The 144179-nt window shown below is 41.0% G+C and overlaps 2 protein-coding genes and 1 long non-coding RNA gene across 3 annotated transcripts in view; all 3 read right to left on the bottom strand.

Annotated features, from left to right (window-relative positions):
• LOC308107877 (high affinity cationic amino acid transporter 1-like) overlaps nucleotides 1-4689 on the bottom strand; it is a 7896-nt gene extending 3207 nt beyond the window's left edge. The window contains exons 1-7 of the mRNA XM_080460448.1: nucleotides 4286-4689; nucleotides 3878-4036; nucleotides 3583-3796; nucleotides 3355-3488; nucleotides 3051-3273; nucleotides 2311-2450; nucleotides 1078-1180 (exon numbers count right to left, since the gene is read on the bottom strand). Coding sequence (XP_080316574.1) covers nucleotides 1078-1180; nucleotides 2311-2450; nucleotides 3051-3273; nucleotides 3355-3488; nucleotides 3583-3796; nucleotides 3878-4036; nucleotides 4286-4667 — 1355 coding nt within the window. The 5' untranslated portion in view covers nucleotides 4668-4689. The remainder of the gene's footprint in view (nucleotides 1-1077; nucleotides 1181-2310; nucleotides 2451-3050; nucleotides 3274-3354; nucleotides 3489-3582; nucleotides 3797-3877; nucleotides 4037-4285) is intronic.
• A 7759-nt stretch (nucleotides 4690-12448) lies between these two features.
• Nucleotides 12449-15109, bottom strand: LOC308107876. The gene is made up of 3 exons (XR_013935255.1): nucleotides 15009-15109; nucleotides 14755-14869; nucleotides 12449-13754 (listed from the first exon to the last, which is right to left on the bottom strand). It is a non-coding gene; the product is annotated as an uncharacterized lncRNA (long non-coding RNA).
• A 10124-nt stretch (nucleotides 15110-25233) lies between these two features.
• On the bottom strand, nucleotides 25234-141127 carry gbe1b (glucan (1,4-alpha-), branching enzyme 1b). The gene is made up of 16 exons (XM_080459333.1): nucleotides 140907-141127; nucleotides 126897-127066; nucleotides 121870-121985; nucleotides 119461-119586; nucleotides 117672-117807; nucleotides 112245-112335; nucleotides 108925-109134; nucleotides 95840-95955; nucleotides 94454-94581; nucleotides 94039-94137; nucleotides 84016-84126; nucleotides 83759-83930; nucleotides 63231-63415; nucleotides 54204-54334; nucleotides 43736-43853; nucleotides 25234-27509 (listed from the first exon to the last, which is right to left on the bottom strand). The coding sequence occupies exons 1-16, from the start codon at nucleotides 141119-141121 to the stop codon at nucleotides 27447-27449; spliced, it is 2187 nt and encodes a 728-aa protein (XP_080315459.1). The 5' UTR covers nucleotides 141122-141127; the 3' UTR covers nucleotides 25234-27446.
• Between the last annotated feature and the right edge of the window lie 3052 nt (nucleotides 141128-144179).

Raw genomic sequence — 144179 nt, 5'->3', positions numbered from 1 at the left:
TTATGCTGAAATCTAGTGATACAATATTTTCATATACATGATCGATTATACAATTGTGTTTTTGTAGATTTCATGTTTAGTACAAAATTTAGTTTCAGTTAGTTTATTTCTGTTGCTTTTCTACAAAGCCGCATACAAGAACATTATTACAAAAAAAAATGAACCGTATGTTTTTAAATATATAATATCCAGATTTGTGGAGTCCCGGTATCCAGCTCTATTTATTATTCATTTAAGTCTCTAGTTTTGTAAAGAACAGAAATATATTTGGACAATTTTCGTTATACATGTTCTATGTGAGGCTTCTATTATTACTCCTAAAAATATAGTTTCAATTTCAACATTATTTAAATATAATTTTACTTCAGCATCTGCACTTTTTCCACCAAACAAAATTAAAAAATGTTTTACTTGCTTTTAATACCAACTTATTTAAAGTAAACCATGTATTTAACCGATTGAACTATTGAATTCTTTAAGGTTTCCTCCAAAACAAAATATATTTGTGTCGTCAGCAAACGTTGTAAATTTTATTGCATCACTTCCTGTGCAAATATCATTAATATAAAGTAAAAACAATGCAGGTCCCAGTATTGAACCTTGTGGAACTCCACAGGTTACTCTTTTAGGATAAGATTTAATATGAATAGTGGCCACGTACTGAAACCTTTTATTCAAATAACTTCTTAACCAAAGCTGAGCTCCACCTCTTATACCAGAACTTCATACATCTTGTTATCTAGAGTTGTTGCAATGTTTTCTACAAATTCCATCACTGCTAATAATGTTGAGCGATTCTTCCTGAACCCAAACTGATGGTCCTTCAATAAGTCTTATTTCTCTTTAAAAGCATCCAGTTTATTTACAAATATTTTAGATCAGTTCACTGGCTTTGTTGACACACTTACACACCAGAGAAGTGTGTGTGTGTGTGTGTGTGTGTGTGTGTGTGTGTTTGTGTGTGTCGACTCGCCAGCGAGATGACATAAAGGTATAATACAGTTGAGCCATCTGATCCTCTGGAGTCCTGTCAATCCTGTCAAGTGTTGAGGTTAAAAAGAGAAAGGAGGAGAGTACCTGAGGACCAACACACACGCAGCCACCAGAGAATAAGCCAGCAGCGTGCCGATGGACATGAGGTCAACCAGGTCCTTCAAATCAAACAGGAAGGCCATCACAGCTGCCGGAGAGACACACACAGGAGGCACAACTGTGAGAAACATCCTTCCTTCACGGTGAAATGCTGAGTTGTTGTTGTTTTTTCTTTTCAGTCATCCTCCATCCACAAGAGGACGCTGTCAGCTTTGCCCTCCCCTCAGCGACCTACCAGACATAAACCCTGCCACCAAGGTGGCGACGATGGGCATCTTCCTCTTGCTGACATGAGCCAGACCGGAGAAGAGCAGACCATCGCAAGCCATAGCAAAGATAATGCGAGGGAGTGGAAACATGGAGCCAAGGAGACTAAGCCAGAGGAGGAAGAGGAGGAGGAATAGAAAATGATTTATTAATCACTTGGGAAAGAGGCAAGAGATTTACAACTTGAGGAAACAGCTCTGCTTTTACACAAGTCTTCAACCGCGACCACCTGAACAGCTGAGCAGACGCCTCGGATCAGTTCAAGGCCCCATTTACACCAACGTTTCCAAGTGAAACACGTTTTAGTGGTTCCGTTTACACGACAACGGTGGCTTACGAGTTACTGAAAACCCATTTTAGAAAGTCTTGGGCTCCGTTTCCATCTAGATGGCGGAAGTGTGGCTACTTTGCGTGTGCACCACGGCCGTGGTAAATAGCTCTTCTGCACATGCGCGAGTAGATGGACCCTAAAGGCCCCTGCAGACTCCCAGAAGAACCCAGAAGAACCCAGAAGAACCCAGAAGAACAAGAAGAAAAGTCCGGCTGTGACGTCAGCCAGCTGCTATTTTCGGCAGGAGAGTTCATACTCCATGAAGAAGCTGTCGAGTGTGTAGGCCACGCCCCCCTCACGTCATCGCGTTTGGTTCCCCTGTGCGCAGGTGTTTGTGGTTTCGTTACATAAACAAACACCAGCACCCACTAGTGGCCTGGCATGTTAACTGCATCGTTTTCAGCAGCGTTTTTGCCGTGTCCATAGAAATGTACATCATTTCCAAAACGTTGCAATTTAAATGCAAAACATTTGTGAAAATAAAATGCAAAAACTACTCATTTTCACTAGAAACCTTGTCATGTAAACGGGGCTTAAGTTACAGGAACTAAACAGAGTGAAGCAGCAGTCGTGCATCTCACACAGGAAAAGTCAGGCAGTTAGTGAGCTCAGGTCCTCACCTGACAACACACCGGATATTACCGTGGCTATTAGAGGTTTTTTTTTAGTCGGGGTGAGTTGAGCCAAACACTTAAAGAGCAGGCCATCGGCTGCCATGGCCCGGATCACTCTGGGCATTGGGATCATGGAGCCCGGTAAACTAGAGAAAGTGAGAAGCATGCCGTGTACTTCAATGCACACACTTCAAATGCAATTAATACTTTTAATGATTGAAAAGAATGGGGGTTAAGTGTTTTATATTTAGCAGAATATGCTTTGTTATTACAGGTATTCCTATGAATATCATAAATACTATTTCAATGTGCATGTACCCTGATCATTAAATGTGTTCATTGCGACTGTAAACAGTTTTGAAGGTGTGGAACAATAAAACACAGTTGTCAGTATTTTATCCTTTTTCCAGTCATTTCAAGTTCAAAAACTAGTGATTCAAGCATGTTTTATGACTAAGATACTTTGAAAATATCTGTAAAGGTATTATTTTTGTCATTATTGTTGCATTTTAGTGAATAAACCCCTCTCATTTGAGCAAATAATACAATCTTTAAAAGGATAAAAATGTGCTGCCTTCTTACAAAAGTGGCCTTCTGGTATATTAAAACCCTTTCATGACATTAAATCCGCAGCGAGAACAAAATAGAGAGCATATTAAAATACACTACCGGACCCGAGTTATTCATCTTAAAGCATGCTCAACAATTACAAGTTCTCATGCCGAGAGGCAGGTGGAGACTCTTACCTGGTCGACAATGCACATATTGAGCCGAGGGCCACAGCGTAAGTGGCTGGCATCCAGCCCACGTACTTAAAGGCCACGGGCAGAGGGCTGTTCATGTCCAGCATGTAGTAAGGCATCATCATAGTGAGGGCCGTGGAGACTCCAAAGTATGCCAGGAAGCAGATGAGCAGCGAGGCCACAATCCCGATGGGAATTGCCCTCTGGGGATCCTTCACTTCCTCTCCTGGGCAGGAAACATAACAGGAGATGTCAGAGATTATAAAGCGCGCGTGCGTGTGCGAAATATAAATGTATCCACTCTCACCTGTGGTGGCAATACAGTCGAACCCGATAAAGGCATAGAAACAGGTGGCGGCACCAGAGAGGACTCCCGCCCAGCCGAAAGGCATGAAGCCACCTTCCCCCAGAACCATGTCTTCAGGTATGAAGAGGGACATGCTGCAAGTAAAAAGAGGAATGCATTAAAAAAAAAAAAAAATCGAACTATTTAAATATTCAAGCATGTCTGAAAGGAGGTTTTCAGCTCACACACTTGGAGCTGGAGTTGCTCGTGGCCCTGAGGATCTGTTCACGGTTAAAGCTGGAGCTCCCCGTGTTGTTGAGGACGTCTTCGGGGTTCAAGCTCCAGTTTTTCAGGCTTCCTTTAGCAAAGCCAGAGATGATGACAAACACCAGCACCAGCATGTTGATGCAGGTGAGGATTTTATTCAGCTTGACCGACTCTTTCACTCCGATTGAAAGAACTCCTGCAAAAAAAAAAAAAAAAAAGGTGAAAGAGTGAAAATGAAGATGAAACGTGACAGTGCTTCATCTGAGCTGCTTGGGACCTGTCAGAAAGAGGATGATGAAGACGGCAAATATGTCCGGGTACTCCGCCAGGATTCCCGGGGCGTTCATAGCCATGTGTCGTCTGCAGAAGTCCTGAATATGCTTCCCGAAGATCTCATCGAAGGTGGCGCTCCACGCTCTGGCCACACTCGACGTTCCTGTGGGAAATGTGGGAAAATATCAACAAGAGCTGCTGCTAAAGATCATACAGTACAGGTGCAAAAATCCATGTCACACAGTGCAATGCCACATAATCCAGTTAATAATAATCTTGTTTGTAAGTTGTACATAGTCAAGGTTATTCCATAAATATTTCAGCTTATTCATTTTCTTGCTCATTTAAAGTCTCCAGTCTACATGGCTGCAGTTAGGTTGGATGATCTTGTCAGTGCTCAGAAGTGTCTCACCGATGATATAGGAGAGGATGAGGTTCCAGCCTGTGATGAAGGCCCACAGCTCTCCCACTGTCACGTAGCTGTACAGGTAAGCTGAGCCCGTTTTGGGGACGCGAGCTCCAAACTCTGCGTAGCACAGCCCGGCCAGGACGGCAGCCAGCGACGCCATGAAGAATGACACCACGATGGCGGGTCCGGCGCTGTCCCGGGCCACGGCGCCGGCGAGGACGTAGACCCCGGCGCCCAGCGTGCTGCCGACGCCCAGGGCCACCAGGTCCATGGTATTGATGCATCGAGACAAACGGGTCTCCTCCGTGCTGGAGTTCACCACCTTCACCCGCAGAAGCTTCTTCCCAAACTGCTTCAACGCCTCCGGAATCGACCTGGGGGTCATGTTGAACCCGAGGACCTTCACAACGTATCTGTGGAGGAAATGAGCCCGTTTGTAACAGGGACTTTCTACAATAGGAGACTGCCGGTCTCACAGAGCCTCCCACACCTCACACACTGGCTTTGTAATGCACTTAAATTTTAACATAAGATACAGTTAATGTTTGCAGGGATCCACAGGCAATATAAAGTAGAGCTGCACGGTATAGATCACCATATCTCAACAAGTGAATGACCAAACTGCGATCTATTAAACTTATTTGGCTCGACAAATGAAGCCCTACTGTTAATGATTGTTGGTATTTCAGTGGAGTTTGCATGTTCTCATTCCACAAACAAGCATGTGAGGTTAATTGGTGACCCTAAACTGGCCCAGAGGTGTGAATGTGTGTGTGTCTATCTGTGTGTTTGTCCTGTGATAGACTGGCAACCTGTCCAGGGTGCATCCTCCCCTCGCCCAGAGTTAGGTGGAATTGTCTCCACCCGGCGACCCTGCACATTATCAAGCTGGATGATAGATGGATGGAACATAACTGGTGTCAACAGACCAAAGGTCAAATCACATAAAGTCAACACCCAGCTTCTGACCTTATGAAATAACTATGGGGTACACAGTGTGTAAGTACAAGAAGAGAAAGAGCACTGTTATTTAGAAATAGCACTTCCAGCCTGCCACTTTATGCTCACAATTAAAATAATTTTTTTTTCCAATTCAAGAACTGAAAATAAATCTATCACTTGAAATGCCACTATACTCAAAAGAGACAAAAGTGGTTGCAGTTTTCTATTATTATTATCCAACATTTAGAAATACATTTTTTATTTTATACAACAAACAGTGACGTCGTCCTCCAATCAGCCCACCTGAGTTTGGGACCTCTGCTCTACAGGATTACATTTTTAATAAATGTGCTATGTTCATACAAATTCTATATAACCAGCAACTGTTGCAACAGTTACACAACATTTTTTTCTAAGTTTATTCTTCATTACACTTAACACTCTTAAGAATTATATTACCTTTCCCCTCAAATGTTTGGTATTTTTGAATTAACTTGGAAAAAAACGATTCACGCCCAGATTTTTCCTCTTACAATAAATAATTTACTGCAAATTTAAAAAAAAAAAGTAAATTAAACAGTTAGTTTAGACAGCAACACACCTCTGCTCTGCTGTTGTTGTATTTTGCATTATAATGGTTATAAATTCACTTAAACATTCAAGAAATGGTGAGAACACAGATTACTAAATAAGGAGTTTGTACAACAAACCATTACGAGCCATGCATCTGCACACTGGAGTTATATTATCCTGGATGTGTAAATTAGGCCTACCCAGCAAACCCTAAATTAAAACAGTTCACAAAGGCATCTGTGTGCGTACACAGTCTGAAGTGCCACATAAATCTTTCCCCCACGTCACATTCAAAGAAGGAAGCGTCTTCTGACCACCGTCCGGGACAAACAAGGTCAACATCTTTCACACGCTCATGGTGACACGTTTACGACGCGAAGGCCACCTGTGAAAATTAAAGACACGCTACGGCAGCTGGGTTTCTACGTCACACGTGTGGGAAAACGTACACAAGCTGTACGACCGAGAAAACAAACAGGTGTGCATTTAAAGGAACAACACTTTGAATGACGGGATTTAAGTCCTTTTAATGTAAAAAGCTTGGATCAAGAAGTCAGACATCAACGGTGCTATTCTCACATTTCAAGAGGAATCTGTCTGCATGTCTACTGGGAGACTTCTAATAGTTGATTTCTGAATGGACATGCTGAAGATACTGAACTTAATCATACGTTAAAAGATGAAGGATTCAAAAACACTTGCGCATCAGTCATGTTACAACTTTACCTTGATTTGTTTAGTCTCTTCTTCGTTTTCAAGGTATATTGCTCCTGGTTGGTAGTGCAAAGGGCAACTTGCATGCAACATGCAAAATTAGGTCAAATAAACAATGGGCAAACGATGTTAAAAACTACAGAAAAATATATGTAAGCTGTTAAAAATCTGAAGCCTGCGTGAGAAATAATGACAAGAAATCGAGTTAAAAATGCAGATTAAAGATATTCCGGAGCACCAGTATCGGCGCAGTGATATCATGTAAACAGTGAGTAATACTTCATCTTGGCAACGCAAGATAAAGCCACTGAGCCCCGCCTGTATGGATTTAAAAACAAAAGACAGATAAAGATCATCCATCAACACGAGCGTGCGTCGTACTCACTTCCACAACAATACAAAGCAGGAACTTGGAGCCTTGGCCGAGTCTCTTGGTTCCTCTCCACTCGTTCTCTGCAGAGTGGCGCCGGAGACACTTTCCAGTCAGCTTGAGAAGAATGGCGTTAAAGAGGGACGCCGCTTTGGACACGTGACACCGATGCCCTCTTAGTGTACAAACCATTCAGGTGTCCGGCTCACAAATAGAACAGTGACACATCACATGGCTCCAGGAGCCGAGGTGAACACCACCACCACCACCACCACCACCACCACCACGTGTTCCACCACGCAGGATACCACATCAAAGACTGAAACATGACACACACACACACACACACACACACACACACACACACACACACACACACACACACACACACACACACACACACACACACACACACACACACACACACACACACACACACACACACACACACACACACACACTTTACGGTATTATAGGGTGCAGCTCAGGAGCTTGGATAATTGCGTGTTATGACAGCATGAGTGCAGAAGCCATCAAACACAATGGTTTCAAATTGTGTTTCCAGACTGACGGACTCGGAGCTTTACATCTTGAAAAGGGGAGGAACTGGTTTCCTTTTTCGAGATTTATGACGAACTTGTTGTTCTTAACAATGTTTGAATAAGACGCCTCCCACGTCAGCAAATACATCGAGATTGATAGGAAAGCCACCCTTACATCAGATTAAAGTAGCCTGAGATCCAACAAATAAACAAAAATAAAGTAAATTCAAGAAAATCACAAAACTAAAACATTCATGTTTGGTTAATGGGAGAAGTTAGATTTTCTGTTTGGTTTATGTAGATACAGTAGTAGTACTCCACAGACATGTAATTCCCTTTTTATGAAAGTTGAATTTAGATTAAGAATTCTGCAGAGATGGGATTATTCAGAGTTTAAAAGTTGTGATCAGATTACATTGGATTGTTCAGCCACATAACAGTTTACCAAATGACAAAGTCCGTTCTTCATTAACGCTGTAACGTTCTAATCAATTATCTTTAACAGTGCTTTTTTTTTTAAAAATAATCTCATTATATTATATTAAAACAGCCTTATACTTAATGATGAACAGCAAGACTAAGATCGCCTCGCAATCACAGCGATAACACAAACAATTTAAAGAAAGAGAATTTAGAGGAAAAATATATATCAAAGTATATATCAAATCAAATATATTACAGACGGTATTTACGCTCAACTTTGTTTTTAAACTTTGTCTGTGTGAAGGTTATTATAACAGGAGGTAAAATTTGAGGGCATTTTATATATATATATTTTAAAACTACATCTCCGTAAATATCCATTTATTTTGATATTTTTCATGAAAACATGGTTGAGTCTGTTAAAAATGTCTGAAGGTAGTGAAACGAGGAGTTTTGGTTTTCATCAAAATGCAGCTAATTGAGAATAAAATGCTTTTTTGTTTCTCCGTTCATTTTTTACTGGTTGACTTGTCATTGAACTTGGCATTGACATATTGAAATACTCTTTCTGACTATTTAAGTGACCTAAAGGTTAAAGAAGCGGACTTGGGATCAGGAGTTCACACACACACCTCCGCATCCTAGAAATAGGGTGGATCAATGTGGGAAAAAAACATTTTCCAAGAAGGATTAAAGTATGATTAGGTTAGTTTTTTTCAGCAGCAGTTTGAAAAGTAGATAATTAAGAAATAGATCCTGAAGCCGAACCAGTTGAGAAACTGACTTAGGGTAAAATAATTTAGTTTTTCTTTCAGTTTCCATTGAAAAAAAAAAATTGGATCCTTGGAAAAACGCAGCTGATAATCCCTCTTCCAGACTGTTGAGTATATTTCAAGCTGCACGTTAACCTTTTCAGAATAATATGGAACACAAAACCCCCATGAAATACAAAGTAAAACAACACTGTACCCAAACAAACAGGTACGTCTGCCATTGATCAAGAGTGTGCATGACAGGAATAAACAGGACTTTTTCCAGGGGAACATTCATGTCACTGGTTCAGGATTAGAAGGAGACACTGAGCAGCGTGCACATGATGAGACGTGCAGATGGGCTAAAAAAGGAGAGTGGGCCGGGACGGGCCCGACCCTTTTCTCAGCCAATCACTGAAGGCGACGCCGGCTCATAACAGCGGCATGCGAGTAAATCTGGAAGTCGGTCACATGCTCTTCATTATTGAGCTGCAAACAAAATACTTTTCCCTCCTTCAAATGACTTTTGGGCCGTGTCATTGTTTATGTGCAGAGAGGCGACTAAACAACAAGCAGAAACTACCACAACTTATGCCCTTAAACTGGCTTGGATCTAAATATTGTTGGTATATTATATTAGTACTACAGGCACACAGTATTTGTGTGATTTATTTTTTTTTTTTGGGTGTACACAATGACGGTGCTTTTTCTCCATGTGAATTAAAAATCAAGGTAACGGATTTCCATTTATTCGAATAATTAATAATGAACCAGCTGAAACTGACCCATCTATTAATACGACTGTAAAACCACATTACCAAAGTTTTTTTTTTTTTTTTTACTTGAATTCGAAAAAAGCTACCAATCCAATTTTTTTATGCTTTTTTAAACAAATGGACAATTGAAGTTAATTTCTATATCATTTACATATTAGAGGAGTCATCCCCTGGTATGTTCACAGATCCATTCTTCTTCAAATCACTATTTAAAATTTATTAGATAAAAAAAATGTAAATATCGCTCACGTTCTGACCCTTTATCATACCACAACTTCCTCTCGGGAGAGTACAAGCCAGACGTTAGGCGTGTGTTGATTGGCCGCAGGAACTGTTAATCATGGAGATAGCGTAGTAGTCCTTGGCTCACACGAAAACTAAAAATAAAAAAACATTGTGGGCCCTTCTACAAACATCCATGCCGCAGAGCAAGGCATCTCGGGAGACTTAAAATAAAATATGGGGTCATTTGTAAATCAGACGTGGTTCAGAGTTTATACTCGTCCCGTTAGCGGTTAGCCGCTAGTGGCTAAACTGAACCGAGGAGGTTTTATGGTATTAACCTCCTGAGGCGACGACAACAACACAGGAGCACAATCAAAACCTCCCATTTTGGCGGGAACACACGGGCGTAGGAGATTCTGGTTTGAACAAAGAAACTTTCAGGCTCCAGATTCCAGCAGCAACATACATGTTTTAAAAAGACAACTTTTTTTGGGGGGGGGGGGGGTAATGAATCTTTTACTATTTTTCACGTACTTATTTATTCAATGTCTGAAGCCACAACTGTCACTTTTAAGTGTATGAGAGACGATATATTAGAGCCACTTCAGAGCCCAAGAGAGAACAAACGTCACGCCCAATCGGTGCAAACCGAGAAACGCGTGATCATAAATCTACACAAGCCAAATCAAACTCTAGATGTTTGCAGGGCTTTAGAGTAACAGTGACCTGAAAGAAATTAAAGATATGCTCCACTGAGATGGGCCAAACTCTACAATTTACTCAGATTACTCCTCCGTCTGTCAGCTGCTCTCTCAGCTGATCCTCCTCTACCGTTACACCAACAATCTCTATGCTGCTCCTCCTCTCCATTCATGAATCTTTGCTTTCCCCTTTTCTCTTCATGCTTGCAGCTCGTTAGTCCAACATATCCACCCTTTCTCCTCGGATCATGTCCAAACCATTGTTGCTATTGTCCAGCCACTCATCCACCCATGTGCAGAAGTATTCAGCGTTTCAGAAAAGTTCAGTTTTCCGCCAGTTTCCACGGAGGAAGAGTCGAAGCATTTTCAAAAAGTTCCCCCTAGGGAGCAATTTCCAAAAACGTGCGTTTTCAGTGGCTCCGAGCACCGTCGTCGTGCAAACAGGGGGCCTTAATAATGCAGGACGAAACTCATCCTGCCACACTTTGAACCCCCCCATCGCCTTATCACATTCATATACTGTGTATTTAAACTTCTTTGCAGTGTATAGAGGTCAGAAAAATTCCACAGGTTTCCTGATTCCCCGTCCAAACCTCATGTTCGTTGGATAAAATTAAAATGTGAAATGTGTGGCGTAGCAGAGATAAACACAAGGTCACGTCGCACGCCGCATCATTATGAACAGACTGACTGGTATCAACCGAGTTTAAACCTTCAAAGTGCACTTGGAGAAGAAGTAAAACATAGTTTTCACAGGTCACTGACTTTTACTGCAGCACATTTTGAAAAGTATAAAACGGATAGCTCCGAGACCAAAGTTGATTCTCTGTTGTACATTTTCTCAGACATTCAGTGCTTCTTCTCAGACGACCAGAACGGCAATATGAACAAGACAAATGTTTACAGCGAACGATAAAATGTCATATCTCAGTTTAAGGACGGGCTGATTCAAAGAACAACACTGCTGATCGATAATTTCATTTCTGGATCCAAAAGGTATTAAAGCAAACTTATCGATTCTCAAAAACGCTGTCAAATTGAATTATTTTAAAAGAAGGCCCCAAGAGGTTTAACAAGTTATTATAAAGAAGCTCCGGTAAATGTGAATTTATTGGCCACGGCGTTATATGACCTCCGCTGCACAAACCCGAACACGGCAGAAGGTAAAAATATAGTTAAATAACAAATAGCAAGTTCAGCAAAACAGGTCCAGTCTGTGGTTAAGGATCATTATAGAAGCTCTTGAGTGGTGGAAAGATGGAGAACAGGTCAGATGAGGACGGAGACATGAATGAAAAACTCCGTGTACAATCACTTCACACGACTGACAGGTCAGGCAAACGATCCCTGATAATTCTACTGTTATGACTAGATCAAAAGTTGGAAAAAAGGTAATAAAAGGTTTGAATTGTTCAAGTTATGGAGCTTTTCCTGAAAATAATTTTAATGTAAAAAACAAAGGAGTAGTAACTCCAGTATTTAAATAATAGGAAGAAAGAGTTTAAGGTCGTGTTTACACAACATTTTCAAGTGAAAACACAAAAATGTTGTTGAGTTTTGGAGACGCAGAGGAAAACACACTATAAACACCAACAATGAGAGCACGCGGACATTTGCATGGACCAACGATCAAGTTTTGATTGTTATTCCTGGTGACTCGACTATAAAACTACCAAGTCCCAGGAGAACATGGAGTCATGACACTACGGTGGCCGCCATTGTTGTTAGTGTCCATCTACTGGTGCATGTGTGCAGAAGATCTGTTCACAATGGCCGTGGTGCGCAGCGCCGCAGCATTTCAGAAGAGTTGTGTTCTAAGTGGCTCTGAGCACCGCTGTCGTGTAAACGAACATCACATACTTTTGTGTTTTCACTTGAAAAACTTCATTCATTGAGGTTGAGGGCTGCAAATCTGTTAAATCTGTAGATTTTTTTATTTATTTTATTAAGCAATTATTCGATATATCTTTCTTTTTTTAGCAAGGAAACATTTTTGTTGAACCTTTGTTTACCCTGGAAACTTACAGGTGGCTCATTACTGCCACACTGTGGTAGCTTCTGGAACAGTTGAAAATGTGAAAAAAAAAAAGGGCTGCCTCAGTAAAAAAATTCTATTAAACAACAAATCGATGACTAAATCTAGTGAATGATTATTTCAACAATCCATTTTATTTGGTTAAAGCCATTAATTGTTTCAGCCTTATTGTGGCCTGTCCATTAGTCTTTTGTGCCTGTAGAGTTCCGTCTGTGAATCCGTCTTTCTATCGTCGCAGTCACTGATCTTGGAGCTGCTTCTTGTAGAAGTGTAGCTTTAAAATCCCAGAGGACACGTAATCCCGGCTGTGCCATTGCTGCTTGGCTGTCATGTCATACAAAGATTTCCGTTTGATGTTAAGCTGTTGTAATTTCTGCAGCAGTTTTGGGACGTTTGTTTCGCAGCGAGCAGCTCGGCTCTGTAGTTTGAAGTTTTCCATTCATCAAAAGCTCAGCAGGCAACAATCCACATTCAGGTGGTGATGCTCTGAAGCCGAGTAAAGGCAGGGATCGGCGCCGCCGTCTGCAGCTGTTCTTCAGGAGGACTTTTCTTCTGAGTATTTCCACTTGACTTTGCAGGCAGAGGACTGGACGTCACGGGCTTGAAGTCATTGAACGTTGCAAACTCGTCCCACTCTTTGTCTTGAAGCGAGGTCCATCATCAGCCACGACTCCATTCAGTATGAAATCGACTTTGCATGACACAGTTTGATGTGCCTGTTCAGGGAAGTTTGAATATTAATCTACGATGATTAAATAGTCTTTGCCCTTGAGATGAAACAAGTCCATCCCTACTTTTTTTTTTTTTTCCACGGTGCTGCGGGCGCATCAGTAAGCATCATAGGCTTTTTGCTTCGCTCGTATCTTTGTTTCGGGCACGCCTCACAACTGCTTATCAGTCTTCCGATGTCTTTGTCGCTGGCAGGACAGAACACTGTGTCTGTCAACTCTCTTTTTGCAGTTTCACATTGAGACGACCTTCATGGGGTTCCGTTCACTGTGTCCTGTTTCAGTTTCCGAGCTGGTAGTTTACAGTTCATCTCCCTTTCATGCTTTAATCAGCCTCCTCTATGATAAGGACCTTATTTATCTCTTTCCTTCCCTCAAGGCGAAACTGATGGCTGCATCCTCAGTTGCCGAAGCTGAGCCGATCACCATTTTGCCAGCCACATGTCCCAACAAGTCGTTCACTCTTTATTGCTCCTCCTGGCACATCCTCGGAAGTCGATCTGACTTCCTCTCCGTCCACGACCAAGACGACCTGGTCCAGAGTCAGTCGACGTGGCAAAGTAACACGACTCTGCTTTTAGCTTCAAGCCCATCAGAAAACCATCAAATGGCTCGTTCTGATCCTGAAACGCAGACCTGTCATTTCTTGATATTCTTGCGGATTCTTGATATTCTTTTCAGCACCAATAACCTGCGCCAACAACAATGAAAAATTTTAAAGTTCAAAGATTATAGTGGCACTATTTTAATGGTCCAGCCCACTGAGGATGAAATTTGGTTTGAATGTGCCCCTGCAATAAAATGTTCGATGCCCCTGTATTAACTGATAACTTCATGAATGACACCTAGTGGTTGAATTGAGAAATTTGTGATGTTTTAAAAAATTTTAATTAAAATATGAAAAAGAAAAAAAAAGGAAGTTGAGCAGCAACTTAGGAATTTGTTTATTTTGAGATTAACATGAGAGTCTTTGAAAAAATGTTATTGGCTGAAATCTACAGAACAATTTAATTGGCTACTGAAATTTCCAGTTTGAATGAAAAAAAACAAAGAATGTCCATTTGATAAAACCAGAAAAATCAAAAATCCACAAATGAGAATATCAGAGGTCTGAACCAAAACTACAAGACATTTACAAATTACCACTTAAATATAGACGAGCAGGGACGTTCACGATTCTTCAATGAAAATTACAGATACTTCAACATATTTTTCTCAAACTACATTCTTTTAAACAAGAATTTGTGATTGCATCGAGACATATATATTTATGTGTGAGCTCAGTTTTTTATTTGAATATTTGTATTTTTGTATAGTACATGTATAACTGTGTATGCTTTATGGATTCTAAATCCTTAATCATGTTTCATTGTCTTCCATAAAGATCTTACTGCATATGCTACCTTAAACAATGCATTTCAATAATGAGAAAATAAGTCAAGAAGCCGAGTTTAAAGCAAATGTATGATTTAAAAAAAAAAGTTAAAGATATTTACTGTTTTCACAACTGAAATGGTGTTACTGAAGAACGAGATGACGGGTGAGTCGTCATGTACTTCTAGCCTGGGTTCACACCAGTTCACAGCTGGGAGTGATAATAACTGCTAAAAATGATGTGCCGCTATAAAAGGCAACGTTTCCCTGCGCGCAAACCGTGCGCAAAGGTGCAACTAAAACTGGGTTTTACGCACCGGATCGTCACGATACGAGTGTAAAAAGTTGTAGACGTGTTGTTTCTTTGCAGGGAGTGTTTGTTGCATCAGCCTGGGCTGCGATTCACTTCTCCAACGCTGCGCGCACTGCTTCCTGCAAGAGTTCCAGCACGACGCACATGGCTCAGGGAGCAACACGCGACCGCCTGTTCAACCTTTAACTTCACTGCAGACTCATTTATTATTATTATTATGATTATTATTATTAAAGATCACTGTTAGGTATTACTTACTTTAAGAAGATGCCAATTAGCAAATGAAAAAGCCTCCTTCTTCGTCTATTTAGCAGGACTCCACCTCTGAGAGACTTTTCCTCTCAAACCTTTTCATAAACAGTGGGAGGGACGCACGTGCACGGAGGTGTGTGCCGCCACTTGCACAGAAGTCAAGTTGTCTGAACTGCGTGGCTCTACCCGGAAACCTCAGATTGTGACCACTAGATGGCGCTCGTTGCAAGGGAATCCTCCATGTGGCCCGGCGGGTTCTCCTGGATGGTGATTAGAAAGAGCAGTAGTACATACCCCTGCAGCCACGTCTTCATTTCAGCCCTGAATCAGTATGCATATGTTGACATCTTCTCCACTGTTGTTTCTCCTTCCTTTCATGGTTGCATGCAAACAGTCACAACACCGGAAGATTATGGATCGCTTGTGAAGTTGCAAAAGTCTCCGTGGGGGGAAAACAAAGCTGTTCCGCTCCATCCTCCATCCAGTTTCCTGCTGCGGCTGTGTAGTGGCGTCGTGTCGTGATCTTCTTATTTCAGCCTGGATGTTGATGCACAAGACAAATCTACAGGAGGATTTGGGCTTATCAGTGTGAGGGGATCCAATGGTATGCACAAAAAGAAGTCACCCGAGTCTCTATATTCAGGCCTTCTTTGCTTTCACTATAACTACTACATGTGTGAGGAGTCCCTCTACATAATTGGTGAGAGAACCGCTTTATACGCTGCTTTTATCTGACATTTCTAGATTTATGGTTGACTGCTGCTCACCCTGAGGGCCAATTGTGGCTCGCTTTGATAAATGGGAGTCGGTGTTCTTAGGTGAATTTGAAATAACGCAATTTCTCTGGGTCCTGTAGAGGAAAAGGGTGACGCACCCAAAGAAATAGTATAAGCTCACCTAATGTAACCACATTTAGCCGCATTTTCCTCTCGCAGAGACACACGGCCAGTCGATTTCTGGGGTGATCAGTCACACCCAGTGAAATTATCTCAAGCAATTTAATAAACACAAGCCCCGGGACTCTATTTTATGGCAATTTCTTACTATAAGGCGAGTGCCTCCTCAGCTGTGGTTATCAGGCGCTTTAGCAGCGATGGTTTCCGTTCAAGCTGTTTAATGAGAAGTGAATAGACACGAGATACCAGGAGAATGCAGTTAATTACCTTCTACAATAGAAAACAAGTGGCACTTTGGGTCCTAAAGATCTGTGCAGGAACCGGCCTCCGCCAGCGTTCTGCATGAAGATGAAAAAGCGATGTGATGACAAAGAGGATAGCGGCACGTGCCGCTCGCCGCTCGCCGCTGGGCCTCCAAACATCCCGCAGCACACATTGATCTCCTCCTCTCCCTCGCTGACGCCACCGAGACGCCGCCGCTCTTTACAATCATATCAGTCACATTAAAACAGAGATTCCAATCTGTGACCCGGGAGGCCGAGGCGCTTTCTTTTCTCAAGCTTTTGATTCTGACATTTGAGGAATACTGCGGCATGGCGGGGAAATTCTCTTGTTTGCCAGATTGCCAGGAGTTAGATGATAAGAGCGATATCAATTACATCTCTGTGCTTTCTGTAAAGAAATACCTCGATCACATGCTTAACCTTGCTTATAGCAAACAGCAACACACACACACACACACACACACACACACACACACACACACACACACACACACACACACACACACACACACACACACACACGCGCTGCGAGCGCCTTTCTAAAAAAGAGATATGCAACAGTAACTCCAGCCGCCCAGGCTTATTCCTCCTGTGTATTACCATAACATTTGAGGCACAGGAGCCGTTTTTCTCTTGAAAAATAAATAACCACTGATGTTAAAGAAAGAAGTCTCAAAAAAAAGTATTTAAAAGCTGATTTTTTATTTATTTAATTATCTATTTTTAATAGATTGGCCGTCCTGCGTGCTCACCTGATCTGAAAATTGTTCATCTTTGTACAGTTTTTACATGAACCTACATTTTGAAAGGGTTCATTTTACTTTACTTTTATATGCCGCTTTTGCCAGAGCGGTAAAATAGTGCCATAATAACCTTTAAATTTAAACCTTTAACGCTTTTGTTTGTCGTGGCTCAGAGGACACGTGATGAAAATGCCAACATTTTCACAAAACCAAACAATTACTACAAAAAACTATTTTCGTTGAAATTTTTACAATTTGATTGGCGGGCCGGATTAGAGCCTCTCTCAGGCCAGTTTTGGACCACGAGCCTTATGTTTGACATCCCTGACTTGTACTTTGCAGGCCTGTGCATGTGTGTGTGGTTTCATTAGGAAAAACAAACAGCACCCACTAGTGGCCCAACGTGGAAACCTTCCCTTTCAGTGTGTCTGACATTGGCGTGTAAACGTGAAACCTTTCTGAAATGAAAACACAAGAACGATGTGTTTTAACTTGAAACGTCAAGGTAACAAAAGAATAAATCTATTTATAGACTTAAACGTATCGTAATCCACACCGTAGCCCACAAGCGTTCCAGATTTCAAGACAGTAAGACATGATTTCATATGCACTCCAGCACGCAGTCGCCTTTTAACTTAAAACATGTCAGGTGGGAACAAACATGCAAACTCAACAAAGACCACTGTTCCAAGTCCCGTCATTCAAACCCAAAAGTTTATATCGATACTATGATTATATGAGTCTGGTGCCTTTTGTTCGTCTGCAAACTGGAATTGGAAAAAGGCTGATGGAAGTTTTCCAGCCATGGCAGGCAGGGTGGATATTACATTCATAAATAACATATGTGTAGGTCTGTACAAAACATGCACCAGCATACTTTTTTTTTTTTATTGTGTGGGATGCCAGTGTTAACCACTGTTCCACTGTGCCGCCGCCAACACGTACCATATTTCTTTGAATTCATAGTCAATACAGAGAAAAGAAGTCGCAGGAAGGAAATAGCATGAAGAGGCGCAAACAGCAGGTTAAAGCGGGTCAAATCGTTCGTACAAACAGAGGAAGAGTCTCCGAGGATTAAACTATTAATAGCTTCAGATTATTGCTTTGTGTTGCTAAATGACCTTCTGGGGAGTTAGAAAACCACCAACTGTGTTATTTGTTAGAAAACAGGACTCCCTGCTCTGCAACATGTGTGTGTACTAGTGCACAATCTCTCGTGATACTCGACTCGTCCTGAAGCTTCAGTCTGTTAATTGGGCTCTTTATTACATTTATTAGAAAGGCATCTGTTAAACTTGATTGGTCCTTTTCAAAATGAGAATGAAGCCGTTGACGCCACGTCTTACACCGCGCTGGTAAAAGAGACCCGGCTGGTCTTAATGGGATCAGGCTCCGCACCGTGTGCCGCAGGTGTTGGAACCTGCAGGAGCTGATTGTTCCTGAAAACCACAGGCCATCCCTCCTCACAAACAGCCGTGACGACAACAACAACAACAACAACCACTGATCCACACACTCAGGAGAGAAAACCATAAACGCTCCTTGTTAAAACGGTCAACATTTAAACGTGTGGTTTGGTCTCCGCCGGTCCAGGAAACTGACTCAGTTTAGTCTTTTTCATGAATAGTAGCATCTCGTCCAGGTCTGACCGGTACTGTGTCTGTCTCAAGCAGTCTGAGCAGTAGTAGTAAGTATTTCAGGATGTCAAGAGAGAACATCGTTGGACAGTAACCATGCCAGTAATGTACAAACAGTCTTACTTTGCATGATTCCTGGGAGGGAAAAAAAAAAAAAAAAGGCTTTTATATGTTAAATGTTCAATTTCAGTTGGAATGTTTTACCTTCCCAATTGATTCTTTTAGATTTTGGAGCAAATTCTGAGCTCAAAGCCAGCAGGAATGACTGTGATTAAATATTATGGAGAAACTGGGAATTTGAAAGGTTCTACCAGGAGAATAATGGTGAACATCGTTGTAGCACACACGAGGGAGAAAGAAGGGTAATAAGACTAGATAAGATTTTTTTTCAACAACAAAACAATCCTTAGAAAGAATGTTTTCCTTTTGCAGGAATCATGTTTGTAAAGCGGCAGCACTGCCGTCCATCTATAAAATAATTCCTTAGTTTGTGTGCATAAGCACTAAAAGCATGCATTATTTCCAACATGCAGTGTTATTATTACTATTTCCACTCTTCAGAGTGACTACAGACGAGCAGCACACAGGAGACGACTGTGTGGAAGCCATATCTCTTCTCCACCACACAACAGACCGTGACTCAGTCAGCGAATACTGCACAATCCGCAGTACTCAGCCGATGTACCACAAGTGTTTCCGAGCTTTTTGGAGACTAATGGAGTGGTAGGCTTTAAAAATGATTTGGAAAAAAGTTGCATTGAAATATTAGGTTTACATTAGGTGGTGGAAGTAGCTGTCCTTTTCTTTTTAATTAGATTTTGCAAGATTTCAAACCCAAAAAAATTGAAATACGTCCAAGAAAATAAAAAGTATTATTATTATTATTATATTATTATTTGTTATTGTGGATTTAGGAGGCATCTTATGAAGACACATGCATTAACTGATAACATACGTGCATCTCATGAAACCATCTTTCCATCTATGACACATAGAATACTGTAGTTTTTTTTTTTTTATATACTATTGAGAATTTACAGGAACCTGTGGAGGATCTGCAATCTAATATTCAGGACCAACGATTAATCCCAGCGACCAACTCATGCAGGTCAGAAATAGAAAAAGTATTTAAAAGTTTGGAAAACCCATTTGAACTCTGACACCAAATGGAAGAAGTATTTTAAGGATAAATGTGGTATAGTGGAGCCAGTTAAACTGCACCTTGGTGTCAGGTATGATACCAGACCAAATAATACAAGTGGGACTTCTGAACAAGTTCCTGTCAATGATAAATTCATCAACTGTATGTTCCCATTCTGAAAAAAAACAACATTCCAGTTCATTTTTAGAAATGAAAACATTTGCAAACATCCACTCAATCTGACATTTGTGAAGCGTTTTGTGATGGCAGATACTTTAAAAGTCTTTCTGTGTTTCCAGTTGTACTGCAATCAATATGAATGTGTATAAAGTCGGCTGCCTTTATTTCTTTCACACCAACATTCCTCCAAAGATGAATTCTGCCCTGATGATCGTCCGTTTGGTGCCTTTGTTTCGTTCACAAGACGCTTTAAAATATGATTTCGAGGAAATACTGAAAGCTTTAACAGGGGACTTGAAAATGCTTGAAACCGATACGGTTCCTCATTCATTACCTGAACAACATGTGGTACGCTTGTACAGATTACAAGAGGTACGCATACCAATCGTGAGTTATTTGAGTCATTTAATGCAAAATATTTCAGTTGATTTTGCTTGATAAATGTTCAGAACATGGGTGACCCAAGTTTGACTTGAAGTTCGTGTGACATGAATGAACAACACTATGATCCAGCATTAAGTCTCCTTTCGGCATCAAGCATACTTAATACTTTGCAAGTATTTCTGAGAACTATGCTGTTGACATCTCGCGTGACGTTTTGGAAGCGGCTGGTCAATATGAGGTCAAACCTCTTTTGGATTATTTCATTGAACATTTCATCCGTAAAGAAAGCATTTTAAACAGGATATATGCGTTGAACTATCGTCTCTTTGGAAAGTAAAAACAGGCCAACACATATTAACCTTGACTGTGGAGGATTTGGAATAAAGGATTTCAAGCAGAACAGCCTCAAATCATCTTGCACAAAGATCAGGAAACCCTTTCTTCATCACCACTTTCAAGCGAGCACATACCAAGGAAAACCTCGGGGATGGGAGGGGAGCGGCCAAGACATTTCTGGGTGTGACTCCCAATTTTAGGTTGCATCAAAAACTTTTCTAATCTGATTTATCTGAATGGCATCCATGTGAAGTTCTTCCTCCCCGTTTTTATGTACTTCAGCAGGATTAAATTCAAAGGAATTACTTCATGTTGCGCTGAACGGACGGTGCTCTTATGTTTTTATTGTGCCGGCGACAAAATCTACCGCGGCGTGTATGTTACTGTTTTATCCAACTCAAGCTGCGCTGTTATGACCTTGAAGGTGGTTTGAATGTAAATGATGCTCTTGTTTTGAATAAGAAAATCCGTTGTGAACGACGTGACACAGCTGTCCTTTACACATAGAATATATGAATGATATAGGATTGTTAAATCAAAAAGGGGTTAAATTAAATAATTTTTAAGTGTTTTTCCCCCCAAACACCGGTAATGAGTTCATATTCAAATTAACTCAGTTTTAGTGTTACATATACTCTATATCAAATCAGAGCTTTAATACCCAAGGATTAAAAGTTTAATTTAGGAAAAGGAGTTTAAGATTAGCTCAAAACAAAGATTTTTTTTTTTTTTACTCCACTCTGGTATATATGCAATGATCACTAACACCGAGTTGTTTTTCACTCACAGGGAGTTTATTCCAAATAGCCAGAATTTGCAGTGTATATCAATAAAGGTAACTTGAATTATTAATTTGTTGTAAGTCCCATAATGTATTTGGACGCGCTTGCCTTCGTGATGGAGGTCTGGCTCTATAAACCCACATCCTTGTATTATTGATGGAGAAAATCCACGTATGTACAGGGAGAACATGCAAACCTCCACGCAGTAACATTGTGCCCTTGAATCAAACCGGGTGTGAAGCTGCAGCACTAACCGCTGCACCAAAGACTTCTAGAGTCAATGTAAAAAAAAAAAAACCTCTGCATCCACAGTGCATGTCACATTTTGCCAGACTGTGTAAAGTTCACTTCTGCTCGCCGGCACTTCAGTGTTGCCGCTGCATGTTGAAAAGCCTTCCCGACTGGTGCAGTCTCACGGGTCAGACTCTGAAAACATCCTCCTCTTTGTGCATGTCATACCCCCAATTCTGACTACGACTTTATTGAATTCTCCCGGATCTTCCCTCAGGCACTTATGTTCTTGTGAGAAATGCAAGAAGACAAACTGTTACAACACCAAACACTCACTTCAGGGTCACTTGTGAAATCCTCCCATGGAGTGAATAGCATACGCCGTACATCCTGCATATTTCACGACAGCCTTATCTACGAGGGGGCACCGCACAACAAAAACACGGGGTGGAAATCAGTGAAGCTCTTACGTTCGTGCTGCTTTTGTGATGTAATTGCATTATGAATTCAGAGCTTTTTGAAATGTGCACGGAAGATGTGCTGCACTGTTACACTACACAAACCACTCATTGTGCTACAGCTTGAATGACTGTGAACTCACAGAAGGACACTTTTGGAAAAAAGGCCAGACACTTTACCGTGGGCGTACCTTCGCCCAGGAACACGCCACGACATTATGAACACTGACAGGTGGAGTGAAGTGAACGCTTCATCCGTTTCAGAAGCGTTTCAGAACAATAAGCACAGGGATTTACAAAAACGTAGCTCTTATGAGATGTTCCTATTCCTACCTATTAAAAGTGGCGAATGTCAGGATTAATGATGCTCTAAAGAGCGGTGGACACAGCGGTGGTCCCACTGTGTCCCGATCCTTTACCGACGAGCTACTGCAACTCACATTTCTGCACAAATCTAAAGAGAAAGACGTCAGAAAACAAAGTGCATCTTAGTTTTTTGTGCTCATTAGAGGAAATCAGGGATTTACACAATGTTAGGCAGGGGGCCATGATGTTATGGCTGATCACTGGATGTCATTTTATTCTGCCAGTTTGTGTGCAGCCTCACAACATGCACCTGAACCCAGGGAAGTGCCCCGGAGATGAATGTGCAGAGGGGACACGCCGGATAAATGATAAAAATATCAAAAGAAGAAGGAAGGAGGGGGAGAGAGAGAGAGAGAGAGAGAGGAAAAAAAAATTACATTTTAACATCCGGAAAATGAAGCTCAAAAATGACCACAGAATTGAATCAGTACCTTTGTGAAGCAGCCTCAACAAAAACTACATCCTGTTCTTCCCAAACTGCTTTTCATGGCGCAGATGCTATGAAGTAGCTGCTTGTAGCCGCGCCAGCGTACAAAGACGTCTAATCTGGCGTAAGTAGTATAAAGTGCAAATGCCTGGGAAATGGAAATGGAAGTATTATAATGTGATGAGTTGTCTTTCATCCCTCTTACATCATGTTTTGGGAATCACTGAGATTATTGCACTGTAGACACCCCCCGCCCCCTTCAGCACGGAGGACGCTTTCACCGTCGTCTGAGACTCCGGGGCTTTCCGAGCTCGGGTGTCTGAAAAGTTTGAAGCAGCTCTTAAATACAAAAATAGTTCTGTATCACCTGAAGGTGGCGTGGTGCTGCAGCGGTTTGCACCGTCGCCTTACGACAAGACCGCCGTTCGGCTCTGGTCCGAGGGGCTTCTGGGAGGAGTTTGCATGTTCTCACTGTACTGTGCTGAGCAGCGTTGCCAGGTTGGGCGGGTTTCTGGTTTGTGTTACCTTTGTTTATTTAGTGCAGTTATGTGCTTATGATGAGTTCTTTATTACACATATAATAGTTTTATGGATTAAACATGAGTTTCTACAGAGGTTGAGATTTGGGCGGGAAGCAGTGAGTCAGACCTGGCAACCCTGGTTGGGAGGGATTGGGTTTCTTCAATAATATGTCAACCAATTCCGTATTTCAGTTTTCTATTCATTTCCAAATAAAAGTAAAAAAAAAAAGTATCTTTATAGTGAGATTGCAGTAATTTTTGTTACTAATTATTCTGGTTTGGCGAATATAGACTTTTTCAAAACATATTCTCTGCACCACAACAAAGAAAAGCATTAAACTTAAAAGTTATGACATTGTTTCTCTAGTCCGGCCTACTCAACATGAACTCGGGCTGCATGTGGCTCCTGAACTAAAATGAGTTGGACTCCCGTGACTTAGTGTCCCACAAAAAAAAAAAAGTTTAATATGAAAAGTGTTGGCTTTGTAATTCTTTTGAATTTATTTAATTCAATAATAAAAAAAAAAAAACCCACTTCCTGCAACAAAACTTGAAATCCAACACAGTCTGAATGAAAAGCAGCAGAAGAGAAGATCAGTCTTATGATATGAGGATGATATAGTCTTGTGAGTAATTCTTTCTTAGAGTTTAATGATGACTGGAAGTTGCCATGTTTAGTTTGCAACTTCCAGTAAAGTCTGCAGAGATCTATTATTAATAAGCATAAATATTCTCTAATTAATTGCTTCGTTTTTTAAAAAATATAGTTCTCAAATATTGTTCCACTTACGGTTTTGCACTAAAGCTTCAATTATAATTTTCTTTGCTCCATTACACAAGTTCAGTGATTAAAATGTGTCTGTTGAATAATAACACTTTTTTTTTTTTTTTTCTTAAATTGGGATTTCTTCCAGAAAATGAGAAAGAATCAAGTCGATCCTGGACAGCAGACGCCCAGATTCCTCCTGCTCTTTGTGAAGCAGGTTAATTGGGGACTCGGTGTGAATGTGTGTTGGGTTGTCTCTCTGTGGCTCGGTCCTGAGATGAGATGGAAACATGCAGGATGGACGTGGTCTTTAGCCTCATGTCAGCTGGGATCGGTTCCAGCTCCTCTCTGACCCGCCGGCTGGCTCGTCTATCCAAGTTTGGGTTGCATGGGTCAGAGTCTACCTCGACAACATTCAGAGCTCCCAGCTGCCCAAACAAGAGTGTGTCTGGATTAGAGGTATAAACTCCAGGTGGGACTCGGGAGAACTTCTCACAATCTAAGATTACGGATACCACTTGTGTCGCGTCTGCGACTCTTAAGAAATTAGTTCAGATCATTAAATTTGCTTGTTGGTTTGGCGGCTGGATTGAAGCCTCTCGTGGGCTTGTTTAGGTCGACCGGATTTATATTTGACACTCCTGTCATATTGGAAAAGAGGAAATAATGTAAAACTTAATGCATTTTAATCCAGAATAATCTTAAATCTTAAATCAGTTTGTACTTTAAGTTAAATTAGTATCTCCTATTCAGTGTCGAAGCGTCTGTTATAATGTAGTTCGGTAGAGGCGGTGGTATTCTTATGGCCTTCAGCTTGATCAAACTTTCCCCCTTCGTGTGTTTAGTTGGACAATAGTGAGAAAAGTCTCCTCTGTGGCTGAAGGCTGGTTTGTACACATCTGTGACAGATGGGCGACAATTCAGCACGACACCTAAATTGCCCTGGACTCTCAAGACTTGTCAGGCCCAAAATGCAGAGTCGTGGTATCAAGTGGAGCGTCACATGATCGCTTACAGGAAACTGGAGGCGTGTGCGAGCGCGACAGGGCGAGAATCAGCAGTCAGACAGCAGAGTGGTTCGGCTGGACAGACACTGATTTATTATCATTAGTCCTGATGAAGGGAATATGCTGAAACAGTTGCAGTGTATCACGCATCGATTTTATCATTGGAGAAGGAAATGCAGACAATTCATTGTGGCAGCGGTGAAATGACAATGACACGGGGGTCAGATGAGGAATGATTAAACACTCCAGAACCACGTTGCTTGAAACGTCTGCAGAGATCCTCTCGGTGCGTTTGGAGATGTGCAGAAAGGCATTTTCAACGCACACAAGAAAAAAAAATAAAAAATAAAGAAAATGACATGTTCATGACACTTTTGACTAAACACAGAAGGGTGGTCCTGAATATGAATGTCGTTTTTTTTCTTCAGCTGCAGGCGAAGCCCATCACAGACCCGCCACATGCGACAATACGTGGCTCAAGCGGATGTGCTCCAACGCTGTAAGTGTGGGTCACTCTGTGGATCAGCTCTAGTTTCACCTCCATCAGTACCGCTGTGATAAAAGGTGCAGCAAAGGCATGAAACTGTCCAAAATACACCCGATTCAAACAGCAACAAGGGACTTTTTCAGACGGAGGATGGAAGCCGGGAGAACATTAAGGCGACAAACAGACCAATTATCACAGTCATTTGCAAAACGCAATGTTTTACGACATTGGGGGAGGAGGCGGGGGGTGGGGGTGGGGGCGTACGGGTCGGTAGCTACCATGATCATCTGCACCGTTTCTCTTTGTTTATCAATAACCTCCTCACATAACGGCTCCCGCGAAGGCGTTGGGATTTCACTCATTAAGCTCGCCGGGGGGGACGAGAAGTCACCAAAAAGTGAAAAACTAATTGGAAGAGGCACATGTCGCTCTTCGTGTCGATACCTGTTTTAGCGGATCGTTCCCGGGGGAACGCGAGGACGGCTAATGAACACGCTGCATATAAATCACGGGGTCTTCCAAGAATATGTATGCGTGTGAGTCACGGCTCCGTATACCTTCGTCTCCCGTCTTCACCGACAACTTATCCGAGAACAATTTAGCAGTTTGAAGAGCTTAACACACACACACACACACACACACACACACACACACACACACACACACACACACACACACACACACACACACACACACACACACACACACACACACACACACACACACACACACACACACACACACACACACACACACACACACACACACACACACACACACACACACACACACACACACACACACACACACACACACACACACACACACACACACACACACACACACACACACACACACACACACACACACACACACACACACTCTCAATTGCATAAACCCATTTAATGTGATCTACCACAGGAGGCACCTATGCTTTACGCAAAAGCGAGGAGACGGTGTAATTCAGCCCAAAGTGTTGCTTGTGCATTATACAACACAGTGTGAACGAATCCAAATTAGGTGATTTTTATCACTGCTTCAGCTGCAAATTACTGGCTTAATAACCGAGCCATAAATAACCCTTAAATGCTCCCAGTAGCTGCATAAATTCAAACATTATAACACAACAGTTTTAGATACTCATTAAAGGTGTAATAATTCAACCCGGGTTAATGCTTTGTACGTATAAACATATATTGTAATTTGCACAAAGTCACACGATGCAAATTAACAAAGATCACCAGCGATATGAACGTTTCTATTGTTAAATCTGCTTGTCTCTTTGACACTATTATATTATTAATCTTTGTGTTTAAATAGAAAACAATTAAATCATAAAAAAAAACAAAAAACTAAAATGATTTACCATAGCTCACAGTGTAAGTAATTCTAATGACTGAATACTGCTTGTATTGCTTTCTTCTGCTACAGTCGCCGGCCGCGTACTTCAGATGACAAGCCAAATGCAACAGAGTTTATAAATGGCTGCTGGCGAGTGTTGGATGGACTCGGCAGGGTATTGAGTTTTAGCATCGAGCTGCTGGTGAGGTTGGACGCTACCCAAATGGACCAATCTGTAGTGAACGGGGTTACACAGCGTCGAAGGTTGCAGATGGCATTTGAAAACACACTAGTCTACGATACACCACCCCACTTTCTTAAAAAAAAAAAAAAAAGAGGCTCAAACACAAAAAGCAGGTTTTGCAAGGTTGACACTTTAAGATGAAGGTGATTGTTAACACTCAGTTTGAGTTTGGAATCCATTCTCAATCCTGGTCTCTGTGGAGACAATCATCCTCTAATAACAGTAATCTATCTCCTCGTTGGCCAGGACAATAGCAGTTCTGCAGGGGATGTAGACCTGAGAGAGAAAGGGAGACAAAAGAAAGGCAGGGAGAAAAGTCAGTTGACAATTGGAGATTAATGACGTTAACAAGATCGCCCGTTCTGGAAGTGACTGAATCTTCATGCTGATGTTTGTGCGAGGCACGCGGGCATGGCCACTCCTCACAATCAGCACGACGGCTGAAAGTACGAGGAAGGAGAGGAGGATGGGAGGTGTGCTTAGAGGGATATTCACAAACAGTCTGGATCGAAGAGGAGCGCCAAGGTTAGAGAAGTGTAATCAACAGTGTGACAGAGCCGCTGCCGCATTAGGACCTCTGGGTGGCGCTGGAGCCGCTACATCAGGACGAGGAGCCTCCAAACTTCCTCAGCAGCTTTATATGTCAGAAATATCGTTAACGTGGTTTTCTATTCAAAGCTTGTGCACCCGAGTGAACAAACCAGCAGGATGGGGGGGGGGGGGGGGGGGTTCAATCCTCATTCCCTGTCTCTCCCTCTGTGCAGTGATTGGACTGTTCTCAAATGGAAACCACAAAATGTGTGTTTCATCATTTTATTTTTTTTTTAGATATTGGCTGTGCATCAAATGTAAGTTTGGGACTTTTCTGAAGACGCAATCTGCCAGAATATTAAAAAAAACAAAAAAAACTAAATGCTACAAAATAAAAATAGTCTGCAAATGTCAGCACACACACACACACACACACACACACACACACACACACACACACACACACACACACACACACACACACACACACACACACACACACACACACACACACACACACACACACACACACACACACACACACACACACACACACACACACACACACACACACACACACACACACACACACACACACACACACACACACACACACACACACACACACACACACACACACACACACACACACACACACACACACACACACACACGAAATGTTAGTGAGGGCGATAGTTTGGCGTGGTGTTCCTAATAAAGTCTTTGATCAATCCTTTTGATATTCACAGTGTCATTTGGAGGCGAGAAGCCACCGTGTGCTATTAGTCATTTCACGATTTATGCCAACGGAAAAGCCAAGCAGACATAAATGATGCTATATTTCCCAACAGAAAACTAAAAAAAAAAAAAAAAAAAAAAAAGCGACTGGAGCTGTAAACAATTCAATCACCCCCTGAACTCTCCGAGCCGCCCCTCGGCATCGGCGGAGCCGAGCTCGCCGCGGACGCGTTTCTTTGGCAACAGTTTGTCAGCGAGGGAGTCGAGCAGCCCGGCGCTGAAAACACTGACACAGACATTGGTGACTAATTAAACAGTCACAGTGGGAGAGTCTCCGCGCAGGAGCACCGCCGAGAGAAGGAGCGGCGGAATGAATCACTGCACCTGTTTAGACAAAAGCTACCACTGCGTCGAACCTGGAATATGTCAACAGCTTTCGTTTCCAGCAAACAGACAGCAACAGTGACAAAATCCAAATGGATCTGTGAACCGGGAAGCCGCTCGTTGTCCCCCAGCGTTGGCACAGCGATAAGTGGAAGGCGCTCTAGTTACCATAATACTCCTTATCATATAATGAACATGAATGGATTTTACTTAAACAGCGTGTTTTGTGACGCTTCAGCAGTCGTTCACACATTCAATCACACGCACTAATGTGACAGACACACACACACTGGGGTTCAGTTTCCCAAAGACACATGAGGACCCAAACTGTAACCAAAGTACCAAATTCATCCCTGTACAGTGCAGATGAACTGTGTCTTTCATGTATTATTTCTTCACATCGCTTCACATTAGACCAGGGTGCCAAACAACAAGACTCCAGCGCACAAGAGGCTCCAGGCGGGCTCGCAAAAACTGCTGAAAACATTCCAACCATTCCAGAGAAAAACGCATTATTACATTTTAACACATCTATTTAAGAGTGGCGGACACAACACTGCCGTGAAAGATAGCGCCACCTATAGCATGAGCCTCAAAGCCACGCTGTCAGGGTGAGTTTGTAAATGCAACAGCTATAGGAGAAGCTTTAGAACACATTTCACTGCATTTCTGCACCAGAAGGTTTCATTAAAATTGACTTTCTGTTGAGATGGCAGTCATTTTCTGTAGCTCTCCTCACTGACTTTATGGAGAATTAGGGACAGACCAGAAGAGACATTTCCACTTTATTCTCAACATTAGATTTTACCCCCCCCCCCCTTTTTTTTGTAAAGTACATGATGAAAATGTTTTGTTTTTTTCTCACGAGTGTCTCCAATACTCTTCTGCACAACCACACAACATAAATACACGCCAGATAAATAAAAATGACTTGTACAGTTTGGATGCTTTTAGAAGTGACACAATCAGTCAATGGAAGAAAAAGCTGGATCCTGACCATAACACATTTTTACCTCCATTTAGTAGGAATGACCCTGGCCGCTAATTCTTCTGTCAACTCAATTTAAATTTGAACTAAAAGTAGTGGATTAGTCTGAAAGAAAGGTAATCGCTCACAAAAAAAAGAAGAAGAACTTCAGCAGTTTTGACTATGTGATGTGTGTATTAAGACCCATTTGATCATAATCTCACGTGGCTTTTTTAAGAACTGATGATGTGACAATTTACAGTTTTTGTATTCAGACTGAGCGTATCAGCTTCAGATAGAATATGTACAAGTGTCTCTTACATGGTCATTGTTTTGGTAACGAGCAAGAAATAGGATCTAAAGATTGTAATAATTTAGATTTTTTTTTTGGACGAAAAAGAAAACATTTATCTACATATCATTTAATAACATGGGGAATATATAACATTGGAAGTATGTCAAGTTTTGTTGATAGTTATATAGTTATATTTTGATGTATATCCAGCTGCCCGTCACAACCATTACGCTCGCTTTTGTATTGAAGTACTTTTCAGTAACAGTACTTTCCCGACTTGTTGTTGGGTGAATGAGTTAAATATTTGGTCTTTCAGACAAACCGTAGATTTCAGCTTGGGAACGCACACATGTGCAAAGGAATTTTTGAAAAAATCAAGTCAAAAATAATAGCGTCATGTCAGCCAACTGTGTCAAAACAGTTAGGAAACACAGTGATGAATGAGTCAGCAGTTTGTAACGGGGAAAAAAGTAAGTGGCATGTTGTGATTCCTCACATCCGTAGTGCACTTTAAGTAAAGGCTAAAAAAATAAAAAATGTTTGGAAAAAATTGAATTGGATATTTGGCGCTAAAGACCAAATATAAGATACAAGATTGAGAGTATTTTCTGTTTGGAGTGCCGTGAGGTGAGACATTGTGATGCGTCGTCAGCAGCAGACTGGAGCTCAACCCGACCGCCAGGCGGGCCGTCGCCGAACCTCCCAACACTAATTACATTCCATCTCTGGTTAACCTGGCTGATCCATAAACCATCAATCCATCCATCACAACATCTCGTCGCTCGGCTTTGTTTGCGTGTTTACGTTTCAGGCAGAATGTCGGACGCCAGGGCGACTCGCAGTCGGTCGGGGGAAGTCGGCTCGAAATAGGATTCATGTGAAAAACGTCCACACAGCCCCCCCGCCGCCGTCTGATTTGTCATTTGGAGTAGGTGTTCACCACTTTGCCGGCACTCAAACGCCACATTTCATATCGGGCGGCGGCAGTCAGATGCAGCATCAGTTACTGTACAACAGGACGAGTGTTTCTAGTGTTCACATCAGAGGAGCGAAACAAACCAGCATGAGAGGGAGGCAGAGCAGGCTGGTGGAGTGCCGCATTAGGAGGGGAAAGTTAGCCAGCACTCCGTGTCCTTTTCATGACTCCTTTTGTCTCGCGGACGCTCCCGCGCTGCCTCGCATGTGAGAATTCGGATTTCGTGCTCTCCCTTGAAGAGCAGAATCCAGCCTTTGGGCTAATGCTCAATCTGATCAATGTTCAAACGCACTGATAAAGGATTCATGAGGTGCTTCGCAGGAATATATCATCCCGCCCGTCTCCAGACCCTCGCTCCGAGCGGAGAGCGCTGCCCGGCGATCTGTGCACTTTAGCTCTCCAGACGTGTCTCTGTTTGGCTCCATTACTCACTTAACAAGGATCAACTCCCCGTAAGCACTTCTGCACGTGGAGGTTGTTCTTCAGGCAAAGACCCTGGTTAGCTGAGCCCGGGTCTTCAGAGCGGGGCTGCATCTGATTCTGTGCAAAGCATCAGTTTGTTGTGTTTTTTAACTGGAGCATCATTTTAAAAACGGCAGGATTTTATCCGACTGCATTCAATTCACCGCCAAGAACATTGTTATAAGTGGATCTTCCAGGGTCTGGAACATAAAACAGTTTTTTTACTAAACCCATACAGACTCCTTTTGTTTGTGTTTCGACTGCTTTTCTTCTAAAATGTATAAACTGCTTCACCTCTTCAGTTAATCTAGTATATCTTACACTCATTTCTGACCTAATTTACACAAAACTATACTTTATTATTAATTAAAACAAAGCTGAAACCCTGATTTTGTTTACGATAAGACTACAAGTTGATGGAGATGAGAGTCTGGAATATATCAGAATGTAGTCGAGTATCAGCTGGAAAGTATATTTCTTGTGGTTTCAGTAAATACATCTCTCGTTATTGTGGGTAACTTTGAATCTTTGAACAGAAGCTATATATTTTCATTAAAAACACACAATTCAACTAATATTTTCATGATTGCCTTGCAAACACACATACTGTATTTTCTGCACTATAATTCATACTCGAGTTTAAATTGTACAAAATTCATCATGAAGAGGAAAAGAAAAACAACATATGTCACATTTCATCTTCCATGCCCAGACGTAACTTTGATTTCTTCATTGCAGGAACATTGTGGGCTCCTCAGACACTGAACTGTTTCTGAAGCTCAGTTTTACATTTTTGCGGGATATTTTACATGTTACATGTTTTTTGTTTTTAATTATTGGAGACATTTGGCTTGTACTATCAGTCAGATGTTATAATCGGAGTTATCTGGTCATACTGGAGCAACATCTGTTGTCCTGGATGATAGGTACTGAGATATTCTGATATACAAATTGCTCCTTAATGTAAGTCACATGACCAAACAATGAGACTAAAGGCTCATATATGCTCGATGCTACACGTGCAGACGGAGGCTTCAGCTCGTCTCCTTTACATGGAGCCGACAAACAGAGTAATACCACTGATGTCCTGTGGTGGCAGTGTAGCTGATGTGCGACCAGCGAAGGAAACAAATGATGGAAAATAACGATCCCTTCAAGGAAATAATGAATGAATAGGTTCGTTCGACAAAAGCAAATCTATAACCTCGCCTGGACAACAGGCGATGAATTATCCCGAGACTAAATATCAAAACAATTTCCAGCAACACAAATGATTATTTTAGCAGTTTTGAACCTATTTCATAAATGTTCGGATTAGAAATGTTATCCCACATGAAAAACCGACAACGTACACCGCCCTCTACTGGATGTATTGATTAACAACCACAGCAAAGTTCTAAACACACATACACATTTACATGTGTAGAGAAAGAACATGTGGGCCTTTATAATGTGGAAGTTACAAGAACCTTTGACTCAACAGGAGCCAACATTTGTGACTGCCCCGACGTCTGCATTTATACTTTTATAAGCTGAATATCAATTCTTTTAAACAAAATCTTTTGCTCGATTCATGCTACAATCTCTCGATCTAAATTTGCACAAGGTGTCCGGCGGAAACGCTGCTGCTGCTGCTGCGTATGCACGGCAAAAAAAAACATGTCAAGATGTCAACAGTGAGCAAATTGTATAGTTTTCACTATTGATGCACATGAAGCGCCACACACACGGGGCAGAAATGTGAGGAGGAGGTGAACACGGTCACAGAGTATCTGGGAGGAGAAACAAACTCAGAAACCTGGAGGGAATTTAAATGGAAAATGACTGAATCAGATTCTTCAGAAAAGCAGACATGGCGGCCACAACGGGCCCCGAGGTGTCCCGGTTAATGTTAGAGAAACTGTGAACCACATGCTGCCAATCACACACACCACACGCACACATACACACACATACACACACACACAATTTGGTTTTGCCTCGAGCTGAAAACATTCTGGGTAAAAAGTATTTGATAGTCCAGCAGATTACTCCGCAGGACGCCTCGGTGGCATTATTGGGGGCATTACCTGCCGGCTTGGAAGGGAAGGATAAGAAATACCGTTTAATTATATCACTCACCGCAGCGTGGGAGCATATAACAATTAACTGGTTAATACCAGATCCTCCCCCGCACGATATACGGCTCCAGAAAGTTTGACAAATTTAACAAAAAGAAGTGAATTCATGAAGGTTTTAAAGTCGATCTGATGGAGTCTGTTCATAACAGTGAGGCTTGTCAATCACAGTCACACAATAGATGTAAGGTTTCTGTGATCATTTTAATATTTTTGTTAATAGAGCTTTTATTAGATTTTTTTTTTTTTTTAATTAAATACACCAGGAGTGTATGGGCAACTGATTTTTCCCAAAGGGCCACATGAAAACTTACCACCACTATGGAAGGCCGCGACATTCATTGAATTCTCAGTAAGAATCGTATTGTATTGTAATTCAAATTTGTCTAAATTTTACATTATATAAATTAATTCTGGACTGTAAATATCAATGTAATTCATATAAAAGTAAACTAATCCCATGCCTGATTTTTCTTCATGTAATATTTTCCTCTTTAATACATATTATGTTTGCAACAGATTAAATGACTAAATGTAAACACACAATACAGAAATGTGTTGGGGGGGGGGGGGGGGGGGGGGGGGGTAGTGTACACGCGCGGCGTCCTGTCAGTTCACACTTCCCCATCAACCTTTAGATCTGGTTGACAGAAATGTACGTCTTTTGATCATTCTCCACCAGCATCGCTCACCCTTTCTTTTTTCCTCTGGAACTGTCGGAGGAGACAACCCCTTTGATGCAGGCAAAGTTTATCAAAAGGTTTTGAAGCAGCTAATTATTCATCAGCGTTTCTTAACATTACCTCTTTGACTTTGTAACACTCAAACAAAAACTGCCTATGTGACATGTTAGAAAAGAAAAAAAAAAAAAAAAAAAAGAGAAAGTCAGTTTTCTCACTTGGGGGAATTTCATTCAGTCTCAGACTATTTAAGTTTTTGTCTTGCAAAAAGAATTAATCGTAACCGTTGAATAGCGACAGACCTGGTCCTTGATGTATGAGATTCTGGTGAAAAGCCCTGCTGAGTACATCAAGCTGTCAGTTCACTCAGATGAAGAAAGCGGAGACGTTTTTCTTTCCCCACATAAAGAAAAACACTACATATTTCATCTTCCCTTTTTCTTTTTCCTTTTTCTAAACTGGGCGTCGTTGCAAGCCGTTTAAACATTCACTTTTCACATCAGGCAGGAATAAAAGTCGACGCGGCTGAACGCCTCGTCGTCTTGTATCATGGCTACTCGCCAAAATAAAATTAAAAAAAATACATATTGTGACTCATCAGTTGCGTCAAACAACTGAAACACTTGAAAATATGAAGCGCTTGTCAATTAGGTTCATGCAAAGTAAACAAATGAATCTAACAATCGGAGCAGGTGACATTTGCAGTGAGTGGATTTCAGCCTCTGTTTCACTGCGATGCAGCAGATTATTAAGGTAAATTAGGGGAATTTCATTCAAAATAGTGGCACATTTGTTTTTTTTTTAAACAGACATAGTCAAGTCTCCTTCTTACTTCTCTTTTCAGTTCTTGCAAATTAGTCCGTTATAAGACGCTGCCTACTTACACGGTCCGGAATTCTCCGTTGTGTCGTGGGTGGGTCACAAGACATTTGCAATTTTATCTGCTATTTTTCAGCACCGGGAGTTTCAGTTTAGGTTTTAGTTTAATTAGCTGCATTTCGACTGCAGGAACTTTCCTCAAGTGCTGGGAGCCATCTTGGGATTTATTGTTGTGATTGAACTGCAGGAACCAGGGTCTGAATTTAGTTCCCTGGTACTATTTTATCCCCAAATCTCACTGGCTGTGAAGTAGTATTTTCAAAGGGTTCATCATTTTTAAGGGTTATGACTGAAGTACTAAACATTGAATGTCATTCATTGTATCATCTTTTACCTGCTATGTATATAAAAAAAACCCTGAATAACGCCTGTTTTTCTTGATTAGTCATCATTGTCCCTTGATTAAATGATAAACTTGAGCATTTTTACCAGTTTGGATCCGTCGGGTTTGTCACGTCGCCAATAATGTCTTAATGAACTGGTTTAAATTCAATAAACAACCTCCGAGGTCCTCAGGAAGAGGTTTACTAATTGTTCCCAGAGTCAAAGGAAACAAGGTGAACCAGCTTTTAGTTCCTACGTTCCTCAAATGTAGAACAAACTCACTTTTTAAATCAGGACTTAAAACACTATTATCTGCTCAGGCTGTCTACTACACAACCGATCTTACTTATTGTATCACCTTTATCTTACTAATTGTATTACTTTATTCTCCCATATCTGCCTTTCTAAAATGTCTTTGTTTTAATGTTTCGCATATGATTCTTTATCGCCTCGTTTTAATGGTTTCCTTTATTTCCTTATAAAGTACTTGTGTCTGAATTGTGCGACAGAAATAACTTTGCCTTGCCTAAAATATTTAATATTTTGATCCGAATTGTTGCAGCAAGGAAGTTTATTCCTTTAGCACATGAGTAGTACTATAATTGTCAAAGTGTAACTTTTGCAATTAAAGTGTTATTTGAATATATTAATAGCAAATTAAATGCATAATTAAATGTGTCAAAATGGAACTAATACTGTTACTACATTTCAGAAGATTTGGGGATTTATTTTTTAATACTAATTTCTATTAAAGCAATTTAACTGTATTAAACCTACATATTTCCACCTCCTTTCCAGCGTCTTGTCTTTTGTTTTGAGGTTATCGGTGTTTTCTCGCTGCTTTTTGCTCTTTTGACGATGTTTTTTCACCTTCATTGCTTCGTCGCAGCACAGTGATGCAGGAGCTTCACTCTCTCTCTGTTCCCAGAGCTGCACCACCATGTGGAGATCAGATCTCTGGAGGCCGTACCCATCGCATTCTGGACCAGAGTTTTTTTATTGGGGGGGGGGGGGGGGGGGGGGGGGGGGGTTTGTTACGCTTCTATTTGGGCTTGTTGTCATGCTGCGGACTGATTCGGGGCACCAATCAAATGCCTCCTTAATGTTGAAGGATAAGAATACAACTGTTCTTGGAACAGTGGTGATGACTAACTCCGACCATACCGCAAACTATATTTGCAGCCTGGCACCTGCTAAGAACCTCCTCCATGCTTCCCGACTGCCTGCAGGCTGGAAGGATGAATTCCAGCGCTTTCAGGCCCGACGGTGGACAATCTGTCTTCTTCCCCTCATCAGTCCGGTGCACCTGGTGCCACTCTTCTGCACCGCGCTCCTTGTATTTTTCGTACACAGGTGACTTGCTTGGCTTTGTTTCCACACCGGAGGAATGGCTTTCTGGCTGCAAGCCCGCCGTAAACGCCGGAATAAACGCCCCTTCTCACAAGACTCCCCTGGACGGTGGATCGCGGCGGCAGCAGAGTCCGGCTGTCTGCTGCCAGGTCGGAGCCGATGACAGTTCCTGCACGTGTCGCAGTTTGGAAGGGAAGTCGGCTTAATGGGCTTTTTCCGTCTGCGGCGCCCAGTTTAGTTGGCTGACCGCTGTGTTTCGAGGAGGCTGGGCGGCACATCTGGAAACACCTGCCTGCCTCCTGTTTTATCACGAAGCTCACTCTTGCCAAGTATTTTTAAAATGTCACTCCTTTAGGTGACTTCAACTTTTTACTCTGGCCATCCTTCTCCCAGTTTCTTTCCCCCTGTAGGTTCAACCTTGTAATGTTAATGTTTAAGAGCAGCGACTCGTTATATTTTATTAATTATGCACCAAAAAAGCGTCCTACAAAAACACTGTATTACTATTAAAATCATAACCGAGTGCTTAATGTAGGATTTGTAGTGACACACTAATGCAGAGGATATAAAACAAACATATGATTAGAAATTTGTTTTAATTCTTATAATAGGTTAGTCACATAATTCTGGAGATTGTATTTAGGCCACCACAGCTCTAAATGGTTTGAAAAGAAGTTATTAGTAATTTTAATTAGATTTAAGCTAGAACTAATTTACATTCGATTAGTAAGAAAAAAAATAAATGCAAACGATTATATTTGAGGTAAAGACTCTACTTATAGCATAAGTCCTTAATAAGCTTCATTAAAGATTTGAGATCCGCAAGTAATTTTACATTTACAGCAACTGAACTCTTTGTAATTGAAGCTGCTTTTATGAAGGTGACCTACAGTAACTATCATAAAATGAATAAAGTGAGAAACCTGAAACCTTTATTAACAGCAGAATTTATGTTGCAAGAGCTGAAACATTAAGTTTTAGTGTAAAGTATTTGTCCCATTAACTTTCATTAGTGAGGAAACAACACGAGACGGAATAGTAAAGCAGATTTATTTCACAATCTGGCTTCTTAAAAGTTTCCTTGTGACTAAAGAGACGTGGAAAATGGTACGTACTCACCATACTAGAGCACTGGTTTGATTTTACACTATTATCATTTGCAAGGATGAAGGAAAAATGACAAATACTACTGTAATCAAGTAGTATTTTTAGTAACCTACTTTTCTTTTATGGTTTAAATCAAGTCACTATTGAGCTCATCATCATCATCATCATTTCCCTTTAATCAGAATTTGTTTATTTCAGGTTAATTTTAACTTTGATGTTTGAGAAATGTGATGACAGATATTTTATACTATGGGATTAAAAAGAACGACTCCAGTTGAAATGAAAACGTCATTGAATGTGATAGAAAACCTGCTAATACATTTGATTTAGTGTTTCTAACAGCAGTAACTTTACATGAGCAGAAACGATCTGACAGTTTCTTATTACCACAGTTAGTCTCTAATCATAGTGTGCGTTTATACTTCGACGTTTATGGCGAACATCCCAGCTAAACGATTTTGTTGCTATTGTTTGTTCTGAGCAGGCGGTGAATTCTCACGTCTTTTGAGATTGTTCAGATTACACGAACAGTGAATTCTGATGATTATCATTTATGATTCACCGATTCAGACGGTGCATCAATCCCATAGTGCTTTACTCAGAGTCGTTGACTGTGACTTTGCACACATGATCCCACATCCATCAAGCATGTCGTTTTTATGAGCATTTCCTTTGGTAATGAAACACCCAAGAAACTTTCTCCTTGCTCAGAGTTCAGAGCAAATCTCAGATGGTGGCGAGGAATTCAATCATTTACTTTTAGGTTAGAGGGCGACGACTTCCAGAGAAAAATGCTAAATTTTCTTGTGTTTTGCGTGTCAATTAACAGGACAGTGACACTGAAAACGCAACTTTTTTAAAAATGGCTCCCGAGGCGGAGCTTTGTGAAAACACTCTGGCTGTATCATTGTGTAAAGGGAAGATGGTGAGACCTTCTGGAAACGCTTAGGCCCCGTCTCCTTGTCGACGGCGGAAACGCTGCTGCTGCTGCGTATGCACGCCACGGCAAATAAATAGCTCTTCTGCACAAGCATGAGTAGATTGACAATAACAACAATGGCGGGCTGCATTGTTCCGACTCCCATCCCAGAATCTAGTTTTATTGTCGAGTCCCCCTTAATAGCATCCAATTCGTTGTCCGTCCTTACTTGCTATATGTTTATGACACATTTTTCTCTGTGCATGTGTATGTACTTTCATTACAAAAACAACCAACAGCATTAACTGCTGTGTCAATGTGAAAATATTCAGAAACGAAAACGCAAAAACAAGTCTTTTGGCTTGAAACGAGGAACCCGGGCCTTAATCCAATACATTCAGTCTCACCAAGTAAACGTGTTTACATGACGTGGTTTAAATAGGACCTCAGAACAACTATGATCCAGGTAACCACATCAATTTTGACGTTTGTTAATATATGTTTTCAGTGTTGATTTTCTCCAGGTGACACCGAATCGTCGGTAAGTGTGAAGATGATTGTCTCTCTGTGTGAGAGATGTGGTGACCTGTCTGGGTGCACCGTGGCTTCACCTGTAGTCAGACGGCCTCGGCTCCAATGCTACAAGCCTGAGGTGGAATAGAAGATGGATGGATGGATGTATTCTACCAAGTACAAGCGAAGTCGACTTCAAGGCAAAGATTTGGAAACACCAGTCGCACCTCGTTCACCACAGCCAACCCAAACCCTTGTGGCGCTCTCAGCACTGCCGGCCTCCTCCAATTACGTGCCGTCTCGGTTTGAGGTGTGATGCATTGGCAGAGGATATGAGAGTTTATCATCGCCCGGTAACGAGGAAGCTGGAGAACTGACAGGCCCATTAAAAAGACAGAAGAAAAGAAGTTTTGCGCGGACTTTTAAAAGCAAAAGTTGTTAAATAAAACATGGATGGTGTGGGCACCTTTTCGCAGCCCCCGCAGAGACTCTCTTGTCTGATTATTCTTGTCATAACCAGGTAGGTGTGAGGAGGAGGAAAAGTATCTTTATGCAAGACTACAGTCTCACTGTGCAATCTCTACTGAGGAGCCGATAAAGGAAATGCAGTGCGCAGAAGGGTCCTCACTTGCCTCCTTCCTCCCTCCCCGTCGGCTCCGTTCCTCTGGCTTCTTTTCATTCCTCATTAACCCACGACGGTGCCAAAATTAGCAGATGACTTGTTAACTAAACTTCACATTTTGGCCAAGAGGGACGTGGGTGAAGCAGTGGTGTTTGAATTAATAAGAGTGGGAAAAGATTTAAGAGATTGTGAAATTTGTGTCCCTAACTGATGAAATCCAGGCCTAATATACCGGACGATGGTCGCCTGCGTGAGAGAGGAGGAGGAGGAGGAGGAGGAGGAGGAGGAGGAGTTTCTCCAACAGGGGTCGACGGGGTCTTAAATAATGCTGAATTGATGCTCTTAAAAGCCGGGCAAGGTTGGCCAAACACATTTTTTCAAGCATTAAAGTGCCCTGTCCAACTTCTAATATAAGGGAACATCCTCTATCCAATAAAGGCTACATTTTCGGTATCGATTGGAGGAGGTTCATGCCGAGTTCAGATAAACAAACACCTCATCAGGTGCTACGTCAACCCTGATACCCAGCAAAACAGCCTAAGCACCGCCTGGAGATCTTTAATAATTTAACCAAACAAACCGAAAACCCACGGCGGGAGACGATGACAGCGCACGCCGCTTCACAGACATCAGTGTCCCCGTGCATTAATTGGACTCGTTAACATAAGATCTAAGGCGCGCAATCAGCCGCGTGTGTCGGTGGTGATCCTCGCTAATTCATCCCTGACCTTATTCATAAACATCTTATTGGCGTTCAGCATTTTAATCAAGAAAAAATATATAAAAAAATTAAGAAGAAAAGGCAAGGCAAACATGTGCAGGATCCTCAAGCACTCTGCTTAAAATGCATATCAGTGTTTCTTCATATATTTCAAGGACAGACCTATTTCATGCTATTAGCCTTAAGCGGTCTCCATGATAGGAGCCCGGTGATTCACTCTCTCAGATATTTCTCTCCCCTTCCACGACGCCGCGCCGGCCCGAGAGGCAGCCACATGAGAAGGTAAGTTCTAATGCCATGAATAATGCACAATTGTTTGCTGGGGAGTCTTAAAGAACTGTAGATATCCGAGTCACATAAAGCTCATTGACTGTGGGGGTAAGTGCACCAGCACAGAGGCTAAATATCTTATTCACAAAACACTGCCCAATCCTGGGAATACTCCTCGCCAGATTTGACCGTTTTCTTGATTTTCTTTCTTTTTTGCATGAAAAGATGATCATACTAATGAAGAAGAAGCAGAATAACAGTGCAGCGGTTAAGAGAGTCAGAACAAGCGGTACTTTCTCATGCCAACACACTTAAACCTCATTAGAATGACTTTAAGACATCCTCTCAACACAAACTCCATTTCAGGCTAATTAAACTGATTTGTGGAATCAAACAGGGAACATAAAAAGGGCAAAACATTAATACGGTGACAGCTGTTTTATCACATTTCGTATCCGCAGCAAGCCGTTACAAAGTGCCCTTGTAGAAAAAAAATTAAATAAAATAAAAACACAATAATACCAAACTACTGTGAAACTATGAACAGCCACATGATTAATTCATATCAGCCGAGTGGCTTCATGCTTAAGAAAGATTACATGTGCTTGGAAAATAAAACAACCAGCTTCCTTGCAGTCACAAGATCTGACACTCGAACCTCTCGGGGTATGAAAATAAACCACTCCATGTTCGACAGTAGGATTTGTCACAATGAAGAGGAAAATACGCCTGTGTTACTAATAGCATTAATTATGGCAGCTCCCAGGCTGCACTGTGGTGTAGTGGTTGTTGCACTCGTATCACAGTGAGGCGGCACACGGTTTAAATCTGTGTGTGATTTTTCAGAGAGGGGCTACCCTGGGAAGATTTTGAAAAGAAAAAAAATAAAAGACCTTAAATGGTGCAATCTAAAGCATCCTGGACTACTAAATACTACATTGTGACGTGATAAATTGTGGGACTAGTTGATATTGAACGAACCAAACATGTTGTGGAAGAAATATTACTTAAAAGCACATAACTGAATCAATATAAAGATGTATATAATATATACAAATATATACAGAGATGCATACAAAATAAATACTAAATACAATTTTACTTCAGGGGCCACGCACAGTCCAGTTTCATGTCGAGTTGGCTGCACGGATAAAATACTGCTATAAAACTTTGAATTTAGACTTAGAAGTTTTGCTTTGTTGTGGCGCACAGTGTACGTGAGGAAATTGTCAATGATTTTGCAAGATCAAACAATAACTACTGAAAATGATTACAATCTCAACAGGCTGTCCGCTCATTAATAATGTGAAGCATTTCATCTCCCTGCTATCTCCCTGATGAAATACGTCACATTATAATCCATGTTCAAATGTATCTTTGCACGACTGTGTATACTGTAATCCTCCGATGATCACGACTGCGCCATTGCATATACCGCATTTAGAGAAAGTCCTTGTCTGTACATATCATTTACATATTGTTTCAAACCCATTTGTGCATGATACTGTGTGTCTTACTGCTTGAAACAGTCCTGGTCAGAAGAAACCGGCATTTTATTGATTTGAACATGTGAAATATGCATTAAAAGGAGAATACTTCACAAGATCAGATCTTTGTTATTTTCCTCAGTCAAGAATTTCGAAATAACTGTAAACCTACAGACAATACAGTCACAAATAGCCTCAAATTCATGTTTTCAGTCTGAATTGAGTGTAAAAACAAATGCAGCAATGCCCAATAACACAATAACACTATCTTCCCATAATTAAATCAATTTGACCTTTTTCAATGTAGTGACGTTCATAACATAATAACTTTCCAAAAGTGCCAAGATCGCCAATCAAAATATTTTGTTATTACATTATTGTCTTTATTACATTCAGAATTACCAAAATTATGACGTTATTGGCATTTATTACTTTCTTGGTTGTTCCAGGCAGGAAACCGCAGTACTTGGAGAAAAGCCCAGGACACACAGAGGGAACATGCCAAGTCTACCCAGAGGCCGACCCAGACCCAAACAGGAATATTCTCCCTGTGAGACCCTCATTGTTTTTTAATGATATTCTGAATTTGTGATACACCTCTAATGCTAAAGCAACGTTGTAAGTCGGGATAAGCGACATCGATGTGCCTTTCCTACATTTCCTACAGATAATCATTGTAACGGCAGATGGCAGGAGACGTGTGACTTTGCTACGGGCCAGACACATTTGGAAACATGTGGAACACAAAATGTTTATCCAAAGTTTGAATCCGTCATTTGAGTTATTTCTGGATCCGTCTCATAACCGCCCACGGCTGCTTTTGATGTTTTTCAGCTGTGAGCAACTCCTCCATTAGCCTACATATGTGCATTGCATTGTGGGACAATAGCGTCCGTCAAAAGCGCACTCGACAGTCATTCACAGCGCAAGCTGACATTTTCGAGTGTGCTTAATTTTGTCACTTTGTCAGGGTGAATGTACAACAGCCTCCCAATCATGTAGGAATTAGTATGCAGAATGGGAAGGTGATACAGGACAGGTTATTAGAAAAGTGTCTGCAAAAGCACCAGACTTAGAGCTCAAGTATACTCCACATGTAGGACTCTGTGACATTCAACAAAAGATGACCTTTAATGAGTGAAAACTGGGGGAATATTTACCAGCATGGAGTTGGGGCGTCCGTTGAAGGGCTGCTGCTCTGCGAAGAACTCTGTGTTGTGGTCCACCCGTCCGTGACCTCCATACAGAGTCTCGTCCGAATCCAGCTTGATTTTATATCTGACAAAGATTGAGGTTAAGGCGCAGTAGCAGAGGGAAATTAGCTTACGAGATCGAAGGCATGAGAAGCACAGGAGGAGGTTTTATTGTCCGTGCTTTTGATTCGCGGTCTTGGTTGTAGCGACGCTCGGCTGGTTTATACTCAATGAAATCCTCACATCCATCAGCATTCATCTCCTCCTCACAGCAAAGCAAAGTGACAGAAAAAGACCAATTTACATAAATAGAAATAGCTGTTCAGCCACAGCTCAACTTATCTAGCCTGTCTGTCTAATCCATCCAGCATGCAGCAAAAACAAATAATTTAATCAAAAACAAAAAAAAAAAGTGATCCAAATGAGTGACAACAGATACACAGAGGAAAGATCATAAGGACTTTTCTCTTCTCCTTCAGGATTTGTTGTTTTTAGCAGCTTAACAAAAGAGTTATTTGTGTCAAAGAAGGAACAAATCACTCCAAAATTATCTAAATTAGGTACAAAATAGCTATTCTAAGGTTCTGAAAACTCTCAACTTCGCATTAAGCAGAAGTGGTAGAACAAACTGTTCGGATCAGACGTGGAAAAAAACAAGTCACAACTCGGCACAAATTGAACCCCAAATTGTTCCTGCACTTATCTTTTCGACCGGTCAGCCAATCCCAACTGGAAACTATTATACTACCACGTATGCCACTTATAATCAGTCCTGTCTGAGAATACAAAGCCTGTTAAAAAAAAAAAAGAATACATGCACTTTTTAACAGTTCATCAGTTTCAAAAAAATCCTAACACAATACAACCGGAATACAAGTTTAACAGCAACAAACCTCCATGAGGGTAGGTGTCTGTGGAACATAATGTTTCTGATTATGTGTACTGCATGCATGAATGGGGATTGAGGCGTGGAAACACTGCTGTGTTTCTGCTGCGGTTCTAAACAAGGATGAACAGACACTGAACGCGTCGATAATGAGTGTTGTGATTCAGCCGCCCGCCTATAGATCATAACAGAAGACGTTGACATCTGTGTATTTGTTTTTTCTCTAAATGTCCTGATGTCCTGACACTACCTGGGCAGCTCGGGGCTGCAAAGCTGACTCAACAAGCAGGAAATCTTTTACCCATGGGCCACCACTGGCAAAAAAGATTTGGTAAAAGGACTGGCATAAATGTATGCATCTTTAGAAGAGGATTCAGGAAAAGGCTGTGCATAAAACATAATATGTAAACCATGCCGTACGCTTCAGTGACAACTTCAATGCTCGATCGCCGATTGCAGTAATAAATGTGCCATTCAAAAGGGGAAAAAGAAAGCTGCAGAAAGCTGTCTGATGGGATGTCTAAATTGTTTGGAATAAGTTTCCAAAATCTGTCTGCAGAAACAAAATTCCTGAAAGACTTTTGGAAGAAAAAAAAAAGAAAAAAAAAAGAAACCTCTTCCGAGTTCTTAAATTGCTTGACATGCTCGCGGTCCCCATCTTGTTGCTTGACAGAAAACAAAAAGGATGGGTGTCAGAATTCGTTACAGGGCTGTTATTAACGTCAGAGGAAATATTTAAGACTCTTTAAACGCTGGATTTAAAATAGAAGAAAGTGCACTTTGACAAGTATGTACGTAAATATATTATATATATATATATATATATATATATATCTTTTTTTTTTTTCATATGCAAACTCCCTGACAGTGTAAAAATTTAGCCTGTCAGACATCAAATGTACAATAACCAACATGCATATTGTGAACGCCCATAAGGATTTGAGCTGCAGGGAGTGCGACTGTAACAAACGGCAGTCGAGGGGGGGCAGGCATGCAAACAACCCTCTTAATTGGACGGTTGAATAATCACCTGATCTCCCCAAAGGCGACATTCCCGGGTTTAAGTGGGATCCTCACTTGGCCCCAGAAGCCAGGGAAACTCTGCCGTTCCTGGCTGCTCGTCTGCTTCGATAGTGATGATTAAAAAGACGTTATGTTCTCTGCATTGTGGCCCAAATCTGTTCAGCTCAACTTGCCACAATGATGCTTTATTGACAGGAAAAACTCATTTGGTTTAACAATACCTATCAAAAACATGTCGGATATGTTCTCCCAAGCCTTGAAGCCCTTGAGTGAATCTATAAGATATATGTGGATTCGGCATTTAATGGCTCTAATGCAAACAATAGAAAAACCCTTTAAGTTAATTTACTCAACAGTGATTGCAATAGGTCTGTGTGAATATTCCTATAATATTCTCCACCATTGATTTGAAGTGCGATTGCTTTCATCTTGGATTCTATCTACATTGTAAGTGTATATGTCTATAGCAGCGAATGAGCTGGAAATGAGGCATAGTTACAGTAATTCAGAGTCCCTTGGCAAACTTCTCTGCAAGGAAGCGAGCACCAGCACAAATTGGTAGTTGGAGGCTTGGAGCGATTACGTCTTTGTTAGTGGCTACAGACGGCTGCAACAACATCTTGCAGTTCAGCTGTAAAGTATTGTAATCAATACAGCCTCTGTGAATAAGGGGGAAGATTAAAGAACACAATCAATTTTGCCCAATGAGCAGAAAGAAAGGAAGGCAGTCCAAAAGCTTGATGATTAGAGTCATTGATGACCTGAAAACAATCTTGCCATGACCACGATTGCAGACCAAGCCACCACTTAGTTCCTCCATCAGCTTGTCACGTTTTTTTTTTTTTCCGGGAGGGGTGCGCTTTATGAAAGTAATAGCACCCTGGCGAGGGTAAACAAGAGCTGAGTGAGTTGTGTGTTCACAGCTGAAGAATGTGGCACGGCCTTGTAAACGCTCTAAACACAGAGTGTCTGGCTTTTTCACAGTCTATTTCACCTGCTTCTGCTCAGCTGGCTCAGCTTATACAGACACTTGAAACGATATTATTTCATTTAAATTTCATAGCTTAATATAAAGCGCATAACACCTAGAAGTGTGATGAGCCTCACACCTTAAAATCCAGCAAAGTTTAGATTTACACTTTGGCTTTATCCATTGTTTTAATTTGGGGGACGTCCAGTGCCGCCTTTTATATTAAAACAACATTTGTTGTTTAATTTGAGGTGATCACCACATTAAAGACGATGTCTAACAGCCCAGCAGCTATATAATAGGTGTGCCAGAAGGCGTAGTTGTAATTGTGCCACTGTGTAGTCAATGCTGGACTAAGTGTATGATAATGAAAACGTATTAGAATCCTGAACGATAAAGGTAAAATGTGGTCACCATCTGCTGATGTATTGTTGTCGCGAGAGAGGAACAAAATGTACTCTGCAGTGTTTGATATTCCTTCATGAAAAGCCAAGACAAAAGGCATAGAATGAATGCAGATTAAACTCCAAGTGAAGCAGGGCTTCAATGACAGATTTAATGATAAAGTTCCACTTTATAGGTTATTGTTTCAGAAGTCTGACGGCAGTAAATGATATTCACAGGATTGTACTAGACTTTAAAAGTCATGGCAGGTCTTTAGACAGCCAGCAATTGCCTCACGCATTAAATGTATTCAGCACAGTGAAACTGAATTTTAAAATTCAAGTCATATTTATCTTTGCCTTAACTAATCTGTTTTGGAGTTATTAGCTTTAGGGTCTGTTTCCATGACAACGGTGCTCAGAGTCACTGAAAATACGAAGTTTTGAGAACGGCTTCCAAGGGGTAACTTTCTGAAAACGCTCGGCGCCGTCTCCTTGTGGACTTCGGGAACGCAGTTACTGCGAACGCAAATCAAGGTCGCAGAGAATAGTTGTTCTGCAAATGTGTGATTAGATCGGCAATAACAACAACGGCAGCCTGTAGAGTGGCAGAGTGGCAATGGGGCCTTAACCTCCAATACTGTTTTTTGTTGGCACTTCCTTTATAACATCACTTTTTATTTACACACACACACTTTGAACAAGCTTAACCGGGATCCTATGACTTGAACCCCATTATGTCGGTTATTTTGATGAAATATCTCACCCTGCTGTTGCGATGCAAAGTCTTTGGTCCCGACTTAAAACTGAAAGCACATTGCATGGCAACTGCAACCATTAACCACGTGTTATACAAACAAAGTCTATTTACCATTTTAAATTTGGTATTTTAAGCAGAAAGTTTAGGAGAAGTTGGCTTGTGGCCTTAAGCATCCGCTGCTTTTTGACCCTTCGACGTGGGCTCATGGTGGGAAGAATTGGATTGTTCACTGACGAACGGAGAGCCAGAGCAGGCTTTAGACCTTCATGAGACAGGTTAGTTTTACCCCCCTGATGATGTGCTGGTGCAATCCTTTTTGATTAGCTGTTCTCTTCACTTAGCTTAAAAAAAAAAAAAAAAAAAAAAAAAAAAAAAAGAGGATTCTTTCTCAAACATCATGGAACAAGCCCACAGTTTTCCTCCGTCTACCGAGAGGCACTACTTATATTCCTGTGGTGCATCTTTTCAGGCTTTCCTCCAGTTAGTCTTGGGAGGATGATTTTCACTGAATGGGAAGGGTGAGGAGTGATTTAAAATCCTTTAAAATCTTTTGTGGGTTTTGGCAGCTTGAACTGTAAAAACAGACTTTTATAGATGGTGTGAGAACTGCAGTTGAGAGAAAAAGCCTGATTTGTGGTCTTTGGGTATGATGAGCTGCAGATTATTGTTTGTCCATTGGGTACCTGCAGGATTTATGTATTCATAACAGTGAGTATGATGGTTATTGGAAACAGGATACGAAATGATTGCAGAATACTTACACCCTGGATGTTCAAGCTGTGGTGAAATGGTACCAAAATATATTTGGCTCGTATCGCCTGGCAAATACATTGGACATAAGACCATTTATTTTAGATGGAGGAATTTATTCCTGTGGTTGCAAAAAAATCCCATTGTAGAATAAATAAACCTTTATCAAAAGCAAATTTTGTTAACCCGGCATTTTGCCATTTCGAATTGTACTTTTACGAACATGAAATAAGTCATCAAACATAAATATATTCTGCAATGAACTTGGTACCGTCAAAAGATATTGAAGTATAATAAATCATTCAGGAACAGGAATAAAGTATTTTTAACAAACCAAACTCCATAAGAAAATGCTTAAGCGTTGATGTAAAGCTGAGCTAAAAAAAATGCGTCACACGTCTCGCTTTTGCATTTTCATGACGGCAACATTTTGAAATTTAGGTCTTTTTCCACAGAAACAGCAGAAACTGATGTAGTTTAGTACGACAGGCCATGACTTTGTGCTGGTAGTTTTAATGAAACTACACGCATATACCCGTGCAGAGAGCAATATATTAACGATGGCCAGTACAATTCGTATGAACAGACGACAAAGTTGTATTGTTATTGCGTTAACGCCACTATTAAACCACTAAGTCCCAGGAGAACATGCACTGGGAGTCATGACACTCTGGACGCCGCCATTGTTGTTATTGTCCATCTACTCATGCCTGTCCCGGTGAACTATTTAATACAGCCGTAGTGCTCATGTGCAGCAGCAATGTTCTGCCATCTCCACAGAGACCGACTCGGAATGTTTCATAAAAGTTGTGCTTTCTCCCGATGGCACAGAGCCTTTACAAAAAGTTCCATCTTGGGAGCAGTTTTCAAAAAGTTGTGTTTTCAGTGAATCCCACCATCGTAGCGGTGTAAACAGACACCCAAACCGCAACCAAAATGTTCAGTTTACATGTTACATCGTGTAAACAGGGCTTGACGCACTTCCACTGATCCACAGGCAATAAGAAATGGACTGAACCATTCCACACAAGATGGGGGTGAGTCACATACTCATTTTAAAATCACAAATGATTTCCTGAAATCACATATTGCACAGGGCAATTGTTCTGCCAATGAAGAGACCCCGGGACCCCCCCATGTGTGACTGATATCTGAGAGAGTTACAACATAATAAAATTCCTCTGCAGAAAGATAAAACCCGGCCCATCTCGATTCATCTTCCAGCACCTTTCAATTTTTAGCTAAAATAAGGTGCAGGTCTGCTTTTACCTGGTACCTTATCTGACAACATTATAGATAATATCAGAGCACATTATTTCCACCTATGCATGGCGCCGTAGTCTGAATCCTTGTTAGTTAAGGTCACACCTGCTGTAGCCGAATTATTCCGAATGGTATTCCAGGAGGAGCTCAGACAGAAAAAGAAGAATGATGACCTGACACAATCGCAACAGCCTATTGGCACGGTGTAAATCAAAGACCAATCTGCCCTGACAGGTACAGCTTTCATGACGGGATCCAACTGGGATTTCAAATACTCTAACCAGCCAGATAAAGACCCCTGCCTGAAGAATGTGTCCACCACGAGTCAGGGAGAAAATGATAAAATAAATAAAGAAATAAGAAAACACTGATGGTTTGAGTGCCTGTCCAAAAGCTCGACGTTGACTGCATTTTAATGGCCAAACATTTTTTTGGCGAAGTGTTTCGATTTGCTTTCTCGGCTGTCCCTCGTGGAGGGAGAAGCACGCAACAAATTCAAAAGAGGACAATGAGAGGCAACAGAAACGCTTGTCTAAAAATATGAAGAGGCCAAAGAGTCAGTGAGAGATGAGTAAACTGCGCTTGAGATGTTATGTATTTATTTTGAAGTTGAGACAGCTGAACGTGAGTTTTGCATTATATCCCAGACACTAAAAGCCACAGCTGTTATTTATTTGTAATGCACCTGTGCAGCTGCAACTCGACTCACCGTTGTAGAGAAAGCCATTTTTATGTTTAATTAACCATTATGGGGCTGTGCAGAGGCAGTGATACGTGCTCAAACAGCACTGCCACCAGGCAACACTGTTCTCGCTTTTTAATTGAGCGATAGTAAAATATACAAGTGCAGGGAACGCATCCAAAGATCAATCCAAACAGCCATTAATTCCTCAACATGTGACAGAAAAAAGAAAAATCCCAACTCAATGGCGCTTTCTGCAGGAAGGAGAGACCCTCTGATATAATATGGCCCTTTCCATGTTGCTAAAGGAAACGACTCCCGGTATTGGATCAATTTTCACCGGCGCACAGCATGGTCAGCTGCATCTAGCTATTATTTCTAGATACAGCAGTGGAGCCCCGCGCCACTGTGACATCCCTGACCCTCGCACAGGTAGAAGAAAGTTTAAGTATATGACAGCTGAGTGTAATGAAAAAGCACTTTTGGACTCTTTGAGCTTGTCTTGTTTACCTCCTCTGCCTCTGAGTGGCACTTTCATCTGTCTTCTCCCCTAATTGGATCCTCTGCACACATTCCCATCGGAGGATCTGCATCTCCTCATACACACTGCACATTTACCTTCCACACACACACACACACACGGCACATTTGCCTTTATGTGTTTACCGCCTCTCTGTATAATGACAGCCAGAGCTTTGCCCTCACATTTATTTGCATTTCCTCTCAACCCACCCAGTGTCTGAGGCCTCTCCTTAAACATCAAAAGAAGCACCAGGAGGAAAAGATGGGGTTCCATCTCAATGAAAATAAACCCTCAGAAACGACGTTACAGACACTGTGCGGCGAGGCTATTAGTGTGCTGCCCAGGATTCACCCCATCAAGGCAGAACTGCAAACACCAGGCAGAACGTGCAATTACTGCACATCAAACAAACTCGCAATTAACCCGTGATAATAAAATATTAGAGGTTACTTCTGTTGCTTTTTAATGAGCAAATAAACTTGATTATTGTTCCCCCTTTCTCTGTTTACATCTGATTTTTCATTTTTAATTTTTTTTTTTTTTTAAATGGTGACTAACCCCTACAAAAGATAATAGAAATCGTGTTCATGGTGTTTTTCTATTTTTTTAAGCCACTAACAATACAACTCACTCATATATATTACACCCTAAACAGCTATGTCAGGATGTAATATATTAATTGGCAATGATGCAATAATGAGACAATATGCGGGAAATGGCCCAAGTGGAAACAACAGTGCTCATGTTTGCAGACACGATTACAGTTATATATATATATATAATATATATACACCCACTGGCCACTTTATTAGGTACACCTGTCCAACTGCTCGTTAAAGCAAATTTCTATTCAGCCAATCACATGGCAGCAACTCAATGCATTTAGGCATGTAGACACGTAGACATCTGCAGTTCAAACCGAGCATCAGAATAGGGAAGAAAGGTGATTTAAGTGAATTTGAACGTGGCATGGTTGTTGGTGCCAGACGGGCTGGTCTGAGTATTTCAGAATCTGCTGATCTACTGGGATTTTCCCGCACAACCATCTCTAGGGTTTACAGAGAATGGTCCGAAAAAAGAGAAAATATCCAGTGAGCGGCAGTTCTGTGGGCCAAATGCCTTGTTGATGCCAGAGGTCAGAGGAGAATGGCCAGACTGGTTGGAGCTCATAGAACGGCAACAGTAACTCAAATAACCACTGGTTACAACCGAGGTCTGCAGAAGAGCATCTCTGAACGCACAACACCTGGAACCTTGAGGCGGAGGGGCTTCAGCAGCAGAAGACCACACCGGGTGCCACTTCTGTCAGCTGAGAACAGGAAACTGAGGCTACAATCCCCACAGGCTCAACAAAACTGGACAATAGAAGATTGGAAAAACGTTGCCTGGTCTGATGAGTCTCGATTTCTACTGCGACATTCGGATGGTCGGGTCAGAATTTGGCGTCAACAACATGAAAGCATGGATCCATCCTGCCTTGTATCAACGGTTCAGGCTGCTGGTGGTGGTGTCGCGGTGTGGGGGGATATTTTCTTGGCACACTTTGGGCCCCATAGTACCAATTGAGCATCGTGTCAATGCCACGGCCTATCTGAGTATTGTTGCTGACCATGTCCATCCCTTTATGACCACAGTGCACCCATCTTCCGATGGCTACTTCCAGCAGGATAACGCGCCATGTCATAAAGCGCCAATCATCTCAGACTGGTTCCTTCAACATGACAATGAGTTCATTGTACTCAAATGGCCTCCACAGTCACCAGATCTCAATCCAATAGAGAACCTTTGGGATGTGGTGGAACCTGAGATTCGCATCATGGATGTGAAGCCGACAAATCCGCAGCCACTGCGTGACGCTATCATGTCAATATGGACCAAACTCTCTTGAGGAATGTTTCCAGTACCTTGTTGAATCTAAGCCACGAAGGACTATGGCAGTTCTGAAGGTTAAAGGGGTCCAACCCAGTACTAGCAAGGTGTACCTAATAAAGTGGCCGGTGAGTGTATATTATGTGCACATATATATATATATATATGTGTGCGTGTGTGTGTGTGTGTATATATATATATATATATATATATATATATACACACACACACACACACGCACACACACTAATTAACTAATAATTAATTACAGGAAAGTATATATATACTAGTACCTACTACTACTACTAATAATAACTATATGAAGTTAATGCCACTGGAATCACAATTTGAGACTGAATTTCTGGTGTAGTGATGTGAGCTGCTGGTATCAAACGCTGCCTGAATTCTCCCTGTTACATTATTTAAGTCATAGCAACAACAACAACAACAACAAAAAGCTCCACGGCTTCATACCCATCCGGGAAAGTGTTGGCGTGAGCTACAGTGAGCCCCATAAGGGAACAGTGTCCGTTATAATAAATACAAATCTGTCAGCTTCCTGTCCCCCTTCACATTCTTGATCATTAAGCCTGCTGTAATCACAACTGTGGGACTCATTAAATTGCTGACAGCCAATGCTGCTAAAGAGAGCGCTTTCTGAATCACTGGGCCCTGCTACTATTTCTCTCTAATAGCACAACACGAGTATAAACAACTGACTCATATTCTTCTCAACTGTGACTGCTGAAATTACATCACAAAAGTGCTAGCCTCGGAGAAAACGCAGCCATTAAAAACTGGGGCTTTTTACAAGTCGCGTTTACTTTTAACAGGCCTGACAGTGTTTGGATTCCTGATCCACTTGTCAGCCTGCAATCTCAAAGGGGGATTTTTTTTTTCTCTCCACCGTATCCTAAATGCCCTCGCATTGGAGTTTCATTTAAAGCCATGGCAAGCTTTCAAATTCATATCATCAGTCACAGGTTGAAGATTATAGGTGAGGCTTCATGTAAAGCTGCCACACACACAAACAGAAACACACACACACATACGGACGCACAGCCTTGATGTACGAACTTTGCGTTTCAGCCTTTTTTTCCAGGAGATGTTTACATGCGGAATATTGCCACAGATTAGTCACGTTATCATACAAGCAGAGTAACTAGCAGGGACATCATTACTTTTAGAGGCAGTGCGGGTGTAGCAGCGTGGTGTGACAGGAGAAGCCGGAGTGGAAAGATTTAAACCCCCTCCCTTAAAAAACTAAAAAAAAAAACAAAAAAAACAATAGAGTGGTGGCATGACGTATGCTCGCTTAAAGGATACTTTCCTTGAACTGGTACACCCACCCTGTAGCCCTGGAAGCTCTGACTGGGGTGGAAGTTGAAGATAAAGAGCACATTTGCCCTGTCAAAGACAACGACCTTGTCCCCTTCGTGCTTGGCGCTGACATAGGCCTGCGACGGGAAAAGGGGAGAGAGAGAGAGGGAGAGAGAGAGAGAGAAAAAAGACACGTTAATAAAAGTATTTCTTCATGAATAGTCATTACCTTTCTCATCTTGGGTTTGGAGAGCATTATAATGGGGTGCGTTATATCAGTGGACGACACATTTACAAACAGGCAAGGAAACACTCGGGAGGAAAATTTCGGGTGGTGCCACTCATCAGCGGAAAGCAGCGGCCCGGGATGGAGCCAGGCAGGCACTGTCAGCAGTAGACAGCTGCACATGATAAAGCCGCCACTCTCCTGTGGAGCGAGCTACTGTTAACGTGTCATTAGCAGAGATTATCAATGTCACCCTACCCACTATTTTTAGTGCCTTGTTCCCCAAGCCAATTTCAGGGCAGCATATTCACGGCGGAACGAGAAGATAAGCACCTCTGCAACTGGACGGGCAGAGAGGACGGAGGTTAAGTATATTAACTGACAGGATGGAGCCTTTGTGTTCAAACTCTGGATATTTGAAGTCATGCCAAGTTTCTCCGACTGCTTTAGCATAGCGGAAGAAATCTTAACCTCCTTCCATCAAGTCGTGAACAAACAAGCACATACATCCGATGTAGAGCTCTACCTATAAATAAATAAATGTAAATGTAATCAACAGGCTTGGTGGTTATCTGGAATTTATTCTAATTATATTCACAGTCTGTCCATGTTTGTCAGGAATTTTCCAAATGCTCATATAATAATATCCGAGAGTGCGGACAGAAACGCACCACCTTATGATAGGAAACATACGGTGGCGTTGGAGTTTGACTTCAGGTTGGAGAGGAGAAGTTTCTGTTTCTGTCACCGCCTGCAGCATCACATTGACCTGAAACAGCTCTGAGTGAATCGTAGCCAGCCTATGAAAGCAGGGTAAATCCCTACTTTGGAAGTAGGCTCCCTGAAAGAGGAGGATTTAAAAAAAATAAATAAAAAGAAACCAGTTGAAATTCAATATTTCCACAAACTATGACCCTTTACTCCCTCACTGTTGCAGAAGTAAAAAAAAACAAAAAAAAAAACCCACTGCTGGGGAAAGACTGACTATTTCCCATGATGACAGGAACTATAGCTCAAAAAGTACACTTGATTATGTATTTGTTGTAACAGTAAATCTTAAACAGAATCCTTTTGCATCCACGTAGCTCTGAGCTTATAGTTGCCATGTTTACCAAAGTTCTTTTTTAATACCACCATTTTTTTTTTTTAAAATGAATTGTTTACAGCAGTGTGAGTATCAGCCGATACTCAGTATATAATAATCACATCAGGCACCAAAAAAATCTGATTGGGACATTCAAGCTTTTATCTTTCAGATATTCTTCTATTAGTCATAAGAGAAGTGAAAAAACACAAAAACAAACAAATATAAAAGACAAGCCTCTTCCCTGGTGTCTTCACAAATTGCACCCCAATTACATATCTTATCCAAAAGTGTGTCTTGCACATCCCACAAATGTTTTTTTTTTTAATAAACCATTTCTGTTCCCTAAAACAGCAGATGAAAAGGCTACTAAACTGAAGCAACAAAGCAGTATTTCAAAAGGAGGATAAACACCACTGAGATTAAACAAAATGGCAAACAGTGATTAAATTCATTGATTTGAATAATTGTGCCGATCCTTCAAAACCTTTGGATGACGGGTAACAGTTGTAATTTATCTTCGTTACTGAATAAAGTCAAAATTAGACATTTCGTTAGATAATAATTAAAATAAACCAGTGAAATGTAAGTATTGAGATTGGCAGATTCTCAATACTTAGAAAAAACAGACGGGGGGGCAAAAGTTCTGATGAGTATCTCCAGTTTTATCCTTCAGATATACAACAAAGACGACTACTTCGAAGAAAAATGAGTGCAACTAGTAAATAATGGCATTTTAGTGATGACAAGAGGAATAAAACAAAGATATTCATACGTCCGATAACAAACCTGCTTTTTTCAGGGCTGATTCTTCTTTGATTAAAGTCTTTTAACCTATCTTGAGTTTTCAATAATAAAAAAGAAAGAGAAGTTGGAACATTTCAAGCACTGGACATTCAAGTTTACATGTTAGGAAAAGACTTCAGGCATTAATGTGAGATAAGTAAAAATCAATATTCTTTGTTTTATCCCAGTTTAGAGGTCTACACAAAGAGGAAGAGGCTGAGACGTTAAAGATGGAAAAAAAGTTCAGAAACTTTTTCAGCAGTAAAAAATAAAAAATAAAAAAACCTCAACAGCTCTACTTTTGAAACATGAACAAATATTCTGTGTGATATTTGGAAGTAGCCTCCTTTGTAGATCCACTCTCTGAGCGTATTGAGCGTTTGGTGTCCCGATCGGAGCTTTGTTTTCACTTGGTATCGGATCGAAGTCGAAGCCCGTGGTATCACACATCACTAACATTTTGTGGCTGTAGTACTGCTATCAGTACACAAACCCCTCAGGATGCAGTAGTCTGTTTGCTACTGTGTACTGGTTTATTGACATTTCATCACAGCGGTACACCTCAAAAAATGATATCTTTTGCTCTACCGGGAGCTTCAGCTCATGTCACAGTTTGGCCTTTTACAGCTCACAGACGTACATCTTCAAAACAAAAAGGTGCAAAAATCGCACTTCAAACCCGAGTCGCACGTACATTTCTATTTTTGAATACTTTGCTTACATCCGAGAGGTGAGTCGGTGATAGATCCTCTTCTCATTCGGACTACTAAACATCCCTGAGCCCTCCCACTGCGGTGAAATATTCAACTATCCCAGTTAAAAAACTATTCCTTCAAAAAGCACAATTACACCTTGGCAATGTCAACGATAAGCTCCGCCGAGGATTCAGACTCATCTGGTTATTATGCGTAATCTGAGCAGTTCTTGCCGTTACCAATGAGAGATGCTCTAACGTTCGGCGATATTGTATCAGCCCTGTGAGGAAGACGGAGGAGACGCTTTCGTCTCAGCTGCTTGTTTGCATAGAGACTGAATCACCGGGTTGAACACAGAAACCTGAGGAGCTTATTTATTACGTCTCGCTTTAGTCTGCGCTTTGATTTTGTGGCTGTGAGTTCATTTCATTTCTGCCAAGTCGTTTTTACCGGGGTCAGCTCAGATTTACCTCCATGACATTTCAAATTATGTTCTTTTTTTTGTTTTTAACCGTGTTTGAATAAGCGCTCCTGCGTCACCATTAGAAGACCCCTCCCTTTTTTAAGGTTAATTGAGTTGAAGGCTCCATTTGAGTTGAAAACGTCATTTTTCATTTTCATTTCAGAAAAGGTTCTGATTTACACAGCAACTTTGTGTTTGTTTGGGTTTTTCTTGTGATAGAAACACACACGCATGCAAAACGCTGTAAACATTAGCAATGGCGAGTACAGGGACATTTGTATGGACAGACGACCGAGCTGGATTGTTATTACCGTGACTGTCAACTATAAAACTACCGAGTCCCAGGAGAAGATGGACTCTCGGGACGTATCCTGCCTTTACCTCCTCGGCTCCAGCACCCCCACAACCACAACCACAATAAAGAGTTTTTAAAGAGGATGCTCAAAACTGCCCAAATATTGACCTCAACGAAACGTCTATACAGAATATATCTGTGTTTTATGTATTAATGATGGTGGAATAATGCTGTGAAGTGAACTTCAACTCGCCCAGATCTGGACCGGCCTCCCATGGCGGCTCGGTAGTTGGAGCTCACTCCGGACTAAACTGAAGGCCCACTGACGCAGCACCAGAACAGCAATCTCACATCCCGCTGTGCCAGATGGATTTTTATGATAAAACACAATCTGTGTTGGACCACACAATATCAGTTTGGAGGCATGTTCGACATGCAATGAATACTGTAGCGCCGCATCACCCATCTGTTGTGTTCATGTTTTGAAAATGCGGCAGAATATAAGCTTTGGCTGCAGACACACTGCTGTGTGTGTGTGTGTGTGTGTGTGTGTGTGTGTGTGTGTGTGTGTGTGTGTGTGTGTGTGTGTGTGTGTGTGTGTGTGTGTGTGTGTGTGTGTGTGTGTCTAATGCAGTGTTTTGCAATCACTTATTGACACTATCTAACACTATATTCAGTGTGATTTCATCCGGTGGTGCCATTAGACGGCTGGTAGACGAGCACGCTGACAGAAGACACCGAGTATCTTTGCTCAGCGAATCAATCACACACCGTCAGTGGATGTGTCGCAGTCAGATTGAGGAGATCAGTGCTTTTGACTGATGAAATTTCACCTCGTTTCCCACACAAATTGCCAAGTTCCCCCCCCCCCGAGGAAAAATTATATAGGGGCATTATTGTCGAAAAACTATTTGTCAATGTGTACAGGGAGTAAGGGGAGTCTGTCTGTACCTCTATCTGTGAGTTGAAAAGTCAGATTTGTCAATATGTCAAAGCATTTGTCAAACCTGAATCTGCTAAAGTCGTCTCAAGTTTGGTTTCCAAAGTTGTAAAAAAACATAAAAAAAAATAAAAAATCTGCTAATCTGTACTGAAATTTCGACATGGAATAAGATTTGTCACTGCGTACAAAGAAATTCATATTTGAAAAGTCTACATTTTTGGCTCCAAGTGCTGAAAATACAAACAAATCACAGGTTAGGAGTGGAGTGGCTTCACAATGGTCTGTCCTTTTACAGTGATATTCGCATCTGTAACGGGAGGGTTGCTGTGCCCTGAGCATAGGCTCGCAGGCTTGTTCATTCTGGCTGCTTACATCAGGCGGCGCTTTCCCACAGACTCTTTAGGCTTGTGGCGAAGGGCGTGGACAATGATGGAATCCTGACCGCACGCACTGAGTACATGTTAATGTCTCTGCAGTTTGTATAAGTAGTGAGGCGATTGCTGAGCCTTCTAAAAATATATTACAGGTATATGTGATTAACTTACATTTGCTGAGTTTACGGTACGCAGAGCAAACCTGCCGTTTCATGAAGTAGCACTGTGAACTAAACTGACCAATCAGCTTGGCTGAAAACGCTCTTGCTACTGCTAAGGTGGGAAGAGAGGAGTCCCAGGTGTATTCAGCTGGAGGCCACATGTTGGCATCGCTGAAACGGTTCCGGTATAAAGCCACAGTATGAAGTCATGGTGACTTTCCTTGAAAGGATTTGGGTAATGGATTGTTTTAATCCGCTCTGAGGCCACAGCCTTCCAATAACTGCAGCAAGGTAATAGCCAGTGAGCTGGCTGTAATAACAAGGGATAGGTTCACTCAAGGGTCTGTTAGTTACCATTACATTCGGGCTAGAGTAAAACAAACATTTACCTTAGTTCAGCACATATCAACAAATTGCTCCCAATGGATGGATGTGAGGCGCCTTGCGTGGCCACTGCCTGCAATGGTGTGTGTGAATGGGTGAATGTGACTAATGATGTAAAGCGCTTTGGGACTGGCAAAACAATGAGTGAAATCCATTTACATATCCTAAAATAACCTTTTATTACACTGTACTAAATAAATAAATAAATGTACTCAATAAACAGCATATATAAATGTGTCATGAGTGATAAGTGACATATCCGATTAAAAATGACACCACATTCATTAATAATTAAATTGTGGATTTTTGTTTTGTTTTACAGTTTCAAACTTTCAGTTAATATTTTATCAAAGTAAAGCAAACACCACCCAGTTTTTGAGAATCTCCGTTACATAGTAATAATAATAATAATAATATAATTACTTTATTTATATGGCACTTTTAAGAACAGTTGTTCACAAGGTGCTTTACAGTAAAAACACTCAAATATAAAAAGTCAGGCGAGACAAAGGAGAGATGGAAGCAGACAGGAATTACAGACGGCAACACAACAAAGGCCTAAGTGGCTAAAAAGAGATGTTGGGAGCAAAACTGAGGTCACGGTTGAATAAAACTCGGCTTTATGTTGGAATAATGGACCGAGGTTGTTGGTGGAAAGACGACTGTGGGTTTGGGGGGGTCGAAGAGAATTATTTTGGATTTGGAATGATTTAGTCGGAGAAGATTTGGAGCCATTCAACGGTTAATGTGATGAAGACAGTTAAAATATCTATGAGCCTTATAAAGGGTTAAATGTGATTTAAACCATCGAGCAGGTATTGTTACTCAGTATGCCTACAACTTGAATTAATATTTAAAATTTTGACTGTATTGGAGGAAGTAATCGCTTCGAGAAAATCTGAATCCGACTTTTTTAGCCATCATGTAGTTTTTATATACTTTATAGTTACTTTGAAAACATATATTACATGTACATTGATCAAATACCTGGTTTTGACAAGAAAATTATGTTTTTTGGAAAATAACTTTTTTCAGAAAGGTACTTTGTAATTTTCCTTATTTCTTTTTTAAAAACAGTACTCTTAGCAGAATAATAAATACAATTGAAACAAAGGAACAGAATTTGTACCCGAGTCCATATTTGCATTGCAGTTTTCTGCATAAAAGAACTTTTTAAAAGAAATTACCGGTATGTTTCAGCACTTTATACAACTAAACAACAATCCAGTGAAATAATGTTGACAACTGCCTATATAAGATGAACTTTTTGACTAATTCAAGACAAAATATGGTTTAAAAAAAAAAATAAAGAGACAAAAAACAAATAAATCTATATTGCATATGAATAATTTTTTTTGTAGTCAGTGAAAGACTAATAATATTGAAAAAGAAATTGTCTATCGTCTTTCCTTTGGCAAAGCCTTTAGCTGCCTTCACTTCTACACATTAGCAGAAAAATCCAGGAGTCGGAATACTGTGAAGTAATTCTACTGATTTATTTGGAGGAAAATTAAATGTTTGGATTTGGGAGAGAAAACTAAAAAGCAGCATGCCAAAGGGATGTGTTGTAGGGTTGTGTGAGTCTATATGGGTTTACATTAAAGCCAGAGAAACGGGAGCAGGTCAGCACCGGTGCCAAATGTATTCCTCCTCCCTGCCAGCGGCTTCCTTTGGGATCTGCCTTCCCTCCCGTTTGGCCCAGAAGGGAGCCGAGGAACCAGCCAGGCTCTGCCTTTCCTTTGCCTTACCTCCAAAGCGCCGTCTCATCTCCTTCTAAAGGAGGTAACAGCCTGCAGTAAGTCACAACACACTTTTGACTGATGGACCAATATGCAGAAATTATCCTTGTGAACCGTGGCGTGTCTTTAATTATGCTCTCTGATATTTTTTTATTACTCTGCTGCATTTGTCTGCATGATGAGGAGGAATATGCAGGTCACAGGAGCGAAGGTGAAATAGCTTCAAATTGAGGATTGCTTTCCCGGGGATGTGAGGGGAAGGTATTTTTGAATCAATTACACACACACACACACACACTTCTAATCCACCTAAATTCAGCCAAACTCTCCATTTGCATTATTTTATTACTTTGCCACCTGCCCCTTAGGAGTGTCACGTTGTTGATTATTTATATATCTTATAAGTGTCAATTATAGGTAAAGCCCGAGGAACTTAAACAATTCATAAGGAGCTGTACTGAGAGACCTTTTTCCAGATGCTTCAGCCGCCTGTCAGGTGTGTTTGTGTCTCCTCTGTGCACGTACAGCAGATGAAGGTTCAAACCTGATGAGTGAAGGAGTAGAAGACTCACAGCCCCTTGGCTCATACTTCCACCCCCCCCATCACAGAGGGTGACATATGTAAAGTTAACATCTCTTAAAAATTATGAAACCACAGATTTTCCTAAACAAATTTCTTAGGAAAAGCGGACACAAACACAATACTGAGATATCGCTGATGCTGCCATGAACGCTCCCTTGTTGCCATCAAACTGGCCTCAAAGCCGTGCAGTCAGGGTGAGTTTGTAAAAAAGATGCATAATGAAACAGCTATAAGAGTTTTTTTGGACATTTCACTGTATTTTACACCAGAAAGATTCATCAAAATTGTATTTACGTTAAAAGTGTAGTAAAGTGTTTGGCTTTTGCAAAACGCAACGTATACTCTGCACCATAAAAACCGTCGGCATGTCAATCATGTGGGCATAGTCTGAATAACAAGCATTAGAGACGGACGAATCAATGGACGCTTGAGATAAACTAAGTTGTTAAACATTCATAGAAACGTGGTTGAAAACCAGCCTGTTATGTTTATGGAATTTATGACTGTATAATACATTACAAAAGCATGTCCTTTTTACAAAAATGGCAAACCTTCCCCCGCTTGTGGCAGAAATCCCAAACTTCAGATGTTTGTTTTTTTTATAATTACTTGCGTTTTTGGGTTTAAATGCGATGCAGAGTACATAATCTATGTGTCTATATGCAACAAGCACGATATCAGGTGGACATGCGACAATGTGGTCTACTACTTGTGTATAAGATGTTAATGTCTTTGGGCTTCAGGAGTTTTTTTTCCTTCCAAACTATACAAAGTACTTTCTCTGGCTCCGATTTAAAACCAGCTGTGACTGGATCATGTTTTTTTTTTACATCACGTTTTAACACCAGCAGCTTTCCAGAACCGACTTTGCCCTTGAGTTTAGGGTTTCTGAATTCTACCCTGGAGCTCCCAGGTATTGAATTGCGATTTTTTATTTTTTATTTTTTTTAAAGAAGTTGACTGCGCAAATTTTGTGGAACGATTACACTTTCAAAATTCTGTCATTTTGATGTTGCGGAGCATTAATGCACAGCGCATGGAAACATGATGCATCCCAGTCCAGTCGGTGTTATCAGATGTCTCCATCGTGTATGTTGATAGTGAGAAATTTTTTTTTCCATCTATTCCAAAACTCTCAACAATATTGTTGCATGCTTCACTATTATTGTGCCGAGTATTGCCATAATATAATTAGCGAGTTATACTACGTGTGCATCTGCACCAGCCTCTACTTAACGCTGCATTACACGACTTTAACATGAACGACAGCGAGGCGTGAATGAGAGTGCGGTGTCCTTACAGGTGGGGCGGCCAGCCAGCCATACTTGTCTTCGGTCCGGTTCATGTCCCGGTCGAAGGCGTAGAGCTGAATGTAGCGGAGGTGATCCGTATCCAAAAGGTTAAACTGCCGCCGGGCGTAGTGGTAGCTCTGATTGTTGCCCTCTCTGGGGAAATCCAGCCACTCAGGATGGCCAAACTCATTTCCTGCAACACAGACGAGTGTTATTAAAGAATGTACATAATGAAGGGAAAGGCACACAGTCTGAATTAGCAGGGCACACTATCAAGCTCTGCTACGTGAGCGCCTTTTCTTTTTGCGGTGCAATCTTAGTGAGCCGAAAAACAAAAAAAAAAGAGAGAGATCAAACAGACCGGCGTCAGCGACAGTCTGTGACCTTTTTATCACCCCGGCAGAGGTTAGTACTTTCCATATTAAAACAGAGCCGCAACGCTCCGGCAACGTTTCCACCAACCTTCCTGTCACATCCCAACCTGCCCTTTCATGAGGAAAAACAAGACGAAACTAAAGTAAGAATACCGTGTAAATAAATCCCCCGACTTTCATTTGAGCTTCACTTTTCTTTTTAATAAATGCCGATATAATTCTTGAGGATACATTTACGTATTCAAGCTATTTTCATTTGAGCTTTTCAAGGTATTGATAAAAAAAAACAAAAAAAAAACAGGCAATAGTCAAACAAAGAAGAAAGATAATTCATCAGGACAGCTCTATTGGTTTATTCAAGTTCATTAAAAAAAGAAACTCGAATAAAAACGGAATAATTGTTTTCCGTCATTGAACGTCTCTGTACAAGGAAATTACCAGAGTACAAACCCTTCAACAACACACTCCTACCCATCCACAACTTTCTAAAAGATATGACAAGCACAACAAAGTGGAACCTATCCATGACAGGTGCTGACATGTAATCAACCCGTTGGCAACACATTCTGGAATACATCCAGACGTCGTCATTCTGTGCATGCTTGAGACGCGTTAATTCAAAACAATGACCGCGGTGTGTTACTGTTCATGCTTGAATTCAACGGCACTTTGCCAATATTTACTGCACCATCGTCTGGATCACATGTGGAGACATTTTCTCTTACAGATAGTGAGACGGTCGAAACGATGAAGACAAGACCGTTCAAGTGAGGTTCAATGTTTCCAGCATGCTATTCTCTGCTTACATATATATAGGTGGTTGTATTGTATAAGCGGGACCCAGAAATGATCCTGCATCGTTTTCAGTGTTTTTGCTAGTTTTCTGAAAAAACCCAAAAGAGTTTTGGTGTAAACGAGGGTGTAAAACACCTCCTCTACTCTGGGTTGGTTATTACAAGGGTTCTTGACTCGCGGATTAGCATTAGCAAGCATGTGTTGTGGCCCGCAGCGTACTTGGGTCACATTTTCTCCAATAACAAAAAAAATCCTGCGGTGTCTTGTTTATGGTGCAATGACTCGTCAACACTTCATCAGCACGCCTTCACCGCGAACTCTGAAGGCATCGACTTAAAAAGACAGTCTGAGATATTGACAGAAATGTCACAAACTGTCCCCCGTCGCCTCGGCAGTCCTCATTTCCCTCAGTGTGTTTTAATCAAAGGATACGCGGAGCAGTTTCACTGATGTCGAAACACTAACACAGTGTGCACTTTTGGCCCTTTTCCCCCTCCAGCTGAATGCATATTGTAGCAGCGAGGGGAGCAACAGCACCGACGTGACTATACTGTCATTCCTGGAGATGAGATAATGAATCCGTCATCGAATGTCACGACAACATCCTAAAACAACAGCCGGGATAATTGAATTCCCCGCAGAGAAAGACACGCAGACAAGAGACGGCAAAAATAAATTAATAAAAAAGAAATAAAAAAAAATAAAAAATGAGGGAAGAAAATGAGAGTGATGGGAAGAATTGGAACGGACGGCGACTGACAGCAGATTCTAATGAAATACAGTATGTAGGTGTTAAAGAAGTAGCAAACAATGAGGGCAGAGAGAGAGAGAGAGAGGGAGAGAGAGAGAGAGAGGGAGAGAGAGAGGAGAGGAGAGGAGAGAGAGAGAGAGAGAGGGGGGCTTTTTTTGTGACATCTGCATGAATAATGAGCCTCCCACACTGGTGAACTTGAAATGTTAAGGAGAGAATTACACCTCAGCACTGGCAGTCAAATGCAGACTTTCTTCTCCAGCAGGAATGAGCACTTTGCACATTTACTGTGAGTCGGACGTTTTTGTCTTAATGTCGCACCCAAACTGGATTTATGTAAGTGTTGGTAACATTCCACGCTGCGTAGATGCGAGTTTGTCCAACAGTCAAAGATCAACCGCATGGTTCAACGTCCTTAAAAATTACATTATAAGTACGTTTTTTTTTTATTACAGTGTCATCATTGAGGGTGAAGCGTTATTCAGGATTGTAAATACTTCTTGAAACAAATGATATACTGTACTTTCTGGACCACAAGCCTTGAACCCTGCGGCTTATAAAATGACGCGGCTAATTTATGGATTTTTACGGGTCAACGGGCTTCGTGCCGCCAGTTTCTACTTCCGCATGTAGAGACATGCTGTTTTTGAGCCTCTGCTTCTCCAAAACCTGGCCTCAAAGTGATATTTCTGCTCTTGGTGAAATCGTCTTGAGCTGCTTTCCGTGGTCCAGAACTCCAGCAGCTGACGGCCGTGAGTGATGCGTTCAGGTGCATCACGTAAAATCTCTCTCGATGAAAATACGAACAATCCCCATATTCCTGCAGTGAAATTCCTGCTCTGTTACCACGTGGACACCTGCGGCCTATAAATTAACTTCTTTTTTCTTTTTAAATTTTGCGGGTGCGGCTAATATTCCGGTGCGCTCAATAGTCTGGAAAATATGGTACATTTAAAAAAAAAAAAAATTTTTAAGGGGATAAATTCATCACTTATATGGAAAATTTTATATGTAACTAGCATTTACAGTACTTTTAAGCAATGCAACTACAAATCAACGCATGGTTTCACCACATCAACAATAAAAATTGTATTCATCAATTTATATTTTTATGATATCTATTCAACACGTGAAGCCAGGATGAATAGTACTGAATTGTTTTGTGTGTGTTAGCGATGGGCAGTGAGATAAACAAACATTATCAATTTATATTTTCTAACAGCAACTACTGAAATAAGTAATTTTAATGAGTGTTACACTTCCAAACTGAATTGAATATACAGTAATGGAATAAAATAGCATGTTTACTTACTACTAACCATTAAAAAGAGGACTGAAATTTCTACTCGATCAATAACTGCTCTGTCAAAGGTTGTAATCCGCAGGTTTTTGCTAAAGTAGAGTCATGGAGGGATCTGCTGGGAGGGAAGAAAGGATAAACGTGGCCTCTGGTCTTCATGTCCTTCCCCATATTATTATTATTTTTTAACCGAATTCGGGAAATCGGAGGTCTTGCACATTGAACGCACTGCTTGCTCAAACAAAGGAGTACAATTTGTTTGAATTCCAGATTTCGTTGACAGCTCTATAATCAATTGCTGTGAGTTACAAACTTTCAGTTTGAAAGTGATGACTCTTTAGTCTGTGGTCAAAACTGATGTAAATAATAATAATTAAAAAAAACAACTTTCCTCTTTCTGCTTTTCTCACGTGTGAGTGACGACATGAGACACGATCAGTAAATCAATACCAAAGTATTCGTGTGAATATTAATAGCGATGCGATCCGTTTGAGATATGACGGCTCTAAAAAGTTGGAGCCTCCTGTAGCTCTCAAGGGAAGGTCAAGGTGGATCACTAAAATCGATTTTTACCTTTAGTTTTTTATCATCACTTTATTTTAATCAGTTTTTTCCCCCTTGTGGGAGGCTCCACATTAAATTTTACACCAATGGGGGTCATCATTCTGAGATACGGTGGTTGTAATTCACCAGCAGTAAATGGATGCTACGAGGTCTATGAAGCTATTTTTGTGGCAAATCTGTACGGCGCAGAGATGGAGGATGCTTCGCCTGTATTCGATGATTGCCGAGATCAATTGTCTTGAATATTAAGATGACAGCGTGCACTTAAAGTTATGTGTGAGATAGACTCCAGTCTTCTCCCAGAATAGTCATCTTGTGTTTTAACAAACTAAAAGTTGCATGCAATGTGTGGAAATCTTCCCAAAGGAACTCATGCAAAGTTAATATTGACACTAATCTTCATCACATTTTAATTCACTCAATGCATCGTCAGTCTCCGTGTAGGATCTATATTAGATTAAAGGTATTTCCTTCTGTGGTGATGCGATACAATACATTATCCAAGGTCAACTAAGAAAGTGCACATAAACACCATAAAGCCAAACACTAGACACACCCAATCTCACCAACCGGCAAAGAAAAATAAAAAATTACTTGTTATCTTATTATATTAAGTGTGTTAGGTTTACAGGACAATATTTTCCATTTGAAAATGGAAAACTTTTGTTGTGTCTTAGGTGCCCGCTTACACAACAACGGTGCTCAGAGCCACTGAAAATGCAACTTTTTGAAAATGGCTCCCAAGGTGAAACTTTTAAAATTAAAGAAAACTCCAACTCCATATCCGTGGAAAGTGAAGAAGCGGCTCCTACGCATGGGAACCACGGCCGTAATAAATAGTTCTTCTGCACATGCGTGAGTTGATGGACAATAACAACAATGGCAGCCGCATGACTCCCAGTCCAGATTCTCCTGGGACTTGGAAGTTTTATAGTCGACAGTCGCCTGTAATAGCAATCCAACTTGGTTGTTTGTCAATACAAATGTGTGTGTGTGTGTGTGTACTCCCATTGTTAATGTTTATAGTGTATTGTTCTCTGCACTCAACAGTGTGGTTTCATTGCAAAAAACCAACCAACAGCACCCACTAGTGACCCAAAATAGTAACTACAACATTTCTGCAATTTCTTGTGAACAAACTTGGTTTTTCAACACGTTCCCCCGTAAACAAGAAACTTTTCCGGAACAAAAAAGCAAAACGGCGTTTCTATTTGAAAAGGTGTCGCGTAAGCAGGGCCTCAAATAAGCTCGCATAACGCTACAGACACAAGAAAAGTGTGAGGTTTTACATTAACTGATGCAAATTTGACAATGTGGTGTTCAAGGTCTTGGACCTTTGACATACGATCAGGTTGAGGTGGAGGATCAAACCACCAACCATACAAGTAGGAGACGCCTCCCTCTACACCTCCGATGCGATGAGAAAACGCCGACTGTTAAATCAGAGATCTACAGCAGCGGAAACGTAGAGGTGACTGTGGTGACGATGGCGATGTGATGGACACCCTCGAGAAGACGCAGAGTTTGTTTCAGGCCACCAGGGGAACGGTCATGTCTTTTCACAGGACACTGTATATCAAGAAGCTCATTGTGTCACAGTTTCGGACTGGACTGTACAGTATTGATAGACCGGCCGTACTGTACGACCTCTACATTTTGTCACCCTTGACGAATGATTTATAACGTTCACGGTGAATCGGGGTTTAAGGGCAGAATGTGGAAGTTTATTTAAAAAAAAGTTGTTAACAAGTTAACCTTCTCTGCCACGGATTTGATGAAGAATTGCATCAGTACTATCCAACTTGAGAGCAGCCCCATCACGCTGAATAGGTTCATTCACAGAATTTCAAATGCGTAGAGAAAGGAGGAAAGTGGTGTCTATGCCTACAGAGTGTGGCCTGTGGGTTGTTTTTTTTTTTTGTTCCAGTGTATTCTCAGCAATAGGGTGTCGCTAACAAAATGAGAGGCGACTTGGGGGGGGAAAAAAAAAAGCAGCTAAGAAAGGAAGGACTGTAAAGACTTTTTCTTCATCTACAGAAAGAGCCTGACAATTGCCTTCTGCATGAAAGAAACTCCAACATTTATATTCTGATAATCTTCCTCTGTCAAACATCAATATGTGATGTTCAATGCATAATTTACTGTTTTGGACGAGCTGGCATGCCTTTGCCATTTTCAAATTCCTCCATTTCCCAGAATGACTCTCCAACACGCCCAGGGGAGATGGGCTCTCTGTGTTGCACGGCGTTGCATACGCTACGTGTAGGTGGTGGGAGTGAGAGTTAACCACAGAAGCATTGTACATTTTTTTCTGGAGAAGAAAAAGAGAGAACTGGATCAATGCAGTGGCATGCCATGCAGAGTTCAGACCGCAAAAAGACATCAAAGAGGCTGTTGTACTTCACGTACGCCCCCCCACCCCCACCGACAACACATCCACCACAACTCAGGCTACAAATGCATTACACAGGTATTCAACCATGTGCCATGTGTACGAGGGCCCAGTGTGTCTGGCTCTGCTGCAATTCCAGGCAAGTTTTGAGCATGTAGTGGACTCGCATATGCAAAATTACTACTAAGGATTATATATTATTGAGGACTCTCAATAAAACATTATAGCTGAGCAAGCCAGGGGAAAGATATCTCGACAACCCAATTCTTTAAGGGGGATTTTTAGAGGGACCCCTCGCATGACCCCGGGGACAGCAGCGTTGCCTGGGAAGTCGGTGCACCATGTAGTCTTATCGGAACAACCATTAAATGTATTGCCGTTGCTTGTACATTCATTCAGTGGCCTCTCGATAAAGACTCCGTTGTAAATGCAGTGACTTCCTCAGGAAGGACAGACTCGTTCTAATCAGAAGTTTTTGTTTGTTTCCAAGAAGGGCAGACAGACGAGGCGTGGATAAATTTAAAAGCTAAAAAGTCAAAATGTCCACCAGGCATAACAGATAATGATGGCAGACTAATAAACCGTGGGATTTTGTGAAATACTAAGACCAGTGGAGTTCAACACTAACATGACAATAACAATTATGTGTTGATCCATCATGGCATTAACACAAACACGGCTCAATCTAATACAGTCGCATGCCTTTTTACTACCTCGATCATCCTATAGCTGCAACAAAAGTCAAAAATCTAAATTTTATATTTGTCTTTTTTTAACCAATATTCCATTTCTATATTATTATTTTTTTAAAAGCTAAATACATAATGGCTGTAAACATAATTAGAATGTCTGACAATGAGAAGTAACTAACTATATCGTATTCTGAAACCAAAACCCAAAAAAGACGCGTTTTCACTTGAAACGCTGTCGTGTAAATGGGGCCTAACATTATATTCTCTTTCACGATTAAGTCAATAAGTCAAATAAATGAATGATATAATCTTGCATTCTCATTACAAAGGCAGTTGAAGGTTTTGAATACACTATACCCAAATAAGTTATTATCCAATTACTTTTTAAAAAGTAGAGGAGCAACTTCATGGTGGGAAGAAGATGCTCTATGACCAGTGTGTTGGCAGCATTCGGACTATCAGTCTTTATTACTTCAGCTCCTTCTCCTCCTGCTGGTCCAGTAAACAGGAGTTCAGTGAAATAATAACAGTGGCTCTGCACAGTCGTAACAATTACCGAACAGAAATGTCAGTAACTATAATTGTATCATTCGTTTCATCATGTCAATCGGCCATTTCTGGGTTAATGGTAGGAATGCTGGAGTTACGGTTGCATATATTATTCTCAGCACGTCTCATGAGAAGTGAAGTCAGGCTGCCGTCTGAATTGTTGCTCACGACCAAACGTTTCTCTTTCTCTGAGGTTTTTGTAGAAGTAAGTGAGCCACAATGCCACTGCACAAAAAGAAATTCTCGTTTTGATTTTCCCTGCGTCGCACTCACAATGAAGAATAGAGCGTGGAAAGTGTGCAATGAATGAGACACTCGTCAGTCCATGTGACTTTATGTTTACAGCTCTGGGTTTGTTTGCAATAAGTCAGAGTGAACCTCCGATGGGCCAGAACCAAACAGAAACAACTCATCATTTTTCTCCCCTTGCGGTTCTGAACATAAACAGCTCAGCTACTAACAGTTTTGAAACAAAGGAACAAAACAAAGCAGCTGAATGTTTAAATGGACACGCGGCTCTACGAGACCGAGTGATACAAAAAGCTGGACCGCTGACTGCAAGGTGGATTTTATTATCAATCATCCATAACGCACAACTTCCTAAAAAAAAAAAAAACAACTTAAAGCATCACTTCTGCTTTAAACTTCTCATGTATTGAAAAACACTTTTTGTCCTTTAGTCTTGGAAAAATTACCCGATAATCCCAGTTCGTACTCCCAGTTATTAAAAAAATCTGATAAAATATGAAAAACTGACACCACATTAAACCACAGCACCCACAAAGTGACGACCACATTGGATGCATGCCGAGCATTACATTGTGCGTTATTAGTACTGAATAAGACAAATCAAGATTTTAAACAAGATTTTATAGAAATCTTGCTATTACAATTTGTATTTCTGCGATTTGTACAATTTTGGTTTTACATTTTAATTTACAGCCAGGAGGTTTGCAGGTTGTGATGGCACTATTTTAACGGTCTGGGCCACTGGAGATGAAATTGTGCTGTATCTGGCCCCTGAACTAAAATCAGTTTGACATCCCTGGATTGAATAATCCTAAAAGACTTTTGCAAGTATTAAAGTGCTCTATAAAGGGTTAATTTATTCCTTCACGTCTGTTTTCTTCCTTATTAGTAATTGTGTGTTCCATATGGAGTCAGTGAGGGGAAGATCATGTAATATGCATACATACAGTATATGTATGTCTGCATATGCACAAATATACAGAGGTCAGCTAGAAACACCGTCCGTCAGCTCATCTCATCCCAAGACAGTCAGACAAGATCCAGGCGAGCGCTTTGATGAAAGTGCATAAAGAGCAACACTTCATTACCAGTGGAAGTACGCCGGCCTCTTTCGGCTATTTATCCTCACTTTGCCGGTGTTACTTATTTATAACGCGGAGCGGGGATGATTGGTTTCCTGGAGAAGTTGATTCAATAACCTGTGAAAGGCTGCGACTTTTCCTTTGATTTCAGCTTTAAAAAGGAAAACATCGGACACTCCTCCATTAAGTAATCATTTTCTTCTCCTCTGCGATAACGTGGCAAAGTTCCTCCCAGATGCTTGCATTAATCACCATGATAATCACCTTCCCCTGCCTCCTCGCGGCTGAAATAAACCAGATAGCACTTTCTCTTGGAGAGTGAGATATGATGGATTCTCCTTCTCATCCGCACATAAATAAAACCATCATAATACATCAGGGGTCCTATTATCTGACATGAGATACTGCGAGGAGTCACTATTATATAAAAGAATTACCGACAATCATTAAAGCATAATTCCAGCTTTTTTTTTTTACAACTTCTGATACTCACCTACACACACATCGAGGACCTGATATGCAGTACCGGGACATTCCATTCATTTCAGTAGACATTACATATATTTCTATTCTGTGTTTGATTTGATCTTTTCTTTCACTAAATATGATGATAATAATACATAGTTACCTGAATGCACCAAATAAATCAGATAGGTTGAAGAAACACAGATTATCCAAACTGTGGAGACAATAAACTGATTTCAACATAAAAAAAAAAAAAGGAGTTGGTAAATCTTCCTTAGTGCTGGTCTCTGGTCTTCAAGGGCAGGAGGGTAAACCTCATTTTAGTTGAGGGGCCATCTTGAGTGGGATGCACCAGTAAGATAGCGCCATAATAACCTTTAAATTCAAACTTTAAAAGGATTTCTTTGTTGTGGCGTATACACCATGAAAATGTCTATATTTTCACAAAAAAATATTTAATTTGTACCATCACAACATAAAGCAAATTGTACTGAAACCTTCTGATGCAAAACACTGTTAAAACACACATGAAAAGTTTTTTGGGGACATTTCACTAACTCGCTCCGACATCATGTCGTTGAAGCGAATGCTCTTTCGATATCTTTCACTGCAACATCTCCGATGTCTCAGCTCAGGTCTCAGTGTCGTCGCTGCTACTCTGAAGAAATTACTTTTAAAAAAAAAAAAAAAAAAAAAAAACCAAAAGAACTTTATACGTTTGGTACAGAATTGCCTAAATCTGATAATCATAATTATGACTGCATTCATTTGATAAAGTGGAGAAGGGGTGGGATTTAACAAGTTGTTCTTATTCCCACTCCTTTTCGGACATGCAGCCTGATTATACACTTCTGCTGTTACTTAATCAGTTTGATTAGTGAAATAACTTTAGTTGATTAATGTGCACTATTGCTTTTGATATTTGAAACTGAGCATGTTCGAAAAAATTTTTTTTTAAAGAAACAAAGCACCCCACAGATCCTAGATGGGTGATTACTACCTCGGAGCTCTAACGCACTAACGCCAGGCTTCGATTGCCACTCAGAGTGAATCTAAGCATTAACACAGTAATGCCTTCCCATGTTCATGTTTGATATGTATACGTCTGGAGCTGCCCCGGCCCGTCTTTTAAAAGTCGGTGTGGATCCTGAACCCAGAAAGTTTGGCCACCCCTGCTTCAAACTGCAACTGAGGTTTTCCACCAGCATTAACAATAGGTGGAAATGTGTCGAAATGCTTGTTGGAGGACACCAACGATTAAATTTAAAGGCAGATCCAATAATGATATGATTAATGGTGTTCGGCTATGTTTACACAAGGTTATGTCAGACAGCTTTTCGGCGAGCACGTCCCATTACTCCTCTACACAACCCTGCATCAGATACGAGCTCGACAGTGACACAGTCCCCTCAGTAATTAGCAGCACGAGAAGGAGCCAAGGATCAATGCGTTTTCCATTGGCGGGATTCTGGCAAAGGAAGATCAATGAGGGAATCAAGAGGGGACGGAAAAGGTGAGAGTCACAGAAGGTTTTAGATGCAGTTCAAAAAGAGAAGGAGAAAAAAAAAAAGAAGAAAACAGACAAGATGAAATGATTATTTGCACTTGTGAGATTGTTTGTTTTTTCCCGTTACTGTGTTAATGCACACTCCCACTCCGCACATTAAATAAGCGTTACTGGTCCAACAGCAGAGGTGGGATTGGCACGTTCATCCAAAACCACAAGCCCGAGAGCGCAGCAGGATTATGCATTTGAAATGTATGAGGAGAAGGCACCGGTTTCAATTCATCGTCCAAGGCTGCGGAATAATAGTTGCCTGTTGCGTCGCAGGTCTGCCTGAATGTAAAGTGCCGGGAGAAGTTTTTAGCTCAATAATTTAGACTGTAAATCTGCAAGGTTATCTTAAGTCTCTGTGAGCCCTGAAAGTCAGGAAGTGCGAGCACTTCCATTTTGTCCCTGCTGATATAATGATAAAACCACTGAGGCGTTTCATTACTGCCACGCCACTTGGCGCCTTAATGTCATTGACGCTCCAACATCCTTTACAGTATCCATCTCTCAGCCCCTCAAATGTGGATGCTCCCTTTGTCCTCTTGCTGCGCGGTGTTTGCTATTGGTCATGAGTAAATAAATGGGTTTTTCTAGGCTCGGCACTTCAAATTGATTTGCTTGCTCAAACAATTTGCTCTTGCTCAGCACTGGCTAAATGACTCTGCCATCATTGATCCATTGACACGGCATGTCATCTCAGATTTACTTGACTTTCTTGTCTTTTCTTCCCCCCCCCCATCTCCAGCGTTTCACTAATGCTCGACTAACAGCCTGAACTTGGGAAAGTTCTCCGTGATGAACTTCAGTGGGGCATGTATTTGTAAAAAAAAAAAAAAAAAAAGTTTCAACATCTGCAGTTCTTGAAATCCGTGTCCTCCAAAAAGACATCCTCTGTAGCTGCTCGCACAAGAACTTTCCAGTACTATTGAAGCCAGTCAGACAGTTGCTCTTAAATATTTCCTTGTCTCCGTTCTGAGCAGAGGTTTTCTTTTTTTAGCTTTCTCTTAGGAGAACAAAACAGCTCGTCTCTATTGTCTGAGTGACCCTGCAAACTCAGAATTCAGAAAAAATGAAGAAGAAAAAAAAATGTCACCAGAGTCATCTCGAAGTGAGAGATTTTCTGTAACGTTATCAAATTAAAGCTTGAGATGAGATAGTGTACTTCATCTGCTCCTTTTCCTGGTCAGCACAGCAGATCATGTGATCCAGGTTTGGTTTGACAAACGTTTGACACCGAGTGCTTCGCCTATAATGCAACCTGAGCAGTTTGGTTTGGATCCTACTACGATGACTCCTCAAGTCCCAGTTTGTGGCACTAACCTTTAATCCACCACTGCTACTCTTCAATTCCTACCTAAAAACAAAGCTACTCTCAATCCAGGTTCAATCCATAACAGAATGTGAAAGTTCAGTGAGGGAGTCACGCTGCGACATGTGTGAGAATATCAAAAGTAGCTGCAAGTGAAATGGGTGATAGAAAGATTTCCTGTCTGGACTGTGGCAAACTGCATTAGCCAGATATATTATCTTTGATCTGTGGATTAAAAACTGCTCACTGCCGGCAGGATAAGAAGGAAGAAAACCATTCAATAGGGAAGATTTTACAATGCCGTATGAGGCCGGTTTCTAAGTTTTAAAGTGAATAAAAACTATATCTTAATATCACTCATTTAACCATTTACAGGCCACTCGTATGTATATACACACATGTGCACATATATATATAGTCTCATCTTAATAGGATAGTGTATAGGATGATCCTAGGATGCAAAAAGTTATTTTTCAGTATATATGTTTTGTAATTGTCATTACGTTATAATGGTTTGTTTTAAAGAAACAAGAACAAATCAGAACAAAATATCACTTCCCTGAGAAAATGAATCCCCCCAAACCTCCCAGACTTTGGACTACGTTGACCCATCCAGGTCCACCAGCTGTAATGCGGCACATATTTTTGTTCCTGAAAAGTAATAATTATTGGTTGAATGACCTTTCAATATGTGTTTGCCATTATTACATCATATTGTTTGTTTTCTTAAAACTCAGAAGGGGAATAAATACTGCTGGAAAGCATTTTCCGCTACAGCTAACAGATTTAACCTGCTTCTCCCTCTGGTTGCCCCTCCATGGGAGGTCCGGCCCACACTTCGTCTTTGTTTGTCCCTTGTGTGTTAGTAACTAGAGCAATAACTTTCAAAATGCTTTTTAGACTAAAAAACAATGAGAAACAGAGACACGTTAGTCTATCAATTAGGTTCCACAAAGACAAAGTTGTGATTCATTTTATTCTGAGGCTGCACTGTATTGCATGTGGCACCTTTCAGTTTTTTAACTTCTATATTTAAATCTAGTCGCACTGTTTTCCATGCTTACATTCTCTAAATTCCATTACGGCTACGCCCTCGCCCATAGTGAGCTGGAATTGTTGGATGGATGGATGGATGGATGGATGGATGGATGGATGGACGGACAATATATATCACTAATTAACCTGGGAGAGTATCCAAAGAGAGCCAACTCAAGCACAGGTAGATCATGGAAACTCCACTCCAAAATAACCAGAATCCATGATTTTTAGCTGTATGCAATCAGGTTAAAATACTCTATTACTATAAACACTGGATATGCTGAAGGCTAAGAAGGAATAAAAGGAGTTACATTAAGTGTAGGCTTCCCACAACATATCGGTTCCTCGTTGAGCGAGAGTAACCAGGTTCGAAGAGATTGGCCGGCGCCTGCTGAGGTACAGCGTCACGTTAACGACAAATGGGACAAACAAGACAAGGAACCAGAAAACATAATGCCTCGGGCCTACAGCTGTCGCCAGCGTGGAGGCATAATTATGGACACTGTTGATTCTGTCATTCCTGTCTTTGTTGGAGAACAGCTACTTCTCACCATGAAGTGACAGAACTGGACTTAATACAGTGACAAGAAAAACAAACCCATTAAACCTATCACAGCGCCGAAAGAAAAGGAGAGCAAACTCTTGGGTTTAATACGCCGCAAAAAATCATAAAAGTAGCATATAAAATGAGACCATTTCTGACAAAGGGGCTACAACATTCTTCTTGAACTTTTGATGCCTGTTAAAACGGGGTCAGAGTAACCTCAACGTGACATTTAAAATAATAAAAAAAAGGGATGGTGTTAAGACAGGTGTGGCACCGGGAGACATTACTAACGATGTGTGACCATTATACGGACGCTCCCTGGGCTATTGGTATGCTGGTCTCTAATCCGGGGGCTTCACCAGACATCCAAATGTGAATAATTCAACAAGCCCTTGAGGTAGAGAGGGACAACTTTCCACAAGGCCAGCTGATTAAATCTATGTGAAAGAGCTTTGGTGGACATACTACGTTACTGATGGTGGCAGAATCTATCCAGTCTTTTTTTTTTAATTTTGCTGACCGTTGGCTATGTTTCTCATTCTGCTATACGTTTGGAATGTTTATCTGTAGAGAAAGGCTTGTAGTGAGATTTCTTTTGAAAGAAAATAGAAAAGAAAAAGGAAAATCGATGAGACGTTGCAATAAGACCTTTTTGACATGGAGTTTGAACATTTTCCCTGCAACTACGTGGGGCTTCTTTTTCCCCAAGGTAATCCAGGTTAGCAGATTCTTAATGGTCTGAGTGTGTGCATGATATTACTGGACATGGCATGGTGGCACAGTGTTTAGTACACACAAACCTCCTGGTCTGAACCTGCTAATGGAAACTCTGACCCGGTGGTTGTGTTGTTTTTTTTTCTCTGTTTAACACCTTTTAGGTCAGAAGCCACATACAGCTCAATCTCATCTTGATTGGACAGGTCAGTAAAATAGTGCATTGATGACCTTTTATCTTTGTTGTTGCGCAGAGTATAGGTGATGAAAATGTCTGATTTGTAAAAAATACAGATTACTACGTAAAAGGACGACAATCATGATGAATTTTCACTTGAAACTGATCTATAATCAATAAATGTTGAGCGACTGGTTGAGGCGGCGTTTCTCTGCGTTAGCCACAGACGGTTGATCAGTCCAGTGCGTACCCTACTGTGAGCATATATGGTGGACGCGATCAAATTCTGGATTTCAAATTTTGTTCAGTGCACATGGATGATCATCTTTTTGAAGCAGTAACTTTAAAGTTGATGCTGATCATGAGAAATACTCATTTATCCATGGAAATACTGCTTCAGTTGAGCCACACACAGGGAATACGGAGTGTAAATAGTTCTGTTAAAATGACTCCACGGTATCTGGGTTCTTTCTGAAATTCCCTTTGTCTGAAGTCTTTCATGACTACATTTACCGTTTATGGTCTCTGCCCCACCCGCTGCAGCATCCAGTCTCTACTGAGGCAAGCTCAACTAATTTACACGTAACCAAAAACACAATCGTTCTTGAAACAAACAGTAGTACCTTTGTTGCCTAAATGTAAAACACAGATTGAAGTCTGGATGCAAACCCGGGTCTCTGGTGTGCTTGTTGAGTGCTTCGTGTGCCTGCTTTCCATGCCAGCGCCGACTCCTGCCAACTCCTGTGCAGCTCAGAAATGTAGCATGTCATTCATTTAAAAGAAAAGAGGAAAAATAAATAAATAAAAAAAAACCCTGCCTCTGAACATAATCCAGCCACTATTTTGCATCTACAGAGAAGTGAGAAAACAATTCATTTGTGGTGAAATGGAACTTTTTGGAGACAGGGTTAAAATGGCGCACACACAAAGTGAGCAGCTCCAGTGACTCTTTAAAGCTTGTAACTTTAGATTAGATGGTTTTTTTTTTTTTTTTTTTGTTACTTTAGTTTTTACATCCAGCTTCTCCTCGGGAACTCATCCAAACTTCTATCATCGTGTCCATTTATAGAAGATTCATCTCACTGGACTGACGGATGAACAGGCTATTTGAGGCAACTCTTTGACCCTCTTCAGCTTTAAGCATATCAACAGTTCTTGATGAGAAGCCTCCTGAGATTTGCTTTTATTTCAAAGCCAAAGTTCAAACCAGCATGTCTTCTTTTGGCTCATTTCTCAAACTACAGTGGAAAACAATACAGGATTTGAAGGGATAGAGAAGTATAAAACACGTATAGGGATTTAATGTGTTTTGTATGAAAGCAGATTATTATTTATAGACGAGTTACATGACCATCTGGCAATATTTCAAGACAAAGTTCAAAATGACTAACTTGATATTTTGAATGCGTCTCACTCTATACCTGACCCCAGACCTTCACCACCAGATTTTAAGCAAAAACACTTTAAATGTTGATGACACTTTTATATCTGAAGACTTTTTCCATCAGCTTCTCTATTTTTTACTTTAAATTACAATATGATTCAAAGTAGGACCAGGATTTGACTAGCAGCTTAGAGGGGGAATATCTCTGGATGAGGAGAAACTCAGTACTTTAGGGTTTGAGTTAGTTACCCATTGCGATCAATGACAGTTGACAAATGTCCATTTAGAGCCTGTTTAAACAACAACACTTCAAGTGAAGTCGCATCGTTTGTGTGTTTTCGTTTCAGAAAAGTTAATGCTTAACTCTGGAAACGATGTAGCTTTCATGTTGGGCCACTAGTAGGTGCTGTTTGTTCTTGTACTGACACCACACACACATATGTGCAAACAACAGTACGTTATAAATATTAACAATGACGCGTACACAGACATTCGTATGGACAGACAACAAAGTTGGACTGCTATTATGGGTGACTCAGCTATAATGCAATTGGGAATTTGTTGGTTTGAATCACATGGCGGACGGGTCACCACTGTGGGTCCTTGAGCAAGACCCTGAAACTCAGACAAGCTTCAAGGAGCGCCGTAATGTGGCAGTACCACTGCAATCCAGAAATAGAGTTAATGTGGAAAAAAAGGAATTAGATCTGCTGGTAAAATATTTTTAATTGTTATCAAGACAAATCTCATCCACCCTTTGTTCCAGGACCCTCTTGAGGGGTACACCTAAAATCACAGGAGGGGTATAAAGCTTAATCAGCTCTGGGGATGTGGAGACTTAAAAACCATAATGAGATACTTTCTAAAAGGTAGAGCAGACATATTGGAAGTATCCACAATCGTTGGGTTCACTATAATGTTTTGGGGGAATCAGGGATTAGAAAGGGAGTCATCAACCTTTTTGACAGTAAATCTGACCAATGGTTGTCAATTTAGATTTTGGGACCCCCTGGAAGAAGTCCAAAGCTTTGTCCTGATGAATTGGCATGCTATGGAAGAATAAACTGGGGGGCAAAAAAAAAAATCTGAAGACACTGCCGAATGAAGAGAAAACCTTAAAACAGTTGACTTTGCTCATCAGTAGATAAGGGCCTTCCCACCGTTATAATTTTGGGGAAAATTAGAGGGTCTGCAGCTTTTCTTAGAGGCAAACAATGAGCTTTTTTTTTGGGGGGGGGGGGGGGGGGGGGGGGGGGGTGAGAACGACTGCCCTGGACCCACGCAAAGCTTGTAGCATCAAATCTAGAGTGCAAGGCTGAATTAATGAAATCATTGTCAAATCGACTTTTAAATTATTGTTTTCCCCTCATCAACTCTTGATGATTCTGAAGTTGCACTGATTGGTGCCACCAGAAAGAAAAGAAAAAAAATCCATGGGGATGGAAAGCGCCAAGGGTGCAGCAGAGAGCGCCTCAGTGCTATACTTTAGCCGGAGAATCAGATATAATTATTATAAACTGTCCTTCAGCTGCCCACATGGGGTCAATTCTCTGACATCCTAATCATTATGAGCTGCCCAATCATGATTGTCCGTTCGAGATCAGCTGTTTTGATTGTGCTTCTTTTACCCGCACATAACTCCAGTGAGCAGGAATTCACCGGGTGTTTTGTTCTCTTTCCCCAAGTAACACTGGTAATTGTAGTGAATGCGGTGAGATAATAAATCCAAAGAAGGAGCGCGGTTGTTGTGGAAACATTTTGATTGTTGGCAGCAAGAAGTCAACCAGAGCACAGAGTCACCAGGTGGCACTAAAATGCTGTGGATCAGGAGGATAGGCTGCATTTACATTAGGGTGGTGAAAGGTAAAGTCAATGGCCAAGGTCAGCCTCCAACATCATTAATTCTCACTTTATTATCGTTACCAGCAGGCCGTGCACCGGCTCAACCAGGAGCTGAAAATGAGGAGCATCTCAGCAGCAACCGAGAATTGGATCCAATCGAGAGAAGAAGAAAAAAAAAAAAAGGAACCTATCTGATCTCAGACAGCCTTTGTCCTGAAATCCACCATCAGCTCTAGAAAGTGATGTCAACCTCATTTCAAAAGGTTCCTTTGATGCTTATCATCAAGCCTCGACTCACTGGTATCTATCTAGCAACTCCAAAGACTTGTTCCATGAAAGAAAGCCATTTTACCCAAAACAGAAAATAAGCCACAAACTACTTCAAGCACTTAAACTCTTTATGAATTAGCATATGTTTCGGACTGAAAAGGTAAAATCTGTTTTTCAATCTTACCCTTAAGCTAAAAAAAATAGAAAAGTAAGTGAAACCATAGCTAAAAAGATAACGCCTCTAAACAGCATGTGGATAGCCTTATCAATTAAATATTTATCCTGGAGCCAGTTTCTGCTTGTTGACTGCCTAAGACTGGCACGGACAGGAGAATAATGTGTATTTATATCTGAAGAGCGAACACTTAGGGATTGTTGCGTCCGCCTGGGGGAAGAAGTTCAAATTCAGGTGGAATACAGTACATGAGAGAAATCTGATATCATTTCCCTCAACTGCTTTCATAAAAAATGAGGCAAACAGAGAGCTGCAGCCTCACAATCGTGACCTTGATCACCTTGTGAATGTTCAGCATTTCAATGTCACCACATCCACACAGACTGGTGGCAGGATGGCATTAAATCAAGGCCTGCGCCAACGGCTAAAGGGTAAGTAGACAGATTTGTGTAGTGGAATGTGACATGACATATAATGTATAAAACTGAATAAATATTGCAAGCATTTCATGCAAAAAAGTTTTTTAATGGATTATGATGAAAAAAAATGTTCAGTTGATTCTTTTGTAAATGTAAAGAAACATAGAATCGGTTGATCATTTGTCCAATGGGTCAAAAGTCACTTTGGTAAAATATCAATCAATAACCAATGTTCATTATTGTAAATTTTTCAAAGGACAACTCAATAACATTGAAAAAAATACAACTCAAGTTGTCCCGCCTTCACTGAGAGCAATATTTCCTAATGTTTCTACTTTAAATACATCTATTCTAATATATTTATATTATATATTATATGACGCTAACCCTATGAAAAAAAGAAGTTGACCTCTCACAGTTGACGTCAATGACGGCATCTAATCATAGGTGAGAAACAATAGAAGAAGAAAAAAAATAAAGGAAGCACTCCGCCCTGCACTTATCACACCTTCAGATCTAGATACCCTAAAACAGCCCCCATTGGAGTGACAGCGCCTGCAGCCTCCAATGGTGTGTCAATGTGTGTGTGAATGGGTGAATGTGATGAGCTATGTAAAGCGCTTTGGGGCTGTTGTCAGCGAAAAGGCGCTAAATAAGTTAGTCCATTTATCATTATTATTTATCATTTATAAAGGTTCAAACTCTGATAAAAAAAAAGGCGAAAACATTTCTCAGGAATCCGGAGTTGCGACTCGCTCAAACCTCTCAGAATGAGAATCTGCTGACGTCCTTGTTGTTTGAGTGTGTGAAGTCGTCATGAAGAGCGATTTAAATAGCTTTCTATTGCAGTCAGAAGAGGGGTTGTGGATGTCTTTGAGTCTGGCGAGGGATTTAAAAAGATATCCCAATACTTGAAGTCAATCATTACCAACTGACTGCCAATTTGTGTAACATGCCCAGAAATTTCCCCCCAAGAGGATTGTGTTTGATGCAAAAACAAGTATCCGACAACTCTGAAAGTTTTATTACATGTCCGGGAGGTAAGTCTTGCAACTGTTGGCGTGTAGAATCTCAAAGCTATTGCATAGATTTGAGTTGTACGAGCGGTATACCTGCTTTCTCATGTGGACATAATAGACAAATCAAGGATAGAAATTTTGGGACGTGATGACACTCGACATGTTGATTGCACAACAAAGACAACTTGTCAGGGGAAAGAATTCATACCAACTGTTAACCTTGGCGCTCCTAGAAATCTTATGGCTCGCTGCTGCTCTAGTGCCTGAGGGTCTGGGGAAGGTTGATATCTTTAATTCAGCCATTAATTTTGTATGGAGTGAGGAGGAAAAAAAACAAACTTGAGAGAATATGAGGCCATCTGTCCAAAAGTTTGATATGAACCAAAATGGGATGTTTTAACTGGATAATGAGACAAAGGATACAAAAAAAACAACAAATCCACCACATGTCCTAAAAGGACAAAATATGGTGGTAAAGATGCAGCAAAGACAAAACAAGTGAAAAGTTCCAACTACTGAAAAATTGTGAGGAAAGATGGGAAAAGGCAGAACATGTAAGAGAAAAAAAACCTTAACTCCTGCAAATGATGGAACTTTTAATGCACGAGTGGGTGTACATTTCTTTAATAATTAGTGAGACATCACCTACAGGAAGGTGGCTATAGAAGGCTTCTGAATTCAAGAGTACTCACTTTATCCAATGGATAATGTATGTTAATTCAGACATTCATTCAACAGAAGAGTTTTCTGAAAAATATTGAAGTATGTCACTTTTATAACCCAGCAGTGTTTGAAAGTATCAGATGTTAAATCGATTCCATTTTTACATAACTGCACGTGCAGCCGGACTCTTCATGTGGTATCACGTGGACTCACCTATGAAGTTCAGGTAGCCTTCTCCACCCAGGCCGTGTGTGAGGAGGCGGATCATCTTGTGCAGCTGAATGCCGCGGTCGATAATGGGGCTCATAGGAATCAGGGAGCTCATGTTGGAGTACATCTCCTTGTCCATGAGCCAGAAGGCCAGAGTCTTATCACCAACCAGGGCCTGAAAAAGGGAAGGTTTATGTTTCATTGTTCACCCTGGAGAAGAGAAAGAAAGACTGTAAATAAGACAGGGCAGCAGAGCGCACCTGATCATGACTCTCGGCATAGGCAATGCACTTCTCTCCATATCGCCTGTTGGTCAGCGTGAAGACGATATCGCCCATGTTCCAGTCCTCATCTTTGAACTCCTTCAGGATCTACACAGTGACAGAGAGGGGTTATTGAAAAAGGGGGCATGATATATGTGTAGTGGAGAGATCTATTCAGGCTCTGACGGATGCCTACAGCTCAGTATTTCAGTTCTGGCAGGCTTTCTACCTTTCTTAAGTTTTCTCTGGGTTACACTACTTTCTCAGATCAATCTCTGTTTTGACATCTCTATATCCGTGCTTTGAGTTATGTCTACCTTTGAATGGTGGTAATGGACTTTTTAATAACTTCACTATACAGCCCATGGGTAGTAAGGCATCAGCTCTCCCCACCTGAGATGGGCAAGGTCAGAGCCTCTCATCCAAACGGAGGGATTCAACAATAAATCCAGCCGTGGAATCAATGCCCCTTCGCTGGCCTGCCTACATGCACACTTCCTGCCAAAGGAGTCATTTTCAGAGGTCAGGAGGAAACGGGGGGGGTCACCAAAATGTGCATCCAAAGCACATCTTCCCACACAGTGCTGCTGCACACAGAGCCACACAAGCTGGCGCTAATCACTCAGAATTGCACAAACGAATCCAAGCAGAGGGCAGAGTGAAAAATATCCATATGTTGTGCCGCGGACACAGAGCGGATTTAATAAACTGGAGGGATGTGAGAAAGCCACAATATCAATATCAGTTCAAAATGGGAAAAAAAAAAAAAAGAGTTGATGCCCTCCAAGAACCCTTGGCAATAGAAATGCAGCCTGTCTGACTGGTGGGGGAGTTGGCGAACCCATTTCAGTGACAGGCTGAAGTCTGCTCCGTGGAATTGGCGGTGACAGCTGATTGACATGTCAGGAAACCTTTATATTACTCTACAGAGCCATAATCCTCAGAGTAAAGAGTAAATTGTGCCGATCAATATGTCTGAGATGAACTGGCTGTTTCACCTAAATAGAGGCTATCCTGCACTATACATCTCCATCTGTTCACATTCTCACTTGTTCACCTCAGCCTTGTGTGGCCACATTAGTCATCTGCAAACCCACAGCAGGGCATTCCTCATGTACATGAAACTCGTTTTGACCCTAAGGTACTTCCTCACATCCGAATATTATTATTTAGATCACAATCCATACTGCCAAGGCTCTGATGGGGAGCTTCAACAGCTTGAAAGTTTGAATATTTATTGTTGTAGGTAAGCATTATTTTACGTTTTGAACTGTCCCTGGATGATAGTAACGAATATAAATTAAATGCATATAATCAAGACAATGGGGTTTATACTAGATAATCCAATAAGGGACTACACAATTAAATAGAAGTACCCTAATGTTTTAAAATAAGACAATTATTAATTGTACGTTTGACAATGCTGCTTTACATATCAGGCTTTACATTTTTGTGACGCCACGAATCCAAATTATTACCATAAGACCCATAAAAGTAAATTGAGGAAGAGCAAAAATGTATGAGCTTTAAAAATAAATAAATAAATTAAAAAAAAACACACACAACCTAATGAATAACCAGGTCTATGAAGTAGCATATGAATACAAATTATCCTTGGATAATAAATTAACTTTTCTGATAATCAAGGCACAGTTTTCAAGTCACATCTGAATGTAAAGTATGGGATTATGGAGAATGGGCTGGTGGCACTGTGTACGGTGTGACAATATAAAGATAAATTACACTATAACGCCAAGTTTAAAAATGAATTCCACTCCCCAAGCTAAATCTGGAAAGCAACACAAGCTGCAAATAAATAAATCCTCCACAGACGGCTTTCTTTTTTCATCACCGGCTCCAATATAAAAGCTAAACAACTCGAGTCTTACAGGATATACCCCAGAGATCATCCTGGTTTCCTGCACATCCGCATACAATCAGACATTTTACACTTCCTTATGAATCATTACAATTCAATTCAACCACAAAAGTGGTCTGGGAGCAATTAATCTGGGAGTGGGACTGTCGGAGCGGAGACAGGAGTGAATGGGTTGACGACTCCTCTACCACCAGCTCACCCACATCAGCCCCGACCAGCCGAGCTTCCTGGCACCACTGACACTCCACTTCATCAATGATAATGAGCAGTGCACAAATCTTACTTTACAAGCCTGCTGTCAGGAGCCAACCAGAGTGCCCAGATTAATTAGGCAGAGCCAGAAATAAAATTAAAAAAAATCTTGCAGTGCAGGATGAGGTCATCCCGCCGCCTCTGACGGGCTGTGACTGATTCAAAAGAGTCTCTGCTACCATCACGTGGAGGCGACGTGGTGGAGATGGCTGTATGTTGAGGTGGGGCGGGGGGGTGGAGGGAGGGGTGTATCCATCCTATTGCTGGAGATCAAGGGCATTGCTCAAGGGCCCACAACATGTCCCAAACCTCTGATCACATTTATCTCATATCTATGTACATATAGAAACATTTGATCCTGTTTTTATTTTATTAACATTTTTGAAAAACATTCTCATTTAGTGGCTAACAAGTGTTAAAATGGATTTCACTTCTACAGCATATGTTAACAGCTTGAGCCCCCCCCCCCCCAACGCGCTTTACACCATCATTCACATTCACACACCAGTGGATGTCGCTGCCATTCAAGGCGCCGAGTCCATCCATTGGGAGCAGTTTGGGGTTCACAGTGTCTTGCTCAAGCACACGTGGGCAGATCGAACCTGCAACATTCCGATTGGGAGACGAGTGCTCTACCCACCGAGCCATAGTCGTCCCCAATGAACGGAGAAAAAAATAAATAAATCAAAACAAGTAAAATTGTGAAAAAATGGTTTAAAAATGTAAAATGGCTCAAAAGAAAACAGTCAAGATGTCTAAAATAATTCATCATAGCCAAAATAAATATGATTTTATATTTACGCTTTCAAATGTTTTTTTTTTGTTTTTTTACAAACAAGCAAAATTGCTAAAACAGCTAAAATAACAACGGCTAAATCCACTAAAATTGGCAAAACAAAAATGAAAGAAAACAACTGATACGTCATGATGGCAACGCAAGCTAGCCTTTTGTTATGTGCACAGACACTGTGGAAATAGCTATGTGATCTTTCTCATCTATGTTTTAAATTTTAAATATGTTTTGGGGCTCCTGGTGAATTTTACTTGATGGAACATGGAAGAAAAGGAGCAGAAGCTGCTTTAGTGCAAAGCTCCCGTTTTCATTCCGTGGCCGATCCGAGAGCCATTCCTCTCCTGCAAACACGTCTCAGTCCACGCAGGCTCCAATTTAACAGACATCTCTGTCGTTATGTATTCACAGCTTGGGAAATTAATGAACTTTGCACCAACTTAAATGTCTCTTCTGAGCTTGTCAGCTCACCTCACAGTTTTTTGCAAGAGAAATCCTGCACCGCTAGTTAACACCACACAAGGCTGGCCTCAGAGAGCAATTAGCTTTCTATAATGAAGCAGGACAAAAGTGAAATCCTGCTGCAAGTTAAAGCAGGCGAGCAGAGGGCGACACCAGCCGAAGGGTCAGAGAGCGTGGGCGCCGTTTACAGGCACACGACGGAGCCGCCGTCATGTTTACATAAACAAGATGAACTCCATCATCGCTCGCCGCCAGCCTGAATTTTATTAAGTCGTGTTAATTGAAAGTGTTTCTGGAGTGATGGACAGAGCAAAGTACGCCGACTAGAAATGGATTTTCCCCCCTGAAACTAATATGGCGAGAGCTGTGCGGGCTGATATTTTCCATTCAATTAAAATAAATGGAGGAACAGAGACAAAAATTGGGACAATTGACTCGGAGGTCATTCGAGTTGAACCGCTGACAGAAGTGGACGGACGGAGAAGAATCCTCCGCACCACCTTCTTTCATCCGAGCCCTCGTCCTCCTCCGCCTCTAATTGTTTCAATTACATCTCAATCCATTGTAGCTTGAGGGAAGGGTGCTTGTTAAATTAGGGGGCTTTTGTAACATTATCCATTAGGGGTGACAGCATTTTATGGTCATAATCAGATGGAATCATCCAAACTTGTGCCGTGCGCCTTATCTGGTCCTCTCATTAGGATATCTTAATTTTTCACAGTCTGTTGGTCCTCACAGCCTTCTGCAGCCAGTAAATGAGTCATATCAATCAGTCACACCGAGTACGAAACGCAGCGTGAGGCTCCAAGCCCAGGAACTGAGAGAAATTCATCCGTGCACACATGTGAATCTATAAATAAGCTCACAGCTCCGTGGCTCGGGGTCTTTGTCTCTCTTTCCTTCTGTTTCTTCCTGCCCGTCTGTCTCTCCCTCGCCGTCTATCTTCCCAACCGCCTGCCCTCCCCATTCCATGCCTCCTCTGCAACACACACCTCACTGGAGGCTCCACTTCAGTCCATTCAAATCCCTCCCTAATTGACACTCTGTGAGAAGAGGCAAGGCTAGCCCTGAGTGCACTTCACTGACTATACCCAGGCATGTTCATGTGAATGCTCCCCTGCACAGAAATACAAGAATTTCAGTGCTCACTTGCTCTCCTCCGGCTTGATGATTCACGTAGCTGCAAGTCTCCAGGGGGGAGGCAACAAATTTAATTGAAAAAAAAAAATAATAAAAAAAAAATGTAACCAGAAGACGGGTCTGAACAAATATTGCACTGCTCGCGATGTTGTTTGGGACGTGAAAGCAGCAGCAACGTGTCCCGAGGATAATCCCGTGAAACCTCTGCCGCACAGCGAGCACGAGTACGGCGAAGAAGGTCAAGTCTGGGACTCTCCCTCTCTCTCCCCCCTCCCTCCATCCTCACTTCTGAGTAAAACCCACTGCTGTGAGAGACAGACTTGATTAACGATGCATTGACTTCCCCCATCGAGAAACACAGGAAACCGTAGCGCGTGGAGGATGCATGCGGCGCCGAGGTCACACACCCTGCTTTGCTGCTCCACCAAAATATGAGTAAATATAACTTTCAGTCTCAGCTAGAGGAGGGAAAAAAAAAAAAAAAAAAAAAGGCCCAGCTTTGCATGCATCTAACAAACAACCTCTTTAGGTATTCTGCAGACGACTTAAAAAGCCGGAGAAGGGGCCTCGACTTGCTTTCAACATGCACACGAAAAGACAAGACACACAACACAAATCAGGCGCGTCCTCCCACCAGGAAACAGACGCGCGCGTCCTCCGAGATAACCTCCCGCCTGTCGGTGTCTGTACAAATGCATTTTCTAACGTAATATTTGCCTTTTTCATAAAAACACCGTCATGTGGCGACAGCAAATGGGGGCTGCTTTTATTAATACCAGCCTTGGGAAAACAAGTGAAATAAATGATGAGTTATGTCCTGATACCCAGTGTTTCCAGCGTCTCCACGTCGCCCTGCAGAGGCACATATGCTGCATGAAAAATGCCTTTAGGGAAAAGGTATGCTGCTGTCAGTGCAGCAAGAAGAGAAAAAAATAAACAACTTTTGGATAAATGCATATAAAACAACTTTTTTTTTTTTAAATGCATGTACTTTGACTGTGCTGCTCGGATTCAACATTACACAGTCACGGACTTCCACACATGATGGCTGAGCAGTTATAAACAATGTTTTCCCATTGTGGGCCATTAAGTACTTTCACAGTGGCAGTTTGGGCTGAAGTGCTGAGCTAAAGGGTACTTCAACAGTTGTTGTGGAGGAATGGAGAATATTTGGGGTCCATGATTTCTCTAGTCTGCAGCAGCAGGTCCCGTCATCATCTGTGCCCAGAATGTTTCATGATAAAAACAGCATTCTATTATTGTACAGATATCAAACTAGTAGTTTGTTTTAGTTATTTCAGGAACATTAAAGTGGCCGTTTTTTCTGATGAGGCACAGGTTAATAAAACTATAAATCACGATAACCATCAGTTCTACCTTCTGTAACCCGTCGGACCCTCGGCAGAGACGTCTCTGCACGCTTTTGTCCGAATGTGGCATTAGATACCTTTTATCTCGAGGATGGCAGAGCAGAAAGCTGCGCCCGAATCACTACGGTGTAGAAAAAACGTGGAGAATCTCTAAACCTGTGGCAGTGGGTAATAAAACACAGCATTTTCCCCGTGCACAAGGTTAAACGCACGGCTGGGGAGAAGCTTATTTTATAATTTTATTGGGTCTTTAGGAGAGCTTTTTTCATTTAATCTGGATTTTTTTTTTCAAAAATGATGATGCTGGGGGAACCCCCCCCCCCCAAAAAAAACAACATAGTCGAAGGAAGAGTCGGTGCGAGTGTGATGGTTTCTCATTGGTGACATCACGAGGGAACAGCTGCTGGAGACCGGGGTCGCTCAAATGGAGTGGCCCGCACCTTCTCCAGACCTGAATCCCATAGAAAACCTCTGGGATCAGCCGAGTGGCCACGTAGAGGCTCAAACCTCTGTACCCCCTGAACCTCAACGACCTGAGGGCCGGCCCTCAAGACGAGTGCGACGCCTCAGCAGAAAATAAGTCCACTTGTGAACTGGACGAGACGCTGTCAAGCTGTGAGCGATGCTTTAGGGCAGATGAAAAGTGAGACGGATATTTTTTGTTGTGGGATACCCACCCACTGTTCACAAATCACCATTGCATGCTTCTACTTGAATGTCCATGATATAACATCACTACACCATTTGTTTACGTTTTACATACATTTGATCTGAAAGCCAAATTTGTACTTTTTGTGAGCAGTGTGAGTACTGCACATGTATACTCCGACACCAAAACCTCTCAATAAGAACCACTGATCAGGAGGATCACATCCACTGAAGGTCATCCTCTATTACAATTCCACAAAACTGCTGCTTCTAATGCCATATAACAATAATTGACCTTTTAATTCTTTAATTCATTGAGGCTAAAATCCTGTTTACCGTCGGTGTAGGTGAGTGAAGGGTGAAAAACCTGCAGGGACCAAACTCTCTCCTGGGAGGGCACCATTTCTGATCTTTAACTATTTGAATTGTCCTCCTCGTTGGGTTAAAAAAAAAGAAAAGAAAACTCAACAAAGAACTGAATTCAAACCGGAAAATAACCTTTGCTTTGACATCATATAAAGCTACCCCAAGGACAGACATTTGAGAGTGAATAATGAATAAAGTGACATGTAAAGGTGACTGTCTGCCTCTTCAAAGCTCCACTTAAGAAAAAAAAAAAACATCACAAAAGAAATTTCAGCCTGGATCAGTGACTAGGTGACCTTCAGGTTAACATTATTAAACCTCGCCACCCGCCCTGCTCTCATGAAAACATACATCCGCGCAAACGACTGGAGAGGGAAGAAAAAAGAAAAGAAAAAAAACACCAACTGATCGGAGAAAAAGGTCATGAATGAATATGAATGAATAAGTCAGATGCTTTTATTTTCAATAACAATTATGTCGCTCCCATCATTTATTCATAGCTCTCTGTTTGGATGGATAAATAATGACCTTCCCACCTGCACAGCAGGTAGGATTAAGGAAGGAGGAAGAGGAGGGGGGGAGAAAAATAAATTAGTTCAGCTTTAGAAAATGCAAAAAAGGCCTTCAGTTTTACACGCAGACACACACACACACATGCACACACACACACACACACACACACACACACACGCACACAGAACTCGAGGTGAAAACACTTCAAGTGGCTCTTCAGAAAGCGCTGGTAAATCTCCTCCTATATCTAACAAAGGTTTTGAAGAAGGTCCATTGTTACTGTAAAGTACAGTTTGGATGCATTAGTTGAATCCTTTATGATGGGATGTAATTTGAGTCAACAGAAACTAAAACCCTTCAACTGCATGAATCTATTCACCAACAGTGGACTCCTTTGTTGCACATCCTGGTTGAGTGTTTGTTTCTTGCGAGTGGATCTCCGTCTACTGAATTAAATCGAGAATCCCGATCACAATCTGTGTCTGTTCCGTTTCTCTCCGATCCCCTAAATCCAACCAGAACATCAGAAAGTTTCATCCTCTGAATCTGGTTCTGAAAAGGATTCGTCCTGTTAAAAGGGTAGTTTTTCTTTTCCACTGTCGCTTATCCTTGTGAATGTGGAATTGTTGGGCTTTCCTTTGTAAAAGTGCCTTGAAAGGACTACTTGAGATGAAATTGGGCGGCTTGTGGCCCCTGAACTAAAATGTGTTTGACACCGCTGACGTAAAAAATCATCGTCTATAAATTCGATAGAATATCAGATATTAAGGAAAAGTTAGATTAATCCTGATTAATTTACAAAAATTGTGCCAAATATAATGAGATAACTAAAGAAAAAAAAACAACCTAATGCACAAAGACATATAGTACAGTTACTTTAGTGTTTAGTATTGCAGTAACCTTATTATCTGTGATAAATACAAACAACACTTTTGCACATCCCATGTTTTCTACCCTAATTGTAATGTACTTGCATTTATACGAGGCTTTCTCCAATGACAGATTCAGAAAATCATCACGGCCAATGCTTAAAAAAATATTTTTTTTCCTGTCAACTCTTGTTTGGTGAATGATTAAAGTGTGAAGAAGGAAGACATATTGGTGATTGTTTTCTCGCTGCCAAACATGAGCATCAGTAGCATGTAGAAGAGCCACAATAGCCTGGCAGCCCCTCCTCGTGGTCACCAGCCTGCGGGACTGAATCCCATCCTACAACCAGCCAACATGTTGGTCACTCTGGCACCAACAAGCTGACCTCACACGGCACAAAAAAAACCAAAGTGCCACACTGGAAAAAAGACAAATGCTGGATGAAATTTATCTTGTTTTGAGGGAGGAAATCTGCCGAGGGTGTGAGGGAAAAAATATGCTATTTTTATAAACGGCAATTAAATCCAGCCTCTTAAGACCGCTATAAAAGAGGAGTGAGACTGTCATAAAACTAAAAGAAAATAGAATCAAATGGAGTAAAGTTGGCTCATATTTAATTTTCAGGATAGGAAATGCAGTTTTAAATCCAAAGCATAGGAAGAATGCCGAGCCAGAAATCAAACCAGGAAATATCCGTCTATAAGCAACGTCACTAACTGCTGCACCTTCTGGTGGTGTTGAATAACGTGACACTCCATGGTGGACAGTTTTCTTTTCGAAGCGTTCGATGGGGTCGAAGTCGGCGCTGTTGAAAGGTCACGAACATGAAGTCAATAGCAACACCGAAGGAAGCCGTGAAGCTTCGACTCGTGTTTAAATCTAACACAGGAGTGTCAAACATAAGGCCCGCGGGCCAAAACCGGCTCGCAAAGAGGCTCCAATCTGGCCGCCAAACCATCAAGAAAATTGTAAATATTTCGATGAAAACACAGATTTAAATGTTTTTTAACTAAATCTTTTACGAGGAGGGGACACGACACATAGCGGAGGTGAGACATCAGAAAGTTCGCTCCCTCGTTTGCTATCAGACTCGCCTCAAAGCCACGCCGTCAGGACGAGTTTGTAAAAACATGTAGAATTCAACAGCTATAGGAGAAGTTTTGGGACATTTAACTGTATTTTACACCAGAAGGTTTCATTAAAATTGGCTTTATGTCGAGGTTGTAGTCATGTTTGTTAGCAATTATTTGTGAAAATATAGTATATATATATATATATATATATATATATATATCCAGTATCTCTGATTTTGACAGAGTTGCTCTACTGCTCGTCCCACAAACGTACGCTCCTTACAAATGTGGGATCTGAAAGTGAGGAAGCTTCCATACCAAACAGACCCCCCCTCATTTCTTGCTCTCGGTTTCTTTTCTCGTTTTATCGGGTTCAGTGTCCATTCAAGTTACAGCGGAGCAAAACGAAGGGCGAGTTTCTTAAAATGCAATATGGGCTCAGTTTTTTTTTACCCAACATGCCCTGCCATTCCCTTTGACTTTCATCCCCCGTTCTGAAGTGGTTTCACTTTGCTATCTATTTGTGGCTTGTACAGAGGTTTCAGCGCGAGCGGGGGCCTGTGGTGTCTGCCAGAGTGGCGGGAGGAGGGAACAAAAATGAAGAAAAGCATTAGAGGCACAAAAAGAGGTAGAGTTAAAAGAAGTAAATCACCCTACCTGAATCCACTTGTCAGGAATAGCCATGGCCAGCCGGTAATCAAAACCAAGTCCTCCCTCCTCCACTCTTCTGCAGAGAGCCGGCATCCCTGACACATCCTGCAGAGAAGTCTCACTACTTAATATCACATTTTCTCTTTGTGTGCACAGGTTTTCTTTCCCAGCCAGCCAAGATCACATCAATACCACTCAACAACTGACATGTGAGGGCGGTGAAATACCTGGATTGCAGCTTGATAAAAAATAATGACATCCCATTTCCTTTACAATTACCTCTTAATTACAGCAATGAATACGTAAGTAAGTTGCGCCTCACTAATAACTGCTTTAATTAATAATAGCTGTGGGCAGTGTCACCGCAGAGTAAGTAGATGCTGAATGCGTGTGAGTGTGGCCGAGCGCGTTTTCATCTTACCTCTGCAACGGTGATGCAGTCGGGATAAAGGAGATGAAGGATGTGATTGGCAAGCATCAGGTAAACCAAAGAGTCCTCGTCCACCTGAAGGCCAAAGTATTCGCTGTAGTCTCCTGAGAAGCCCGAGCCTGAGGAGGAGACACCCACACAGTGAACACTCATGTTTCTCACCCGAACTTCTAAAATCCCTCAATCCTCTGATCTTCTCTTTTCAACCGCTTCTTTACCTCAACTTGGGACATGCGTCTAATCTTTATGGATACGTTACAAAGCAACAGTCTAACTGATATTGCCCCAAATAGGATATAGGAAATATATCAAAACACATAATCACACTGGAGAACATAAGGTGCACGTTCCAGATTTGATTGACGTGTTCGTCAGCCAATAGTATGTGCATTGCACGGCCGCGCGAGTGTGTGCCAACATCCCAATCCTTCCCTTGGTGCAGAGTCGACATCTGCACTGTCAGTTCTGCTGGAGGCAGAGAAAGTTAACACACTCAAGTGCAGGATGAGTCATCAGGCACAAAGAAGGAATCGGATGTGAAAAACTCCAATAATTTATTTTATTTTTTATTTTTTTTTGTAGAAATGCTTGATGCAGATTAGGTGATATATGAACGACAAGTCGAGAAACGCAAGATAAAAACTCCTGTAACCCCATGTTTGAAAGGTCCAGTGAAATTTGATTTTCTCTCCAATTTCAGTTACGAAAATCCCAAATATAAGCCTTTTTTTGTTTTTATAGTCTGAAGGCCAAACCAGACTGCATTTTAGAAAATGCTCCAAAAAAACCCCCCCAAAAAAATAAAACTATTCAAGCAAATCATTCTTACTTTTGGAGATGTACTTGTAAGAGAGGAAGTGTAAGAAAATACTGGAAACATGATGCTTGCTGGTTTGCAAACATGATTTTAAGATGCTACTGTGAAACTGGACCAAATATATTATTATTACTAATTCATGGTCCCTTTAAAGAAATGTTGAGTTGACTTTTTTTTTTTTTTTAGCCAAGTTAAATTAATTTACTTCTATGAGACTTTGCAAAATAATGCTGTTTCTTATACGTTCCATCAAGAAAATGTCATAATTCTCCTTTAGAATAACTCCAACTTGTAGTTTACTTTTAAAATCCCTAATCAAGCTTCGTTTCCCCAGAAAATTTGCATCCTACAAATGCATGTTCCTTAAATGATGAGACCATAGAAATAGAAAAGATACAGGTTTTCCAAGTATGTAAGATTGTTGAGGATTATTGTTACCTCAAAGGAGTAATCCACCAAAACTCATGAAATGACGAGGTAATCATGCAGGTGGTGGGGAGACTGTGGACTCCACGTCGCACCATCTCCTGAAACACAAGGCGCACACTCGGCAGCCTTACCGATGCCATGGTGATGGTACAGCATCGAGGTAATGCCATCGAATCTGAATCCGTCGAAGCGGTACTCCTCCATCCACCAGCGCAGGTTTGACAGCAGGAAGCGCAGAACTTCCCAGCTGGAAAAAACAAACAAACAAACAAACACACTCGTTCAAGGTCAGGTAAACAAGGAGCTGTGAATTATTCACACACCTCATCATGCACTTGGAGCAGAAGAGATTAATTTCCCCAACGCCACAGGACATTAATATATTGATAACCGAGGCTCCATTATGGTGGAGGTGCGGCGTCGGTGGCGGGAGACGGTGTTTCCATTAACCACGGGACGGCGCGGCTCCCGCCGCCAGTTGTCAGGAGGAGGCCTCAGCTTCTTTGTAGTGTGGAGTGAAGTTTTCCCCGATTTCCATCAGATCACTTGCATGACCACTGGGCAAGCGTTTTGTATTGCCAGGCCCCTCCCTGAGTATTTGAACTGATAGGATTTCATGCTACACTTGGGTAAACAAACACCGCGCGGGGGAATCGAGTTCCTTCTCCTAAGGGCGAGATAAATCGTGCACTTCCACTGGCTTTGGCTTCATCCTCAACATGCGAGCAGCTCGTCCGTCCTCCAAGTGAAGGGGGCAAAAATAAAAATATGTGAAAGCAATAAACACTCTGAATATGAAAGTGTAACTTGTGGTGTTTTGTAGCCCGTGGTGTGTTCAAGAGCGGGTAGAAATGTGCCCGTTGGCCGGGCGGTGTTTGCAGGAAGCTGGAAGAGGTGGGCTCCATAAATGGCCCCGCTTCCCATTGCTGACTGGCGAGAGTCATCGGGTTCTGAACAGCCACTCAAGGCAAAGTACACTACACACTGCACACTACACACACACACCTCAGCTCTTCCCCCCATTTAGCGGTGTGTCGCCATGGAAACGTCAGTTAAAAACTCAATATTTGGTTGTCTCTATGCAGTGTGCGTAATGAGCATCAAATGAAACACTGTACACACAGATGTCACGCTGGAAAGCAGCAGCAGAGCACCAAAGGATGCGAGACGGATGACACATCCGCCGAGCTGATTAAACGTGAACCGCTGCCTCAGTTTTAAGATTAAATTCTCAGCTCAGATGTTCTCGGCAAACTCAGACAATAGGTGCAATGATATGTGTTTCTTTGTATTACAATACCCGGGGACCTAATGTATATTTTTTTGCCGTTTGATAAAATTGGTTTTCCAGAGGAGCCGAGACAGACATTTACTGTTTATACTATTAAAATTAAATCTCACTTTTTATGGTGTTGAAAGCATTACTAAAAGCAGATGCGCCAACATATTGGTGTAGTAGTTAGCACTCTCTCGCTCCCCGGTTGGACTTGGGGTTGGGTGATAGTCTGTGTGGAGTTTGTATTTACTCATCCTGCATGCATGAGCTTTCTCTGGATACTCTCACAATGGGGGAGTACCATACAATACAGATGATGGGTTGATGGATGGATTTGAATTTCAAGTGAAGCTTTAGCCCTGCAGACAAATTTGTGACGGTGAAACAATAACCGATCGGTTTTTGATGAGCATATTGGCTCAATACGAGACTTTTATGCATGCTAGTAAGTGGATGAAGCGCCGAGATGTGTGGCTGAAAGATAAACAGTTTATTCAAAGGTGGTGCTCAACCTCCCACCTATCTCCTTAAATCAGGGGTGTCAAACATACGGCCCGTGGGCCAAAATCAGCCCCACGAGAGGCTCCAATCTGGCTGAGATATCGGTGATGGTGCTGTGAAAGCTAAAAAAAACTTTGCATTAGCCTCAAAGCCATGCTGTCAGGTTGAATTTGTAAAAACATGCATAACCCAAGAGCTGTAGAAGTTGTTTTTTTTTTTGCATCAGAAGGTATTAAAATGGACTTCATGTTGAGATCATAGCAACATTTGTTTTTGCTTCGTTGGGAACTTAACTCAGAGCCGTTTGATTAAGTTCTAAAAAAGGAGGTGGTCATAAACTGTAATTATTCCGGAAGCTTATACTCATGTAGTCTTTCGTAATCCTCAGTAAACGCGATTTTTAACCTTTAAATGACTTGAATTGATTTTCTGTGATTATACATACATGACATGGAAGACTAAATGGACAATATGTCGTGAAAATTCTATTTGGTGGATTATTACTGATGGAATGAGCACGAGAAGTCCGACAGTGGGGATTTTTTGGATCAACAGAAATGAACACAAGGTAGGAAATGCTAGATTAATGATTTGTCTTTTTCACAGTATAAATTTTTTTTAATCCTAAAATTAATATATTTGTTTAACAAGGTACATTACACATTTAGTGAAACATAAAATCTCTGGAATACTTGGTGAGCAAAACTACAATACAAGCCCTCGCTGGTCAGGGAGGACGGTTCTCAAGGGGTTAAATAAAAATGAACCATATTTTCGACACCTCTGCTATGCATGTCACCTCATGATACTGCTCATCGTCATCTTTGTACATGTAATGTAGAATTATAGCCCAACCAGGTTCAAATCTTCAGAACTAGAAAAGTTCTCCAGAGACTTTGTTTTCCAGCGGCGGCTCCACAGAAGAGGGCAGTTCAACATTTTTTGCTTGAATGATGCAATTTCATCATGTCAGAAAATTGTTGAAGCAGTGAGAAGACTCCGATTCATGCTTGAACAACACTTCTATAGCATCTCAAACTGCAAAATACTACCCAAACACTGGACAACTCCTGTTCTCGCTGATATTTCCTACCCTTTCAACAAAAAAGGAAGGGGATCATGCACTTATCCCCTGAACACTAAATGTTGAGGATTACATTCTCTCCGACAGGAGACCAAACCCTGGATCCTTTTGTCCAAGAAAGCCATGACACAAAATGCATTTAAATGCATTCCTTTCAGTGCTCCATTCCTCGGGGATGACGGACACCAGCACTGTTTGACAGGTGTGAAGCCGCATGTTACATCGGCGCTTCCTCCTTCCCTTGAGGAGGAGCGCAGGGGAGCCTGGTATGATCCGATATAGCAGCCTGGCTGGGTGGTCACGCAGACCCTGTGATAAATAGATTAGGTCCTCCACTCCACTGCGCAGAGCCAACAAAGGCTCAGACACAGTGTATCCTCACGGGATGGAGATAATAGCCAGTGAGAGCCAGAGGCCCGGGATGAAACCGTACTGCCACATTAGGACCCAGAACGCCATTCATCATCAAGTTCAATTACAGTGAGAAAGTTAGATCCCCGCGCCACTTATCTATGCCGCTCAATGAAGTTATCACTCCGTCTGCAGTGCTAATACAAAAGTAAATTGCATATTAGAGAGCCCAAATACTGAAGCTCAGTGATGACGGTGGAACCTGGTGAGGGAGAGCCAATAGAGGAAAGTTGTAATATTGCTGTTTGTACAGTATGGGAAGGCAATCCATCATACGTGTTGCTGCTTTACCTTCAAGCACACACTTGATTCATGAAAAAACAAACACCATCACTTAAGTTTCATGTTTAGGTTCCAATTAATTCTCTAGTTGATCACGACAGTGCTCCATGAAAGAGTATTTATGTTGGGATGCAGATATCGAAGCGTGCCAGAAGTCAACCGCATAAAGGGTCATGGCAACTTGTCACGATGGCATAGAGAAAGATTTAATTCCTTGTTTTTCCAACATCACAGGTAAGCACCAGATAAGACCAAATAAATTCAAGGAGCTGACAGGTTATTCCACCAGAAGTGTGATGCACAGACGACGATGCTCGACAGCCTGATGGATGGTGTGCATTTGTTAAAAAAAATAAAAAAGACAAGTGAGGTGGCTCATTTACCGCAGATCAAACTTTGACAATTCTTTAACATTGGCAAGTGTATAATTACAATCACTAATTTTAATTTATGGAATACATTATGATCATTTAGCCTGTATTAAACAAACAGCACACTAAATTGCTTTGCTATAAAAGGTAGAACACGTAATGACTATTTAGTTTGAAGGATTCAAATCCTACAAGGTTTGACTATGGCTTAAATCATGATAACATTAAATAATCACACAGATAAGACAAAACAACCGATTTAAGGTCATTTCAAAGGCATATCTAATGAGCGCAGCCATATATCTAACTTATACCTGCTCGTTTAGTCTTGCAGTACAGGTTTGTACCACAAGATGGTGTATGGAGGCACCCAAAGAAGTTTCTGAAGGAATAGTGAACAGGCTAAATGCATTTACTCACCAAAAATTGCAAAGTACTACTGTTTAAATGTGATAAAATGCGTACAGATTGGGTTGTAATCACTAGTGGATTGTGAACGAGATAACTAGTTTTATACCTGGTTAACGCGACAATGTTTCAAGTGAAAACGTAAGTTGCATTTTTGCTTGAGCAAAGTTTTGCGTTTACGGGGCAACATTTTGAAAACGATGTCCATTTATACAGAAACGGCAGAAACGCTGAAGACGATGCCGTTAGCATGTAGGGCCATGAGTACAATACTCTATCGACATTAACAATGGCGAGTAAATGGGCGTTTGTACGAAAAGACGAAAAACTATAAAACTACCAGGTTCCAGGACAAAATGGATTCATGACACTCTGGAGAGCGCCATACTATTGTTGATCTAACCGCACATGTGCAGAACAACTATTTATTATGCAGCATTTGCAGCGTTGACGCAGAGACGGAGCAATTTCAGAAAGTTGCCTTCTCAGTGGCTCTTCGCACTGCTGTCGTGTAAACGAACAAGAGTTTTGCCATTTCACTTATAGCACCTTTTATGCCACCTTTGATTAAAAATAAATAAAAAAGCGCGAGAGATTGTCTTATATGTTGTCTTATATTTTACATCGTGGTTTTCAAGATGAAGACTTATAGATGCTGTGTAATGCCCCCCCCCCCCCTTCTGTTTTCATGCTTGGCAGAACCGGAACTCATTTTTCTATCGAACGAGCTCCAGTCTTGTAAAACACTATTCAATTAGCTGAACAGGACGATGCATGCTTAAAATGCAAATATGTGCTCAGTGGTGGACTTGTATGAAAATAATACCTCTTTATACTCAGTAGCATATTCTTAGCAGTCCTTCCAGCAGGCTGGCTCTATTGGCTGCCACGCTGGGTAAACTCTCGTCTCCAGGTCTGACAGACTGTCCCTGTATTGCTGCGCTTTGTGTTAGATATCTGCCATTTGTCTGGCATTCTTTATGCTGCCTGGCAGCTCGCGACTCTTGCTTGGCATCCTGGGAGGGATATTCTGCTGCCTGCGAGACTGCTTGTATGTTTATCAACCTGCAATTAGTATCACTTTGTACTTGCTGTCTTTCAGGAATCAATGGCAGTCTGTCCAGACAATTGCACCCCTTCAGAGTTTTCTCCATTCAACCGTATTTAAGTGAGTGACAGGACATCCAAAAGGTGTGCATGCATATAAATAATTACAGAGCCGCTGGCGGGAAAACTAGCGTGCCTCTGCAAAACTTAGCTGAACAGTCAGCTGAAGAAGAGGCTTGAGGGAGGTGCTGAATAAAAAAAAAAAAAACTTGCCCTCCCTTAAGCAATGGTTAATACAAGATTCCTCTGCAGTTACAAAAGTAGTTACTCACTGTGTGCAATATTTAGCCAATTTAGAAAATACAAAGCTTTGTGATATTAAAAACCGTGATGCCTCAGCATCATGGGAGAGAGCAGCTTTGACTGTGCCAAAACTCAATTTTCATCATTTAAAAAAAAAAAAATCCTTTCTCCTCAATCTGCAATTCACACTTTAGAAGTTTGAGAGCTAAACTAATCATTTGGATCACATAAAAAAAAAAAAACGTTCCTTCACTGCTAAAAAAGAAGCTCTTTGCACTTATTACTTTCATGGAGGCATTATTTCCTACATTTGAGGAGAAGATTTAAGAGGCCGAGGGGCATGAAGGTGCAGAGCTGCTATGTTCCCACCCATTGGCTCCATCCAGCACCTACTGGAAACACCACAGGCAGCTCCAACCAGCCGCTATGCACACCTACAGCTAAGCTGAGCTCATTAGCCGGAGCTCACCAGAGGGGAAAAACTTCTTCTCCTCTTGCTGTGCGACTCTATGGGGCGGAGGAAATAACTCATGGGTGCTAAATACTGAAATGACTGAATTCAGACTGGGTTGACTTTAAGTGTCACTTTAGTGATTGAGTGATTTATTGAGAGAGAAAGAAAAAGAAAGAGAAAGAAAAATTCTGAAAACTACTCCTGTGATGGTTTCTGCTCTTCTATTTCGAAATATAAAAACATGCCAATCATCAGCAGAGTGATTTTTCCTCTTACTGCAGATTTTTCTTTGTGTACAATGTGGTTACTTAAGTATTTTACATTTAAAGTGTGGCTTCAGCTGAAAACAAATCTGATCCCGTCAATATCAGGCTCGAGAGAAAACCGATTTTCTTCTTCCTGTTACTGATTTCACAGAGTACAGGAAATAAAACACACTGAAGGTGGGATTTTCTCACACTCGTCTACATATCTCCTTGGAGCTGAATTATCTATATCTGGGACACCTCTGCAGTCTACGCGGGGCGGAGGCCGAGGATTTCCACAAAGTCTCATTTTTGTCCATTTCCACATCAAACCGTTTTCGAAAAGTTGAGTTTTCAGCGGCTCCAAGCACCGTATTCGTGTAAACGGACAATCAAAACACTACAGACTGTTTGTTTTCACTTGAAAACGTTGTTGTGTAAACGGGCCCCAAACGTATCCCCCTTTTAAATGATTAGCAGACCGAATTAAATACGTAGATCTGATGAAGGAACGGCTGCCGACTGACACAAATCTGAGTGAAACTTGACTTTTACGAGTCATTTTTCGTTGAATGCTGAACTGCCTGGTTTTTTCGGATATCAGTGATATTAAAATGCTTTTGTTTTCACTTGTTGGTTATGCAGACTTACCATATCTTTTAATTATAGTCGTCCATTAAAGCTTCTTCTGATTTGTTCATTACGTTTCAGTTCTATTTTTTTTTGTCAGTTTTAATCAGATTTTTATTGGCTTTACTGGGCAGACATTTCTATCATGATTTTTCCTCAACGTTAAAACTTTTTTTTTTTTTTTGCTTAGTACGGAACATAAAAGGACTTGAGACATTTGATCCTTCCTTGCTTGAGCTCTCACACTTGCAGTCTACTTATACCCTATGGAGTGGTGATATATGTCTCTAAGCCTTCTTTTGTTGTCATTAAATCTGAATTTGGAAGCACAGTGACACAGAAACACTCAGCGATATCATAAAACTGTCCAAAAAAAAAAAACCCCAACAAAAGTCATTAATAAATATTTGCACAGAACAAAAACCCACGCTTGGAATAATCTCGTCAAAGAGAGAAATCCTGCCAGTCGGTCATCAAATGCAGGGTTGATCTGTGAGCACGAGAACATAGAGACGACTTTAAAACCCTTTCAAAAGCCTGGCCCTGGGCCTGTTTTTCATATCTTAAGAATTCACACAAAGATTGATGAAAAATGGATGCAAATGATCCTGGGAGAGGTGGGGGTGGGATTATAGAGCAAGCCCACATCAAGCTCCTCAGAAGTCTCTCTAGTCACCAGTGATCTGCAAAGGCTCCACTTCTGTGGCAGCTCACCCCCTACACGCTGAACCGCGGGCTCCAATCACCCCGGTCACTGTGTCAAGGTGACTCCGACATCTCCGAAGCCAGTAAAGAAGGCGAATACCCCCCCCCCCCCCCCAGTTGCTGCCCATCACGTCACCGGCTTCGGTAGCAACATCAGCTACATTTAAAGAAACCGCACAAACTTCTTAGAAAAGAGCTTGTTACTGTGAAGCTAAAACATTAAGACACTAAAGGAAAAGCTTTGGCCGTTTTTAATCATTCATTGCATTGAAACCACAGCTCTAATTAATAAATTATAAATGTAGCCAATAACTCACAATTCTACTTATATTTGTGGTTCTTATTAATACAAGAAAAAAAAAAAAAAGAAAAGAAAAAAAGCATCCAACTCTGAGTGGAGTCGTGTCTGCAAGAGGCTCCAATCAGGCCCGCCGAATCACCGGGCGATCGGTCAAACCTTCAGAGGAGAGTCGCGGACACAACACAACACTGATGCTGCCATGAAAGAAGGCAAACTAGTGACAGCCTCAAAGCCATGCCGTCAGGGTTGAAGTTATAAAAACATGAATAATGCAACAGCTATAGGAGACGTGTTCTGGACATTTCACTGGACACCAAAAGTTTCAATTAAAATGGCATTTATCTTGGGATTGTAGTCATTTTTGGCAACGATTGTTTGGTCTTGCGAAATATAGAAATGTTCATCATGCACGCTGTGCTCCACAAGAAAGAAATTAATAGGTTTGAATGACACTATAAAATTGGCTTGTATGTGACCCCTGAACTACAACGTGTTTGAAAAGCCACTGCACTGACGGAGTTAGATCAGAGCAGTCAAAGTGTGGAGTGTGCATACCTCCGGGTGGCACCAGAGAGCCTTCCAGGGAGAGGAATAGAAAATAAATAGAGCAAAAAACAAACAAAAAAAAAACTCATCTGGTTAGCCACTGCTGCTTTTCAGATGTCTCAGTGATTGGAATTTCATCACAGACAAGCCTGTTATCAGCAATTAAAATGGTTGAAAAACCTCTATATGCAAAAAAAAAAAAAAAAAAAAAAAAGTACCAGAACACATTTTATGCTAACATGTCACATGATGCGGAGCCATCTTGAAACCAGACGTCGGGTCATCGACTGCCCCGAGTTTACCTAAGGGACATTGACCTAAGGGTGAGCATCTTTGATTACATACGTTGCTCAACAGAAAACAGCTCAGATTTTCAAGCCCTGAGGCCACTGGAAAGCAGGATAACATCAGGTATGCTCGGGGCAAAATGCATTGATCTTTAGAATCTACAGTGCATGATAGCGTCCCTGAGTAGCTGCACTGTATATAAAAGTGACACACCTGAGTAGAAGTCCCATCTGTCAAGAAAAAAAGATTCATGAAGAAGCAAAATCCCTGTTCAGGAATCCATCTGGAAATGTGTTCCTCAGCTCTGACCCGCCTACGAACCGGTCACATTGTTCTTGTCAAATACAGTATAATGGAAGTACTGCAGCAGCATCTGTTGTCATACAGTGCCATCTGATTGTCCTACCTAGATGGTATTTACAGGTACAATCTGATATACAAGTTGCACAGTCAGTCAACAAGCTTACAGTAAAAGAGCCACTCAGTCTAGATAATACAGTAATTGACCAGTCCTCTATAAAGCTTCATCAAATCCAAAGTTACCTATAGTAAAGCAGCAATTTGCTCCAGTGTGGCCTGCAAAGTGTGATAAGCTGCATTTTAACCAGACTGGATCAGTTTCAAGTTATTTATCTTTAAGAAATTAAAAAGGCTCCTGATATGGGGCACTACATTTCCAATCGAGGCGAGGTGATCCAATCAGATCCGTGCAGCATCAAAGTACTGCTCCCTGGTCAGGGACGTTTTTGGGGTTGAAAAACTTACTCCAGAACTTATCTTACATTCTGGTTCTAGTCGAAATGCATAAAGTTCCAGGTTCCTAGAACAATGTGAAAATTCCTTCAGTAAAAATACAGCCATTGGGATTTCTTAAAACATGGAGAGGCTATAATAGCCTATCACTAAAGTGCGTGATTTGCCAAGCACAGCTTATGGCTAAAAGTCTGAATAGAGACGGAGTCAGATTGTTTTTGAAAATGTTCTACTTTGGGAGCAGTTTTCAAAAAGTTGTGATTCCAGAGGCTCCGAGCTTCATTGTCGTCTGAACGAACCAAAAAGGCTACAGAGGTTTCTATTTTTTCCACTTGTAAACATTGTGTAAACGGTTCCTGAGGGTAACAAGTGCACTAGTACCAATGCCAACTGTGGAAGAAACCCAAAGGGAGAACAAGCAGAACTTAAAGGTATGAAAAGACCGAGCGGTTCCAATTTGAACAGGTAAGCGGTTCCACAAGCTGTAGAAAATGCATAGTCAGCTGTATTTCCCGGGCTGGATCTGGGGACGTTAAGGACTATCCGATTAGCAGAACTCAGCAATAAAACTGGTGTGAAATCATGTAAAAGCTCAGATAAATAAAAAGCCTCCGGAGATATTTCATAATTAGTACCCCGTTTGAAAACTCTTGCTGCAAAGAGTGACTTGTTGCACTAAATCTGTAACACGACTTCGTAAAATTGGGTCCTGTTGTAGTTTCGCCGCAGTTCAGTCTCCCCACAACCGAAGTTGCTATTTAGCAGCTGTGAAAGCACTTCTTGAAACAAATGTTGGCAAAGCTCGACACTCCCAATACAAAATGCAGACGCATTTGACTCAAAGGCAACTCAAGTTAACAAATTGGATAGCAGGAATCTATCTCAGCGGCGTTCTCTCCGGACTGTGTTGAATGTTTTATGAGGGGAAAGCAGAAGAGGAACACACAGAAACCGAAAATAGGTGTTATTTTGATAAAGATGCACAAACGGGAGGCAGAGCCTGTACCAGGAAAAAAACGCATGTCCGCTTGGATAGCTTGTATCAGTCGGCTTCTGTCAACCTAATAAGAACATCATGGTCAGACCGCGATGGCTGATAGCAAAGCGGCTTGATTAAAAACAGAGCGAGTTGCACAGTGGGTTCACGGCTTGCCTCCGAGGTTCATTTCCTTCCAAAGAGAGTAACAGAAAAGCTTGACACAAACGACATGTCCAAACATCCTGTGAGAGGCAAAGAAGACAAATGAACCGGCTATGACATTGCAAAGCTCCTTTGGGCTTTTACAAATGACTCCTCATATGCCTCCCAGCCGCGGCATATGTCGGCATCACGTCTAATGAGTGCTTCTGATATGAGGAGGGTTCAATAACTAATGAAAGAAGAATCTTGTTCTCCTATTAAAGCCTCCATGCTTGACACTAAGCATTGTATAACGCATTGGAAACTGCTGCACACTGGCACTCGCTTATTAAAAGAGAGTTCAAAAAAAGCATTTGATAGACTCAGCGGTGCCTGCTCCTCTTTAATGTGTGCTGGGATCATTTTCGGGGTACAGAGGGGGCGAGAGAGAGAGAGAGAGAGAGACAGAGAGAGAGAGAGAGAGAGAGAGAGAGAGAGAGAGAGAGAGAGAGAGACCTAATTAACAGAGACTACAACAACACCAATCAATAGTTGTGGTGAACACGGAGCACCTGCAGAGAAGGAAAACAACACTGGGATTTATTTAACATATTCGCAATTGGCTCCCAAATATGAACATTATTCTAATTGTGCCAACACTGTAACATCAAGTCCTCATTTATGACAAGAAAATTCAACAGTTGCCTGACCAAAAAAAAATTAAAAATAAGAGGTGAGGACTTAAATTAGTCTCCAATAGCTCATGCTCCACCACAGGTTTATCAGTTTATCAGTGAACCCGACTTCATTGCCATTTTGTTGAGAGATGCCATGTGTCAGTTTCGTAATCATGCCTTGCTTTTGACCTTCAACACATCATTCAGTATCAGATAGTTGGAGAAAATATAAAACGTGGTATGTCAGCTCCCGTATGGCCTCATTTATCAGCCTAAATGTTTCTCATACATGTTTCATTTTATATTCTGATCCTCTAAAGCCACGCATCTCATTCATCAACTCTTTCTCCTTGCATGTACACATTTATATTTCAGATGCAGTTTTATTTTTTTTTTTCCTTTCTCCTCCTCCTACTGGCTGTTTATTGTCATATGTACAGTTTAAATGCTGCTATGGTCAATGGTAAGAGCTCAATTAGAGAGTTGTAATTTCAGTAAACAGTTCCTTCCTTTCACCAGGCAACAGGGCACAGAAAATGGCTTGTTTTTAATTACAGCAGCAGAAAGCAATACAAGTATAAAAGCATGAATTCTGAAGTTTTCCAGCGACAGCGTTCGGATCAACGCTCCCACTTCTCTTTCAAAACTTCCATTAAACAACTTGACAATCACCTGGTAAAGCTCCCTGACAGGTGAGTTTGTCCACTTCAAAGTGAAAAATAATGGTTTTGAAGTACGCAGGTCTGAATGAACGACACCTAAACGTCAGAGCTGAGGGATGACGCACATCGAGAATATGTACTTCAGTGTGCGGCATATTCTGACATCAGCAGATGCAATGTACGGGAAAAAAACGTTCCGATTGCTAATGGGAAGACTTGAGCTATGGAAGTGTGTCACTGAAGGAAACAAAAGTTTTGAAGATATTTCATCTGAAGGTTTGTATTAAATGTAAGCGACTCATCTGGGAGTTCAGTATTTCCATGTTGGTATAAGGCCAGGTGATAAATTCACTAAATAATAAAAAAGGTCAAATGTACATCTGTTAGGGATGGGAGGGGATGTATTTTCAAAATTGATCTCAAGCGGGCTGGACCAGTAAGTAATAGCATTAGAATAGATAAATAACTAGAACTCTTTGTTTTAATGCAAAATAATGTATTATTAAGTTGTTTACATTTAATGAACTGTCCTTTTACAACACATGGAAATCCTGAAATTTGAATAAAAGAAGAGCAAATTCAACAATATCATGCTTTACAATGTCCAGGACACAGTGGATTTTTATTAAATTAAATACATCTTCAAAAGCAGAAAACATCTGGTCACATGTGGCTGGAAGTCAAAACTAGTTTATATTATAATCAGACTAACTTTACTACAACTGTGTAGTAATCTTTATTATCTGAACTGACTAACCGTAAAATACAAACTGAAGTGGAAAGAAGATAACGTGTACTCCTGTGTGCCCCCGGTGGTCAAATAAATCTATTCTAGTTAATGTCATGATTTCTCACAGATGGTAAATTTCATTTTGCTGGGCCGGATTGGACTTCCTGGCAGGCTGGTTCTGGCCTCTACGTTTGTCAATCAAACATGGCTACAAGGAGATTGTGAATTTTGAATTCATAATTATTAATTAAACTGAAAAAGAAATAATTCTCACCTTTATCCTCTCGACTTATACAAGTTACTGCCTGAGAGCTCAACGTGTATCATCACATTTGCTAGCCACAGATCCACCCCCCCCCACCCCCCCACTCCCACTGGGTAAAAGACCGTATCAGCAGAGAATGGCGCGAGACAAAAAGTACCTGGAGTAGTTGAAGAGGCGGCTGTCCCACAGGGCGTGCTCCCCTCTGGGAGGAGAGTGAAAGAAGCAGGAGTCGGAGCCGTCGAAGAGGTTCAGGCCGTCCTCCGAGTTCTTGGAGGCGTGACTGTGAACGACGTCCAGCAGCACCACGATGCCCATCGAATGAGCCACGTCGATCAGGCGCTTCAGCTCATCCGGGCTCCCGAAGCGGCTACAGAGAGGAAACGTGCGAATGTTTGTCAGTTAACTCAGTTCCTAGCTCATAAAATCATTGATGCAGATTTGCAAACACGGGTTTAGAAATGCTTTCATCAAGACACTCTGCCAAACCGTTAACTTCTCTCCAGCCAAAAAGGCAGTGGAGGAGGAGGGGTCACCTGACCAACAGACTGAAGCTGACATCCAGTCAATGATTAAGTAAAGTAAAAACAAGTAAATTCATTACAATTATTCTTTCCTTCGTATTGATCAAACATCACCAGCAGACCAAACTTATCGAATGAATGTCTTTGAAAATGAGTCGTCGCCACTTCTTCATTGTGAGTGAAACTAAACATGAAAAACAAGCTTAAACAAGAAGTTAGAAATGCTTGAATTTCTCTATTTTTACAATAAAATCTGATCCAAAAGGAGCTAAAATTGTTTGCATATGCTCGAGGTATTTCTTTTCTAAAGTGAGAAGCTCTTTAACCACTGCTCTAATCTGTCATCTCCACGTCTCCTAAGCTTTCCTGTGCTTCTCCTGTTATCAATTAAAGATGGTAAAAGCATATTATCATTGCAGATAAAGCTTCTACATTCAAGGTCACAATAAAAAGTATATCTGCCGGACTCAAAGGATGTAAGGTCCATCTGTTATAGTAAACATGTCCATTCATTCAAACGTGTGCGTCGACGAGTCGTTTTGCTTTCTTTATTTTAAACGTTTGAGGATTTTAAAAAAATAGAAAAATCAACAGATTGAGAAAACAATCAGGGCATGAGATCAACCACTTAAGCGTGTTTATCTTGAAATGGAACCAAACCGGCTGCGACTTTCAGTCCATTCACATTCGTATCACCTACAAGAAGCTGGTCTTTTTGAGAATGATAAACAAGAAAAGCCTCAAGTTTATATTTTCTAAAATAAACACTGAATATAACATGTTTGTGATTCAATAAATCACAACATCATTCTGCAGGACGTTATTTCACAAACAGACTCTACTTATCTTAACAGCCGCCGGTTCAAGAACATTGGCTTCCGAGGATTATGTCATTTGATAGATTTAGTTTCCCATTACTTTTCCACCTTCTGTTATTACCAAAACACTCCGCAAACCAGAGCACACCTTCATACACAAACACATACAATATCTAAACTCTCCAATAACATCCCATCTGTCCTTCCAGCTATCAGCATATCAGCCTCCGCGCGAAACAGGACACAGTGACAGGATTACTCGGCTTCCCGGTATTCAACCGCTACGGTTTTAAATGACAAGGAGATCAATCAAGGGTGAAATTACAATATATACACTTTGCGGCGTGTGCTCTATTCTGAGCGAGGCATTGGGAACCCTGAAAGAAGATAAAGCCTCAAGAATAGTCCACCTTTATCTGCGACTCCCTCCACTCTCTGGATTAACCGGAAATGCATTTACAGAGAGATTATTGCTGGTGTCAGACTTCCTAACCCTGATTTGAGGTGACCTAGTTGAGGAAGTTGCTTGCTCAGTTTGTTTTTTTTTTTTTTTTTTCTTTAGGACGATACTGTGAAGGACTCATTCTGACCTCCAGATAAGAACAATAAAAAGTTTGAAATGTGCTGAAGAGCACATGCAGGTAAAGTGGTGTGAATGACAGAGAATACACCATCTTCATGGATTTGGTTACAGCCGGGGAAGCTGCTGGGATCTTTCGAGCGAAAAGCCCTTGTGGGGCAATTATTTATCACCTTTTGGTCATAAAAATGTCAATTCTACAACGTGGTCAGGTGAAATGCTGCCTTTTTAATCCACCACATCATCAATCAGCACTTTTCATACAAAGGGCAAAAAGATTGGGATATTTAAAAGAGTACTTAAAGTTGGGAAACACAAGGAGCACAATTAAAACTCGAGCCAATTATTAGAATAAATGTATACATAACACTCAATGAGAGAATATTCAATTGTTCAGGATACAAATATAATGCTCTTACCTGTATCGGACCCTCACATTATTTACAAAAACCTCCATTTATGCACACTCGAACACATTTGTTCACAAAATGCAGTCCTACACTGCAGTTTCACATTTTGTAAATAGAATGGAAACCACATATATACACACACACACACACACACACACACAAAACACACGAGGCAAACTGTTTTTCATGATGCAGCTCAGCGGTTCCCAACCTTAGTGGTGAACCCTCATGAAGACGCACACGTTATGTAAAATACTGTTTCTTTGTTCTATTCTGCGATGAAGAATTCCTTTTTCTATGAGGTTAAACTCTTTGGGTTTATAAACCGCTTCAACTTAGTTTCAAACTTTCATTCACCAGTTTTTCCACCCTAAAGCATGTATTCAGCCCAAATCCGTTCATTGTTTCTATGAAGCTATTTTCTATCCAACTTTCTCTGTATCATATTTTGCTTTTCTAGACGGATTCATCTTTCTCTCTTCAGCCACGTTTTTCTCCCCGCGGTTACTTGGCAAGATTACATTTGTGGGCGATGCAGACATTATGCTCACGACCAACACACCCATAGCCTTGAGATTATTTAAAACTTTCATCTTATTTTTAAAATCCCCCCAAAAAATATCACTTATGATTTATTTTTTTGACATAAATGCAAGCTCACCTATAGTTAAGGCATAAAGTCTTAAAATAAAGAGTACTTTGCCCCCCCGTGAATCTTGGGTCGCCCCATGAGGGGGTCAGGTTGGGGATCACTACTGTGGAGAGACTTGATTTTACTTTTATTGTCCCAACATGTTATTGCAACAAAAAAATTTCCCAGACTGGGATTAATCAAAGTAATCCATCAATTCAAGAACAAGATTTAACCCCATAGGCCACCATGGTGGACAGTAAACACAAACTTAATGTGAAAAAGAAAAAAAGAGAAATTCATATCCTGTCGTTTTTGATCTCGGTCACATATACACGTTACAGTACAAGCATCAGAAAAATATTGCAGTATAGTAATACTATTAAACACTGGAAATACATTTATATTTGCTATTAATGAAACAAAGCCACCCATAATGAATATTAATTTACAAACTACATGGCATGGCCACTATTACCAATAGTGTGTGTGTGTGTGTGTGTGTGTGTGTGTTTACCTGGAAGCAGCAAAGAAGCTTGTAATCTGGTACCCAAAGCTTGCATAGTAGGCATGCTCCATGATGGCCATCAGCTGAATACAGTTGTAACCTGGATGAAGGCAGAAAAATCAGGACAGAAGACTGGACCGTGGAAGAGACGCGACAGAAGCAAGTCCAGCTTCCTCAGCTTGTGCTGGACATTTTTAACTGGGACGACTACAGAGTTATGATTCATTGATAAAACATCACACCTCGGAAGTTTCTTTGTAATTGTAAAATAAATAAATAAATCTATATCTGGAGGGGGTTATTATTTATTCTCGCCATGCTTCTTCCTATGATTCCTCTTGATTAAACACCCTCTGCTAATGTCCCCAAATACCAGTTAAAAATGCAAATAATCGTCATCTGTTGACTTTTATTTATTTTACATTTTAGACCTAAAAATGCAAAACACAAACGGTTTGAAAACACGTTGACGTAACAGGAAAGTTCATCTCAAATAAAGAAAAGATGAAGCCTTAAAGTCGTGGTACGTGGTGACCCGTGTCAGTCTTACTGTACGCACGAGCTGCAGGCACTTCTTTTTTTTTTTTTGACACAAGCTGCAGATCCTAAAGAGAAGCTGTGGCAACAGGAAAACACTCGCTATCAGAGTCAGGAGGTCATGTACAACACATTTCAAAAAAAGGCCCACGAAAAAAAAAAAACTGCCTCTATGAATAAGAGAACAACAAGCTTTTAAACTGCCACCGAGCACTCCAGAGGGAGGCCCTGCAGTTTTTCCACTGTTGTGTGGAGCACATTTATTTATTTATTTATTTATTTTCAGGGGAAAGAGAAAAAGAAAAAGAAAGAAAAAAACGTTGCCTTCTGAAGTAGTGTAACAAAGCACTGGGGTGAGAGGAAGTTTCTGGTTTATATATATATATATATATATATATATATATATATACACACATTTGAAAATAAGAAAATAAAATGGCAGGCAAAGGCAGCCGTCACCAGAGACGTCGGAGTTTAGCCTCCTGGAGAATCCTATTGTGCACAATCCCTCAGCCGCTGCAGGTAGAGTCTTTGACAGCATTTACTCTGACAGGTTGCTTTACCCGCTAAACATGATAACGCCACCGAGAAAACAGCATTTATCATGTTCCTCCTGGTTTTTGCTGCGCCGCTCGCATCTGTGCCTTTTAATGACGTCGGCGCGGCAAACAAACACTTCTACTCTTCATCCCGCGAGGAGCCCCGAGTCGTTAACGTCAAACTAACAACGGCAAATAAGGCCAATCATAGAAAAACATGATCAAAATGTTGCTCGAGTAGGATTTCTTAAGTTTGAAATAGGATCATAAAGCATGAACCTTTTCAGATTGGAAAATATATATTGTTTGCACACTGGCTTTGAATTAAAAAAAAAAAATAAAATGGACCACCAAAGTTTCCACGAGTACACTTTGCTTGAAAATATAAAAAAGACTGATACATCTTGGAAAATAAACATAATGTCTCGCTGTTTTCAAATAACTTCAGAGTCTTGGGTATAGGGCGGTTTACTATTTTTGCAAAAAACTAAAGATTTATTAAAACATAGGACAACAGGTTTGGATTTAAAAATCGTACTCCTGGTCTCTCAACCTTGAAAACGGTCTCGGGGATCACTACATCTCAGATTTACTGGTAGAATATGAAACCTCCAGACCGCCGAGGTCCTCGAGGTTTATTCAGTGTTTAGAGTCAGAGGAAACAAGGTGAAGCCGCTTTTAGTTCCTACGCTCATCAGCTGCTGCGCAAACTTCCTGTTAAACACACGTCTGTTCAATCAAGACTTGATTTATTCGCTCAGGCTTTCCAATAAACAGATTTGACATATTTTATTACCTTTATCTAATTAAAGCTCCTTTTGACGCCTTTCTTAATCACTTTGTTTTAATGTATTTGTTATTTCTTTGTAAAGCACTATTAATGGTGTCATAAATACATCTGCTTTGCCATGAAAAAAAACCCACAAACAACCTTTTCCCTAGAAAACCAGCATGAAATCTACAGTAGTTTTTGAAAACATTCGCTCAAATTTCACAATTTTTAGCTGAAATATGTTCATTCCTTCTATAAATAAATAGTATTGCATGCCATTTTTGTATTTAGACTTCTCTAAAAATGTATTAAAATCACTTTGAACAAAACCTTTAAGTTTTTTGTGATCTTTGGAACGTTCACCAGGATGAAATGATAGCGGGGTTTGGTTTTTTAAAATCTGTACTGTTCAGTGAACATGAAATATATTGATCTGTGCACGTGGGTGGGTGGTTTCATGACAGAAATAAACAACAGCACCCACTAGTGGCCCCACATGACAGTTTTCACAACATTGATGCACAAATGCAAAACTTTTCCAAAACCCTCTGAACGAGGCCTCAGTTTTAGTAAAAGCTGCAAGCAGTCAAAGACACAACCGTCCCGTCCTGAATAGAGTCCGAAGTGGTAAAAAGTTAGTGTATTTGTAGTACGTTTCTTTTTGGTTTAAAAACTATGCAAGTTTTCACTCATAAATTGTGATTCAAAGTTTGTAAATTATTAAACCATTAATGAAACAACAGGGATGTTAATTTTGTCTCATGTGAAGCTGCACAGTTAATGTGGCTGCCTTAAAGCCAAATATACAGTAGGGCATTAAATGTGACATTTATTCAATGAATGGTTTGTTTTGTTTCTCGAGGAGCATCTTTTTCTTTCTGTACAGTGTTCTTGGGAGGCATTAGAGTGCAAGAGCGGCATTAAATTAGATTTATTGATGAAACCTTTTTTTAAAGTTTGAGTTGACTCATCGCAGTGATCGTCTATCCACACGGATCATCCTGTGTATTTATTTACACACACACACACACACACACACACACACACACACACACACACACACACACACACACACACACACACACACACACACACACACACACACACACACACACACACACACACACACACACACACACACACACACACACACACACACACACACACACACACACACACACACACACACACACACACACACACACACACACACACACACACACACACACACACACACACACACACACACACACACACACACACACACACACACACACACACACACACACACACACACACTAGCTGAAAATGACAATAACCAAACATTCAACCTGTCAATTCGCCCACAATGAAGTCTAGGCATTTGAAAAGTGTGAGGGTCTTATTGAATTTATCACACCACCCTAACACATCAGGAGTGAATCAGCACAAGAAAATCAAATCTCTCGTTAGATTAAAAAAAAAAAAATAAAAAAAAAATCATCTTTGGATCGTTTTCTCAAATAATAAATTCACTGTGAGAATTTGTGATGTCAAAATGTTTTTTGAAATTATCCATGTCTAAACACGAAACATTTTGTTGTGCAACGGTTGCCATGTGAGAATCGGTGGCTTCTCTTCGCTCTTGGTTTTCCGAGTCACGCTCACAGAAATGGAAACAAGTTGTCAGTTTGGAGCCACAAAGTGCTGTGTGTGCTGCGACTTGTGCCGTGGAGCCCCTCTTTACAAAACACCGGCCCACCGGTCAGCGATCCCTCCGGGGGTCGTGCCAGTAAACAGGGGGCTGACTTGCTGATGTGGTTTTATGCAGAGGGAGTGTGATAGGTCTGCCACGGAAAACACTCCTGCTGGAGGAACAGCAGCACTCACAGCGGCGTGGCATGTCTGCCATGTTGGAGACCGGTGTTGACAAGGACAGTCCAAAAAAAAAAAACTTTAACCCAACAACACAGCTGCCACTGAAAGGATACAGAGGCTATCGACAACCACTACCTTTAATCCAGTGCTAAAATTCTATGTAGTGAGAAACGTGACATCTTCCCTACATGGATACGAAGAAAAAGACTGATGAGCAAGATGCCAGATTAAACTTTTTGATTTATGATTGATGTTTTACACTAAATGGTCCCGAGGGGGGAAAAACAGTCACCCAATGAAGAGTTGGAAGATGGAGAAGCCATTCCAAACACGACAGACTTGGAAAAGATCAGCTTCCACCGTGGAAATGGACACATACTGTACATTCTTTTATTCCTTTGCATTTCTGTCAAGTTTTTTTTTCTTATAATCCAACAGAATGTATTTCTGTCAAGTCACTGCTCATTTGAGGAAAAAGAGTAGAAATATGATCCTAATGTCTTCACTTTTAGGCCTTTATATGCATGTTTTATGTTGATATTCATATTACATGAGTAGTTTATTTGTATGTAAAGCTGCAAAAGTTGGGGAATAGTGTCATTTTTGATGGTTTAAAATCTGTAATCTGATGTCAGTGAGAATGGATGCACACGATCTCAGGCAGTTTGTGGAACACAACTGTGGTAATCTCTTGCACTGTGCGGTGTAGCAAGTTGGAAGTTGTGAAATTTCTCACATTGTCGACTGTTGCTAGGAGCTACACGTACAAACAGCTGAAAAAAAACAAACTTCAGGAAGCGACGCAAGCATCAGAGCGACACCATCGCTACAGAAAAACTAGAGTTTTCAGTTTCCTGAGGAGGCAAAACGTTCGAGCAGGTCTACAGTACACATCTACTTCCATATAGTCTTCATTAATATGCATATAGTCTTTTTAATCCATGACGCAGGATTATAAAATCTGACTATATTGGAGAAGTAGAATTAAATAACATAATTATTTCTACCACCTTTCAGACGCATTCAATTAGATACACGTGTGATGTGTGTATTTCTATGTGCATGTACAGTATGTGTGCATGCACAGATTAGGTGTAGATTTTTTGTGTCTGTACATTTGTAGAAAAAAAATACATAATAGAAGTATAACTAAGATATAAAGAGATAGATATTAGAGTTTATAGGATTTTTATTTCCTTTCTGTGAGCATGGTTATTTAGAAATTTCTGAATTTAATTATTAATAGAGATTTTTTTTCTCTGTACAGAAAAACTACCGTTCAAAAATAGGTTCATCCATTCTTTGCCCATTTTGTTTATTTCTTGAGGAAAAAAGAAAAATGATGTAAAAGGTATCAAAGCTTGGTGCAACTCCTTCCGGGTTCCTATATAATATAGAGTATACAGTAACGTTTCTGAAGCGTCCACTGCTCGGTGGAGCTGCTAATAAATAAAGAAAAGCAATTAGGAAAGAATTTGGCATTGTCAATAGTCATCATCACTGTGCTCTCATTTCACTGGCCGTGACAATTCGAGATCGGATTGAATTGTTTAGTGCTGCCTGAACTAAAATGAGTTTGACACATCTGTTCTTGAGTCGAGTCAACAGAAAGTCTGACTGACACTCTGATGAAGATTGCAGCAGGACCACTGCTGCACGGGAATCAACAGCGGGGAGAGCCAGGATGGGAACAGAGCGATCTTATGGAAGTTATGTTTTCACACGTCTTACCCAATTCTTTTATGCGCGGCAGCACGTTGTTTGTGAAGTTGTCGTACGAGGCGACTTTTCCCTCTGGTGAAGCGATGCCCACGTGAGCCTCGTATATTCGCAGGCTCGTGGGTTTCTTTGGTCGAGGGTGGATTTGCTGGAGAGGAAACCAAAAAAATAAAAAAAATAATTCACAATACAGTCTGGCACTTTTTCTTCTTTTCTGAAAAAATAAAATACATTCAGTGAGTAATTATGAACCTCAATGACAAAGTGTGGGTTTTCTGTTTCTTTGCACCAATTTCCTGCCTAGACACTAATAGCAGCTCATGTTAAACAACAAAAATAAATAAATAAATCTGTGATTCATTCTGCCACAGTTACACAACAGGGAAAAAGATTTGCTTTGTGCAGAGAACATATTTTTTTTTGATTGCTACCCACGAGGCCCAGTAAACCCACAACTTGAAGTACATGATTGAGCCACTTGTAAGTAAAACAAATATACTGCCGGTAAGAGGGGCCTTCTAATTAAAATCGGTGCCAAATAACAAGGAAGTGATAAAGAAAGCAAGGTGGCCTTTAATAGCCTCTTATTGTTTTGTTTGAACACTCGCACATTAAGGACGTCAAGTAGCATTGAGACACATTGAAAACCTCTCAAATCAGCAGCATGGAGTACCTGCATTCAGAGTGGCCACAACAACTTTTACATAAGAGATGCATGGCTGGTTTAAAATCAGAAGGAATGCAACACATTAAAGGCATTAAACTACACAACAACCTTTCCAAGAGAAAATTCAAAACCTCTGTTGCAATTTGAGCACCATTGTCTTGTCAATGGACACCCAGAGCCATTGAAAACAAACGTTTTTGAAAACTACCAAGGTGATACTTTTCAAAAATGCTCCGACTGTCGTCATGTTAAACGGAGAAAACGCAATTATTTGAAAACGCTCAGGCTCCATCTCTGCGTAGACGATGGAAGCGCTGCTACTGCACAATCACACCACGGCCGTAGTGAATAGTTCTTCTTGCACATGTGAGTAGATGGACAATAACAATAATGGCGGCCTCCAGTGTAGCACGAATCAAAGTCCCGATTCTCCTGGGACTTTGACAGGTGTATATATATATCTATATATATATAGATATATATATAAATAACAATCCAACTTGGTCATCTGTGCTTGTACTCAGCATTGGTAATGTTTACAGTGTATTGTTATCTGCACACCTGTGGGGTTTCATTACAGAAACAAACGGCACCAATTAGTGGCCCGACTTGAAAACTACAACGTTTTCAGCAATTCTGCCATCACTGTGTAAACGGGCATCGTTTTCAAAACGTTGCTGTGTAAACGTGAAACTTTTCTGAAATGAAAACGCCAAAATGATGCATTTTCATCTGATGTGTCGTGTAAACGGGGGTCACAACGTCAAGACCAGAACTCTGGAAGATTTTAAGATAAGATAACGAGTCGATTCAGCCCTGGAAGTTATATAAAAGTTTTTCGAAGGGGAGGAAAAAAAAACAAAAAAAAAAAACCCTGATTTTAATGACAAATTCGCTTTCCTGTCATACGAGTCTTTAAAAGTACACCAATTATGATTAATCAAGATTTCCCTTCAAAATGAATTACAGAAAAAAATAATGTAATTTGTCTTGCACATCTGTTTTTCTGACACAATTTCCACACAGATTAAAAAGAAAATAATTAAAAAATAAAGTAGAAAAATTATTAAACAAAAAAGAGGAAATCTAATTTATTCATTGCACCATTTTCAAAAGACTGAAATGACAACTCACAGTGTAATGTTCAGGGGGATCCCAGTGAACCCAGTCACAGACGACAGATTTCTCCTCTCTCGTTACATATTTAGCCCAAGGTGAGATCCGGTACAGGCGATCACCCTCCTTGGTGTGAACGACCACCTGGGAAAATAAGACAAATGAGTGTTATGATATAACAAGGACATTTTAAACAATGACAGAGAATGGACATTAAAAGCCACTTTGCATAAGCTTAGAGGAAAGCGCCACGCACATCATCTAACGAGCACAAAGATTATGGACATCCATAAAAAATGCATAGACAAGAAAATGGAGGGATGGAGGCGGTAGAAATCTGAGGGAAAAAAAAAAAAAGTGAAAATCTAACTGCAAAATGAAGAAAAAAAAATCTAAGCCATTTGCCACAAATCATCAGAGGCTTCACAAACTCCCCTTTGATTCCTGCGTGTTTCCGTCTGTGGGCGTATGCAATTTTACAGTCAGCATTTATTTACATCTTCCAGCTATGAAATGCTTACATCATAAAAACTGCACTCCTGCTCCCCATCCATAACGCGGAGAGATGGTGCAGATTGTTCAACCAATAAACCAAACACTTTTCAAAATGTGTCACGATGAAGACGGCCCCTGCTCCGGAAAGCGAATCCAGCCCACCCCCCCCCCCCCCCCCCCCTCCAAAAAAAAAAAAAAAAAAAAAAAAAAAAAGGACTATACAGGGCTTTCAGAGCACCGGAGACTTAATGGGGAACAAATGGCCGCAGTATTGACCAGCCGACTTGTTGCGGTGAGTCTGGAGTCACAGGTGATTACGCTGCGTTATATTTGTTTGAGGGGTGCAGCTCTTTTATTGGGTTCAACAGAGCCGCTCGCAGGTCCATGTTGTGAGGTGGAGGTTGGGGGGGGGGGGGTGTTGAGCCAGGGAGCAATTTAAAAAAAAAAAAATTGTGAGTCGAAATCATTATCCGTTGCCGCACATCTATTATGTCTGCAATTCAGGATTGGAAGGGGGTAAAATAAATATAGTTTGGAAATTTTACAAGTTACTTTGCCTCCATCAGTCAAATAAGAAAGGAGAAAGTCAGCGTGAGACTTGGAAAAAGCCACAAAAGAAAAAAATCGATCCTGTAGTGTTACCCACAGTATGTGTCTGCCCTGTTTTGTCCCTTGCAGAAATGGGCATTAGAACCCAACTAATTCTGGCTACTGTTGTGAAGTAATGACTGTTCCGATGCCACCTGCCTGCGAGCCTCTGGCCAGACTCCCCTCTGGGGTTTTTTCATTACGGCCGGGCCACCCGGGGGTTAGCTGCCTGGCTCCCCTTATGACATGCTTCACAGTTTATAGGATTAGGAAAAGATAGTTGGATAAATGGACTGGCGTAAAGCCTGTCAAGAGCGTCGGTCCTTCAGACAAATTGTCCGGCATTAAGCACATTAAAGAAAAACCAGCCTGGCGCACAGGCTGGGAGGGAGGAGGAACAAGAAAAACAAACAGGAGCCGGGCAAAACAGTGAGAAGTTAGGTGCGGATGAAGAAAACGGTGCGTTTGATCGCGGTTCACTAACTCCACGGTAGCACATACTTGCATCATCAAGAGCTCACTGTAAACACTGTAGCCACAAAAGGACCCTGCTTGTTTATGGAGACAAATTGGGCCCCGAACAAAGGGGTATGGAAGGGCAAGCTACTCTACATGAGAGTGATTGGAGCTAGGCTTGCGCCTCCACGAGGGAGTGCTGTGGAACTAATTCTAAAGTGGAGCTCACAGCAAGACAGCCATTCTTAGGCAGCGGGGGTGCACAAGGAAAGGCCAGGTTGCCAGCGTTTCCATCTGCTTCTTATCGTCCTTAGACTGACCTCCGCTGACAATAGGAGCTGGGCAGTCTGTCCAGGGCACGGGAGCGTGCCAGCGATGTCCCGGTCCCAAGGAGAGTGCCGTAGCAATGCCATCCACTCCACGCCTGGCATCTCATTTCTAGGTTATTTCTCAAACCACAGTTTGCTTGGGAGACAATGCATGATGGGAGGTGCATCTTTTGCATTTAACCCTGATGAATTATTTACTAGAGCTTAAAACCAATCATGTACACCCACTGCGGCCTGTGTGTTGCGGTGAATACAAACACAGCTCAACGTCCCGGGGGCTACTCGGCGCAGATGGGAGCTGAAATAAAAGCCATCAGTTGGGCTTCTCAGGTGTTCCCACTCTCCGCGGTGCAGATTGTGTACATACAGTAATCTCCCGTCTGCACTGCAAGGATGACATGTTGTTGATGGCACCACGCCAGCTTTTCACTCGGTTCATAAGACGCCACACATGACGAGAAGTCTCCCACGAACATTAGTGACAAGCCACCATGCCGCCGTGACGAGATGACACCTACCGAGGGCGTGAAAATGAGCATGAAGATGTTCTGTTCTCTACCTTGAGTTTGGTGCGATGATCCACAGCTGGAGACTTGTCATGCTTGGGCGGGAGAATCAGCTCCCACTTGCCGTATTCTTTCTTGGCGTAGGGGTGGGAGAATTTGTTCCACTCGTCTATGGGCAAACAAAAAAAAGAAAAGAAAAAGAAAAAGGATTTCCACACATTAAAATTAAGTGGTTTATGAAAACACCCCGGACAAACACAAAAGCTGACAAGAAAAGAAGGAGCGAGTCTCTTTGCTTTGTTTTGATATGATTTGGTCAAAGAAGTGCAGGGGTTGTGATTAATACAAAAGGTCAATTTTCATTTACACTAAATCCTTTTTTTTGAGGCAGCGGCAGTTTACAGCAGCGATTCCAACCCTTTTTCCTTTTTCTTGACAAACCCAAATTACTACCATTGTAAACCTCAGCGACCCCCCCCCCCCCCCCCCCACCACCACCACCACACCCTGTACAATTACGGAAAAACAAACAAAAAAAAAACTGAAGGAGCTTCATCTGTGAAGTGCAGTTTCTTGATTGATTCTGTAACAATGCATTTCTTTTCTCTGAGGATAGATGCTTTGGGTTTATACACCGTCTTGGTGTGTTGGGTGGTCTGGAGTTTCAAACATTCATTCTTTTTTTTTTTTTTTTTTACTGCAAAAGATTCTGCTCTAATGTTGTCCAGTGAGTCTGTGAATATTCTAATATTCATATTCTATGCAACTCTTTTGTTGCACTCTATTTTTCATTTTTGACTCATTAATCTTGGGCTTTAGGCTGAAACTCCATTTTCTCTCCCACTGTTTACGTTGTAAACTTACCTTTGTGTATATTGCTTCAAAATATATATTTTTGAAATATTTTTTAATTAATTATACACTTATGTAAATTTCAAAAACTCCCCTATTTTCAAGAAAAAGAAAGAGAGGGCTTCGCAACCCCCCCCCCATGAAAGTTTGGAGTTCCACCACTCAACCCCCGAGTTGCTCCCAACCGTGTGTGAGCAACCTGCATAGCAGCTGGCAGCATCGGTCAATGTTGCACAACAGGTCCGTCAAGGGTCCGAAATGTTTCTTGTACGTGTTCAAACGTCCGTGCGACAATGCAGCATGTAAATGCAACAAATTGAAATTTGGAAAAACCCACATATTCATCAGAATAGGACATAAACGAATGTCTTATGTCTGTGGAGGTGCGACCATTCCATGACAAAATAATGAGCTCATTTTGAATTTGGTTATTGCGCCACGTCTCAGTTGGGACGGGGCCACTCACTTTTGCGTCCCGTCTTCTCGTGACCGCCGTCTGAAAGCGAGGAGAGAGGTTTCCCCTTTATGATGCACCAAATGTTTTCCATTGGTGAAAGGTGTGGACCAGTTCAGCATTGATCTCGCACTACTGTGAAGCCACGCTGTTGTGATGAATGCAGTATGTGGTCTTCCATTGCCTCCCTTATAAATAAATATGCCGGGTCTTCCCTTGAAAATACATGGTGTGGATGGACGCATATGCTGCTCCGAAGCCTCTATACACTTTTTCAGTATTGATGCGAGTCTTTCCAGATGTGTAAGCGCTCTACGCCGGAGGCACTAATGCAACCACATACTATCAGAGATGCAGGCTTTTGAACTGGGTGCTTGAAAACAAGCCAGGGGATCCCTCTCCCTCTTCCAGTTTGTAGTACACAGCCTGTGTGGTTTCCACAGGGAATTTGAAATTTTATTTACCCGACCTCTGAACATTTTTTTCTATTTTGCTTTAGTTGATTTTCAATGAGTTTTGGTACAGAATAAGACCGCAGTGCTTTTGGACTCCTTTGTTATACGACACAGCTTTCAGTAGTGGTGGATTGTGATTGTCCACGGAGAGTGATGTCTCTCAGAGTGCCATGGCTCATGCAGTGAGCATCCAATATTATCCTTTACAGAACTACGTTCGTTCAGATTGTATAAATTCGGAGCAGCGAGGTTGGAATCTCGCTGGCGATATTTGAGAAACTATGCAAGAAATGGTGTAATAAAAATCTCTCTATGTAATATGATATGATGAAGAAAGGAAAACTAATAGTATTGACATGATAAATGTATACCATCGCCATAGCCCGTTTTATTTTACAGATGCTTAAATTTATGTTTAAGACTCTTCTCGTATCATTTTACAAGTAAAATTTAAAATCTGCTGAGAAATGATATGGTTTATGCTCCCCAACATCAGAAATTTGAAAGTCGACCTCAGGGTGTTCGCTTTGTTTTAATTAGAAGTGAAACAATTAACAGTTTAATTCTGGTTTATTACAGCAGTGTGTCGCCACTTTGCCTTCTGCAAACAACAGCTTGTAGCCGATAGTCACCACTGTGACTTTTGTTCTATTTCAATCTCCCGTCGCCCCGGCGCCACTCTATTTCTCCTGACTTCCATAATCCATCTTTGCACAGTTTCCCTCCCTCTCCTCGAAAAACTCTTACATAATTCTTCATTGTTGTTGTTTTTTTTTTCCCCCGCTGCACCGTCTGCCCTGTAAACAGTGAGTAAAGCAGCAGGCTCACTCATCTACAAGAAAAACTGATAAAATACTCCTCCGCCGCTCATGGAATTTGATCTGTGACGGAGAACTGAGAGGGGTTGCATTCGTAATCTGCCGATGCCACACCGCCAATTGTCAATGACTGACAGGACTATATTAAAACACTGAACATTTATTATAAAAGTGACCACGTTGGCATGTCAATTTTGGGTGGTCATTTTGTATTCTCTAATCCATATCTGCTTGCTATTCATGAGCAAAAACAATGGCAGAATAGAAAATGAATCAAAAGGAAAATGCTCCAGACGTGACCGACCAGCATCTCTTTTCACAGGAACGTAGAGCCCCCCCCCCCACACACACACACAAATAATTTATTTATCTCCCTTTGCTTAAACTCCTCTGGAAAAAAAAGAAAAAAAAGAAACAGTGCATTATGCATCCAACCTGCACCATATTCATGACCAGGGCTGCTGGGCTGTTTCCACATTTACTATGAAATTGAAATCAAATAATATGACTGAGCCGTGTCAAAATGTAATCTCTCGCAGAATTGAATGTTGGGATTGAGCTGCTGCCCAAGGTCCTGGGAAGATAATTAAAAAAAAAAAGGAAAGGGAACAGGAGGAAAAGTGGAAGCAGGGAAAGACAGAAACAGAACTAGCAGAAAAAAAAAAGGTATAGAAACAAACAAATTGACAGATAAAAGGGTGCTACTAGGATTTACACGTGTGCTCCTTATAAGCTTTTTTTTTTTTTTTTTTTTTAAATGGCATTTGTCTGTAATGGGTGTTGCTCAAACATAAAGCCTTAAATTTTGAAAATTGGTATTTAAGTTATGTGCACAACCCTGATTATTATAATCATCTGTACAGTTCATTATAAGATTATTTTTTTACTTGCTGGCCTCCTTACGTTGGAGTTTTTCTAGTTGGGCGCCATGTGCAGGTGCAACAACAATGAAGCAAAACGACATTTTACATATGATCACATTTGTTCTTTTCATTCATATTTTCTTGTGTCGTATGCCGGCTCGGCGTCATTGCATATGCTGGATGCCACTTATGGAGGCTTATGATTCATTACAGGCTATAAGTAGCTCATTCATCACTATATCCTGTATGCTGATGGTTGTACTTGTCCACACACGGGGTCCTGCACTGGCGTGCTTTCTTTTATAAAGCTGCTCCCATCAAATCCAACATGCAGTTTGTGGCTCTAGTCCCAGAACACAGACTTCATGTGCTCCGCTCCCTCCAAAAGAAATACTCTTCAAAGATGTTTCACATTGTATTATTCTGATATTTGGATGTATATGCAAGTGTACTTGTGAGTATATGTGCAGGGGTGCATGTTACTGAAAAGAAAATACTTGCCGTTTTGGGGAATCATTTCTTATTATCATGCAACAGGTCCCAGCTTGTCATTTCTTTGGATTCTTTTGCACAGAATAATTTACATCCGTCTAGTTATTTACCGAATTTCTATCAAAGATGACAGTAATTACAATTTCATCAGAGTAAGTTTAGACACAAAACGCTCCCGTATAATTATTCACCTATGGTGCATTTCACATTCCGAGTGGCAAAATCTCAGACATTGTTCCTGGATTTTGTTCCCCGCAAAAGAAAAGCCGCCCGTCTCATTCAATCCGGTTAATGACACTAATAATGAATTACTTTGCTGGGTTGTTTTTTTTTTTTTGCACAGCCCACACTAACAAGACATAACACCCAAAGGTCTATTAACCTGAAATTACTCGCAAAGTTGGGACTGGAGGGAATAGAGATTTCAGTGCAAACACTGAGGTTGCACTCTCGCAACAACTTTGCTAGCGATGATGAAATAACCAGCTACTAAAATATTAACAAACACTCCCACATTCAAAAGAATCCCCCTTCAGTATGCAAGTTTATCCCGCGTAATCAATATCTTCCCTACTCCCAGGTTGGTTGATCAAAAGGGATGATGCCCTTGTAGCACAGTACGCGGTGCTTTTTTCTAATTTTTGGGCCCCTTTTGTGCTTTTGAGGCGAGAAATGTCAAATTTCTTATTTAATGCACCAGGAAGATATGCAACCTTTCTGTCTGCATTGAAATCTCTTTTTTCCCCCCCTTTGGGTCCCAGCGGTGTGTGTAACTTCATATTAAAGTGTCATTTCTTTTTTAAGGATCAAAATTCATCATTGCACATTGATTGTTACCAGAACTTCCGTGCGGCTGCTTTCTTGGAAGTTAAATGAGGACACACGAGAGGCTAAAAACAAAACAAACAAAAAAAAGCAAGGTTTTCCTAAAAGAAAAACAAAAAAAGATTTTGATTGAGGGATAGAGGTAGAGGGATAGAGCAACAATTTTCAGCTGTCCTCTTCCGCACCGTGCCGGTGAACTCAATATAGAAAATGAGCAGCAATAAAACTCGGTAACCCCGGAGGAAACGACCCAAACTTCACAAGCGCGTCACTCCAGTGTCGTGTTGTTTGGGAGCGGGCAGCTCTCCTCAGGCTACTTACTGAAGTCGCCAGTCAGGAAGAGGGCCTCTGCAGCTGGAGCCCACTCTTTAAAGAGCAGGCTGTTGTCAGGCTGTCGCTGCACACCGAAGGTCTTGTAACTCCGAGTGAACTGGTCAAAGCCTCCCTCCGCCTCCTCCAGCTGGGAGAGGAGCTTCTGCAGCAGCGCATACCTTCGAACCAAGAGGACCGCGTTAAAACAATCCACAACAGAATCAGCAATAGAACACATTTCAGTTCATTTGCATATTAGCTGATTTTTCCTTTATGTGGCATTAAGTTATCGACATGAACTCTTGTGTAAACCATATATTAGTTTTTTGCCCACGTTTTAGGAAGTACTCACAATGGTTTTACAGCATGCTGACATAGAACAAGCCATCAATGTGAAATCACAGCGGGAAAGGGTATTAATAAGTAATAACAAGCCAAGAACGCTAATTGCTGCCATTATGGGATCACGCTGCTCCTCTCCTGCATCCCGTCAACGTTATTGTTTATGACGACTGTTTATACCAATGTATTTAGTAGCGGGCTCAATTAACAAATTGCTTCCTCTGAAGAATGATGGATGAAACTTTGAATTGGGCCACAAGCCAACCAGTGAGACGCTTTCAATGAAATGTTTGCTAAAACATTAAGTGCTTTATCTGTGGCCTGGAACAAATGGATGGTTTTATTATTGATTAATCTGTCAAATTGATCTTCAATAGGTGTCTGAAATTTGTGGGGAAAGATAGAAAACAGTCAAATGTCATGTTTCGCTCCGTCGGATCACAATCGGAAGATATCGAGCGTCCGATAATGAAAGTTTGAAGGATTGAGAAATTAGTCATGTTCGTAAGGCTATAATTACAGCTTTCACAATAAAACAAGACTGTAAATCTATGGACAACTCAGCCAATTTCTCTCTCTGAACTTTCTCCAAACTCAAAATATCTTAGTTCAATCAGAACAATGACAGTTAATTCACAGTCTTCCTCAAACCACAAACATTGAGATCCAACACATTTTGCAGAAATCAAAGACAACAAGCATCTTACAGAAGAAAAATACACGTTCTTACCCAAGTTGGCCTGTAGGTTGGAGTATTTTAACCTATTCGTTTTTATTATTACTGTTATATCTTAATAACATTTTCTAACCTATTCTCAGCCATTTTTACCAAGAAAAGTCTGCAAGACAGGAAGCCAAATCAAATAGCTCCCAAAATGAGCAACTTACTTGTAAATCTTCAACTTCAAACCGACGGACTATATAGACCATTTCAGCTATAAATTTGCAAGCAGGCTTTAGAAAAATGCTGCCAAGTAGAAATACTTTGAAAACACGAGTATTAATAGTGTTTTTCACACAAGTTTATGGTTTTTCCTTATTAGTTGTGTGAATGGGGCCTGAGTTGTGTTTTGGGTTTCCATTTACACAACAGCAGTGCTCAGAGCAACTGAAAACCCAACTTTTTGAAAATGCCCCGACCCATCAGTATTCAGCCACGCTGAGAGCCGAGAGTCTTGCTCAAGGACCCACGCTGCAACTTTTCGGGACATAACAAGTGTATGAATCCAAGCTGATGCAAATTCGATCAATTTTTGATGTGAACACCCTTTGAGTTCCTATTCTTTCCACACACCTGGCTACATTTTCCACAGAACACAATACTGGCCATGTTTGAAGATGTTTTTTGAGCATATTTGCAACATGTCGAAAACACAGCGGCGCATGCCATGTGGCAGCACACAGAGCTGCATCCTAATGGCTCCACGCTACCATTATCTCTCAGAGGTTCAACCTCAGGATGCAAACCCGGCCCGGTGCCTGAAGAATGTGTGACTACAGGCATGTCTTGCGAGATAAACCTCTGTCTGTTACCTTCAACTGCAAAGGACAGACTAACTACTTTGCAATTTATCTCACTTAAGTTCCTGCAGCCAAGCTGGTGTCCATATCAGATTCCCCCCGGTACAGAAAGCCTCTTTCAGCCAGCAGAGTTAAGTGCACTCCCTCCCCTATAGCCCTGAAGCCAAGCTCAGTCTGGCCTATGAATGCCCTGGGGCTAGTGATGATGGGCTGAAGTAACAGTGCGATTTCTCAGCAGCTGCTCCCTGTGTTGCGAATAGTGGATACAGACACCGGTTGCCAAATGCAAACCTTTCAAGACCGACCAATGCCGCCACATGCCTCCTTTGCCACTTTGTCACCATTTCAGGAATACGCCGAACGGAAGGACAAAGGAAGGACTCACATCGGGCCGAGAGCCACTGTCCCTTTATTAACAGGAGCAAAACTCCTTTCTATTATTATAGCAAATGAGTTCCACGGGGGAGCACCAGAGACTAGAAAGCCCAAGCCCAGCATTGTGTGCATACAGTATTCCCGTCACACCCCTTGTGTCTCTGTAAGATTACAGAAGAAGGCGAGGTCAAGTCAAACGTGGCATACGAATTCAGTCAAAAACACAATTCACCTCTGTGAGACTTTCCGTTTTTCCAGCCACGTAATAAACAAAACTAGGATTCTATTCTAATTAGCCAATTCTGAATAATTACACAGAAAAAGGCTGCAATTCCAATACATTTCTGCCTTTAGCATTAAACACTATGTGGAGGACGCTGTCAGCCTTTCTCTACAACCTTGGTAGTGTTACACTTCTCCACCTTTCAAGATTCAAATGGAATAGTGGTACAATATCTACCTGCACATGGTATCTATAGGCAACATTCGGCTTTGAAACTCTTTCCCATTAGACTGCAAAGTGCAGAGCCCGAGACCATCCCATCACATATGGCAAGCAGCTTTTCTTTCCTCCACTGCTGGCCCGGAATGCCTAATGCATGCAACTCTGCAGTTTACAACTACAGTTCTTTGCAGAACTATGGTTTGTCTTAGTTACATTTCCTTAAAGTGTTCCATCCCTTGGTAATTTCAATTCTCACTGCACCACCTATGTTCAGCGCATATTTTTGATAATACAAGAAAACACATTTTTTGGAAACCGCACCACTAAAGTGGCAAGAAGTGAGATTTAAATCCTGTTAAATATCCCAGTTTTGTCAGGTCCAATCTACATCCAAGTCCAAGTATCGACCAACACGAACCATAAGTAACCAGAATATCCACCCATCCAATGAATAGTGCACCATTACTTTTCTTTATTCAATTGACATTGGATCAGTAGAGGTGGCGTAAGTGCTGAAGTGGAAGGGAAGCATTTTTCAATTCAAAACTAAAGGAAATTTAAATGTGCATTTTCAAAATAAAACTTTTTGTTCTCTCTTTGCTGCCCGACACCAAACGGTCCAGTTCAAAACCATTCTGTGAGAGTAAAAACAAGCATGATGCATATTTTTTGTTTTGTTTTTTATTTTACACGAGAACTTATTAAAATTGGATTTATGTTGAGATTAGTTTGGTTTTTGTGAAAATATTGAGATTTTTAGTCCGAAAGCACTTTAACATCGTCAGTCACATTCACCCATTCACAGACACACATTCACACACACACATTCACACCAGTGGAGACGGCTGCCATGCCAGGTGCCCAATCCATCCTTTAGGAGCTATTTGGGGATTAGCATCTTGCTCAAGGACACTTTGACATGTCAACAGGTGGAGAGGGGAATCGGACCGGCAAACCTTCCGATTGGCACAGTCGGTGATCTTTATTGAAACGCTTCAGTCGAGCACACATAGTTCTATTTGAAAAAGTAAGTGCCTCCTGTGATTTTATAACTGGTTGAGCCTCTTTTGGCCTGTTGATGCAAAAAAGAGGCTATTCCTTCCCCTCCCAATGTATCAGAGTTTAATCTTTCACAATCACAAACTTTTCGATGGAATATAATTGTCATAAACTTTAGAGTTTTTCTTTCAACTGTATGCAACAATCACAATGATTTGTGCTACACATTTGATGAGGAGTGTCCACAAGTGTGTTTCCAATAGCTTTAGAAACCACAATGTGCTACAGAAGTGTTGCTTTGTTTGGCTTTAAAACAAAATCCACAATGTAAATGCTAAGAGATGCTCATAGAAACGTGGGTGGTTAAATATCAGCAGATAAGCACCCGAAGATAAGTTGTTGGTCGTGCTATTTCTCCAGCCCAGCACTAATCGACAATGGCAGAAAAAATATTGTAGAATATCATTTTAAAGATCAAGTTTGGAAAACAGAGGAATGTAAATATGACATTTATTTCTAGTCTATTGGGCTTTTTACTCTGTATGAATGAATTAAAATTAATTTAATCACAATGCACCACGTTTGTGGCTCAAAAAAGATCAGGCAATTATGTAATAATTCTGACAAGTCTATTTGGAGCTAAAAATTCTCACCTAAATGTGTTAAATCATCTTTTATCCACCTGAAGGCAGTGGATATACGCTTCTTCCATCTACATAATTAATGCAAGTCCAATATTTCCTGTTCTTGTAGTTCTGGTTCACATTCTAGTTACACCTCAGGGAGACATCAAGCTCCTTAGCTGCACTTATAGTGCACCACGGACAGTGATAAGAGAGGTGGAACTGATGCAAAACTCTAAATTGGTGAGCCACAAGCTGTGAGGTTAAATGCCTTGGAAATATAGGAAATGCTTAGAAAAGCTCCAAATATATAATAGCTCATTAGTATAAAAGTCCTAATTGCATTGAAATAGCAGTTCTATGAGAAATACATTAAAAGATCAACTATAAACCTGATGCATGTCTGATTGTAATGAATCGCCCACCTCCACCTCTCAATAGAGTAAGGCAATAATTCAGCATTAATAGTAAACACTGCTGCTCATTGTGAGGTAGAACACGGCCAAGAGACGCACTACTAATCCCTGAAGCTCGAAATTACTGAAGAGTTTTGTCCTGTACCCGATTCATTGGTAATAGAGCAGCAGGAGATTAGAGATGTGAGAAACCGATTGCTGGCCTGGATCTCTTATCTCTTGGTTTGGATAACTGTGCTTTATCTGCAAAAAGATGGGGAGAAAAATGTCATAAGGCACAACTGAGATGTTACATTACTGCTCACAGCAACACTATCAACCCCCTTTCACAGGACTGTACAGGTTGAGTAACGAATCTTGATGAGAACACAAGGTAAATCAAGGGATTACCAAAAGTGAAGTTCTTTGACATTTATTCTGCAGATTGAAAGTGGAACTTTTGGGGTTTGTTCCACAGTCACAACTTTGGGCTCAGACAGCTCTGGGGGAAAAGGAACACTTGGAGAAAGTGTGCCTAGATTAGAAGACCAAGGCCCAGGAGGCACAAAGGAAAGCTAATAAGTTGGCAAAAGCTCTATTGAAAATCAAAGTTGGGTTCAGGAGGTGCTTGAGAAGGTGGGCCGGTAGAGAGCTCATCATTGAGAGAACTAAGGCTCAGAGGGTGTTCGAGAAGGCAGACCAGCTGGGGGACATGCTCCTGAATGAGAGGAAAGAGGCTCCGAAACAGCTGGAGGAACTTGACTCCGGCTTTGAGGCACTGTGCGAAGCAGCGGAGGATCGATCATCTCCAATGGCAGAAGATCTCCTCTACTCGAGGCCACAAAAGAAACAAACCCTGCAGGGGACTGAAGAGGAAGGGGCAGAAAGAGCCGAAGCAGCACGACACCCAGACTGGGTGATGTGAAGACAAAAAGTCCCAGAAGAAAAGTTGGATAACCAGGCTCCTTCCACGCCAGGCGCCAGCAGCGGCAGACGGTGGCTTTTGGTGGCAGGAGGGTCTCACTATGACTCCAAGCTCTAGGGAGATTTTGTCTCAAATGGAAGAGACCATTACTTTATCAGAACATTAGGTCTTTATAAAAATGTCCTTAACCAAGCCCAAAGTCACCAGGAGCAGCTCAACATGACGTTTCTGTACCAACTCTTGTTACGAAGCGGCAGCTGCAACCTCTTCAACCTAAATGTTCAACAATACTTCATTTTTACACTGTGAAAATGGAACTTCACAATACTAGGTAAATATGTGATAAATGATACTGATGTCAACTACTGTATTACCATAAGTATATGATTTTCCCCCCACCATCATCACATGTGCATCCGTGGCTCCTATCAACAGCATTTCAGAGGCAGTTTATTGACTTTTTCATTATTTTTGAGCTTTTATTTTGGCCTGTGGCCACAAGGTTAAAACTATTTGCGGTATGGTGGAGCAGTGGTCGATGCCCTGCCTCACGGTGAAAATGTTGTGGGTTCAAATCCAGCCCTTCAGTGTGAAATTTGCATGCAAATCCACAGTCCAAAAAAGCACAAAAGCAACAAACACTGATGATTAGATGCTTTTACTTTGGAAAAAAAAAAAAAGGCCCAATTTACATCCATATAACCAAACGTTTCAAGTGAAAACAAATAATCTTTGCGTTCGCATTTCAGAAAAGTTTTGCATTTTGAAACTATGTCCGTTTATCCAGAAACAGCAGAATCACTGAAAACGTTGTCGTTTACATGTTAGGCCACTAGTGGGTGCTGCTTGTTTTTTGTAATGAAGCACCTGCACGCAGAGAAGAATATGCCATAAACATCAACAATGGCGGATACACAGACATTCATCATTGTTCATTCACTACAGCTGTGGTGTGCAGGAGCAGCATTTCTGAAAGGTTGTGTTTTACTCAGTCTACACCGAGCCGGAGTCAGAGTGTTTTCAAAGAGTTCATCCTTGGGAGCTTTGAGCTCCACCGTCATGTAAAATTCCACCATAACTGCAACAAAAGTGTTCCGATATCACTTGAAAATGTTAAGGAAGGTCCAATTTCTCATCTTTTAAAATTGCAGCTCTTGAAACCAAAATGAAAAACGAAAAAAAAAAAAAAAAAAAAAAAAGAAACCAAAATGAAATTATAACTATTTGTTACATAAAGTTTTAAAAATATGTTGTATTTTTTTTAAACTTTATGTAACAAATAGTTAATAATAAAAGAAGTTTTCAACTCTAGTCATTTCATTTCCGAAAGGAAAGTTTGAGGATTTCATACTCCAACTTACAATTTGACATCAGCCCAGGAGCTTTATTATCAGTGGTGAATTAATGGGCAAACGGTGACCCTGGTTTTTAACGTGCCAAGAAAGAAACCCAATGACTCAAAAGGAGAATCCACCTTTTTTTTTTTCTCTGTTACCAGACAAAGCGTTTGGCCTACTTCTCGCCCTGGATCTTATAATTCAATAGATGGCAGTAAAAAAAAAAAAAAAAAAAAAAAAGTAACTAAACTAAACTTGGGTCAATTCCAAAATGCATAAAGCCATTTTCCCACTGTGCATTCCTAATAGGCTTCCCTAATGGGCAACTCTCCAGCAAATCATTGTATCAGTTTCACAAAATATATCCGGACATATATTCTGCTTGCATTTGCAGATGTGTCGACAGTAATGGTGGACTCCTGGCCTTAGTTTACTGGGTCCATATTCCTCGTGTGCTCGTCGAGTTTACCCACAGCCAAAAACGTAATGCAACAACTTCCTAATTCATCAAGATTTCCAAAAGTCAACACAAGTTCACTCAATCTAGTCCGGCTCATTTCAGGCAATTCAGCTACCTGCCACTCCAACTTCTGCTGGGCATCAATTTGCACAGAGTTTATGTATTCTGAATAAAATGGTAACCGGGCTATGGTAAATTAAAACGCGCAATAATTATAAAATAGATCGTTTTACAGCTTTGATTGAATTCGACAAACATCATATGATCTGTGTGGAAATCAACAAATTCTTTTGTTAAAATCAAACGTTGTATCAGAAATGCAAAGGTCAAATGATGTGCAACCTCAATGATGGTTAAAAGAAGAAAAAGATTCCCACTCTTGATTTGACATCTTGGGGTGGTTTTGATTTTTTCTTTTCTTTTTCTTGAGTCATAATTACAAATCTTTCAGTATTAATTCAAAACCGGTTTTGAGCTCTTCTCAAACGAGCAGTTGAACTCTGCAACCCGTTCAGACACTCTCGGTTAAACAATCGGGCATCTAACTTTAGAGTGCACATTCAGGTCTGCTGTGTGTTCTATGAATGATAGTGACAGCTGAAGCACAGAGGTGTCAAGGCAGTCGGCAGCAGCCTGGAGAAGCACAAGAAAAAGAAAAAAAACAAAAAAAACTTTTTCTTCTCTTGATCGGAGCTCGCTTAAAGGGATTCCTTTACAGGCCAGCAGCAAGGTCACGTTCAAATAACGCCATTAATGTCTTTCTTGACTAAGTGCACTAATGAGGCTAAAAAGTGAAGCAGGAAATTTGCAGAGGCTGATTGATGGGAGCTAAATTTCCCCGCTAAACTCGCAGCTTTGTTGACCCTCAAGCAAGGTGACAGGAAAACAAATGCTGCCAAAGCTGCTTTCAAGAAGGCGCCACAAAGCGCTCATTCATTATTATACAACAGGTAGGGTCACACGTCTGCTTCAGTCGGGCTAATAGTTCTTATCAACCGAGCATGTGTGTGTGTTATCTGCGTTTTCATCTTGAATCCCCCCCCCCACCCCCCATTTTCAACTCATTTCTTTACCCCCGATTTCAGTTTGAGCGCATGCATTTCTAATCATCACCTCCCAGTCAATCAGTTTTGCTTTGCATGCATTGCATCATCATCACAAGCCGAAGACGGAGACTGTACTTTTACTTTGAGAGGAGTTGTGATGACATACTCAAAACTCTTTGCCGTAATAAGCAGCGGTCCCAATGCGTCCCACTTTCATTTGGTCCAATTTGCGAGATACACGGTGCCCCGAGCTGCAGAATCCTAGCAGCAATTCCTGCCGACTTGCGCAACAGGAAGGGTAAATAATGAAGAATGTCAACAGAGCACTGCTCATAGGGGCTGGAACATGCGGGCGGCATCAACGGTTGTTTTCACAATCAATCTGAAATGGGCAATCTGATAAAAAAAAAATAAAAATAAAATGAGAGTTGCCTCAAACCCCAAACTAACTAATTAAATGGAAAATCTGCTGGAATGGTTTCGAATGCCTGTGCACAGTCGCCGTATCAGGCATGAAACAACGTTAAACAAAGCTGAGATATGGGCAGCCTTGAGCCATGACATGGCGGTGAAATCTAAAGAATCAGTGTGTGTGTGGTCAGAGGTCTCTTGATATGCCAGCTGAATTCTTAGCGCCGAGTCTCAGCAGGACGCTGCAGCCGGAGAAAGCTCTTGATTTCTCCGCCCGTGTTCATGATACGGTGTTTGGACTCTGAGCCTTCGAACGCCGGGGGTTTTTATCAAGAATTAACCTTCACACAGCAGTGATCCTATATGTAAAATAATTTATGTGCAACTTTCATCAGCGGGACAAGTGTGTGAGACACGTCTGAGGCGCGGCGGAGCCGAGAAATCCCAAGCTGTGTCTGAGATGGAACTGACACGCTCATCTCTCCGCACGGCTCGAGCTCCGCTCACATGCCTCCAATACAAAGCAGGTGGTCCCTTACCTGCCACGTTGGAAACGAGATGCGACATAGAAATGAAAATGGATAAAACTATATGGCCCCTAAGCATAGCTTTAAAGCCCGGTTATGGCCGACGACCCAACAGTGAGCAGAAGCTGTGGCGATGTGAGCTATAGATCATTACCACCGTCAGCTGGCAAGTAAAAAATATGACACTAATAAGCAAAAAAAATAAATAAATCTGCAGGTGAGGCTAATTTGACATGAGGTGGGGAATCCAATCGATGAATTACAATGTCATCTTGTGAGCCAGATGTCCCGTCTCTTCCTGAAGAGCTTTTAAAAATGATCATAAAAATCAACACTGCGTTACTATGAACGTGACCTTTTTGTTCCCGAGATGATTGTGCACTTTTCTGACATCCCTTCATATAGTGTAGCCCGTTTTTCCCCCATTGTGAAGCGTTGAATAATGAAAGGAGAAAAAAAAGAAAGAAAAAAAAAGAAGGACAAAACGTGCCGATAACATGCGAGATTGCAGTCTGTTGACTTAAACAGTGTCGACACAGTTAGCCACGGTCACATGTTTACCTTTTGTATGCACTTGTGGAGACTTAAATCTTTGGGGTTTTTTTTCTTTCAACCCTGCTTTGTCTCAGTGGTCACAATTAGCAAATATCCTCTCTATGATCCCCCGAAAGTATTATCAGTATTACTTTAGTGTCCCTTGGGTGATAAAAGTGACAGAGGAAAAACAAGACTACGGATTCCTGAATTGACTAATTAGGAAAAACTGCTGTCTATGAACTTTAACTTCAGCTAATTAAACCTGCTCCTATCAAAAGGTTTGGGATATCTTGTCTCTCCAGAGTGCGTAATCATGCCCGCTTGGCGAGCCGACATCTCTGTCGTGTATCACGCAACATGGAAACAAAGAAATTTGCCTGGAGGATGAAACGGCTTATGCAACAACACCAGAACAACAGGACTAAACCACACGCTGGTTTAACTGGTGCACCACAAGCATCAGACCAGCATCAAATTCATCTTTTTTTTTTCCCCACAGACCTATAAAATTATTCACGTTGTTATGACCGGCCCCATTTACACGACAATATTCTAAGTGAAAACACAATGTCCGTTTACACGGGATTGGCAGAAACGTTGAAAACGATGCTGTTTTCACGTTCAGTCGCTAGTTGACGCAGTTGTTTGTTTTTGTAATGAAACCACAAGTAGAGTACAATATACTTTAAACATTAACAATTGTGAGTATATGGGCAGACGACCAAGTTGGATTGTTATAGTCCGGGTGCCTGCCCACTATAAAACTACCAAGTCCGAGGAGAATATGGACTGGGAGTCATGGCACTCTTCTTCATCTACTCACTTTTGAAGTGAAGTGAGTAGAAGATCCATTTACTATGGCAATAGTGCACATGTGCAGTAGCGGTGTTTGCACCGTCTACACGTAGACTGAGAACGAGTGTTTCCAGAAAGTTGCTTTATTTAACCCGTTTACACAATTAAAGAGTTTGAGCGTCGTCACAAAGATGCACCTTGGGGTCCTTTTAAAAAAAACTAAAAAACAAGATGCAGCGGCTTCGAGCACCATTGTCATGTAAACGAACCCCTGAAACGCTACGAAAGCTTCGCGTTTTCACTAGAAAGATCCGTCGTGTAAATGGGGCTTAAAAGGTGCAGGATGCAGAGAATCTGCATGATGATACTTAACAACATCTCACAGACTGCAAAGGTACTTTGACCATAAGTATGTTTGGAGGTCATCAGGCGGCAGAGAAATTGTGCAACTCTGCAAAGACTCTGTGAGGTTTACTGGGATTCCACAGACCAGAATGTCTGCACAGACAAAATCATCAGATGTTGCAAGTCATCGTTGTAGAAAACTTCGAACTCTGGATATTCATGCATTTTTATATTCATGTTAGAATATTATAATCAAAACAACCACACACATCCAATAGAAAAAGGAAAAATACTGGACCATAGTGTCAGCCCACCATACACCAGGCCCAAAAAATTATTTATGTTGCTATGATTGGCAGAATACTCAGTTATTACTGAGGACTGTGAATTATTAATGGGATTTCTTTCTTTTTTTTCAAAGAGTAAGAAAATACTGAAATGTATGGCAATACTTTTGGCAAAATGTGATTAGTATTTATGACGAATTGAATGACTGACAAACGCACAGTGACGAGTACTTCTCACATTTGCAGTTGGCTATTTAAGACTTTGACCCCGACCGTGTTTGGAGGTCAAAAGAAAGCCACGAGAGAATTGTGCAACACCCCATGAGGCCGACTCGTGTTGCGCCCTTTAAAGTTGCACAAATAAAACTAACAGATGCTGCAAGTCATGCAATTAAACGCCTCCAACGCTGGACATTACTGCGATGTTGAGACTGAAACAAATAATACACCCAGATAACTAATATCACCCAGAAACTTCCAATAGATTAACAAAATGTGTACAAAACAGGCTTTTAACAAAGTTTAAAGTTATGATGCTGGACTGCAGCATGCACCAGCAAGAAATTCATGATTTATTCAAACTTATATAATCATTTGCGTTGATTTGGCAAGATCGTAGCTCAATATTGAGGACTGGTTAAAAATCAATAGCGAAATATGTGTGGTTAGAATTAATGATGTCAATCTATCATTGCTGCATTGATTTTAGAATAACTGAAAGTATTATTACAACCAGAGACATTCACTGAAATAACCTGGGTGCAAAATAAGTTTATAATAAGATTTTAAGAAAGCAAACAGTGAGATCATAGCATAGATTAATATTAGATCTGCATTGGTCAGCAAAGAACTATGATTGTTTTCCAAGTCTAAAGACTTTAATAATGAATGGATTAGTTTAAGAAAAATAATAACTAAGAAAATCAAAAGAAAAGGCTCATATGTAAAGCAATAGTGTTGGCAATTGCAGATATGTGATTGAGAATAAAGGTGCATTCAATGGCAGATTAATAAGTGCACAATCACATGTACCTCCCACAGGCTGCCCAGGCTATTTATTACTGTGACCCAAATAATGTCTGAAAGTCAAATAAGGCTGCATGAGACATGAGCATGACGGTGCACCTCTGATCCAGGGGGTTACTGGTATTGTAAAATCTTTAAATCAGCTTTAAGTATCCAAGTCTGGATTTTGTGGAAATTGCATGGCTGGCTGCTATAAGAAAGAATCTTATATTAGACGGACACGTTCAAGAGAGAGAAAAGGATAAAACCACATTAATAATGTGGGTTGATGTTACAAAGCTGGACAGTGGCATGGACGAGTGAGGATTTCATTCCGTTTTCCAAAATAATTAAAGTAATTTGTGTTGCTATGCTTGGCAATATCATTATGGGTGACTGGTTAGTTAAATTAATTAAAACTACATACAAGATAAAAAAAAGAGTCTGCATAAAAAAACAGAAGTCGCTCTCAAACTACTGTGATTGTTTTGTACTTGGTTTGGAGGTCAATTCAGGATGTGTGCAACAAATACTGCAAGGTCTTCAGATCAACTCATGAGACTGATTTCACTTAAAAAGATTAAAAAAACATTTTAGATGGGAGACATTCAGGAGAAAAACTGGGATAAGCATATAATGTGGGTTGATGTTGCAAAGCTGCAATGTGGCACAAGACTAGTGAGGAATTCTTTATTTTTATTTTTAAACAATTTGTTAATTGTTTTGCTATGATCAGCTTGTTGAACATGAATTAAAAATACATGAACAAAAAACGTCATATTTGATTAAATGGCAGATTAGTGAATGTGAAATTAGAGGTAGCTCTCACAAACCAATTTTTTTTTTTTTAACTTAAATAATTAAAGTTATTCGTGTTGCTGTTTGGTAATGTAATATTGCACATGCCCAGTTAAACAAACTAAAAATACACGAAAAACTCTTAATATTTGATCAGAAGTTGGTCAGACTACTGTGATTACTTTGCACTTGACTACTAATATTGCAAAGTCTTTCCAATCTGCATAAACAAAAACAGTTAAATGCACGCAACTTGGTATATCCCCGCAACTCCCCGGAGCGGACCGGGTTTAGGATCCCAGCAGCCCGATGTTTTTAACGGTACAAACTAAGTTGGTGTTGGGGAGGTTGTTGTGCAGCAGGCGGACCGACTACAGAGAGACACCTCTCGGCTCCAAAGCACCACCTCACGACGCAGCGTGGACATCAGCTGACCGACAAACACGCGTCTCCAGTCCAGCTGGAGCGGCAGCAGGAGGAAGCGGGACAGAGGATCAGCTCGGTTCTGCGGACTCACGCTGAAAACTGAGAACCTCCATTCATTAATTTTACATTAATCCGAGGGCGTGTTGTCTTTGAAAGACAGTCGGAACTACAGTGTGTTGAGGACATGGGGGGGAAGAGGAGGGGAGGGGGACACGCAGCTGTGTGCGACCTTTCCTCAGTCGAAATGTCAAACCAGAGGACGACTTTGTGTAAATTTCGCGTTTTATCTCTTCATCGTGTTTTGGTTTGTTTTTTTATTTATTTAACGACACGTACAGCAGAGTGACAGCGGGTTTCAGTCGCTCCCATTCGGGGCTGTTTTTTAAACCGACGTGTAGCGCCGTTTGAGCCGCGTTTTACCTCCTGTTGAAGTCCTTCTCGTAGGGTTTGAGGTTCGGATCCATTTGGAGAAGAGAGTTGAGCTCAGGAAGGGAAACATTATCCGAGAGCTCTGCCATGGTGTCCTCACGCGGAACCAATGCAGCGCTGTTGCCGCACGGACTGAATAAAAGGGGAGTCACGCCGCCGGAGACGCGCATTAAATGTGTGCGGTGTGATATTATGTCCGGACACATCAGCGAATCAGTGCGCGTTTCACTAAGCTCGTCCCATTTCAGGATGATGCAGTGAATCTCTGTGTAACTTTAGGGCAGAGCTTATCAAATTGCCCCCCCATCCTACCTCCACATCCCTTTTTACCCCACTGCCCCCCCCCCCCCCCTCTTCTACCCCAGATCACCAAATACTCCCTCTGATTGTTCAGTTTCAGACTTCCTCAGTTTATTTGTTGCTTTTATTTCATTTCCACTACACCCACAACAAAATCAGACATAAAAAGTAATTCAGATTTTTCAAATAAAAAGTTTAACCCTCCAATTGATTTTTTTTCATCACAATCTCTTCCCAGAAATTAAAGTGAACATAGATATTGACTCACTCCCATTTGAATATGCACATTTTTCTTTTGTGTTTGGTTTATTTTATTTATATAGAGGTAAACAAACATATTTAATCCAATCTCACATCCTTTTGGCTTTCTTTTTCTACCCTCAGGCAGAAGCCTGTGGAAGGGTTAATGTACACAATGTAAACTTGACCAACTCTTCTGAGCGTACCACTTGAAACAATGATGTCCCAAAAACTACTCAAATGTTTTCACCGAATACTGAAAAAAAAATCAACTTATATGTATGTCATTACACAAATTTTGAAAAAAAAAAATTGTTTCAGTCAATATTGTTTGCCAATAAAACCATCATTTCATTTATTGATTGGCGGCTCATCACCGACACAAATTGCCAGCCGCACTCGAAATGCTGAATCATTTAATCAAACTGACTAAGTACAAGACATCTGACATGTATTGGCACAGAGGTGATTAAGGTATTGATATTTCAGATAGGTTTATAAGGTAAATCTGGTATGACATGCTGCCAGACCGAACTCACCCCGTGTGAACTGAGTGAATCGAAGGTTTCAGACTGGATTTATGAGCAGATATCGACACACCGTATGGATCAACACGATACAATCCACACAAAAAAACTATTACTCAGCTGCCTGAATACAGAGCACAATGAACATTAGTAAGAATGTATTGATTTGACTTGTTATATTTTATGTAGTTTAATTTGCAACCAAATCCTCATTAGAAATCATGATTATATTACTAAACACTGAGACAGGTGCCTCTGTTAGGATTTGTCGTAGCATCTCTTCCCTTTGATTTCTGGGTCCCTAAAGTGTTTGTAGGAGTATAAGCACCCCACCACCACCACCACCACCACCACATTTAACCACTTCTTCCCTCCGCAATTTTAATAGTGTTCTGTGTCTGTCGCTCAGACATTCACCTTTAACCATATAACTCAATCTGAATCATTAAAAAGAGTTGAAACTATTTGAAAATCACATGAGATGCAGCTTTCCGCTTCGCCCTGAGGCAGTGGAGACGTGCCTCCTAACTACAAAATAAATCCAAACTGTAGCCTGTTCTTCCCTCTTGAGCATTAACTAATGCCACTTACTTAATTCTCATCTAGCACTTTTCAAAAAGTTTCCAACAATAGGAATTTGATATAGTTGCTGTTCTCTACATACATGTAAATATGTGTGTTTTTAAAAGAGGACAAAGCATTGGCTCCTCTGTAACATGATGCATGTTTTTACAAACTGACGGCTCGGCTTTGAGGCGAGTTTGATCGTGGAAAACACAGGAAAAATAGGATGGGAACTAAAATTGTTTCAACTATTTCAGACAGTTGGGTTTAATATGTGGCTTGAATTTGAAACTAGGCAAAAAGACAAAATACTCGAAGAACCACATCCTTAATAATAATGAAATTAGGAGAGTAGTTAGTCCTTTTGACCCATTTGAATCTGGAGACTTTTCTGTTCAGAGTTTGAAAAGAAGCTGTAGATCAGGTTAGTTGGTGGCTGTAGAATAGCCCACAGGGTTGAACGTGACGTGTTTCTTTATTTGCCATTTGTCTTCAGCCACACTCTGGGATCTGCCCTAAAGTTTTCAGAAGATGAGAGGTGGCGATGGTGAAGCACTCACATCATAGTCAATCCCACACAATCTTAAGAATCGGCAGAAGACTTGTGGAATTTCTCTGCCAATATTTATGAAAAAAGTTTGAATTTATTCCTCAGATCCAGCTCCAGCAATCATTAAAAATGAATTTTAAAGTCATGTATTATTTGTGAAACACCACATCAGTTCTTCCCCATTTTGGAATTTCACCTTCCAGTCAAAATTGTCAGCCTGACAAGACTTCTCAAGCTCCTCTGGGCAAGATCAGAATCAAACAAACGAATTGACTGCAGCCTCATGAAGCTTTTTATCGTGAACGCTGACTTCACTGTTCCTCCTGAGCATCCCGATATATCTCGATATAGTTAATATAATGTAATGAGGGTCGTCCTTTTCGAGAATGTCATTTATCGGTGACATTTTCTTCAGCACCATTTAAAGGTGAAACACAAAATTGTGCCGTTTGGAAGCTTTTATAGCAAAATCCCAGATTGAAGAGGGTATTTGAATAGAACCGATTGTGGAAACGCTGTCCATACAAAATGTCTGTGTACTCCCATTGTTGATGTTTATAGCGTACTGTTCTCTGTGCACATTTACAAAAAACAACCAACAGTGCCCACTAGAGGCCCTACATGAAAACTACATCATCTTCAGCGTTTCTGCCATTGCCGCGTGAACGGACGTTGTTTTAAAATCGTTGCGGCGTAAACGTGAATCTGTTCTCAAACTAACGGTATGATTTCACCTGGAATGTTGTCGTGTAACTGGGGCCTCGCGTTTAACTGCTTCATCGGTCTGAAAGAGCTTCACACTGTGGATCATACTCACTCACAAGAAGAAGCAACTGGAGGTTTCTTCTTAACTCAAACCAGGTTGTTTTTTATAACCGTGTGGTTAAAGCATTAAATACTACACCACAGAGCAACCTGCACATGTTCTTCAGGGTGAAACTGACTCTTTGGTTTCTTTAACAGTCAATGCGCAGGATTTGAAAAGTTGTACCAAAAAAAGTGTTTGATTTATTGCGTTGTGACTGCATTTGCTCCACACTGGTCTGTCTCTACAAACAGGGACGCTATGAACATATATTACCC

This window comes from Lipophrys pholis (genome assembly GCF_963383615.2).
Source record: "Lipophrys pholis genome assembly, chromosome: 3".
Lineage (NCBI taxonomy): Eukaryota > Metazoa > Chordata > Actinopteri > Blenniiformes > Blenniidae > Lipophrys > Lipophrys pholis.
The sequence above is the reverse complement of the archived record's forward strand: the minus strand, read 5'-3'. Positions and strand labels throughout refer to the sequence as shown.

Excerpts from the sequence above, each read along its gene's own strand:
- gbe1b (XM_080459333.1), bottom strand. The coding sequence starts at position 141,121 with ATGTGTCCGGACATAATATCACACCGCACACATTTAATGCGCGTCTCC. Across the intron at positions 117,808-119,460 it reads ATCCCCCTGAACATTACACT|CAAATCCACCCTCGACCAAA; the intron begins GTGAGTTGTCAT and ends TTTCCTCTCCAG. Across the intron at positions 63,416-83,758 it reads AGGCTACCTGAACTTCATAG|GAAATGAGTTTGGCCATCCT; the intron begins GTGAGTCCACGT and ends TCTGTGTTGCAG.